This window comes from Gymnoscopelus braueri (assembly GCF_963280865.1).
Source record: "Gymnoscopelus braueri genome assembly, chromosome: 1".
In the NCBI taxonomy this organism is placed as follows: domain Eukaryota; kingdom Metazoa; phylum Chordata; class Actinopteri; order Myctophiformes; family Myctophidae; genus Gymnoscopelus; species Gymnoscopelus braueri.
Genome location: NC_137603.1, coordinates 28,223,628 through 28,328,273, shown reverse-complemented (window position 1 = coordinate 28,328,273; position 104,646 = coordinate 28,223,628). Strand labels below are relative to the sequence as shown.

General features: G+C 40.2%; 2 protein-coding genes across 2 annotated transcripts; both read left to right on the top strand.

Annotated features, from left to right (window-relative positions):
• The first annotated feature begins 9,552 nt into the window (after positions 1-9,552).
• tead1b (TEA domain family member 1b) lies at positions 9,553-68,469 on the top strand. Its single transcript, XM_080431229.1, has 14 exons — positions 9,553-9,735; positions 10,192-10,327; positions 26,241-26,493; positions 46,578-46,642; positions 48,481-48,543; positions 56,872-56,883; positions 58,152-58,283; positions 58,569-58,615; positions 58,884-58,945; positions 59,197-59,321; positions 61,907-62,080; positions 64,419-64,559; positions 64,849-65,001; positions 66,165-68,469. Exons 3-14 carry the CDS (start codon positions 26,292-26,294, stop codon positions 66,276-66,278), a joined length of 1,290 nt encoding a protein of 429 aa, XP_080287355.1. The 5' UTR covers positions 9,553-9,735; positions 10,192-10,327; positions 26,241-26,291; the 3' UTR covers positions 66,279-68,469.
• Positions 68,470-73,536: 5,067 nt separating this feature from the next.
• Positions 73,537-75,274, top strand: rassf10b (Ras association domain family member 10b). The gene has a single exon (XM_080430566.1). The coding sequence runs from the start codon at positions 73,560-73,562 to the stop codon at positions 75,051-75,053; it is 1,494 nt and encodes a 497-aa protein (XP_080286692.1). The 5' UTR covers positions 73,537-73,559; the 3' UTR covers positions 75,054-75,274.
• The last annotated feature ends 29,372 nt before the right edge of the window (positions 75,275-104,646 follow it).

Sequence of the window (104,646 nt, the reverse complement as noted above, 5' to 3'; positions counted from 1 at the left end):
CTTTTTGTCTTGTGTTGTGTAGGATTGATACAGTGACATGCCTCTGAGTACCAGGATGGCCATCAAAGGCAGCGGGCATTGATCCATATCTTCAAACACTGCATTACAGAATTGGATTAAAGAGACATTTAGTGCACAAACATTTAGACATCAAAACCTCAGCTGTTGCTTGGAGACAAGTCCTCTGGCTAAGATTACACAGAGAGAACAGAGGGAGCGAGAGAGAGAGAGAGAGAGAGAGAGAGAGAGAGAGAGAGAGAGAGAGAGAGAGAGAGAGAGAGAGAGATGGCTGATGAGTGGATTGACATAGGCCTACATACAGAGTCAGAGTACTGCACAAGGAATGAAATATCATTGCCATTTTGCTTTTATAGGCCCAGTGGTTATTCATTGCTTATAATGATTCATATCACATGCTGGAGCAGTGTGGATGCTTGGTGAAAACAGATAGCAAAAGTTATGTGTTTTAAAACCAAAAATGTATTTAGTGTGGATGTAGCTAGATTGTACAAATGATTTGCTGTGGATTTGACAGGTTTAAACATTTTTGACCAGGCAAAGGTAGCTGAAGTTGTAGAAGCCTGAATCATATTTATCAGTCAATTCAACTGACTGAATACAAAAAAAAAACAATTAATTCTTCTTGACAGCTAACATTTAGTTAAAGTACATTGAAACCTTCAGTTTCTAATAATCAAAGCAACCCTCACAACTAGGAGCATATCTGACAAATAATTTGCTGTTACTAAGTAGCCACAAGGGGGCATTTACTGACACTGTGGATTGAGACATTTCAATGGTTGAACAAGTAGCTTGTAGCCCATTCATGTGTATGACCAGCAAATAATAACTGAGCCAACAACAAAACAATTATTTAAAGGAATTATGAATAGGTTGATGTGCTACATAAGAGTTTTTTTTTCTACATATGATATAGGAGAACAATCAATTAATTGCGCTGCACCTGAATTACTTTTTGTAGAACAAAAACATATTGATGTAACAAGTGAAGAAAAGGTCCTCAAATTCTTATTGATCATAAGTTCATACCATTACTAGTCATGTTGGGTTTATTGGAGTACAACTTGGAAAATGAATATATATATCCCCAGAAATATTAACTTATGAGTGAAACAAAGTCTCCCCCTCTTCCATTCATAGAAGGCTAGTAGGTAGTACTCACTTGCCTGTCTCTTATCTTTGAATAAAACCAATCAGTGTAGCTGGCTGAGCAGTCAAAGTGGAGACCCAGGGAAATGGTCTGCACCTGGCCTTACAGGGCTATCTGATTAAGCGAGGTCGCAGGCCAGGCTAAGCCAGACCAGGCCAGGCAGTGGCAGACACAAGAGATCTGGAGTAGAATGAACTAAAGCAGACTGATTCTATCACTTTCTGGCCTCCCTTTAGTGGCTTAGATCAGAGAAACAGCATGCTCCAATTCAAAGCATTGCCATGGTAGACCAATAAAGCCTTTAAGTCAGGAATGAGGACACATCTGTTTGGTAACCTGTGCTGTAGACAAACGATAGCTTCAGTTGCTGAGACGTAAATCTAAATTAATCTCAGTATTTGATTTATGGTATGTGAAGCATGTTTTTTGGCAATTGAAGTTGTAGGTATCTATGTTATTTCAAGACCATAATTATGTGGTCTTACTAAAGAGTGTCTACTTAAGCCTAATTCATTTTCAAACAGCATTGCATGAAACGTTGTCACCAAAGCATACTGTACATCATTTCTCTTAATAGAGATAATGGTTGACAAGGATGCAGAAGAGGTGAGACATGGTACAAAGGGGTCCTGTATTCAAGAATATAAATTCACAAAATAGTTTTTAATCAGATGGTAACCTACCGGATGTAGATCATCGTGCAGGTTTTTTCTTTCCCCTCAGAAAAGCCTGTTTAGAAAAGTGGGCTCCCTGAGGGTTTTGGTGATAAGCTTTTCATAATAATAGGCCTGATTAGCATTCATAACCAATAGGAATGATTGAGATGAGAACCTTTTTTATTTCATCTCTGTAGTTATATTTTACTAATTCAAAATCTGATGGAAACCTCTTCAGCCTTGCCTTCACCACTTACTGTAATTCAATTCCCCTTTGTTAATCTTTTTTGACTAGATGTTTATTTTTGCTGAGCTTTAACCTTTTCTTTTATTTCTTGTCTTAATTAAGTTGTTTTAGTTTCTTTTGTTTTGTAAAGAAACTTTGGGTATCTTGAAAAGCACTATATAAATATCATGCATTATTATTATTATTATTATTATTATTATTATCAAAACATGTTTGATTATAATCACAATCTATCTGCAGGTTTCACGTATCTGTGATACACAGGCCACCATCATTATAACTTCTGTTGTAAGAACAATATTTGGCTATTGTATAAAACATCAGTAGGCCTATGTTTCTGTAAATACATGTGTTGCTGCATGTAATGAATAAAAGCATACACTTTCAAATCATTGCTAAGAAGTACACTACAGCAAACGGGTTTCTGGTTGAACAAAACCCGCTTCTTTGATAACTGGGACGATGACTAAAGTAGAGAGGTAGAAACTTAAGGAATAGTAGAATAGGAATCTATATGTATTTCATTTAATATTATATAAATATACTGTAGATGTTAACTCCACATACGGTCGCACTGTGCTTAGACCGATATATTATAACTATGGCTTAGTCACAGCAACACTTATATCCTGAAATCTGTCAGATTCCAAAGTCAGTTTTTTTCTAAAGTTGATACACTTGGCAGCATAACCAGGTGCTAAAGTGCAAAGTAGTAGCAATCAAGAGTAAACAAATATAAATGAATTCTTTACCTGCTTGGAGAGATAACAGTATGCCTCAGTTTGACTTTTTATGGGAGACAGGGAACCATTACTAAAGGAAGCAGGCACACGTAAGGGCAGCTAGGGGAGGCTAGAGATTGGGAAATGTAAGCAGAGGCCAGCTTCTTAGAGTCCTGACAGAAGATGATTGATGTCCAAACTTAAAGGCATACTAGGTAACGTTTTCAACAAAACTAAAGTTAAATTGTATATCTTTTGTGAGTGGCAAAAGTTTCACAACACCCACTCCATGAATTTCACCCCCGGAAGCCTTTTATTTATATATTTTATATTGAACGTGGACTGGGGGGACTTTCCCGGGGAAATGACGTCATCTGGCCGGAAAACGGAGGTGGAAATGCACTGGTTTCCTGTTTGGCCAGGAACTACCGCAACGGTTTCCTGTTTGGCCAGGAACTATCGCGCTAATAGCAAAAAGGAACCTCACGCTGATTTTAAGAGAATGTAGGATTAGAAGATCGAAAAAGAACAGAAAAAGAAAGCACAGCTCATGGTAACTAATGCTCCACTGGCGAAGAGAAACGATCCGTAGATAGTATAAAACAATTAAAAGATCGCTTTTTGAAACGCTTCCGGCTTCCGGTGAAAACGAATGGAATTCTGGGTAATCGAGGACACGGAAATTGTATGCAGTGACGGTAGTGACCAGCAGAGGTTGCTAAAAATCGTTAGTTGTGAATTTGCATTGTACAACTTTAAGTAAGGTACGATGTTCGAGGTAAGAAAGGAAGAGGCCAGGTTGAACTCAAAGACGATAAAGCATATTACAATTAAGATGTTTGATACTACGGATTTGTAGCCAGTCAAGCCACATCCACAATTTGTTAGTCAGGAAGTGAGGAACTAATGATCAAGCGTACTTTAGCTCATAAAGACGGATTTAAAAGCACTTGCAAAGAACAGCTAATAATAATTCAAAAGGAAATCTGTCGGGATATGAATGGATTATATATTTGATATGTAGGTATGCCTGTACATATAGCACATGTCTGTTGCTGCTGTAACACTTTTTCCTTAGTTAAGTCAGTTTTCTTTCTAGTATTAGTGGGCCATTTAAGCTGAGGTGGTCAACACATCTGTTACTCATCTATAATGACCCCCAGGGGAGTCTTGGGACCCCCGCGAAACATTGTGGACCCCTTTGAACCCCCGCGAAACATCGCGGACCTCTTCGGCTGGCTTTTTTTTTCCATGAAGGTGGTTGCTTGTTTCTGGCGCACAATCTGGCAACGCTGACCTATCTGCTTGTCTATCCTCCAACCTGGCAACCTGTTGTTGTTAGCGTCTGCGTTGAGACACTGGCGTGTTTTAATGTTTTGTGTGTGATGTGTGTGGCACGAAAATGCCGGACATATTAGCGTGAGTGTGGTGTGATAGAGACATCACCAAAGTGAAAAAAAATTATAAAAAAAACAGTCTTTCTAGACGTGATTGAAATCTCGAGATTTCAATCACGTATGAACGTCAGATCTCACCCCAAAAAACAAAACAAAAAGCTATTAAAATACGCGATCTAACGCAAGGCCTATCCGCGCACGTTTTAAGCTGTGGCGGACCCGGGATGGAGTTATGACATTTTTCTACTGTACCATTTATCCTAATATATCATAACATCATAGAAAAGGTAAGAAAACCTTAGTCCAAAATTCTCCTTTAAGTAAGCATAAGGAACGGAGGGGGAGACCAAAAAGGGGAGGGGGGATGGGGGGTTTGTCCGTCGATTATGTCATCCGTTATGGTTGAGCTCTGAGCTCAACCTGACGTACCTGACGTACGTTCACTGCTTCCTTCTGGAGGATGAATAGCCTCTTGTGGCCCTAATCACGCATAAGAAACGTGATGAATGCACTGACGTAAAGAACGTACCAGTTCCTCACCCCCGACGTACGTCAATCCCCATCTCCGTCTAGTATGTACGCCACTTTTTAGTAGGACAGGTGCATAGGAGTTTCGGTCAACTGACCTTCATCAGGTATCTGCTGAATGTATTGTATATATTGCGGAACTCAGAGAAGTGGGGTCCAGTCATGGAGCCACACCAACCAGTTACCATGGAGGAGGAGGAGGCCCCTACAAGTAGTAAAGTAGTACAAAACTCACTATAATAAACTGTTAAAAACACTTTATACCTGATGTTAGTTGTTGATCCAATCTCATCTGACTTTCTGACATTGGTTACTGTATGTGATTTGTTATATTTGTCTATGATGTATGTATTCTGTATATGTTGTGGTTTTGTTCTGTATGCATGTACTGATTGTGATATGTATTTATGTGGGGACCCCCTCGGAAGCGAGATGTCAAGGGGTTTATCCTAATAAAGAAATTTGAACATAAAAACTCTTCCCCTCCCTCCCCTACTATCCAAGTTTATAGGTGCTAAAATAAAAATAATAATAATAATAAGGGTAATAATAATAATAATTAAAAAAATAAATAATAATAATAATAATAATAATAATAATAATAATAATAATAATAATAATAATAATAATTGATAAAGCCAATGATAAATTGATATAATCTGTTACTATGATGTATCAGAATAATGGAATCACTGACTGTCTCTCAAGTCTATATGATCAAAATCAAAATAAAATAATGTTTTAAAAGGTTCTATGCTGCCTCACTGAAAACCCCTAAGAAACCTTTACTCTGAATGCTACTGTACAATTAGATAAAGGTACATACAGTATATTTACAGACATGTGGATCTTACCCACCTCACTGTGCCCCGGGGCATGGTACTTTCTATGGAGATGTTCCTGCTGTGTCAGGCTTGTGGGACTTCTTTCCCTGCTGACATTGTTGTTCAGCCTTCCCTTCTCTCAGCTGCTGTCCCTGCAGCTTACAGTGCTGTGACCACACCCAGCCATAAAAGAGTTTGGAGGCTGTGCGTTAATAGGGTTTAGTGGGTGGGTGAACTATTTGTTTTGGGGTAAACAGTTCAGTGGATGCAAGCATTGCTTTTTCAACACTGTTGCATGAAGGAATGAAGGAATGCTGTAACGGCACTGTGCACACCAAGATAAGAGGCTAAATATTCATATGTATCCATAATTTAGCTTTAATCATTTGGCTCAGTAACCTACAAAATGCAATCCCACGTGGGTGCACTCAAACAGAGCCTTTCATACGACTGTATTTCCTGACACATGACAAGGTGATGAGTGGGAAGTCTGGCCTGAAGTATTTCTACTTTACTACCTATGCTGTGATCTGTTGGTACCGTGGGCTTTCTGCATAAACGGTGGACTTTTCCCGCAGATGGAAAATTAATGTAACTTTTAGTGGCCAATGTTGCATTTGCATGAATACTGCTGCCTTCTGATGGTTAATAATTTGTTCTTGAGGTGACTGACACTACCCAGCAAAAATAGACACGGTCATAATACAACAGTTTGTTGCAAAGCAGCTACAAGATCTAACATGTCAAAGAATGTCCTGACCTAGACATATGGAATCAATGAGCTTTTGACTTTTGGTACACACTGTCTAGAAACAATTTAAACAACTGCAAAGGGGAACGTCATTGAAAGACTGGTGCTATGAAAAAAAAGAGCCCTCGAATCATGCACCTCCCTCTATTTCTCTCTCAGCTAAACATGCGCAGACAGGTGTTACAGGTGTTGATGGATGTGTTCAGGAGGGCAATCATTCATCTTCATAGATCCCTTTCTTTTGAAGACAACACTGGCTTCTAATGGATGGCATGTTCAGACAGGATCATGTTCATGTTCTAATGGATGGCATGTTCAGACAGGTGACATGGTCGTGACATGTTCAAATACAGCATTAATAGTCCGAAAATAAATACCTCTTGTCACAATTACCTCCCTACTGTAAATGATTGTCTCACATTTCAGTGTGGCATTATTGAATATTGTTTTCAATAACGCCACACTGAAATGTGAGACAATCATTTAAAAGTGTTTTTTTTTTTTTACCCCTTTTTTCTCCCCAATTTAGTCATTAGGCCAATTATTTCCACCCCACACACATGTCTGTGTGTTGTCACTGCTGTTGTATCCTACAGTACTGACTCATCTGCCAGTGAGGAGCCCCCACCGGGAGGACATGAATTCCTCCGCCCTACTCCTCCCACCCAAGACTCCCTGCTGACATGTGCACCGACCAGCCCGTAGGATTATACGTGACATAACAATAACCCTCCCCGCCTGACTTCCCCTCCCCCGGAACACGGGCCAATTGTGTTCGTATAGACACTCGACAAAGCCGGAAGCACCACGGTGGATTTGAACCCCCAGACTCTATGGTGGTGGGCAGCTACTTTACCACTGCGCCACTCGAGCGCCTTATTATTGTTGTTGAATACAATTTATCAGAATGAGACAACTTTCAGTGATTCCTCAAACACAGCTATCATCACCTAGATTTACTTTACAAACTGATTGACTCTAGTTAACCCCAGACATTATCACAATGTCATGAAGTAAACCTGCTTGCTGTGACACTACAATTGCAATAGTGCTTGGCAACGTGTCGTGACCACGGGGAGCGTGGCATAAAGTAGCTGCAGACATACTGGTGGGAGTCAATGTTAAGTCAACCTGTTTATGCCCCACCAAGATGTCCGCGCTACCAAATGACACTTGTTGACGCCCGCTTCAGGATTTTTTTGCTATGCACTATAGAGCATCGCAGTTCCCGCCCACTTCCTGGTTTTTCCTGGTGCCGGAAGGAAAAACTCAATGCATTTTTCCCATTGACATTTCCAAAAATATTTATATCAATTAATTTAAGCCTAGAATCAAGCCATCCAGGGTCCTGGTGAATCATGACCATAAAACGTTTTTTTTCTGTGATTTATTTTATTTTATATTTAATTATATGATATACTATATTTAATAAATACCCTTTGTTTTGCCGTTTTTTGCATAACATTTTCATTAGAATAAAAGAATGTCTTTACTTGACCTTAATGTGAACTCTGCTTATAACTGGGCTTATTTGTTGCCATCATGTTTATTCATGTGTGAACTCTTGATTAAATATCAGCTTTCTTCTAAATTATGGCATGTTCAGACCTGACCACACAGACCAAACCTGTATGCTCCATGGATGGATATATGATATGTGTAAATATGTAGATGCCTTGTTTGTACACACACACACTTATTTGATTGACTTATATTAGGCCTAATTATTTAAATGAGCAGGTGTGCAGTTTTTAAGAAAATGGTTTATACAACAAGTTAAACATTGTCACATGTCTAAACTGGCAGCCTGCAACTATAATTATACTTACAGAACATTTGTAACCATATGCAATTATGATAGTGGGACTGGCATGTGGTTGTAAATGTATTCACTTTAAGCCGCTATGTGTAGGTATAATTTAAACAAAGTATGACCCTCTCTCTTTTTTCCATTTTAAGATTACAATAGTACAGATACATATTAAATCATGCAAATAAAGAGTAAAGAACCTTTTTGTGAATGTATGTATGTATGTATGTATGTATGTATGTATGTATGTATGTATGTATGTATGTATGTATGTATGTATGTATGTATGTATGTATGTATGTATGTATGTATGTATGTATGTATGTATGTCTCATCTGTTTATGAAAGTAGGTAGCTGATATATTGCACTTTTACTTTAGCGCTAGGTATACTCTTGGTTGCTTGTTTTAGAAGAGAATGCACTTAATGCTTCTGGTGATTAGTAGTTTCGTTCCCCATATGTTGAATGCACTTATTGTAAGTCGCTTTGGATAAAAGCGTCTGCTAAATGACTGTAATGTAATGTAATGTATGTATGTATGTATCCATCCTGTGCACACATACTACATAAATGCATTATGCATGTATGTAGTCTGTGTGTACAGGTTTATAAACATAAAAAATGAAAACATTTTGGAGCACAGTATCAGTTTTAATAACTTTAATTTTATGCTAAAGTTGTCTTTTTTGAAGAAGTTATATATAGGCTAGCTCAATTTCTTTCTTGACATTTTTGAAAGTGAGGTTTTACTTGATCAAAGTACCATTTAAACTCAGCGTGTCCTCTGAGGTCATAGGCTACTGGAGATGTATTTTTGTGTGTGGTAGTGGTGGCGGTGGTGCGGGCCCGAATACAAGAACACTCGCCCCAAAACAGGCTCTCACCCCGGGCAAATCCGGCGACCTCGGAACGGTCGCCATGCCATCAGGTATTCCTAAACGTAACCTCAGTAAAACTATGCACTAAACCTAGCCTTCCTAAACGTAACCTCAGTAAAGTTATGCCTAAACCTAACTTTATTTCTGAACACAACCTGAGTAAAACGGTGCCAAAACCGAACATTATTCCTAAATTCAACCTCAGTAAAACTATGGCTAGCCCTAAACTTATTGTTAACCTTAACCTCAGTAAAACGAATGTACAAGAACCGCATGGGGCGGGCGAGTGTGCTTTGGGGCGAGAGTTTCGGTTACCATGGGCCCTCCTCGCCCCTGTGCTCTGCCATGAAGGCTGGCTGGCTGACTGACTGAGCGCCTGTAACCTACGCTCCGTCGTGCGACGGTGTCGTGCAGCTAGAATAGCAGACTTACAAGATCTGCTATTTTCTACGGCTACGATGAATCGAGGCTTTGAGTCCGGGATGACGCCACCGTCGCTCCGCCCCGATGCAAACTCGCTCCCTGCGTTCATTTCATTCCTGCTCCTCATTCCGAGCATTCTTCGCATCTCTGTCAGTGCGATCAGCGATTCACGTACAATACCTTTATCCTGGCTGGCCCAGAAAACTTTAACACAGTTTACAAAATAATAATAATATTATTAATATTAATAATGATAATAACACATCAGAAATAAAGCAATGAGATTTTTTTTTCTCCATAAATATCAATAACGGGAGGTGTTTTGAGGTAAGTTTCTATGTAGTTAATGATATGCAAAAATGATCGCAGACTTCTCTCAGTGAGGGGGTTATAGTTTATTCTCTCGAAATACTGGAGAATTGTGATGATCAAAATACAAATGTGTGTTGTGTGTACAGTTTAACCCACTATGTGACATATTTGAAGTATTTCTAGCGGTGAGATGGATGGGCGATCCTTGTCGCTGTTGCAACAGGGTGCACTTTGTCCACTCAGTGTTGGAGCCCTATTGCATTGACATAGCACGAAAAAATCTTTGACATTTTTGACATTTTTTAGAAGAAGCCCGACCCCGATCCCTATTATAATGCAGTATAAGTCCTGTGCCAGGAGCCATATGACTATGATCTGTGCTCAGGAGATATTAAAAACGTGAACTATTATACCGAATGGCAATTTTGGACAAGATGACGGATAAAAACCGTGGTGTTTTCTTCTCCATAGTTGGATCAACCACCGGGAGTTGGAGGTTTCACTGGAGCATTTTTTTCGGAGCCCTGCAAAAACATTGTGTTGAAAGACTTGTTGCTCCACCACGTTTGACGGTGCATCTTTTTTTTAAATCGTCATCGAACTTTGTGTGAGTATACAATGCTTTTGTTGTTGTTATTCGTCGCATGTATAGGTACTGGAATGCCAATTGCTGTGTGATCTGTGTTTTTCGCTACAAAATCGATTCCCCCAGTCAAGAAAGGTTATTATTATTAACCCAAACTCCTTTATTATTGTTTATGCTTTACAGTGAAATGGGTGGCGTTTGGTTTACAACACCCCCTAATGTCTGGTTAAATAAACCAAGTCAGTTTTAACTAAACAGAGCAGCAGCTACACGGGTTTGGAGTGATCATGGGGTGGTTTAAAAACAATAGAACTATAAACGTTACAATGTTGCAACTAGAAAGTAGGCTATACAATGCACTTGGAGGAGCCAGGCAGGCGGCGTTGAGTCTAGTTGAAGATGATCTGGTCAGTCCTGGTCCAGTAGGCTATTAAATTAGATATTGACGCGCCTATTTTATTTTATTTTAACAGTATTTTGCTTGAGCTTCCTTTCATGTTTCCCATATCCGCCTTTCTCTGGATCTGCCTGCTCAGCTAAAACTGAAGGATCCTGGATCCTGAACATAGGAAGTCATCGCTGTCACAAAGACTTTCACTTTTTATTTTTTTATTTTTAAGATAAAGGCATAAAATCAAAAAAAATAAAATCTTGGAGGAAAAAAATAAAATCAAAAAGACTTTCACAGTTACCCCGATTATTTTCTAATGATTGTGTCTGCATGTGTGGCTGGCTGCTCTAGTCTGTCGGGTCTTTGATAAGTGAGAATCAAATTAGTTGTTGCCTGTATTATTTCAAGTTGCTTCTGGATTTCATAGCAATCTGTTGCAGTTCCTTAATTTATTAAAATCTTTAGCCCAGAAAATTAAACCCCCTTAAGTTAGCTGTAGTAGGTCAGTCTAATAATCTGAGGGATTTTTCATCAGTCAGTTTTCAAGAGGAGTTCAATACAAGCAAATAATTTAATTAGTGACAGTGTTCAGTCTCACTAGCCAGGCACAGCTGAGTGATATAACATTATGTGGAAATGCTTCATTCCAGTTGGGTACTTCTACAAAACCCACTCATCATTACTAAAATGCAGGTTGGTGGTTGCTATACCAATAGGGTTTCCCACTCTTTCCATCTGGTTGGGAAAGAGACTTAGTCAGGACCAGCTCTCTGCTGTGGAGTAGCCTAGTATATACTCTGAAAATATTGTTCCTCTATACCAGGGGTCCTCAACGTTTTTTAGGTCAAGGACCCCCTAGCCGAGAGAGAGATGAATAGCAGATCTACAAGCTCACAACGCCTCGCAGTGCGAGGCGTTGTGAGCTTGTAGATCTGCTATTTTTTGGCTAAAGTTCTCCTCAGAATAGGGATGCTAGGGTTCAAGTGGTTAATGTAAAAAAAAAAAATCCTATCACACACAGATTTGGCGGCCCTCCTGTAGTAACTCTGAGGACCCCATTGGGCCCCCTGCTGAAGACCGCCGCTATATACAGTAGCTCACTGCTTCCTGCAGTTAATTATTGTCTTGAATTTCACTGTGGCAAAATGTAATATGATTGAACGAGATGGCACCTTTCAGTGATTCCTCAAACACTGGTATTATTATTTACATTAAACAGATTGACTCAAGTCACACTTTACCACAGACATATCACACTATTGTGAATTAAATCTGCTTGCTGGAGTGAAACTAAATTAGGGGTAGCAATAGATGCTTTGTCTCAGATTATGCAACTAGTGGACCTATTGGACTGTGGCCTGCAGAACATTTTCATGTAATATAATAGAATGTCTTTGCTTGAGTTGACCCTATTGAATATCCACTCTACTTATAACGTTATTACAGCAACAGGGATTATATATTAGCTAATCATAAGTGCAATTTTCCTAATCTTTTTATGTTCCAATCACTGCAAAATACATAAACTACTCAAATTAACCAGTACATTCTATTAGATTCACTGATCATATAATGTAACATTGTTTCTTTATGTAATTTTAGAAAGTAGGATAAGATGTTGGTTTTCATAACCCCACCCCCAACTATACCTATTTATTTATGATAAGCCTGTAGTAGTACCAATCTTTGTCTCAATCTTATGAAAACAAAATATCATATTAACCTAAAGAATTCAAGCGGATTTAGATGTGTATCTATCTGAAACATAGGGAATTGTGGGCTTTTAGATTGTCAAAGCATGATTATTTACAGGTATACTGAAAGATTCTCTACAATACTAAGTATTCAAGTGCATATGTACGCATTTTTGTAGTTGACATTTTTTGTCCCTTCTTGGGGAGTATGGGTGTAGAAAAATGTCTAGTTTGAGAAATCTGGCCAGCATAATGTGCATCGTTGAGGCACTCAGTGGATTGGGTTACTTCTGGGAGCAAAGAGACACCCATTGTCATTCCTTCAACTGTCCACATTTAAGTCTGATTTATACTTTGTCATGCAACGGTGCTGCGTACAATACACGATCTGCAAGCTCACAACGCGTCAGGGATGCGATGTGTTGTGAGCCTTTTAGATGCTATTTATTTTCAGTGTACGATACCATCGTACAACAGAGCATCAATTAGGCATTAGTGTTGCTTACTTGCAAAAGTCAAACTGTGCTGTTTTTGAACTCGTGACTATATACACATGACTGTGTGTATAGAGGAAAATATAAGGGATTTCTTCAGATTTTATGACACACAGATCAAACTGTGCTTATCAGCTGCACACACGTAGTACCTGCACAATCTGTGCTACGTTTTTGTCAGAAACGGACTGGTGTGACCATAGCACCATATTGCGCTTGTATGCTTCAGATCAGATCTATGTCTCTGACATTATAAGCAGACAGACAAGTATAATATGAATTAAGTTGTCAACTTAGGAGATCCTTGCACTAACCGGTGTCTGTGTGCGTCCTTGGTTGCTTTTGTGAAATTGTCTTTGAAATTACTGTTATATATTTATCTTAGAACATACAAAGGTGTCATTATTACATTTACCAGCAATATCAGGGCCCTAAACCTATTTCTATCTTAGAATAGCTCTGCTTCTAAAATGACCCAGACTGATATATTAATAAATGAGTTCTTCTGTCAAAGAAGTCCAAACTATTACTTGACAAGACATTGTATAAGCCTACAGCCAATGATATTATCATGACGTTAAGTAGCATACTGTTGATTTTGTATACATAGCACACAGATTAGAGTGTGAGAGGCAAGAGAAGGAGAGATAAAGATACAGGTTGTGTGTGCGACAGTGTGCCACATTGGCTTTACTTTTGAAGGATAACATCGCTCTAGGGTGGAAACCTTGTACGTCCAAAAGCGTTACTTTTCAGGAAATGGGAAAAATAACCTGTATTCCAATGGATCCAGTGTTATTATTTAGTCACAAGCTCTTGTTAATACTTTTTACATGGGTTTAATTTATTTATAAAACTCACAGATAGACTTTCTACTTGGTGTCCCTATTTTTCATTAAAGGTGAAGATACAAATCTGATCTACAAGCTCACAACGCATTGTGATGCGTTGTGAGCTTGTACATCTGATATTTTCACAAGGTTTCTGCCCGACTGCGACAATATGTCCCTCCTGAAGTCAAAGGCACATGTACTCTACTCCTTGCAACAGGTGAAAGAAAACAATAATGTATCATCTTTGGTTTTGCAAGAGCAGGGGAATCCTATACATTTACACATTGGATAACCTCCTGAGGGCAGTCTTTGTGTGGGGATTTGACTATAACTATATCGTTCACCATTGTCTTTGTTATAGTTGTGGTGTGAACTCTGCCATCCACTTGAGTTATATCGTTATAGTTATAGTACTTGGTGTGAAACCAATCTATCTTTATAGAGGAAAAAAAAACTTTTAGCACTAATATAATTTACCCACCTAAAAACTGCAACAGTTGAAGGAACAGACTCCAGAAATAGACTGGTCTTTGGCTTTATTGTTGCCGTAGGATGTTTCCTACCCTAGAATGTTGCACTTTAGTTCTATCCTAGTCTTGTTTTTTATCAAGACATCTCCGCGTTTTGTTTTGTTCTCCATGTTCAGATTTGTTGCATTCTTTATGGACGTGAAACAGATGTTAGAAATAAAAGCTTTGGTTGATTAAAGTACAATTATACTTGCATGAATATATTCTATTTCCTGTGTGGTAAGTGTCTGTGAAATTCCCTGTGGGAATATATTAATGCATAATGTATTCCATGATGTAATCGGACGGACGAAATTGAGATATTCATAAAAGATCTGTGTTCTGTCATTTGGTGTGCACACAGGGTCATTATTTTTTTAATTAGATGAGACATTTTGCAGTGGCACAAGCAGAACAAAACGACAACAGCGGTTTTCGTGGTCAAAGCATGCTCAAAGGAGGAGACTCCTGCAGGCTTCCAGGCTTGTACGTGCCCTGAGGTAAACTCTAGTCTAGAAAGGGAATTTTTGAGTATGGTCTGCTGCTCAGCAGTTTGAGTAAGGCCCCGGTGAGGCCAGTGCAGAATGCCACCAAAAAGGAAAAGCTGGCTCAAAGCCACTGACGTCATCTAAGTAAATCTGCTTCAGTGCTGCAGCCATAAAATGACTGCCAGCTACTGAGTGCACTTTGGCCTTGTCAACCAGCTTAACAAGTGCGATACCACTTTTCTCTGTATATGTATAATAATAGTAAATAGACTTAGTATGAGTATATAACATTTTTGCTTGAACTATATCAACTTTTATCTCTTCCTTTTAAAGAAGCCAGTGATCTTACCACATTCATTGAAGTCATTCAGCTGCTGCTAAGATTTATAGAAAGCAGAATATTTCAGTGGTTGTTGGATCATTTGAAATAATACAGTAATGAAAACCCCTGAATCAGCTTTATAGGCTCATAATTCATAACATAAGGCAACCTCAGTCAAGAAACTAAAATAATATACACAGAAATGTTACTATCAACCATTATTTACATGTCAAGATGTGGGTTATTGCAGCAAAGCAGCATGCACTCTCTGTCTCTCACTTTTTTCATCCCCTAATTGTTATGAGGACAAAGAGACCATTAAAATGATCAGACATTTATGAAAAGCAACATCTAATCCTTGAATCATTAGATGAGTCAGTCTCTGAAACCACTTTAAACATTTGCACTCTTGGCCACAGTCAAAGCAGGAAATCCAGGCTTCAACAACTTCCTTTCCCAGTGCTAGCGTGGTAGCGGTAGTGGTTTAGAGTGTGCAGCTTCCCACTAGCGAAGGGAAGATGTACGCCCATGGAACAAAGACATTCAGTCACTTCATTTACTGAAACTGTTTATAATTTGTGGCCTGTATTCAAATGTGGGCTATCCAGGCTCTCTGGCACCGTATTCCCTATTGCTTGCTTGTAATAAATCCCCACTAGGCTTTTCATCAATGGCTGCTGTATTGTTATCATGGTCGACACAGATCACACAGCTTCTCTTTGCCCTGAAGCTGCCCTGGATTCAGCTGAGGCACTAATAGACTGAAGGTTAGCTCCAAACATTAGTATGCAGACTACTGTGCCCAGTGAATTAGGTTGGACACTAGCTGGGGTACAGCAATACAGGGCTCTTTTCCTAACTTAGTTCTATGTATCGAAATAGTGTGTTTACAGGTTCAGTGTGTTCAGTGTGTAAAATCATTACATCTTCTAAACTGTTTTGTTGCTCCAACTGTGTGCAAAACATATTTGGCTGTTTATTTTGGAAGTCTAGATCAGGCTAACGACTCAGACAGAGATGGTTAAGAATAGTTTTCTTTCTTTCTCGAATTTGAAGTCCTCGTGTGCAAGAAGCCACTGAGGGTTTGATTTCACTGACTGACCCCCCTATTCCCTATAAAATTATTAGAGCAAGGAACTGATGTAGGCTACTGTGTGAATGATCTCTGCTGCTAGTCTATGATGTATGTCAAATAATTCCAAATAAGGATCCTCAAACCAATCACAAATTGCTAACTGTGTGTGTTTGCGATTGGCACATGAATAGGTAAAACCTTGATATAGTTAAAATGAATTACTGCTAGAACTAATTGTAAGGTCCAGCAATTACTCACAAATAATTGAGGATATTTTCATATCACCACGTCTGTTCAATAAACAAGCCGTCTAGAGTTACAGTAGCGTCTCAGGTCATGTGACGTCTGTGACTTAATGGTCATGCAATTACAACCCAAATAGTTTTCTATCAAGTAACTTTGCATCTTCTTAGGTACAGACAGTACAAAGTGTCACATCTGGTCTTAATTAATAAAGAATTATTATAATAAACAATCATTTATTTTCTTTTTAAGATAATTTCTTGTCATTTATTAACTTGTTTTTAGACAGGAAAGTGTGGATAGACAGGAAATTTAGCGAGGACAGAAATGGGGAAAGACTTAACAGAGGTGTCCAGGAGGAATTGAACCGGGGATATTCCAATTGTGTGGTTGACACAGTGACGCACTATCCGGTCTGCTAAACCCTACATAATGTTTTCTAAAGAAATGCATTTGACATTTGTGCTACTGACTCTGCTGATGGAAATCCTATCAGGCATGTAGGAGTCGTACAAAAGAAAGTGACTGTAAATATAGACGATCGGAGAGGAGAAAGAAAGCAGTGTAGAAGTGCAGTGTGGAAGACCAGAGGGCAGGCGAGAAGTGAAGAGGAGAGTCAGTGTGGATTGGCAGAGCCAAATGCAAATCGTCGCAGTTGTGTAGAAACCTTGTATGTCCAAAACCGTTACTTTTCAAGAAATGGAAAGAAAGAACCTATGTTCTGATGGATCCAACGTAATTATTATGTAGTCACAAGGTCTTGCTGATACTTTTCATCAAATACATATTTATAAAAACCACAGACAGACTTAAAGCAGCACTATGTAACTTTCCTCTTCTACCCCGGATTTGAACCCAGTTTCCTGTGCAAGTGCTGACATTGTATAAATTAGATTAGACTACCATACAGATTGGACAAAATTACATTTTATTCATTAAAAAAAAGTTACATAATGAGGCTTTAACCATTTGGCCTCCCTGTTTTAAGCGAGAATCTTCCAAGTTTTCAAAATCTTTTAAAATAGTGCAAATAGCAGATCTACAAGCACTATTACGTACATAAATGTATGACAAAACAAAAAGATGGAATATGGAGATACAAGGTTTCTGCCAGACAGTGATGAAATGGTGGCCTTCATGCTCATCCCTGTGATTTGTTTTATTTTTTTCATGCTCATCCGCACGTGTCCTGCCTGAGCCAGCGGCCAGCTCTCAGCCGGCTCTGCTCTCATAACTGTCAGGAGATCTTTTATCTGACGGACCTTTATTTACAGCTTTAATTTCCTGAGCTTTATGTGTGCCGCTTTCTCTGCAGACCACGGTGACATGGGTGTATGCAGTCAGTCTGGAATGCACTGCATATTTCTGAAAGGAAGATATTCTTTAAGCTTTCGTCAGATATGTCATGTATGTATGGCTAACCTCTTTTTATTTTATTTTATAGAACTTCTGTTGTCGAACACCACACTCGTTCTGACGAAATAGTGCGTGAAACTGTTCAGATATGTAGCGTTGCTTGGCGTAATGAGACTAGCCCAAACGCACGCACGCACGCACGCACGCACGCACGCACGCACGCACGCACGCACGCACGCACGCACGCACACACGCACACACGCACACACGCACACACACACACACACCCTTAGATATTTCTTCCATACGCATGCACAAATTCACAGTGTGCATAGACATGCCTTAAATATGAGACCTATAGCCTTCAGTAAAAAACAACCAATAGATGAGGGTCTCACTATATTGTTTGACTGTTTGAATCATCCTGAAATATAAATATGAAGTATCAAGGGTCTCACTATACCGTTTGATGATGGTTTCTGCAATCATCAAAGTCTGAGAAGCTGTATTGTTGGTCCACGATACCATTTGAACATCGAATTTATTTCACTCTTTAATAAAGGTAAGGACAATCAAAATAGCTGTATTCCCAGAATGGGCGCAAAGTAGTGTGCAGAATAGATCTCCACCAATAAAATTAGTTCGGGGTGGGCCCAAGGACATGGCTGTGTGAAACTTGCTCAAATAGAGACAGCAAGCTAATATTTGAGGCGTGGATGCCATCGCTGTGTTGTGTGCTGTTACTTGCGGCACATCAGGACAGTCTGATTGAAGCACATGCCTTTTAATGACTTTTTCTCGCTCGTGTCCCTGTATGACAGGATGAGGTGTGAGAACAGGAGAGAATAATGGGGACTTCCTATCTTAAAAATTGACAGCTAATTTTACGACTGACATCCATAGTGGAAGTCCTTTTAAAATGCCACTTGGTCACGTTGGTGACACCTGCTTCTTTGGTTTTGTGAGCAATTATTTATCAGTTTCATCTTGACAGAAAATAACATACTGTTAGGGTCAATTCAGAATCCCAGGTGCTACTATTATTTAACGATTTAGCTCTCGTTGTCTGGGGCGTTTGAGCATTCTGCATTGACTGTACACGTGTTTATGCTACGACCCAATGCTTCTGGTATTGCTAACTAAGCCCAACCAGCTAACTCCTTGAGTTGTTCCTACTCTAGCACTTCAGTTGTTCATAAACGTCACCTGGCATTTCAAATGCAGATATAAGGCAATGGTTAGCGCCTACAGTACCACCTTCTCATGGCTGTGCTGGCACCCCGGGCACCTGTCTCTCCAAACTCGGAACGACATTCTTCATTGACTTCCGGCTAGCCCCGGTCCTTGTTTGCGACACTGTTGTAGGTCTGAGTGTAGAGGACAAAATCAAATGGCATTATATTTCTGACCTAATACCTCTATCGCTACGGTGGGGATGACTACTGGTGCTTATATAAAATATTTATTCAGTCGGGTAAGTTCAGAAAACTGAATCACTCTTCTGTAATGCAGCCTTTAAGACCAGGACAAGGCGACACTTATGCCATATGTCGATATTACAATATCAAAAATCCCAGACAATATCAATATACTGCCAAGCCCTACGCTGTTGCCATCAGTTTGCTCTCGTTTGAGCGCTCACGTGGACGAACGACTAAACTAAGCTGGTTAGGGGGGAAAGGGTCGTTATTGTCTGTGTGGCCAGTGAGTATTCCCAGAAAATCCTCCCACTGGCGTGCCACATTCCCATGGTATAGTGCCCTACGAGTTTCTGTATTCCACAGTGTAACTCAGTCTCTGTGTGTCACACACTGAATCCTTCCGACCTGAAACTGGTCAACCATTATAACAGTTCCTAGCCCAGTCAATCTGAGCTCACCCAATTTGCGTCAGACTCTCAATACTCATCTGTAAATATTAATAAACATAGTTACGGATTAGAGCATAACAATACGTATGATATTTATACTTGCTCGCTCACACACCCATTCACTCACACACCCACTCACTCACTCACTCACCCACTCACTCACTCACCCACTCACTCACTCACCTCACTCACCCACTCACTCACTGAGATTCATTCTTAATACTCAACTGTAAATATCAATAAACATAGTTACGGATTAGAGCTTAACAATCCGTATGAAATATATATATATATACATTATTACTCACTCACTCGCTTTTTTCCACCTGTTTCTGAGTCTGAGGCAGGTAGAAAGAGTTAGTTTGACAGCTTCTGTAAATCAATCCTGTTCACTGGCAAACAGAGATTGATGCATGTGTGGCCTGTTGCCGTATGGGGGGGGATCCAGGCCTCAGGTTTGAGTGTGATGATATCAGACGTACACACACCAGCCTGCTGGTTTAAAAAGGCATGAAATACTGTACGTAAATACTAAGCTATTGCCAATAACATAGGGGGGAATTAGTAAGCTTTCTAAAGTAGCTAGTCCGTTTGAAAAATTAAAACTTATTTTTCCCTTCACAGTTTTGTTTATTCAGGATTTCAGGGCATACATTAAATAATGATCTTTGAACATTTGTATCGAAAATATATCATTCAAGGAATTTGACAATTTTTGTTGTTTTGTAAATACAGTACCAAAAATAAGGAAAATAGCTATTAGACTTTTCCCACTATTTTTGCAATCAAATTAATCAAAATAAGACACCACTTCCTTTTGGAATTTACTTTAACCTTTTTATGTCGGTTGATGTGATGGTGGCGGGATGTCCTGAACTTTGCTGTGAAAACTAATACTGTATAAATGAATGGAATTCAAAGAATATGTATACATTTTACATTCACACATTTTGGATTATTCCTTGTATCTGAAGGACCTCGCACTAAGATGTGTCCTGCTCATCATTCTTTCATGGGCATGGTATTCCAGACATAATTAATACTTTTAATGACCAAAACTGTAAATTAAATTTGTAATGTCTGCCATTGTCAGTGTGCATAATTGGTTACATATTGCTCAAACATTAAGTGGAATGCAGTAGTTAAGAAAAGGCCCGAATACAGTACGTCTTCACAACACAAAACACTTTTGTAATCACATAGTAATTATAGTTTTCCACAACATGGCCTTAAGTAGTATAGGCCTTAAGTAGTAAGGCCCCCAAAAGTCATTCACAGAATCATTATTGCACCTTTTGAGATAACGGCACAAAAGAACTCCACGTGGAAAATTGCATTTGAAACCTCTCATCTGCTATTTCATTACCTTGCTCAGTCAGTGAAATGGGTTTGATTAATTTAAGGAGCTCGATTCCAGCTTGCTGTGCGGTTTATGTAATCTTACCATAAGTGTTATCTCCCATAAATGTCATGTTACAGCTACTGTACACAGTCAAATTCTCAGTGTTATTTTATCCCTTTGTAACTCAGAGAGTGTACAACTGTAGCCATGTAATGCTAAATTTGTACGCTCTCATTTTGCTGTGTACCACCCTTCCCGGCTACTGCATTCACTTGTTGCAGCGCAGGCTAAGCACTGCACCCCCCCCCCTCCAATCGCACAAATAGGGCCATTTCCACGGTGCACACACTGCAAAGACAGGAGTATGCAATTATCTGTCAGCAGCTAGTGTATCTACAGGTGACATTCATAGCTTCCTCTGGCAGTCATAATTAGTCCTCAGATTCTGAGGCACCAAGAGACGGAGACTCAATAGGAAACTCTGCTGGGTTCTTTACACCTCACACAACAGCATCTGGTTGATGCCCTGCCATGCAAAGGAAACAATGTGTCCAAGAGAGTTGGAGGAATCATTGTGACTGTGCTACTCATGCCTGTTATGTCGTTCTTGACTAAACCAGAACGAAATTGAATTAATGTGGTTATTACATTAACCACCCTATACTTCATCATACAATGAATAGCGAAAATAGCTGATCTACAAGCTCACACCATGTTGCTACGCAATGCATTTTGAGCTTGTAGACATTGACAAAAATGTATTTATTTATTGTTCTGTTTTCCTTTATTTTATTTTATGTTTTTGTAATTTTTTTCACCCGTAATGACATGCCCAAAATAGGGATGCCTGTATGAAAGTCGTTAATAGTTTAAATTAAGTCAATCACACACATTGATAAGTATCGGTAACGGAGAACACACACAAGCACACATGCACTCACTGCATCCACGCACACACACACACACACACACACACACACACACACACACACACACACACACGCACACACGCACACACGCACACACACACGCTATCCCAAAATGTCCCACATTGGACTGGTGATAATTTGACATTTTCTGAACAACGTTGTAGTTTTGACAGTGTGGAATCTGGGAAAATAAGTGAAAGGAATTAAGGAGGTACTGTAGGCGGTGGTGCTTAGTGGCAGCTTCTATGATGGGATGATAATGATTCTCTCTACGGACACGTCTACCCATGGAGGAGAAAACACCCATGACCCACATAGAGCGAATTGGTGCAGGCATTGTGTCTTACAAATGTGTGACCTTCCTTATGCACATTCATATAGTGTGTACATATTTGAATAGTATATTTAGTTGAACATAATAATAGTAATAGTTTGAACATTTTAAACAGTAGTATAATAAAAGTCTTTCAAATCCCTGTATTGGGTTCTGTAAATGTCATGTCATCATGTCAATGTCATTAAAATACTAGTAAATGTGTAGCCTTGTTGAGGAATGAAACCCATACTACTTGACTGTCCTTCGCTATTATACTAGTACGATAATTATCTCCACCAGGCCAGAATGTCCGGAAGGCGGAGATTACGTTTTCGCCCCCGTCTGTCTGTGTGTCTGAACAGCTAATCTCTGGCACAGCTGGACTGAAACTTTGCACGCACACTCCCAGTAGGCCAGGGAGAACCTCCACACCACATTTTTCAAATTGGCCTCAGGGTGACGCTCTAACAGTCACTTCACATATTGGCATATATAAATCAACATTTCGGCCAAATTGTTTTGCCTTGACGTACTGTATTTTTTTGTGCTTAGTAAATGTTTGTCGGAGCAAAGCTCTTTTTTTGATTAAATGTTTTATTATCAGCTCTGAAGAGCTGATCAGTGTTCAGACCCTGCAACTAGTCGTCACTTTCTCGTCCCTTTTTCCTCATTGGCTGGCCTTGGGAAATGATCGGATCTGACTGAACGGTAAACAGAACCCGGACCGGCTTGGGAACACTATTATGAGGATTCAGTGATCATGCCGTCTGTTTTATCACCCAAAAACAAGTTTAATATATATATTATTAGTACTTTTTAAAGGGTTTAGCTTGTTGCGAGCTGATATATATGACTACGTCATTTCTTGTTTATTTGCCAGACCCAAGGGGTCGGGCTTACATGAGGCTTTGTACCTGTTTCGTCCATACATGGGCATGGTCACTTTGTCCTCCGGCCCCAGCCAAAAAAGTCTGTCCCCCTTTCGTCCATACATGGGCATAGACACAGGCTGACACGTCATGTGAAGTCCGGCTTAGCCGTGACGTAGTGCTCTGATCTTATAAAGTACTTATTCTGGGTCTGGCAGAACCAGGTCTCCTGGTCTTGTTTAATTTAGAGTAGCCAACTTTTTTTTCTCACCCTTTTTTCCCCAAAAGTCGTTATGCCAATTAATTCCTCTCCACAGTGCTCTCTCCTGATAGGCTTAAAGTTTGTCACCTACCTGAAAATGTACTATATTCTGTTTACTAAAGAGCTTGAGAGACCCCTGTGACCAAACGAACGCTCTGTAGCAATGATTACTATCAGCCAGTGTGAGATTATGTCCATTGCATTTCCTAAACCTTTCATATGGAAGTGATATTTACAGTAACAAGACCTTTATTTACTCAAAAAAATATTATTGCGAATGACAGTAAGATGTCTGTCATGCATATGGATATTTAAGGGATCTTACAGTAGTCTTACTGTACCTGTACAGTACATGTAGATGTTTCCACTAAATATGGCTGTACTAACTCCCTTCTTCTGTCTCTGAAATCCATGTGATTACATTGGGGTGGATATCACTGTTCCTCTCCCTCAGATTAATGAGTGTTGAAGAAAGAGAGAGGACAATTTGGGTTTTGATGAATCAGCCAGGGGTTCTCTGTCCTCTCAGACATGCAGACTCCATTGACTTTCTCAAGCTGGGGTTGTTGTCTTTCTTCTAGGGGCCCCTTGTATTATAATACAAGTATAACTGTTCCTTAACTATAGCCCTTATTAATAGAATAACTGTTACAATACTGTAAGGAAAGGATTGACTGTAGTTAGTAGTTATATGTTGCAGTGGCAGTGCCTACTGCCTGTTTTCTTCTCAGATGGGACAGGGGTGGAGCAAAGGGTTCAATAATTTATTACATGCTTCACAGTAACAGTATTCATTTCCATGTGTGACGTGTGAGGAATCCACCTGTGAAAGAGAAGGCAAAATATCAGTGCACAAGAAACCAGCCTGGCCTGGCTTGATGAAAACGTAAAGAATGTCCAAGGTACACTGTGCTCTTGACAAAAGTTTAAAAGCATGTATTATTCCATGGCTAATCTATAGTTTTCTGAAAATGTCCACAATATGGATTCATCTTTAAATTATGTGGTGGTGATGCATGAAGTGATAGCTGTGAAAATATATCTGAAAGAACGTGCCAAAAAGGATTGTATAAACATGACATCACACTGTCATGCCCCTGGGTACACACTACCAGAATAATAATTACTTTAACTCTGATAGTGCATGGACTATCCATCCTATGAGTAATGTTTTAGTTTTAGTTTTGGGGGAAATCCCTCTTTGAACTAACAGATTATGGGAAACTTTTGGGACTTGGGACACTTTTTTTTTTTTTTTTAATCACTTTGACTTACATAAACCAGTTTTAGAAGCCCCCTAAATTCATACAAATTCTAATGTTTTGACTTGAAGGAACAATTTTTGTCTTTAGAAATCATTCTCACAACATGCTAGTGAAGTGCAAGCTGGAAGTGATTACCAGTGTAGTTCATTATTCAGTTGGGACGAGGGGAGCACATCTAGAAAAGAGAGAGTCCCAGCCATTTAGTGGTTGAAATGAGAATTTTCCCCCCGCCTCATCAGTTTGTGAGTTAGTTCTGCAGTGTCAGCAGTCAGCACACAAAAACGGAATTCAGTAAAAGCGCTCTCCTCTCTCTGGGAGTTTTTTTTTTCTTTTTTCCAACAGCTTGGTCCCATCCCCCCTTTCCCCCTCATGAACCGACATGCTAGAAGAAACATATGCTACTAGTCCCACTTCTCACCAACTTGTGCTGCTTGAATTTGATCTCTAGAATCTGGAGTGTGTGGAGAGAGACAAAACTCAAGTGAAATTTCAATAGGAGATTTCAGTTAAAGACAAAAATCTGGGATTCTGTAATTAGTGTGTACTATTAGTGTATTACGTTTTTTTTTCCCAACTGGTGTGATTTGTAGTATTTTGTTTTGACCAGCATATAATTTGGTGGTGTCGTATTATGTTGCTCTACAGAATCTTGATAAAAGGAATGTGTAGTAGTAATAATAATAATAACCACCATAATAAATTAATTATAATTAAGTTTGTTTGTACCGAGAGGGCTGACCAAAGCAAAACCGTTTTGATCAGGCCTTAATGACAGGAAAGCAAATAAAACGAAACAGTCCTGTTCCTTAGACAAATCCTTTTGGCTTTGAGGATCTTTTTGTCTGCCAGAAAATAACTTCAAAAATGAGAACGAAAAATAAGAGCTATGGAGAAAGAAGAACATTTCCCACATAACAATTCAGGCAAACAACTGTAACAGATTTGCCAGCGTAATGACAACTAAACACAGACGGATAGGCTACCAATGAGGACCACATTATGTACTGTACATAGTAGCCTAGTTGTCATTGTGTTTTCATCTTTGTAAAGGTCACCATTATGTCTAATTTATACTTGGTTGCGCACCAAAAATCTACAAGCTCACAATGTGTCACAAGGAGCATGTAGATCTGCTATTTTTGACGTGTACACGGCACACAACCAAGTATAAATCAAGCCTCAGTCTTTCTATCCTAGTGGGCAGTGGCCAGCTACTTCACATGCAGAAAATTAGTTTACTAACATTATTCACATTTAATATTGTGCCAACCATCATTTGTGGAAAAACAATTAAGCATGCTACTTTAGTCTTGTTTAGTTTGCAGACATTTCATTATTTTATTTAAAAGAAGGGAACATTCTCTAATTAAGTCGATGCTTCTATGAATGACACTGTATTAGTTTCTTACTGCAGTTCTGTAAAGAAGGTGTTGCCATCCATGAAGGAGGCTAGGTTGATTACCATTGTTTGAAGCTCTAACATCCTTGGTAAATCAACTCGGCGACATATTTGGCAAACACTTTTTTTGTTGCTTCGCACCGTTCATATTGTGCTGTCAGTTGGGTGCGTAGCAGCAGCAGCTGTGTGTACGTTGTTTACTCGGAGGCAGATGTGTGTGTGCAGCCCTGGTGTGGAGAGTGACTGGTGGCTCGTGTTTGTTTACTGGGAATTCCAGGTCTCCCCCTAGCCTGCTCCAGGCTTCGGCTTGGAGAGCCCAGCCGCCACCATGGATCCCAGCAGCTGGAGTGGTAGCGAGAGCCCGGCCGAGGACATGGAGAGGATGAGTGACTCTGCCGACAAGCCAATGGACAGTGATGCGGAAGGGGTGTGGAGCCCTGACATTGAGCAGAGCTTCCAGGAGGCCTTGGCCATCTACCCTCCTTGTGGCCGCAGGAAAATCATCCTGTCTGACGAGGGAAAGATGTATGGTAAGTGTTAGGCCTGGCGTGTTGTTCATCTCTATTCTGTATTCATTTGTGTGCCACTGGCCATAATGTGCTTAACCCCTTAAGCCCCATTGTGTACAGTACATCAGCTATTTGAGAATAGCCGCTCTACAAGCTTACAATGTGGCACATCACGTCACGTTGTAGGCTTGTAGATCTGCTAAAATTAGACTTTTGAATTATAATGCATATAATGACATGCCCAAAGTAGGGACGGCAGGGTTAATGTGGTAAACAAAAACAAAATAATTATGAATTGAAAATGTGTGTCAACCAAAGTAAGGCCCATGTGAGACTGCCCATCAAGAAGTGGCCAGCCAGACACTCTTTTCTCTGTGGTCGGGGGTCATTACGTCCAGACCTCTTACTCTGCAGTAGTAAGAGTCTATAAGTAAAGCGTTGTCAACTATTAGCCAGTAGCAGATGGTACTGCGGCTGCCACCAGCTGTGCCCCCCCGCCCCTTCCTCCACTTCCCCCATTCCTGGCTGGGTGATGTCATGGAAAGAGGGAATATTTTCTTTCTGCCGTGTTGGACTCTCTCACAGCCTGTCAGTGTCAAGTGAAAGCAGAAAGCCCCCCTCAGGGTGTTCACTCGCAGCTGTCATGTGACCCCCCTCCAGCCAAACAAAATGTAAATTGTGAAGAGTTGCAGTGAAGCCCCTCAGCTGCCACTACAAAGAGGTGACCAGCCGCACAGACCACTCCCCGCTGCCTCTTCGTCTCCTTTGCTTCCCTCCTAATCTCCTTGCCTTCCTCTCCTCCTCTCAATACAGGCTGTGAGCGCCAAAGCAACTGAGTCACAGCCCCTCTGCTCTGGATTAGGGCATGACAAATAGGTTTTCCTGGAGAGTTTTTTTTTGTTGAACGATTCACATTACAGTGCAAGACTCACTTTTGAAATGCCGGACATCCTCCTCGACCTCTTGTAGGTTGGTTATGTTCAGCGTGCAACACCGTCGTACAACGAGGTATACATCGCGGTATTAAATAAACCGGTTTTCGTCACGTTTCGACTCTTTGACCTGAACTAAGCTTAATAATCCTCAGTGTTTATTGAACTTTGTGAGTGTAATTTCTAAGTTTAATGGATACTGAGCACTGTAATGTGTGCTACACAATGATGTAGTGTGATTCCAGATGCACTGCAAGGCACTGCAAAAGAGCTGGTCCTTAGGCTACTGTCCCCATCAAATGAGATATTCCAATGGATCTAATTATTGTAAGAAAGCAAACTATCATGGTTAGAAATTACTGCAGCAACAAGCTGCATCATGATCCATTAGGAACAATTTATCTGTTGTCTGTGTGAGCACAAAAACACCAATGTTAGCTAGAATGAAAATGATGCATTAACAGAAGGAATACGCACTTCAAGGATAAGCAATGGATCTACCAAAAAAAAGCTGCTTACAGTGTTCATGCCAGAGAATGCAGTAGGCTACTGATGGATGCCATGTATTTATTTCTTGGGAACATATTTTAAGAACAGCTATGTATCAAAAAACCTTCTTTGTAACATTTCAAGTATCAACAATTTGAGTGGCTAGGTGAGTGATTTAACACAAAGTGTTGTGTTTTCTGCTATCCTGTTCAGTTTTTATTGTTGGGGGATTTTGAATGAATCTTGTGTGTGCCGGAGAGCAGAGGGATTGAGCAGAGGTCTGTCCTACCAGATGTGCTGGGTATCCGGTTGCATATTTACCCACCAGAAGCACAGTACTCAACACTGGTGCTTCCCGTTGTCCACTAGTAGGGAAATAAATGCTTGGTGCCAGCAGAGCAGAGCATTTTAAGTGTGAAAACTGATCTACGTATAACCATGATGACACGGCAAAGTGTGATTGCTATTCATTTCCTCCTAATTAAACAGAGTTGAGCAATGTCAGTGCTAAACCTTTATAGAGCTTTTTAAAGACGATGAGAGATTCTGCAGATTTTTTAAAAGATACTGTACATTATTTAGCTGCAGTCCTATTTGAAATTACAGCAGAAAGTTTGGTGGGACTGTGAGGTTGGGAACAGATTGAAATTGGTCTTGTAAATTAGTATTTATTTATTTATTTATATTTTTTTGGGGGGGGGGGGCAGGGGCTAGTTGCTCAGCACTGCAGCTGTCGCTGGGTCCTAGTGCCAAACTCATCATAGCGTGAACTGTGACACACTCTCCAAAGCCAATGAAGCATTAAACGCGATGTGGGGCTTTCTTAAACACAAATTGGGCTGTATTTCATTCGAATGAATTGATCTTGCGATGCTTTTTTGCTAAATGCTCAATTCAGTCATAATTGTCTCATTTTATGTGTCAGAGCAAGTGTGAATACATCTTGTGTGAAATATAGAGTATTCAAGGAACATAACATTAAAACTATCCAAGTGTATGTATAACCACTGGTGTGGCAGGTGTTGGGGACCTGCGGCCAGGTAAACAGTGCTGCTGCTGACATTGCCTCATAGGAGACACCATGTCTGACAGGAGAGCCAAGAGGAATCTCACAAGCAGGCATCTTCATCTCCCTCAGGAATCTCACACCTGCCTTCCTAGTGGGGCTTCTACTGTATAGAATGCCTGTTGCATTGTTACAAAAAAACAACAACAACAACAATAATAACAATAGTAATAATAATAGTAGTATAATAACAATAATATATAATAATAACACATTATTTTCCATTGTGCATTTTCCATCAAATGCAATGTTTTTTCTTAAACCATGTCCTTTGCCGCATGCCTTAGATTGCCATCTTAGAAAGCTAGAAGGGAGCGCTGTACACTCCTTGCTAACAGCAGTTCTCTCCAGAATACCAGGAATAAAAAAATCAGGGATAATTTGAAACCCATGAAGTGGTCCTTGATGCTGATACAAGGCATTGATTTGTCTAAAACATGGCAGTGATTTGTCTTTTAAGAGGGTTGCCTGACCATGGTGAGGCTGAAGGTCCATGGGGATTATTACTGTCACAGATAGACAACACACAAAACCTCTCATGGCATCTGAGATGAAAGGAGGGTGGACGGAGACAGAGGTATTTTTTTTGTAGCCGAGAGACCCTCTGGAGAGCACAGTGTTCCATCCATAGAGAAGCTATCCTGAGTGCCCTTAAGCCCTTTGTTACCCTGGGGCAGCGCGCAGTTAATTAGCAACAGTCTCTATAGCAACTGTCTAGAGGTACAAAACAATGTCTAATTTCTGGTTCTTAGCTTATTGTGGTGTTTACCTGAAGTATTTTCTGATCTACTGAGACTGAGGTGGTGGCTGGCACCGTGCCCATTTTGAGAGACTTAATTGTAACTGGGATGGAAAACACAACAGCTGCATAGTATGCTTTACCCAGGCTTTGCCAGGGCCCTTGGGTTTACTGAGGCTACAATCAGTGTATCATAATGCACAGGGGAAACGGAGTAGAGGCCCCTGGCCGAGGGCCTTAAGACTCTGCACTTACAGAATTCACCTGCTGTGCAAGGCTGCATCCATTTATCCCAGAAATAGGGTTGATATGTGGAATGACACGCTTTATTCAAATTGTATGTTTATTCAGTGTGTTGTATATTTGCACCTGCCCTGCAGGCTGGGTGACATTTTCTTCCCCCACCTTTGTTCTTATCTTCTTTGTTCTGCAGACTAACAAATCTGCCGAGACATTTTAACACCTAAAAAGAATGTTTTTGTTATTTTTCCTTTTCATTTCATGTAATTACAATTCCTTGCATTTCATTGCAATTAGTTCAGCACTGTAGTCATATTGAGTAAATATGCTTTAATAGTTTGTTATATACACTAGAAGGGGGGCGCTCACTGGGGCACATATCTAATAATAATAACATTAATATTAATGGATTACATTTATATCAGCACTTTAGTGCTTCACAGTAAATGGGGAAACTCCCCTCAACCTGAACCACCGCCAATGTGTATGTATACAGGCTCACACTTTACACTGCTATGGATAAAGCACTAAGGCAGTCATAAAGCATTCTAAATATCCATCATATAAAATAAATATTGAGTGACTCATGAATCAGCATGTGGAATATGGTGGTGTTCTCTGTGTGCCTGGCTCTGCTTTGCTTCTTGTCAACAATAACCACAATGCATCCAGTGTCCGAAAATTATTAATTGCACGTCCTGAATCAGACTATCCCCAGTTGGCTGTTCCATCCACTTCATAGGATGCCTGCATGCAGGAGACAGGGTGCTGTCCACTGTCCGTGCATTTCAATCTCATCACGTATCTGGTGCTGTGCCGAAGGTTCAGCCGGTGTAGTATCAGAGGGTCAGCCGTCCAGAACAGGGTTGGTCTGTATGTACTGTATTTATGCATGTCCCTACAAAAGTCGACCATCTGCATGTCTCCACAAAAGTTGACCAATCACAGCGAACCATACAGCTCAGCTGATTCTGCTACGCCAATCACAGCTCACCTCAAGCTGCTAAACTCATGTTAGCACATTAACACTACATTGCTGTTTGGTTCACAAAGTGCACACCAAACTGCTATCCATAGCTACAGATTACACAGGGGAAGCCATGCGTTTATGTAAAGCTTTCCTATTACTACTCTGCTGTTTGCTCTGCCATCTCATCAGTGATCCAGACTAGACCCCTCCTGTGGGAACTAAGTGGCACTTGGTTTGCAGGGATGCCAAGGATGAGTTAGTTATAATGAGGAGACCTGGCTTGCCCTCGGTGGCCCAGCTCTGGGCTCATCTTGCTGGGCAGAGTATGCTCTGAGACAGAGCGAGCGGACTTGAGCTTCCCTGCTGGGTGGATAATGAGGAATTCTGGGATCAGCTCAGGCTCCCCGAGTTACCTGCATTCACTCAGAATGGAGTGAGGAACTTCAGTGTAGGAGACACATTGCACTCCTCCAGAATAATCCCTTATTTGTTCCTCGGCCATTATGTCATTGTGCCTGTGTAACACTGGTAGTGTAACAGACATGTTTCCACTTCCACTTTTTTTCACTAAAAGGAACTCACACGTTCACTCCACATAAACAGGATTGGTGATGGAATGTTGGGAGGGGTCATGCTGAATATGGGTAAAAAAAATCTGCTGTGATAATATAGTAATTTTGTCATCATGGGTCACTATTGCAATGATACTTTCCTTTCTATTTTCTAGTCTCAAATCGTTTTTTTCCAACTTCCTGAATGCTTTATTTTGTACTGGAGACAAAGCCTTTACGTGTTTGTTTCTTTTTAATTGAGGTTGCCTTTCAAAGACACTGCACTGATGCATTATTAAGGGCTTAAAGGCACATGACAGCTCAGCGTGTAAAATTCGAGGAGGGCACGTATTTCATGTGGTCTTTATGCTGTCACCTTAAACAAAGCTCTTTGCTGACAGTCCTACTGGGGCTTGTCAGCACCTGTTGTTTTGTACCCCGGGCAATACACGGAGGCGAGGAACATGTGTCTAATAAGCCTAGTCAAGGAGCTTGTATTGGAGTACAGGTGACAAAATCATCCAGGTGGCACAGTAAACAATTTGAGATCTCGATTCTGCCCCTCCGTAACAGTGACTGAATTATCTTCAGTGTCTTGACACCTGTGAGATTGTTGAAGAAATGAATTAAAACATTTGCATAACTTTTGCTGAGCAGCAGCATTATGTGTGATGTGCAGAGCATATTATTTGACAGGCGTCTGCTTGGGGGCACTGTTTGAGGGTCTAGCAACATGTTTCACTTTGCTAGTGACCCTATTAACCCTATTCACACAGCGGCCATTTTGCTCTTATGTCATAGAATGTCACCCCACCCCTCAAGTATGATGTAAGTGCAAAATGGCTGCTGTGTGAATATGGTCATTCTGAGCAATATGACCAAGCTTGACATGCTGTCACTTAGTTGTCTGAGATTCCATGTCCAGCTTGCACGCTGCTTTAACCACAGCCCAAGGCTATCAGGGGGCTCATGCCACGCATGGCTGCTCATGTTGTTGTTACTTGTTGACCAAGCTGTGATGAAATGCCATTGGCATTGGTCGGCTTACTGCTGTCGCCACATTAGATGAGAAAATAATACATCATGATTTCATATTCTCTTCAGAAAGTCTGTACTGTACAATGAGATCAAGTACAATTAAAAATATTTCAACATTTTAACCATTCCCACTGTTTTGAATTGAGCGCTGTGGAACGTTTCACGATGCAAAGTTATCTGCATTGGTTTGGATTTTAGTCTTCTCTCTCTGGATTTCTTTAGTGCATTTCTATTTTCTAGTGCAACAGAGTTCATGCAGAATCCAGACTATCATCCCTTTAAGTGGTGAAAATGTTTTGATTAAAACTGTCAACATACTGTATGTTCACGGAAAATTGAAATACTCCTTTAAGCTAAAACATGCAGCACTGTAGCTGTTGTGAAAGTAAACGTGACTTTTACAGATTATTTTATTCTTTGACTGTCTGCTGTGTTCCAAATGTTGGATTTTAAATTCAACAGTGACTTGCTGGGTTTCTAGTGTCTAAAACCAGTGTCTAATCATTAATGTATCTATTTCTAGCATAGCCTTGTAGAATAGGAAAAAGGCTACAAAATGAACAAAAAAATTTATCAATCTATGCCTTCGTGATTTGACCACACTTTATAAACGTTTTTGTTTTGTTTTGCAGAGCTGTTTGCATGGGCCGGTTGGATAGCAGGGCATAATTCTCTGCCTGAATCAGGAGTTTATGGGGTGTGTCCCAGCTCTTGAGGTCTGTGTGAGGCCCTCAGTGCACAGCTTCTGGTTTCAGGTTGCACAGTCCCAATTGGCTGCTTTTGTTTGACTAAAACACAGTGGAACTCTGGGCTTCTTAAAGATGCAGTGTCACTTATGTGCTCTGTTCGAGAAATTGTCCGTTTCGTACCGAGGAGGACACCATCTATTGATGAAACACTTTTACACTGATGAGATCATTTTGCGCTGATGGAACCATTTTGTATAATCAGTGTGAGAATGGTTTCTGAATGACTGCATTATTCTGTCATCTAGTGCTCTTCTGACACTACACTGCAGTTTGAGTGTTGATGTCTTCTATTCCTCTATCGGTCATGGAAAAGTGACTGGCTCTCAAACTCCGAACATATAGGAGATAGGAGGCACACATATAGCCATCTGAAGATTATTTCTTCATCATGAATACTCAACACATTGTAGTCTGGCCCAAGGGTCCTTTAAGTTCATTGCTCTTGGTATGAATGGAATGTGGGCCATGTCATAACATAGATTGTTATGATATAGCAGAGCACATTGGCTGTATTTATCATGCTGTTACTGCAACATAGTTGTTTTCACTATAGGCTGGAAGGGACATTACTATTTTGGATTGTTAAACTGGCCACGGCTGAATTCCATTCTTCTAGGCAAGACACTATGGTGTACCTCTCATTCTAGAGAAAGTGAGCACATCACGATCACAAAGTTTGACTTCTCATTTATACACATTGGTCAGTGCTAACACTTCGTCCCTTGTTCCCAGATGCCAAATTGATCCTGAGAGATTGAAAATATTGATTTGACTCTGTGCCTTACCTTGTTGTGGGGAAAGGAGGGGGCTGTACCTTGCCGCCTGTCACCGTCATGTTCACACATGGTCTCGCTCCACAGCCAGTTCCTCAGGGGACTCATAATTACAGCCATCCTCTCAGATTAGTACGCCGGCCTGTCCAACTGTAGCTCCACACCACGGTCGTTTGTTTTGTCGTTTTCGCCCCCCCCCACCCACCCCACCCTCTCTCTCTCCTGAGAGACACACCTCAACACAATGACCAGGCCAGCTTAGGCAGTAATGTAGTGATGATAAACTCAGTGGCTCCTAATTGATAGAGTGATTCAGACAAGGGCTGGCTGCGTGAATTGGTCCCCTGTGAGTGTGTTGCATAGAGCTGGAAGGAGCAGCGGGCTTCAGCCGTAGTCTTCCCTGACAAAGGTAGACCGGGGACAAAGCAGGACCTGCTGAGTGATAAAGAGGCTGCCTTTACCTCCTAACCCTTGTCTGAACATGAGCACAGTTCAACAGAGGTTGGCTGCTGTAATGCTCTCTGTCTCCAGGAAGGCTCAGGTTAGTGACCTGCTACTTTCTGATGTCTTGTAAGGTTTTGAGAGAACATGTCACCTTTAGTCCCCCATTGTTCTGCAAATACATTATCTCAACCACTTCTGACCCAACCACTGCAATAAAGCCTTTTATCCAGCTCAATACGGTCATTTCAAGTTAAGTATTGATTTCTTTCAGTGTCCAGAGACAGAAAATGATGGATTTTTAAAGAGCAGTTAATTAATTTATCAATAGTGTTTTTTTCTTCTTTTTTAGGTCATTTAATGCGTCTTGTATTCATTAATCAACTTGAAGTCTAAACAACAGTGAGGTCTCTTCCTTTACTTCCATTCAATTGAGTTATGGAAGTGCATCAGTAGACTTTGCAAAGCCTAATAACTGGCCACTTTCTGAAGGTCAGAACCACTGGCCAATTAACACCAGGGAATTTATTATACAATGATACTGTGTGTGTGTGTGTGTGTGTGTGTGTGTGTGTGTGTGTGTGTGTGTGTGTGTGTGTGTGTGTGTGTGTGTGTGTGTGTGTGTGTGTGTGTGTGTGTGTGTGTGTGTGTGCGTGTGTGCGTGCACATGCCTTTAAATGGGGGTATGTACAGTAGTCTCACATTAACCAGACAATTGGATACCAATGTCTGTGGCAAAACTATTGAAAAGTGGATAAGGACCGCCACCTAAGAATTGTTTATATGAATTGACCCACCACAGACCTCCTTAGACCAACCATGGACTAGCATCACAGTCCAGCCAATCAGAGGCATACCTGTAGTTTTCTCTGGCAAAACATGGATATGCTGACTTGTGATTCAGACCCTCCGTTACTAGAATTGATGAGTTAAGATGGTGGGTCTGACCAGTGACCACATGAAACTAGGGAGTATGTGATCCTGACCAGTGACCACATGAGACTATATGGTGGATGTGATCTTCCCTCCCAGCAGACAGCACTGTATTAGATGCGCAGACAGTTGTTTAACGAAATAATATGTCAGCAAGCATGCAGCAAGTGTGTATGTGCATGCACTCGCCTGTATGCAGTGGTGGAAAAAGTACTCAATTGCTTTACTTAAGTAAAAGTATCAATACTGCAATGTAGTAATACGCTGTTACAAGTAAAAGTCCGGAATTCAATATTTACTTGAGTAAAAGTACAAAAGCATTGGCATCAAAATGTACTTAAAGTACCAACAGTAAAAGTACTCATTATGCAGAATGTCCCATTTCAAGTTTTCAAATCTATAAAAATCTTTTGAAAATAGCAGATCTACAAGCTCACAATGCGTCGCGATGCGAGCCTGTAGATCTGCTATTTTTAAATGGCCGAAATGTATACAGAGCTGAAGTGGTTAATGTAGGTGTTGTAATAATAATCAAAAGTAACTAGTAACTCAAGTTTTCAAATAAATGTAGTGTGTAAAAGTACAATATTTGCCTCTGAGATGTAGTGGAGTAGCAGTAAAAGTATTGGAAATTGGAAATACTCAAGTAAAGTACAAATACCTTAAAATTGTACTTAAGTAAATGTACTTAGTTACTTTCCACCACTGCCTGTATGAGGGGGTGTTTACTATTGTGCCTCTCAGAATAGCACTAGGGTGAGTGATCATTAAGTCTGCAGGCATGCAACTTTGGCCGAGAAGTCTTTCGTAGGGACTCACACTTCCATTGTGTGTGCGTGCCTGCGTGCGTGCGCGCGTATGTGTGTGTGTTTGGGGGCGGGGGGGGGGGGGGGGGCACAGGAAGTTAAGCCACCCAATAGGACGCTGGTTGGCAGGAGTCAGATGTTGGGAACAGCAGACTTTATCCTCTGTCTTTCTAAATGGATTTTAGTGGCATACGGGTGTGAGCTCTGACTAGCCATGACCCTTATTGAGAGAACAGGGATTTGAGGTTATGGCATGGAGCTTTTAGAACCACACCTTACATGGGAAACACCTGCAGTATCACAGCAGCCGCTTTACTTTATTTATAGCTGACATTGTTTCAGATGATCAGAGGTCCAAACTATTATTATCATTTATTTTTTCAACTTGGCAGTTACACATGAATCATTCAAGTGAATGTATTAGTAATGCAGAACTCTGTTGAGTCAACGTAGTCCTGTTGGGCACTCAACATAGGCAGATAGAATGGACTAATATCACAGCATCCACCGTCCCAAATGAGAGAGACTATTGTTCCTAATCACAGCAACAAGTTGACTTCAGTGCTAGGAAATAGATTCTCATGCCCCTGGCAAGCAGCGACTCCTCTGCAATATTGTGAGTTGGCTTCCTGCACCTGTATGCTATTCCCAATACCAGAGACGAAGGACCGTCCTGATGAATGCCTTCATATTGTTGGTTTAGTCTATTGTCATGCTAATACCTGCCTCAGACCCTTGAGTCATCTATCACGGTTGACAGGAAATCCAGGAAATCCAGGGCCATTGTTTGGACTCAGTACTCCGCACACGCACGCACACACGCACGCACGCACACACACACACACACACACACACACACACACACACACACACCCCCACACACACACACACACACACACACACACACACACACACACACACACACACACACACACACACACACACACACACGCACACAAGCTAATGACACAATTGAGGATTAAATAATTATTAAATATATGGTATACTGGACAGCATAATACATTTTTATCATAAAAGTTATAGCCCAGTCTTAAATCTTAAAAATCTCGGTCAGGAAAGTATGTGTAATGGTTCATCATAGTTGAACACGATGCTTCTCGTGCGTCGGACCTCACACGCTTCAGTGTCTACAACGCGCAAGACACTCCGCCTCTTTTTTTATCTTATGATGGAAGTGAACAGGAAAGCTAGCTGCTGCGTCTGAAGCATCTGGCGCAGATGTGTGAGTCCAGCCTAATGCTGTCCTGTGTGCTACAGAGAGAGCAAAGCAGGGTAATGTCGTCCTGTGTGCTACAGAGAGCAGAGCGGGGCGAACCACATGAAGAGATCGTTTGCGTGTATGACCAGGCGAACTGCCGTTGCCTTCCAAGCCAGGCCCACTGCTTCTGTCTCCCATTCACTGACATCATGGCAGACCGCTCGACCAGATGTGACTGTGGTCGGGTCTGCGTTAAACAAAAGTGCTGTTACAGGAAATGAGTGCTTTTAAAAAGAAAAAGAAAAAAATACTGGAGCAAAGCAGGAGTATATCGTTCTTGCCAGTCAGAAGACACAGCCAAGGCAGTTAAAATGTTTAATGTGCCATTACTTAAATTAGCCCTGGTGTTTATCATATGCGGATGCATAAAGCCTTGATGCTGTGTTCATATGGAACCTTTTTGTTAGTATGCCAGTGGAGCTCATTACTAACGTGTCAGTATTGATGAATATGTTGTTTGGATCAACTTTTTTTCTGTTTCTGTTGCCCTAAATAGTTCCACATTAGATGTTATCTGGTCTGGTGGAATGTTTTGAATGTGAACGCTAATCATGTCACAACCTTTCCTAGATGTGCAATATAATGTTGATATTCTGACAAACAGGTGGCATGGCAGGCAATATTACAGCATCACCTACCTTCCTCTGAAACCATCCTCCCCAAATTAAAAAAGCTGCTGCTTATCAGAATCAACTTTATTTGTCACATCACAGGTTTACAGATGTAAAGATTATGGACATACAGTAACATATGTAGAATAACTTAGGGTTTTATTTTGTACCAATGTATCTTAAAGTCATACTATGTAACTTTTTCAATTAAACTAAAGTAATTTTTTAATACTGTAGTCTTTCACTGGTATATTTTCCACAATAATAACTCAATATAAATGTGTTTTTTTAATAAAACACTACTTTTTAATTTATGCCAAAATGACTAGGCCTACCTATACAGAGAACGCTTTTAGTTGTGTGCCCGCTGTGCCGTCCATTTAGTTATAAGGTTTTTCTTTGTTTTATAGTTATTTTATATAACTTGTATAGGCCGAGATTACCATCTGACAAGTATGTTTCTTCTCGGTTTACAGTCTGGGGTTCGCTTCTTTTTGTCTACTACATTGTCTGTGAGAGGGGGGGGGGTTGTTAAGGGTCGCGGCTCGCATAGTTTTGTTTCCCCAGACGTCCCAGGCGGGTGGTGATTTATTTTTTCTCAATGGCCGGCCTGTCACACAATTCTTAATCTCAGTCTTGTTTCTCCTGTGAGTTCGCTGAATGCGTGTGGATGTTGTCACTGTTTACGAGACATTTTGTTGTAAGGATGAAATAAAAATAGCAGATCTACAAGCTCACAATGCATTGTGATGTAATACATTTTGTAGATCAGCTATTTTAGCAAATGTTTTATTTTGAAATGTTTGTACACATTATACTAGACTGTGGGGAACGATGCAAGTTGTGAATGCATGCCCCACCCAGTTTTGTAATACCTGTTGTACCCATTGTCAGAGTACCTGTTGTACCCGTCTGTCTGTCTGCTTCGATGCCGGGCATCGCACTCCCTCAAGTCATCGCCAATGCGCATTTGAAGTCGGTCAGTCCCATATATGCGCATGACCATATATGGGCAACGCGTTGTATCTGTGATTCTGGACAACCGGACCTCCATATAGACCTATATATGGGTAAATCAGTCGGATCGGAGGTTCTGGACAACCGTACTATCCTACCAATTCGACGCCAGGACTTCCTCGGATCACCGGCGACACACGTGCCGAGTTTGAAGTCGGTCAGTCAGACGTTCTCGAAATACGCGAACTACAGACGGACGGACATACACACAGAGATTTCGCACATTTATTGTAAGATATCTCTGTATAATTATTATTATATAATTATAATATATATATATATATATATTTATAAGTCTATATATGTATATATAAATATATACAGTAAACTGTATATATATGTACTGTATTTATTTATTTCTATGCCCAACATAGGGACACCAGGTTGGAAGTGGTTAAAGTATAATGTGCTGATTAGGGAAGAGTCTTCCTTACCTCGGTGGTTGGTCTGTGGTTGACTGTTGCGGTGGGCTCTGCCGTGGAGGGGCTATTGTTAGTTACAAAACAGGGATGGAGGGAGCCTGTCCTAGGATCCTTGGAGAAAGGATGCTAAGAGCCAAATTGGATTTCTGACTGAATGAGGAATCAGCTGCCTGGGGGACAATCCGGGGGGAAGAGTTGAGCCACCATCTCATTGTGGGGCTGCCGCTAGAGTGCCATTCATATGTCCCCAGAACCTCCAGGGTCATTGGGATTCAAGGGAGAGTTCACTGTGGTCGGGTGGGGAAAGGAATACACACCCCTCCAGCTGCCAAGCAGCAGGACTCCTCTTGGGGTCATGTTATAAATATCTAATCCTTTTCCTGCTGCTTTGAGTGACAACAGGAATGCCCCTTAAAGAGTTAACACTCTCACTTCTGTATCTCTTGTCAAAACTCCAGAGGTCTCTACCTCAACTGTAGCAGTGCAGTGCTACGTCTTAAGAGGGTTGGTCTGTGTGCATGTCTGTGTGTGCGAGTGTGTGTGTTTGTCCGGCTCGAATCTCAGTTGGACCAATCAGTGCTTGTGTGTTTGTTACCAGTAGGCTAACTTAGTGCATCCACCCATTTAGTTTTTCTTTACATTTTGTTTTATATTATTCTAAATATTTAATATTATAATGGAAGTCAGTGGGGCTCAGATTGGGCTGAAACATAGATGACTAATGTCACAGGCTGGCCGCAGTACGACATCCACATTAGAGCAACGCCATTCGCCATTTTTTAAGTTATTACCGGGAAATAAACTACAGCATTACCGTAACCCCAAAAGTGAAAACAAAAGCATAAAAAGATTATTCAAATTAAATTCAATGTTAAGGTGTCAACAGCTGCACAAGGGATCACTGTGACTGTTCTCTAGCACATTCAGTGTGGTCAACTATATTTCAACACAAAAGCAGTGGGGAGTGTAGGACTTACAAACAGGTCCTCAAGTATAACGATGAAAAAATTATAAGCAACTAATGTTGGTGCATAACCATAATTATATTGGGGTCCATGGGCCAATGAAAGCCAATTCAGGGGGTCCATGCCCTGAAAAGGCATGAAATCCTCAGATTTTGTGTATGTTCTTGATCATCTTAACTGAGGAACTGATCATTTAGCATGTCACTCTTAATGTTAATTTCAGCATGAAGCATCTCCCTTTATCATTTTATATGAAATACAGACCTAATATTTAGGATTAACTGTGAACAATCCACTAAGTTGTGAGCATATTGTGGTAGCATTGCTTCAAGTAGAGTAGACACTGGCTAGCTACAGTATAACACACTGACCATAAATCATACCCAAATTAAAATGAGTATTTCATGTGGTTACCTCCTCCTTAAACATCACAAAGCGCCATCTCCTTCAGTGCAGGAGCCCTGTTCATCCGCCTCATTCAGCTATTTCAGGCAGGGTTGTAAGAATATGGGGAACCATTTGTGGCATAACCAGGGAGAAGGGTGTGAGTCGGTATGTTGACAGACAATGAAGTAATACATGGGATTGAGGCCGTGATGGAATGAGAGGTCACTGGCCGTTGCCTCACACACTTTGTGGCAGTAATTCATCCTACTTCAGCACCTTGCAGAGTGATGAACAGCTCCTGGCTCGCACAGTACAGTCCTCAGTGTTAATTTCACTCACGGAGTGTATAATCTTGATGTTGAATCAACATTTACTGTGTGGGTTTCAAAGCTTCAGTGCTTTATTGCACTATTATTACTTCTACTACTACTCCTCCTACCTACTACTACTACTACTACTACTACTACTACTACTACTACTACTACTACTACTACTACTACTACTACTAATAATAATAATAATAATAATAATAATAATAATAATAGAACACTCCTTAACACATTCCATGCCAGAGTTTAATATCATAATGTACTCACCAGTGCCAGCGTTTTATTGTTGTTTTTTTGTTATTTTCATGTCGCCACAGACCTCGCTAAATCCGTTAAAAGTGCGCGTTCATTTGGTTCTAAACACACAGGGGATCTGTGTGAGACGAGCAGTGAAGACCCTTCGCTTTGCGATCCGCCATCTTGAAGCTACAGCGGTGAATGCTAAACAGCGATCAGCGATGACAAAAACAACAACCGAGATAATCGACTTTTAGGTTTCATTTTAGACAGGAAGCGGATACGATCGGAAAAAACGGAACCCGGATAATTCCGTTTCCGGTGGTGCTACAATGAAATGTGTCGTACCGGAAGTGAAAAAAAGTGCAATGTGAACTTTAAAAAAAAAACACTTCGCGTAGGTCTACGCGATTGGCACGTGGCAGCTTTAAATAGGTTCGCGTAGATCTACACGATTGGCAGTCAATGTGTTAAGGGGCGCTCAGGTGGCACACCACTGCCCACCACCGTGGAGTCTAGGGGTTCGAATCCACCTTGGTGCCTCCAGCTTTGTCGAGCGTCTATACAAACACAATTGGGGAGGGTGATATTTGTCACTGCATACACTCCTACGGGCGGCACCTGTCAGCGGGGAGCGTTGGGCGGGAGGAGTAGAGGCGCTACGTTCTCCCGGTGGGGGCTCCTCGCTGGCAGGTGAGTCAGTAGGATACAACAGCAGAGACAACACACAGTGAGTCAATTGGCATAACGACTAAAATTGGGCTGAAAAAGGGGTAAAAAAGGCAAACAAATTCAATAAAAAGAACACTCCTTAATACTTACTAATAATATAACAGATTCTAATTATACTATTTATTTCAGTCTCAATTCATTAATAGTTACTAATAATATAACAGATACTAATTATACTATTTATTTCAGCCTCAATTCATTTTCGTTCCCTGGCTAAATTATTTTTTTAAGTATGTTTTAGTCACTGTAGATGGCCTACATTAAAAGCTTAAAAGGCCAACTTGTTAACCTGTTTCAGAGAAGTTAATACTATGAGCATGGTGTGACTGTAGAGTACTACTGCAAGGGTTTTCAGTGCCGTGACCCCCCAAAATAATCATATTTGAACTAGGGACGTCCCACCCTGACAAGCACTTGGGGACCCATATGTGGGTCCCGACCCACAGTTTGGGAACCACTGTACAACATAAATAAGAAACCCCAATGTCTGTTTTTTAACCTGCTCTAAATCACTGACATTCCTCAGTGATTTACATTCCTCTGAACAAAACATTTTCTATAAGAATTAAGAACATTTAAAACATGAACTGCTCATACAACAGTGAAATCAATATAAAATCTTTTAAATGTTCCAAAAAAAATCTATGGGAGCCAAAAATATTGAGACAAATCAGCAAAAATATTGAGACAAATCAGGACTGGCAGTGGAGTCGCCAGAATTAGATCAATATCAATCCATCACACTACACAGTACAATCTACTGTTAATTTAACTATGAGAGTGTACAAATGTAATCAAATGGACCCTTAAATTAATACTGAGGATTTTGCCGTGTAGAAGCACAGTTTCTACCACGTATTAAGTGTAACAGAAAGATTGGTTGTCTGTCATGTCAAGTGTTGGTCCTTAACAAATACAGATACTTAGTTGAGCATCGTGTCTCTCACCAAAAATTGCAGACCTACAAACTCACTACGCATCGCAGCGTGACACATGCTATTTTCATTGCGAGACACTAGCGTGCAACTAAGTATAAATCAGGCCTGAAAGTGAACAGTCACCAAAAAAAGTGTTCTGTGCAAACACAGGAAAGAAAAAAACAATACAGGCTGGCCACGACCCGCTGAGCTTTTTTTCTGCAGCCTGGTGAAAAGAATGAATTATTCAACAGTAAGCAAGCTTTCAGCTGGCCATTTGTGTGCTTTGATCTTGGACTCAGGCGTTTGCATGAATGCCTTTATTGTCATGTTATGTGTACACAGCGTGTGAATTATTGAAAATAGTGCGGGCCGTAGCTTCATCTGGTAAAGTTTACTCTGCAGGCGTACTGGGCGACCAGGCCGCGATTGTAAATCCCCAGATGTTGTTTATTTGTCCAAAGAGATCACATGACCGGGTTCACACGGGCTGGCCTCACCTAAACGCTCTTCAGGAGAAGAGAGCTGTGGGGTCAACCGTGAGGTCTTACCTTTAACAGCCACACACACACACGCGCGCACACACACGCGCGCGCGCGCACACACACACACACACACACACACACACACACACACACACACACACACACACACACACACACACACACACACACACACACACACACACACACACACACACACACACACACACACACACACACACACACACACACACACACACACACACACACACACACACACACACACACACACACAGAGCTGAACAACAGATGTCTAGGTGTGGCAGATGCATGCATACAGCCAGGTGTTTGCGGGGACAAAACAGGTCTTGTGTTCCCGTGTGACATTGCGTGAGCCCATGTAGCTAGCTTAAAGGGGTATTTCACTTTAAAACACTTCTGGGGTCATTTTAACATCTACTCTGGCTTTTGTATGCACCCCAGACAAAAAAGTTGCTTGATCCAATATATTTTTGATATTCACTTGATCAGACACACGTCCCTCCCTACTTCTGGTGACTGCTATTTTTTGCCCTTTTTGAAATTTGTAAAATAGGTCTTAAGTGATTAACATGGAAGGATTTAAGCATGTCTTGGTCAAGCAAGAACTGTAGAGAAATAACAACAAATATTCTATGGACATTGATTTTTCCCTTTTTTAAATAATTGCCCTTTTTTTGTGGATTTTTTTTTTGCAAAGTCCCATGGCTTCCAGATAACGTTTTTTGCTTCAGCAGAGAGGAAGTGAGAAGGGGAGAGTGGGGATGGAGCAAGGGGGAGATTTGGAGGGAAGCGGAGACACGGTCTCTCCCTCCCCTTTGACAAAGTGTTAAGTGGCAGTAATTCAAGCAGCATTACTCCGACCGGCCCAGCCTTTCATTTGGCACACCTGAGCAGAGTGCAATCCCCGGCCGCACAGCAGGCGGAGGCTTCAGCCTGTCTGCCTTCATGTTTCCATTACACAAACAACAGGAAGGCTGCACATCACTCAGCCTTGTTCTAGGGCCAGCGGATCCAGCGTAGAGACTGACACCTCTGCTATGCTGATTTATGTCAGTTTACTGATTCTAATGTGCTGTGTTCTTACATTACGCTATCCATAATGCTGGAAGCACCGCTAATGGTCTGTATTAACCCTTTTACAGTGTACTTTGTTTCCTAAGTAAAAATGTAAGCGTAGGGGCCTTTAATTGATTATGATGTGAAAGTAGAATAAAAAAAAACGTTTCATTATGTTGAGGTGCATTACATTGAGGCTTAAAACAGATCCATGGCAGTGGTTGGCTACAGCTGGACACATAATTAGAGTGCGTCTTTACCTATAATTTGTGTAATAGTTTGGGCTTGGCGGCATGTTATTACCATATGAAAAGGCTAAGCAGGGGTCATTGTGCATTGCTGCAGCAATTAGAGCAGAGCAGTGGGCAGAAGAATGTTTGGAGCCGCTGTTAATTAGAAATTTCTACAAAGCTATGCTTTAATTATAAATTAGTGAGAGCAGCACTGTTTTAAACGAATATATTTCCGTCGCCATTAGTTTCTGTAACAGTATGAAGGTCTAGGTCTGTTTCCTTTCATAGCATAGTCTTTGAAGAGAATGGGACAAAATTAAATTAATTTGAAAGGCTGTATTGATGCAAGGCTTTTTCATGCTAATGTAACATGGTGTTCTCACAAGAAAATGAATCCGGTTTGCTCATTTGTTAAGATGCACGAGCCTGCTATGATATGCATGAACTTGAAACATGAATTGTGAATAATGGAACTTGAACTTGCAGTTTTCATATAGTATAATCTAATATAATGATACATTGTGAATACAATAGCAAGTGTTGATTCCTGATTAATCTATGCAAGTACTTTAGACCCTAAAATGTATGTAAAATAAGATATAGCAGAAAAGGATGGTAAAGGCATCAAGTTATCTGAGCGCAAACAAATATATTGAAATTGCTCCATCAACTATGGAGGTAAAATCACTCAAAAACATGACATAATTGTATAATAAGAAACAAAGACAGGCATGCTGGAATTTAAATAGAACATTTTTACATTACTAAACTGATTATTTGTTTGTGAAAATGTTATTACATAACATTACATCTCAAAATTCAGAATTGAATTCTAAATCTAGTTATTTTTTGCATTTACTCTTCCACCTATTGGATGATTTATATTAGCTTGAAGTTTGATTGATTGATTGTTTGTTTGTTTGATTGATTGATTGATTGATTGATTGATTGATTGATTGATTGATTGACTATTTTATTAACATGTTTGTATGTTAACAGTAGGGCAGTACAGTACAGTCAAAAAGCTCTAGGGGGCTTGTTTCCATTGTGGTCCATTATACTCAAGATATACAGTACATAGAATATTAAGTGTAAGTGTATTAACCACATTAACCCTGTCGTCCCTATTTTGGGCATGTCATTAAAGCTAAAAATATTTTATTATTGTATTATTATATATATATATTTGTATACACCCCCGGCAAAGTATAGAGGGCTTAAGTAGATAATGTGAGCCTTGTTAACATGTCAACTTTCAGTTTTATGATAGGCCACCTCTCATTAGTTCATTGTGACTCTGTTTATGTACTTTATGAATGACATAGACACGTCTGAAAGTATTTCAGACGTGTCCATTTTCTTAACAGTGGAAAGTCTATACTAGTAGATCTAGTAGTAGTAGTAGCCTATATAGTCCAACGGCAAATTTTTAAACCAAGGATATGACTGCGCAGCCACGGTTGTGAAAGTGTTGTCCTTTTAAACTTTTGATCTTTAATTAATGTCTAGGACTTGCTATCCCATCAGTTTTATTAGTGATTGCTGGGGAGCCTACAGTATATGTACAGTATTCCATTATGAATCTTTCTGCAAAGGCTTGATTCTCCAGCACGGTATATGAGGAAGATAATAATAATAATTGATAAGACTTCTTTTTCTGTTTATGCAGGTCGAAATGAGCTGATAGCCAGATACATCAAGCTTCGGACGGGGAAGACGAGGACTCGAAAGCAGGTAAGACAATAGGAGGAATGTCTGAATGACATGAATATCGTGTAAAAAAAACTGAATATGTTACATGTTAAAATCTGAATGTTACATGTTGTTAAAACCTGAGTATCGTCGCTGTTGGGCAGAAACCTTGTATACGTCCAAAATTATTACTTTTAAGGATATTTATAAAACCCACAGACAAAATTAACCACTTTCAACCTGGCATCCCTATTTTGGGTACATAAAAATATTAAATATGGCGATACAAGGTTTCTGTCCGACAGTGACACACACACACACATACACACACACACAAACATTTTACAAAACAATGAAATAAAATGTTGGAAGCAATCATGGAAGCAGCAACACAACAAATGCTGTTATGTAGTACATGAAAGTCAAGGTCAGCCTATTAACTTTCGCCAGCGGCCCCTTGGGACTGATCAGTAAACACACGCACACACACACACACACACACACACACACACACACACACACACACACACACACACACACACACACACACACACACACGCGCACACACGCACACGCACACGGAGCAGGGCATTCAAACTGCCCTTACTTTTAATTTAGTTACAGAAATTATCTCCGTGGGGTGGCTGGGAAAATGAACTTATCCAACACCCATGACCCATTCCAAAACAATATGTTGCAATATGTGTAGTTGTAAAAGATGCACACCTTAAGAGATCTAACGGTACAGCAGCCTTGAGATTTGTCGCTATTCAACAAATCAAAGCATTACCTTCTCTTACTTATCATTGAGCAGCTGTGACGATTAGGGCTGCAACTATCGATTATTAGAGATTATTCCATTGATTAATAAAACATATATACATACAGTATAGGCAGGAAATTCCTTATACAGCTACAGACTCATGGCAATGATAAACGCGAAACAAAGTGACATTTGATAACTGTGTGTGCATTGATCAGTGTGTGCATATGACCAGAAAAGCCATGTGGTTTGTCTCTCTGTGATTCTCCCTCTCAATACAGAATAATCACAGCTGTTTTCCCACATGCATTCAACAGAGTGCTATTGTAGTTACTTTACATGTACGTGACCATGACATTTACTTACAGCCATTTATGCAAAGATATGTGACAATGACATTTAAATATAACTATTTATGTAAGGACAATAATACATAATTTCATGTCTTTCAAAGACGTCTACCTGCAGAGGCCATTAGATTGTGGTGATCTGCACAGATCTTTGCCAATTATCCACTTTACTCTCCACACTTACATACTGAATGTACTGTACCCACACACACACACGCACGGAGCTTGCTTGCGTGCACGCGCACGCAAGCTTCTTTACGACATGGGTGTGATTTGCTTGATTAATACCACTACAGAAAATGAATCCACTCCAAAGAAATACAAATACACATGCAACATCCCGTCATGTAGGGCGAAGGAACACACACATTACTTCCCTTCTACCATTTGCACTGATGAATATTTCATACGAGAACATGAAATGTTTTTGGACTATATGAATGTTCAAGGCAAACTTGGCCAGTGAAATGCCTTACCCAGATCCCCCAAAGAATACTAGACTGGCCAATTTTCATTCAGTACACAGCAGATCACATCTGCGCTCTGTTAATGTGTGCTAAAGGGGCCTGCATCCTCCTTAATCAGTTCACTTAAGTGACAACAACAGACAGTGTAATGCTTTGTTGGCTGTAAGCTTGATGTGTGGCTTGGAGATGCTTCTATAGTAGGGCTTATCTCCCTCAAGTGTTTTCAACACCGATGTGTAATCCACTTTGTACTCTTTGGTTTTCTTGTTTTTTCCTTTTCTTTTCTTTTTCGTAATGAAGGTGTCTAGTCACATACAGGTCTTAGCAAGAAAGAAAGTTCGAGAAATCTCAGCAGCCATTAAGGTACGTTTGGCTTTGCCCAGTTGCAGGGGGGTTTTCTGCCATGGTTACAAGGCTGTTCCTTTGTTTTCCTCCCCTCCCCTACCCCGCAGGTGTCTAGTCACATTCAGGTTCTTGCCAGAAGGAAATCTCGTGAGTTTCATTCCAAGCTAAAGGTATGCGCTTTTCTGCTTTTGGGCTTGTGGTTGCTGTGCGTCTTACTTCCTGTTTCCCATGGTGACAGAGTGAATGCCTGGTGCTCTGATTCCCTTAACCCAGTCCCAGACCCACTGCTAGTCGTAGTTGGCTTCTGATGTCTAACCTCCCTTTTTTATTGATCGATTGCACACTCAAAATCTTTTGCTTTGAGAAATGTATGTATATATATATATATATATATATATATATATATATATATATATATATATATATATATATATATATATATATATATATATATATATACATAAATTTTTGTGTCATTACATTCATGATTTGAACCTGATGCAATTTCTGCATACAAATAATAGTATAAAGAATACAAATGTTTTGTATCAAACACTTCAAAGCAAATGGTGATGTCAGTCATTTTTACGCGTTACTAAATGTCTGAGTCAAAGGTTGGCTCTGTATGTTATGTTCATGTGGGGAAGCATGCTGGCAACATGCATTGGCTGTGGGTGAATGGCTAAAAGCTAGTTCAGAGTTCAGCAGTCTGCTTACACCTCTTATCAAGCTATATCGTAAAGGTGGTGTCAAGACGCATGCTGAATGGGTTCATATTAAAATAACACAGAGGAGTTTTATACCTCTGCTTCCTTTGAAAGAATAGCCACCCCCCAACCCCCCCCCCCCCCCCCCTTATTCCCTATTCTCTCCAGCCGCCATATCTAAGGCATTTAGAGTTCCGAGTGGAGGGTGGCTGCGATGCTGGCTGTTTCTGAAAGGCTGTCTCTGCTCTGTTGCTGTCTTGCTTTGTAATCTGTTGATAACTCTGGGCTCACACATTGACTTGGCTGTCAGTTGCATTCCTTCCTCCTCTTTCAGATGCAGTCATCTCACAACGTTCTCCTGTCAAACATTTGACTGCTAGAAAATGATGTTTACTCACCAGAAACCCTTCTGTAAGATGATAGAAAAGGGAAGACAAAACTAATGCAAAGAAAGTACTCTTCAAATATTGAGATTTAGTTAAGGCATTTAAAGCAGGTAAAGCTTGTACTAAGGTCACATGTCCATACATCCTTCTGCGAGGAAACAACTATACGTTTTGACTTGAACACTTTCACCTTACTCCCAGTATTCAGTGTGGATTTATCTCTCTCTCTCTCTGTGTGTGTGTGTGTGTGTGTGTGTGTGTGTGTGTGTGTGTGTGTGTGTGTGTGTGTGTGTGTGTGTGTGTGTGTGTGTGTGTGTGTGTGTGTGTGTGTGTGTGTGTGTGTGTGTGTGTGTGTGTGTGTGTGTGTGTGAAAAGGTCAGTAAGACCTAAGGCTTTCAATGGGGTCACAAGCAGCGGTTTGAGTGAAAACGGTTGAGAGAAATCTATTCTCATCTAAAGCAATTTCGAGTTCATTGGCAAGGAAATATCCAAGTGCCCCCCGCTCCCTTTACATTTAATGGATACATGATTTATTAGAAATGAGCTCATTATGAAGGTGGCATAGCACTTCAAAAGTACACAAAAGGTTTAAGTAGAAATGTTTTTAGATAAGTTAAAGGCCTAATCTTTCACCCGGCACAAAACGGTGCAAAGCACAGCACAAGTGTCATTGCTAGTTTACAACCAATGCAGTTGTCATTTTCCTACGTTGTAAGTAGCAAATGTACTTGCGACCATCTGTGCTTCCATGGGTGTGTTGGTCTTACAATTAGTTGTGGTCATGCAATATTGGCGCATCACTATCTTAAGGGGAGTGAGAAAAGTCAGAAGTAGTTGCACCTTAGACCAGCTCAAACCTGGTCTAACCTGGTGGCGCAGTATTCATTTCCCTACTATCTATAGAGCGCATCATTCAGATTAAGATGCACGCCTACATACTGTATATACAGTAGGTTCACAACGCACATACTCTCTGCTTGCAATCAGAATCCATCCGCATTTACAGAGTGCCATGTTCAACTCATCACTCATGTTCAACAGTCTCTCTGACATCACTGAGAGATTCGTCATCATTGAAGTTAAAAACAAATATTTAGGGGATTATCCATAATATATTGAATCGGACGAATGCCCAGTAGCATCACCAGCCAATTTTCGGTGCTGGGAGGCATGCAAAACGTAATTTTTGTGTGTGGTCAAAATGGCAGATTTTTAAAGCCCTTGGTTCATTATTCTTTAAGCATAAGAAAACCGTTGAAAGTATCTGTTGCAGTACGTCTTTCAGCACCACGGAGAGTGGAGAGCATCGAGGAGAGAGAGACTAAGATTCTGTTTATTTCTAATATAATACACTTTCATCTTTGAAGAATACTGTGACCCATATCCTTCTGGTTTTCTTTTTCTTTCTCTGCTCAACGTACAGTAACAGGCCATCAGTATCCATTTAGGGACTCAGCTGGAGTGTGCAGCATCCCTGGCATAGGTAGTAAAAATAAAGAACCTCACTAAGAGAATGAGCATGTGATTATTAACTTGATATGTCGAGATATCACAAATGTCTCTTGGACATAGATGTGGACTCATTTCAGGAAAGGTGTGATTCTGAACTAGCCTGGTAAACCCCCCTCCCTCCGGAAATCTCATTTGCATTTGATTTCAGGAAGGAGTCTGGCCTGAAGGCTTGTCTGGGCGTTTCTAGCATAGACATAAAGGTAGACGCCTCCTTCGGCTCTGAAGCGTTCGTATCTCGGGCGCGCTTCCTTGTTCCGCAGGGCTATCCCCAGGCTATCCTTCCACTTCCTTCCGCTTCAGCAGGGCAAGCTGGAAACTTCCCTGTGCGTCACAGAAGGGGGCGTTCGGTAGGCCAATCAGAGGCAGGTGGGGCGGGTCTTTTCTTAAGAGGCAGCCGCGCAGCAACTAGTCAGTTAGACGCGCTGTGATTGGCCAGTAGTTAACGTGATGGGATTGGTCAGTAGTCAAACAGCCCTGCGGAAGAGCCTTGTATTGAGATACCATCTCTACAATGAACTGCAGAGGCCAATGAGGTATCTAGGTTTCTATATCTATGGTTTCTAGCCCGTTCACCAAATGGACGAGCCTATCAGCGTCGTCGCTCATCGTTCTGTGATTGACAGCGAAAGTTGGCCAATCAGGTGGCGAGTTCGAGTGAGCCCGAATGGAACCGAGTGCAGCCTGAGTGCAGCCGACCAAAAACGAACGGCAGCCATCTTTTTTGACCGCAGTGTTTTCTCTTTTAAACTTCAAAACGCTCTCAAACTTTTATTTTGAGGCACGGAATTTACTTTTAAGACATCGTTTGGATAGAATTTAGTTGTTTAACTTCATATATGTGGTCAATTAATCATGACAGAGCCTATTTAAAAAATAAAAATTCAGAGAATCGGCAGGGGCGGACAGTGACACGCATGTATCCGAATAAGGCAACCTATTTTGGGCATGGCCGTCTCAAAAGTCCCGTTGCGTCACATTAGTCTGGAGGTGGTAAAAATGCACTGGCTGAAGGGGAACACTGCTGATTGGCTGAAGGGGTTGTCAGTCAACGGTATTACTCCCGCCCAACTCCAGCCCACAGCCAAATTGCCGAATGGGCTATCATGCCAGACTCACTCCTGAAATAAATTACAAATGAGATTTCCGGAGGGAGGGTTTACCAGACTAATTCTGAACTGCATGTGGAAATATGCCATTGAGGGTGGTCCACCTCCTGTTCGCACTTGATGTTTTTTTTTGTTTTGTGCAAGCTATTGTTTGACATTATTCTATAACTTTCGGCATTGTGCGGCCGTTCTTTTGATGCCAGAAGTTGGGATACACACAAGCATACCCTCAACTTGCCATCATGTAAATAGCAATGTGCAAGATGCAGGTGCACCTGGCTCTTAACCACATACTGTATACTTCATTGACCGGAGTAATCCAGGGATCTATACTAGGTCTTTTTCCCCTCTACACTAAATATATTACCTGAAAATTGCCAATCTACAAACTCACAATATGTCACATCACATGACGCTACAACGTGACGTGTTGTGAGCTTGTAAATGTGCTATTTTTGCTGAATGTTCGCTCCAGAATAGGGATGCTAGGGTTCATGTGGTTAAAGGGAATGGGAGATGGCACTCTGATTGGTTTAATCCATGTTATGCCCCAAACACACCCATGACTAATTTGGAGACTAATTCCAACCCTTTTGTGCCTTGTGCCCTACTTTGCGCCCAGATTATATGCTGTTTAATTTTTTTTTACATTCATTTGCTGAAACTTTTATCTCATTCCCAAAACTCAAAGGAATCCCAGGACAATACAATCCTTTCTCATAACACTATACCACCTGTGCAAAAGAATCTATAGCAATCAAAATGATAACCAAGTCAGTCAATTGCTACAACAAGTGTCAACAAATGTATTGCACCTTCTGATCATTGTGTAAACCCTGACACTCAAAATGCTAATTATTTGCATCAAAATTGGACAGACTGTGGACATGGTGTTGCTTTCAATGTAAAAATAAATTGATAATAAAATATTTATTATTTCTCTTTAATCTAGTATTATTTATTTATTTTCACTGCTGCACAACCAATCGCCCAGTACAGACAAGTTCTGCTTGACTGTCATTGGGCATCCATTCTCTCCTCCCTGTCTAACCGTGCTCGTGGCCCTGGTTAACACCTGCTTCTTGCTCCATTTTTACGTAGGAACTGTTTACTGGAAGCTTTTATATATGTTTTTGAGTAATGTGTTCACAATTGTCTCATGTGGGATGGAGTCTCCATTACTCTTCAGTTGTGTGAAGGGACGTTACTCACTCCAACCAGCCATCAAGCTGGCCTCAGCTTTTGTACAATCATGATGCTCAATGTGATTGTACATAGTATTTTGCATGCAATGATTTACCCAATGAACAACTAATAATAATAAACTTTATTTGTATAACACCTTTCATGACATGAAATGCAGCTCAAAGTGCTTTACAGAGCAAGAATACAATTAAAGAAAAAGTACAAATATCAATGTCAATGCCAATGGGAAATGGACGTAGCCAAAAAGGCTCTATGCACAGCAGCCATATTGGAAAAACTTTGGGCCCCTTCCTTACTTCCTTCACAGGTGTTACCAATGGTACTAATGAAGGCTCCGTTCCATTTAGTGTAGCACAGTGGTTCTCAAAATGTACACACCCGTAAGGGGCCATTTTGGAAGCCCCTCAAGGAACCCTGAGAGTGTTTCCAGTGAGCCAACATGCACAATATCAGCACCCTTACTCTGTTTGACCAGAATGGAACAGAGCCTTCATTAGTATAGTATCATTGGGTAACACCTGTGAAGGAAGTAAGGAAGAGGCCCAATTTCTTTACAACATGGCTGCTGTGCATAGAGCCGATTGAGAAAGAAAATCTGTTTTGACTGGAATGTCAAAGTGGAGAATTGCATCTACTGTATGACAACTATTGGCCAATTGCCTTATTGGTGTGGGGTTTTGAGGCACTGCTAAGAGCATGATTTTAGCAGAGTTTCAATAAATGCATTCAAGCAATTAAGAAACACTGTTACTACCAACAATTTAGGTGGACACGCCCAAATACACTTGTGCCATGCGCTTTAGACCTGTGCCATAGTTCATTTAAATAGGGCCCTAAAAGGTACAAATTGTATAAATATAAATAGTTATTGTGTAGTTATTTAGTTATCTAAAAAGAATGTCTAGTAGACATCATTTAAGTGGAATGCACTTTTAAAAGCATACATTGATTTGAGTGGAATGAAATGAAATGTACCTTTAAAGGCATTCATTCATTTGATTGGACTTAAACTTTTAAATGATGAGAGGTTGAACTTGAAATATAGAATCAAACAATGAGTTGTTTACATTTACTGTTCAAACTAAAAGGAGTTTCACATTGTCAGTCACATTGGGTGTTGGTAGGCGGTTGCTGTGGTGTAATAAGTAGCGGTTGCTAGGGCATTGATAGGGCAAAACAGGTGGCTGCTGTAGTGTATCAGGCAGTTGCTAGGACAACATCAGGGAAGGACGAGGGGGTATCCAACTGTATAATAAGTGGTTCAAAAGTAATTAACTATCAAGCAATTAGGAAAGGGGGTGAGGCTAAGATTGTAGCAGTGTAGTAACTGATAAAACAACAATAATATGAAAGGACAAACAAGCATCTATACAATATACAGTAAATTAAGGAAGGTTGGCAGGAAAAAGGAAAGAAGAGATCAAGAAAGAAGGTATAAAGGAAGGAAGGAAGGAAGGAAGGAAGGAAGGAAGGAAGGAAGGAAGGAAGCAAGGAAGGAAGGATGGATGGATGGATGGATGGATGGATGGATGGATGGATGGATGATTTAGGGCGGTTGTGGCTCAGGAGGTAGAGCAGGTCGTCCAATGATCCGTGGGTCGGCGGTTCGAATCCCGGCTCCTCCTGACCACATGTCGAAGTGTCCCTGGGCAACACACTGAACCCTACATTGCCTCCAATGATTCGGTCGGCGCTCGCTTGCCACCATTGGTGTGTGAATGTGGGAAAAAGTGGGGACGCTGGCGTCGACTGTTCGCCGCTCCACCTCCCAATGTCCCCCACCTGTATGAATGAATGAACCATTGTAAAGCGCTTTGAGCACTTGTAAAAGCGCTATAAAAATGCAATTCATTATTATTATGGATGGATGGATGGATGGATGGATGAAGGATGGATGGAAGGAATTAAAAAATGTATAGATAAGGATGAAAAAGTGAGAAAGAAATAAAGGAAGGAAACAACATGATATGGTGTAAAAACCTACGGTACATGTTGATAGAACCAGCATACCTACAGTATATTGAATATTAATGCACTCAAAGAGTAGAGCTACTCCGCACCGCTACGTGTGCGAACCAATCAGCGGCTGCTAGGGGCGAGACCGGATGTAACGCCATCGAGAAGCGCTTATTGTCTCCGCCAGGCCGAAAGGCATGGCGAGAGAGTATGTTTTGCACCCTGTCCGTTCGTCCGTCCGTGTGTGTGTCCGTCCGTGTGTCCTGTCCGTCCGCGAGCAGCTAATCTCCGGCATCGTTGGCCCGGTCGCTGCGAAACTGTGCACACACAGTTCCTCTTTCACATGGGCCTGTTATAGCGCCACCAGGAGGCCGATTTGTGCAAATCCCATTTTTTTATATTACTCCTACAGATTTTATCCAAACGTCATGCAAATCGGTACACAGAATCTCTATAGTCATGTGATCAACACGGATCTGTCCGATTTCCCATTGGCTAAGGTTGGCTTCCAAAGTTTGCAGGATTGGTCCGTTTTGAACAAAATGCCTCAAATCATCAACGCCGCTTGCGATTTCACTTTTTGTAGTTGCGTTGTAATTCTTTCATGATTAACCATGGTTGAATAGTATACAAAAGAACTGCTGCAGCTACTATACGTCATGTAGACACGTCAATATGATTGGTTGATAGACGGTGATAGACAGACGGTCCCATCCAATCACCTGCCAAGTAGCTTGAAAAAAAGCCCCTTCATCGATTGTGCTACCGAGGTCCCAGATGGAAGTAGCCTGTGAAACAAATTTGACGCAAGCTTCTTCCATCTGGCGGAGTCAGGTTAAGCACACATAGCATAACTTATCAAACGTTTCAACTAGGTCTGTTCAATTCCAAAGGTAGATTTAAAGTGTGAATGAAGTTTCTAGGTAAAAAGTAAGAGGTAGTTAGAGAGGTCCAAAATTGTGGGCGGAATAATGAAGAGCAAGAATAACATTAGTGGGCTTGGCAAGCATTTAACAGATACATCAACTGAGAACTGTCTTGTTGTGTACTGTGCTGACTCTACAGTACACCTGGAAACTGTGCAACTGTGTACCTGGATGATCAGAGATCATTGTTGTTGAGTCTATGTGACAATATTGTTTGTTGTGTACAGCCCAGGTTACTATAGGGCTGCAACTAAAATAGCCGATCTACAAACTCATATCGTGTTGGATGGGTTGTGAACTTGGTAGATCGGCTATTTCCGCTATTAACAAAAAAAATAACAAAAACAACCCCAATCGATTATTTTTAGTAAAACCGATTGTCGATTTGTTTTTAATAATGAATTAAACTGATTAGTTTGTTTAACTATTGCACTCCTAATTGTTTATTGTGCTCAGCCCAGATTATTACATAATTCAACTGCTGGATAACTTGTCACAGACAGACAGAATGCACATTTAGACTAAAACCTTCTTTCTTTGTATTTAGGTTACCAGTATGGTAAGTATTTATTTATCTACTCATTTATTGTGCCTGTGCTCCTGGCTCCGCTTTAACCAGACAGCGCTGTTTCTGGTTTAGTAGCATGCTTCTGCCATAGTGACACCCTAGCTGCTGTCCAGTATGTGCCCAGTTTGTGACCATCTCTGTGTGTCGTCATACTGTCGTCATACTATAACTTAATCCCACTTTACCAGTGACTGTTGCCAGCATGCTTGCCTTCAGCTTCTGCCACCAATCTGCCACAGGGTCACCATTACTATAGGGGTGGTCCAAGTGAGCACATGACCTCTGTACATGTATTGTATTGAGCAACGGCTAGTTTGACTTTATATGATTGCATTTACACACACATCCAAGAAAGAATGATTGTGGTTCGGGCAGAAGCCTTGTATCTTCGTATTTCACCTTTTTATGTTTTTCATAAATGAATGCCTTATTTCATACTTTGTCATATGACAGTGTAGTGTACATGTAGTGAAAATAGATGATTTACAAGCTCGGCTATATTCTCTATAAAAACAAACAAACTGTGACCTATGACGATATGCCCAAAATATGGACACCAGTTTGAAAGTGGTTAAGTCTGTCTGTGGGTTTTATACATTTTTAACCAATGAAAAGTATTCAAGTAACAAGAGCTTGTGACTAAATAATAGCTACATTGGATCCATTGGAACACAGGTTCTTTTTTTCCTTTTTTCTCCATTCCTGAAAAAAATATGGTTTTGGACATACAAGGTATTCCGCCCAACAGCAACCATACAACTATTGCGTTTGAATGAAACTCATATTGGACTATTTTGACAGAACACATTCAACACATGTACTTAATTGAAAAGCTCCTCTCGTCCAAGGATGAATGAGAGCTGCAAAAACGCTCACAGCCTTGATCTAAGAGCTACTGAAGGAGCTTTTATTGAAAGCAAACTCCAGAAACATGTCACTGTTCCAATATATCTGGGAGCTGATGGTGGTGGTAGATTGGTCAACAAGAAAGAACTTTATTTTAAGTGCATACCTGTACTAACCATTGTGTATTGAAATTCAATATTCATTGTTCGTCACATTCCTTCTTTGAAAATACACTTAAATTGCTTTGGCAACAACGTCTCTCTTAAACTGCTTGCTGTTAATTGTCATGGGAGAGAGGTCGGTAGTGCTTTGAATGTGTTGTTAAGAGTATGGTGGTGTTACTTGTGCATCATGCCACCCCGCCCCACATCTCCTGTCTGAGTGCTAAGCCTTTTGTGACTGTGCTGTTAAAGGATCAGAGCGTGAAGGACAAAGCCCTCCAGAGCATGGCCTCCATGTCCTCAGCTCAGATCGTCTCTGCCACGGCAATTCACAACAAGCTGGGCTTGCCAGGCCTCCCGCGCCCGGCCTTTCCTGGAGCAGGGGTAAGAGCCCCACCGGCAAACCTATTATTGATCCACCTTGACCGGCTTCACGGAGGGCTGCCACTGGGCCAGCTGCATTGACACCCTGGCCAAATCGCATTACACACCACAGCTTTGCACAACTGCCCCTATCAGATAAGCAAGATCAAAAGGAATGGTAGTCATGATAACTACATCTATTGAAGGTGTAACCAAGTCCCATTTTGATCTCTGATTGGCAACAGCTGTGCAGAATAATTGGATGCATCGTTTTTTGTTTGTGTATTTACTTATCAAATATTCTAGTTTTGGCAGGGTATGATCTCGACCGGTCAGCCAGGATCATCACAAGAGTGAGTATAATAGTGTGCTCTCAATACAAACAACAACTTGAGTCATACATCTGTCCCATTAGTCATTAATGACTTAACTGTATGTGTGGGTGCAGAATGTTTGGTAAAAAAACAACAAAAGATAATTCTTTGTAAGTAGTTGAATAATTAGGCTCAAGAAAACTTGCTTTAAGCAGCCTTATTTTTCAGCACTGTATGTCAAAACTAATCTGTGTGGTACATTATGAGCTTTGGGTTTTTCTGATGGTTCCCTACTTATCTGTTTCAGTATTAAGCCTTTCGCACAGCAAGCATATCCTATCCAGCCAGCAGTCACAACAGCCATTTCAAGTGAGATTTTTACCATATTTATTTAACCATTGATGCACTTTCTTAAAAACACCCAAGCTTCATCTTTAATATCACATGCTATTAGTCATTTTATTCTAATGTTTTAATGTCTTATTTTAAACACATTAACCATTAACTCTCCCTATTTTGGGCCAATATGTTTTTCTACAATAAATCTATATTTCTTTGTGTGATTTAAAACAAGTCAGATACAGCTGTTTGATGGTCAGTTTATTTTGATGTGACTGCAGGCTATGAGTCCACAACAGCCCCAAACCCCACAGTACCAGCATGGCATGGCCGTTCCATAGGTACATCCAAACTCCGATTAGTGGAATTCTCTGCCTTCCTAGAGCAACAGAGAGATCCAGACGCAGTAAGTAGAATGCACCACACTAAACTAAATCACTATGCCATAGTATCCCCCATCTCTGATCATCCAATCCCTAAATCTTTGAATACACCAGGTACACAGTTGCACAGTTTCCAGGTGTACTGTAGAGTCAGCTAAGTACACAACAAGACAGTTCTCAGTTGATGTATCTGTTAAATACTTGACCTATGGCGTTCACAATAACCTTGAAAACCCAAAGCAATAATAAATGACTAAATAGTGCTGGTATCCCAAAGGACATTCCTTACTAAATTTACACTGTAGACTGAGATATCGCCAATGAGACAATCCACAGACCCCTTGAATGTCATGTGAAAAGTCACACAAATCAGCAACTCTAAACCCATACCACACATTTTTTTATTGCTTGCCTTTGATGGGAGTAATCTGTCTATGTTTGTCTACATTCCCCTGAGAATTTTATTTTGCTATTGATACCACATGACAACAGCCATTAATCTTACATTTAGCTGAATATTTTGAGCCCCAAAGGCCACACAGAAAAAACAAGCTGCTCTGAAACTGCTCTTGCACCAAAGAGTAGAAGTGACTTTGAAATAACCCTAGCGATAGAAGGTATTACATTTGCTGCAGAAACCCTGTGATAATGATGCAGAATAAATATTTACTCTATGTTTCAATATAATGTATTTACTCTTACTCTTTTCTGAAGAGGATGGTTTCCATTAAGTGTGTCTATTGTACACACAATTCACAATACCTTTGGTTGAAACTTGCAAGACTACTTGAAAATTTGGCTCCAGTTAAGATATGGATTTTTAATCAGAATTGTCACATAAAATATATTTTATCTATTAAATAAATATGTATTTATTTTTGGCTGGTTCAGCCCTATATGTCTTTGAATGACTGACTGACTGACTGACTGAGTCACTGAATTATTAAGTTATACCATTGGTATACCTCATTTCACTGGTATGCAAATATACATTGTAACTAGTACACTTGCCTATCCACCTGTTTCCGCGGGAATTTACTGGAGCAAAAATCCTGTGTGGGAAACATCCTGCGGGGGGACCGGAAGTAGGAAATAGCGGCTCAGTGTGTTTACATTTGCCAGCAGAACGTAGCTCGTTCGCAGCGTGCATCCGTTGTCTGTCAACAACACAGTAGTCTGTAGTGTGCCTTGACTTCAGTGCGCTGACTCTCTCCCCATGCACCGCCCCCCCGCCCCCTTGCGCTTCAACTACATGCAAAAGGCCCGTTCGCCGCAGTACAGCTACGTTCTGCTGGCAAATGTAAACACACTGAGCCGCTATTTCCTACTTCCGGTCCCCCCGCAGGATGTTTCCCACACAGGATTTTTGCTCCAGTAAATTCCCGCGGAAACAGGTGGATAGGGCATAGCAGTGGGGGGCATTTTGTGGTGCCACAGATTGAAAACCCATTCATCTTTCCCATCAAGATTTACGAAAATATTTATATAATTATTTTAAGCCTGGAACCAAGCCATCCAGGCTCCTGGTGAATCATGACCATAAAACATTTAATTCTGTGTCAAAACATATTTGAAAACTGCAAAAAAGGGTATATATTAAATATAGTATATAATAATTACATTTTCAAAAAAAAATTGACACAAAATCAAATGTTTTATGGTCATGATTCACCAGGAGCCTGGATTGCTATATTAACATAATTGATATAAATATTGGAAAGAGATTTCCAAGAGATGGAGATTGTAAAGGAATGATCAACCTTTTTATGCTTTTGTTTTGGTGCTGTGTAATTTTATTTATAAGCTGTCCAGTTTTGAGCGCCATGCCCTCATGCCAAAACATTTTTTTTTTTTTTTTTTTTGTTTTTTTCCAAAAAAATCTCTATGGGAAAAATTAATGGGTTTATCTGTAGCACCACAAAATGGCCACCGGCTATGCCCTATAATGGAGAGCGCACACATTGCCGATTGACCCACACTTGTTTTCATGAATATCATTGAAGATGTCAAGAACTCTTAAAACAACTGAGAGGTTCATCATTTTGGTCACTTTCCATTGGGCTTGAGAAGGGGAACAGGCAAAAGCTGAATGTAAAGAGCTATAGACATCTACAGTGAATACCGATGAAGAATTATTTGAAAAACACAAAATACAGCTACTCTCACAGTCATAAGGGACCTGTTCTTATTTCAAGTTGCCATTGCCTTATATGTAGGCTATCTGACATTCTTTATTTGCCGTAATCTTTCTTTTGAATTATAAAGGATTGCGATCTCTCATCATTAATAAACCAAAATATCTTTAGATTTTTCAAAATACCTCTAGATTTAGACTTATTTCATCCTCTTTCAAGGGCACATATTTCACATCTACAGCAAAAGGAATTTAAAACGTTTGAACTTGAATCACACCATAACTCATTGTTTTGCAAAAATATTTTTTGCACAACTGCCAAACAAATACTTCACCTCAAAGATAAGCCTGCCAGTTGTATTATTAAAACCAAGATGTAGACGCATAATAACTCAGTACTCAGCTTACTGTATGTTTACCTTTTAAAAGTTCTATTTTTAAAACGTGTTTCTAAAACTGTACTTGTTCTTCCAGTACAACAAGCACCTCTTTGTGCATATTGGGCAGACAAACCATTCCTACAGTGATGCCTTGTTGGAGGCGGTGGACATTCGTCAGATTTATGACAAATTCCCTGAAAAGAAAGGAGGATTGAAAGAGCTCTTTGGCAAGGGTCCCCAGAATTCCTTCTTCCTCATAAAATTCTGGGTGAGTATCATTGTACCTGTAAAGTACTGTACAGCAGTGTTTCCCAAACAGTGGGTCGGGAGTCCGGACCCAGTTTTGGGTCACAGACCTATCTTTATGGATCGCGAGTAAATAATTTCCTACAATTTCTGTTAATTATTTCAAATTATTGAAATATCCCCCCCAAAAAAAGCAATACTTTTTTTTTTTTCGGAAATAACATTTTTCCAAAGCAATTCAAAATCAAAGCAATTCCATAAATGTAAACATCTTTTGAAAGAATTATTGAAAATAGCCAATCTACAATCTCACAGTCACAGTTGTGAGCTTATAGATTTTCACAATTTTGGGTCCCAGGGAGACATCAAAAATTCTCTTTTGGGTCTCAAGCTAAAAGGTTTGGGAACCACTGCTGCACAGTAAACATGTGTTTCTTTCTTCATGAACATTAATATGATGAAACAGGAAGAATATTCTTTTATAAATATAATTTACAAATCTCACAGATTTAAGCATACATTTTCAAATTGATTATATTTGATCATTGTACTCATATTTGATCAATGTACTTATTCCATTCTATATTATTAAACCCAATGTTACCAACTAGACCAAAAATGTTGTTACAGAGGCATAGAAATAATTAACAACGTTCAGGTTTATCTTCAGAGAAGGAATGTTATCATGGTCTAAATTAGAGGTCCTCAACCTTTTCTGGACCAGGGCCCACTTGAAAATCTTGAAAGACCACCCACCCACCTTGAAAGCCCACTCACCTGCATTTTCAGAGCATGCTTATTTTAATGATCAATCAATTGATTGCGTTCGGGCTTTGATGAATGGAACTCGCATAGTACTGTATACTTTAGGCTCCTATTTATCGGTATCATAATGAAAACTAATTTTCTTCACGGTTTTAAAGAAAAAATACAGTGAAATTGTTTCTACATCATTTTTTTATAATGTCATATTATCATTAAAATCTTTGTGTTTTGACAATTGCTTTTGAGGGCCCATTTGCAATATCCTAACGGCCCACCAGTGAGCCCTGGCCCACAGGTTGAGAATCACTGGTCTAAACAAAGAACACTGCACTGTTCCCTGCTATTTTTAGAGGGAAGAATTTCTAGAGAACTCGTGATCAAAGCACTCTCTAATTCGGTGTAATATCTCGAAACAATAGATTGACCCGGTTGCAGTCCCATTGGCTGTTTAAACATCGCATGTATTTTCTCCCTGATGCAAAATGCTAACTAGCGGCAGTCAACAAAGTGGAGCTGCATGCACTTGGACCAAGTCCCTTTAAATTCCTTTTGAAGTGACCGACCAATCTAAATTTCAAATGGGAGGCAGAATCTGCACAATAATGAAAGTACAACTGCTTTGCTTAATGAAGGAGGAGAATGTTGTCGAAGGATGTCTCCCCTTTTTGTATCCATAATGAACACTATGTTCTGGGCATAGAGAGGCTGCCCTCTGGGAGCAGACACTTTTCATGCGCACAAATCAGCCTTTTAACATAACTTCATTTTATCCTCCTCAGAATCTCGTTTACAAAAATGGCTACATTTACATGCTAATTCAAATGTGTCAGGGATGGTCTAATTTAATATTAGATCTACATGGATGGCTTAGACTTGTAGCTAATAATACATTTTAGTAATTGACAGCATCTTTTTTCAAACGCTATCCGAATACATGAACCAATAATGGCACCAGATGTGGATTGACAATTTATTTTGGAGGGATATTAATAAAAGTTATTATGTCAAAGCAGTTGAAGCTATTTTTATACGTACACCTGCTCCAATTGTCTAGCAAATATTTCCTGTCACCAGAGGGCAGTGTGGCCATTTTATTAAAAGAAGTAATGTTCCAGCATTGCTATAACCCTGCGATAAGAATGGATGCAAAGTTTCATATTAGCACTGTCTGGTGGAATCCTTGTATGTTGAAAACTGTTACTTTACGGAAAATGTAAAAAAGAAGATATGTTACTATCCACAAGCTCTTCCTCGGTTCAATATTATAAAACCCATAGACAGACTTAACCAATTTCACACAATATTATTATTATTTTTAAATTATTGTTTTACAGCAAAAACAGCAGATATACTTGTCGCATTATGATGTGTTGTGAACTTGCAGATTGGTTGTTTTTACTACTTTTGTGTGACACTGTAGGCTATATGACAAAGTAGGGCATTCATTTACGGGGGGGGGGGAGTTGGAAGAAATATGGAGATATGAGGTTTCTGCCCGACAGCAACATTATCTTATTCAATCACAATTACCCCTATTTGGAATTGTTCTTCAACACATGGTGAACAAAAGGGCTCCAATTTCCTCTGGTTCACAGGCGGACTTGAATTGCAACATTCAGGATGACACAGGAGCGTTCTATGGAGTGACCAGCCAGTATGAGAGCTCAGAGAACATGACCATAACCTGCTCTACAAAAGTGTGCTCCTTTGGCAAGCAGGTGGTCGAAAAAGTGGAAGTAAGTATAGGCCTACTTCATGTTTACCTGTTGAGATGTTTCTGTTCTGTGAACAGACCTATTCACACGGCAGCCATTTTGCTCTTGCTTCATACTTGGGGTGGTGAGAACCCCCGGCCCTTAAGTATGAAGTTAGAGCGAAATGACCGCCATGTGAATAGCACCAGAACAACCATGAATCGGGGTGATTATAATTTGCAATGTGATTTGGTAATTTGAGCTTTTAACATGTTTGCTTTCTTTTTTTCTTTCATTTTCTGTTTTGTCTTCATTCTTTCCCTTTCTGTAGACTGAATATGCACGGTTCGAGAATGGCCGTTTCGTCTACAGGATAAGCCGGTCACCTATGTGCGAATACATGATCAACTTCATCCATAAACTCAAACACCTGCCCGAGAAATACATGATGAACAGTGTGCTGGAGAACTTCACTATCTTATTGGTAATCGCTGCACTTGTGTGCTCCCTCACACTCACATACTCTTCCCTCCGGAAGCCTCCTGCACCGTACCTCACTTGTCTACTAAGTGGGCCAGGACCCTCTCCAGAACCATCATTATTTCTGTCTACTTCTTCAGGGTGGATTGCTGGGCCCTGGTGGCTGTAGTTGCTTTAAAAGAAGAAGAAGAAAAAAGGGGGGGGGGTATGTTACTGGCCATGAGATGAGTTCCTCTCCTTGGTCCTGCATTCCTCACATTCCACAGGGGATGGAAGTCAGTGCGAGGAGCCTCATTATCTACAGGGGAGGAGGCAGGCATAGAGGGAGGGTAAGAGGGGGCGGGAACCCCTGTTATTAGCCATCACATGGGGGCTCAAAGTCTCATTCTCTGCTGCCGAAAGGGCGGCAGGGAGAAGCAGAATGTCCCTTTTCTCTAAATCATATGTGGGTATGTGTGCTCTCAAAATAGTGCCTAGGCTTTTGTTCAGTTGCTTTGTCTTTTTTTTTTCTTTGCCCCTCGAGATTCTTCAGATTTTTCCAATCAGTCATGTTGCACTGCCCTCTGATTGACAACCTGTGTGAGATGTGTGTAACGCATAGCGACGTCTATTAATCCTGAGCCCGATTGCAATCCAAAAATACACACGCACTGAAAATATCTACAAACTCACAACAACACGTCGCACTGCGATCTGTTGTGAGCTTGTAGATCAACTATTTTCTGTGCGCGCCAGTGTCGCACAACTACATATAAATCAGACATTAAATACCATGCTTCTTTTGTGGGGCTGTGCGATATGACTTCAAATCAATAATCACGATTATTTCAAACTTTTGCCTCGATTACGATTAATGAACAATTGTTTTTTCTTTTCTTTGGGGAGGGGGTGAAAATAGCACATCTACAAGCAATTCGCCACGATGCCTCGCGTTGTGAGCTTGTAGATTCGCTATTTTTGCTATTTTTGCACACCAGCATTCTACAACAAAGTTTAATACAGGGTTTAAGTGCTTAATCAGACTAATCGATTTAGTCAATTATACAAAATCTATTAAATGAAGTAATAATAATAACCTACATGTTCTAAATGTCTGTTTTGATATAATACGTTTTCTGTTAACTGCCCAGCCCTAGTTGACACGCAATCTGTCTCTTTACCTTCCAGGTGGTGACAAACAGGGACACCCAGGAGACTTTGCTATGTATGGCGTGTGTCTTTGAAGTGTCAAACAGTGAGCACGGCGCCCAGCATCATATCTACCGACTCGTAAAGGAATGAACACCTGAACCCCCCACCCTCCCGATCCCCCTTTTCATAGACTTACCAACCTCAAAACAAGTGGCAGTGCCTCTAGCTTAAAATCACGTATGCGATGCTTTTTCATCATCTTTTTGTTTTATGCTGATGTCAGTTGTTATGGATTATTTTTTGTTTTTGTTTTAATGGATGTGTATGTTATTTGACTGCAGCTGTGAATTGCGGTACAGTTGTTTTATGTTTTAATACCGGAGTAATTTCTCATTTTAAATATGTAGAGTCGATCTCTGTAGGATATACAGTACATGTGGCTGCACATTGGTGAAGATTCATTTGGTAAACATAAATATATGTGTTGACGTTTTCTGCTTTATGTAAGAGGGAAAAAAAATATGTTGGCCCTTTTCCCCGTGGGCTGACATGGTCTATGTAATGTGTATGAGTGTATTTTGTATGTTGTGGATCATTTGTGAGTATATACATGCTGTAGATATACAAACATACACACACAGCCAATGGACTTTCCAAAGAAACAAAAAAATATAACAACAACACTAAGAAGTTATAGTGATCATCACTATACAAAAAAAAAATTCAGGAACACACCAAGCCCTTTGAAGCACTCCACATCTTCAGCCTAATTTATACTTTGACGTAGAACAGGGTCACTCACTAGCTATTTTATGTGAGCGACGCAGTCGTATAAATTAGCCATTGAACACTAACAACAGAAGGATTGCACTGTGAAAGTACTACAGATTGTAGTTTTACTTGCATCTCTTTTTTCTTTTTTTTATCCTAGGAAGAATCATGTTGCATTATGGGAACACCTGTTACACATCCCTGCGCTGCAAAATTAGTCTTTCTCCTGTGACAAATGATTAGAACAGCGATTCCAAACCTGTGGACCAGGGCCCCCAAATAATTGGCAAAAGATTTTAATGACAATATAGCATTAATATTAAAATAGATTGAAAAAATAATACTGATAAATAGGATAAGTATGCAATGTTAGTTCCATTGATTTAAACCGGAACACATAAGATTGATTGATCATTCTAATGTGACCACTGTAACCACTTGCAACGTAACAAGTGGTCATATGTGTGGGCCGCTTTCGAGATTTTCAATTGGGCCCTGACTCAGCAAACGTTGGGAACCACTGGACTAGAACATTGTTGAGATTTTTTATAGTGAAAGCACTATTTAAACTACTCTGATTGGACTGTCAGCATGTCCAAAGCACTTTGTTTTCCTTTTCTTGGACATGCCTTAGTGATGCTAACTTTTTTTTTCTTTCTTTTAGATCTGTGGTTTTTAGAATATAATACATAAATCATGAGACAATACATCACTTGTAGACAGCAGGCCTTGCTCAGTATGCAGTGGCATTGCCCCTGAACGATGCATTTTTCAATCTCAGATCCCCCCCCCTCCCCCTCTGGTCATTGCAGTGTAATTTGTAAAAAGTCCAAGCCAGAGTTTTTGCTGCCTTTATGTTAAAGCCTGAGTTAGTCTTTACACACCGGGGAATAACGAATAACTAATACGAAATTTCGCATCATAACTTTTCATATAGTTGATCCCTAATTCATACAGGTTGATGCAAATGTAGCCTATATTTGCGGTGAAAAGTCGACCTCATTCCAAAAGTAAAACGCATCTCTATTGCCGTATAATATTTGTTCTGCGTGTATCTAATCATGACACAAACAACAGTTTGAAATCTATATTTTCAGATGAATTAATCGAACGAGGAAAAAAAACACCCCCTGGTGTGTAAGGACCTTTATACTTAGTTGTGTGTGAGTGTCGTGCACCGAAAATAGACAATCTACACGTTCGCAGCAGCGCTGCAATGCATTGTGAGCATGTAGAAGTAGATCTGATATTTCCGGTGCGCGACTCCAGCAAGCAACTATGGATAAATCCGGCTTAACACTGCCCCGTCTTTCTGTGGCCTACACCAGTTCCAAGCCTTAAGCATTATATATTGTTTTATAGTTTGTGTGAATAACAAAAGCTGCCACTAAAGCTGTGATCTCCTTGCTGGAAGACCCTTGATATGTTTGCATTGTGTAAGAAGTTCACAACACAATCTGCCAAAGTGTACAGTGCCTTAGAGTATAATGTAACATTATCCCATGTTTTCTTTTGTCTAAAATCAGTTGCATTGAGAGAACAGAAAAAGAAGTAAAAACCAACTCACCAATGTATGACTTGTTACATTTGACCACATCTGTGAGACATCAGTGTTCATTTTGACTTTGTTGCACGATCCTTTCGACAATTGAGTGTTGCAAGTTGCAAGTAAATACGTCATATTTGTCGGGTGACCCTTGTCAAAGGGGTTGTATGACAAAGTATGAATTACCTTTTGCTTTTACGTGGTACACACTTAGAAATATGGGATTCTGCTGAACTAGATTTTCAACCACAGAACTCCTAAACACCTCTAAGGGACGTAATACGTTGATTCATACAGACTAATGTTTTTAGCCCTAACCCTTGACAGCGCTAATCTGTTTTTCTAAAGAGTGTATTATATACAGTACAAGAACTGACTTTGCCTTTCGTATCATAAAAGACCAAAAATACAGAGATTAACTGCATCTCTTGTCATGTCCTGCACTGTAGCAAGAAAGTGCCTTTGGGTTTAAATTTCCAGCTTCAAAACAGAAAATTATAAATTGCATGTTGCTAGACCAAAAAAGTTGACATACATGAAACTAATCACCACATTGCCTTTTATGAAGGTCTGTAATGTTGGCAGGGGATATCTGGCGACTGGTCAAATAAATTATACATGTTGCTTTTTACTGCAGTATAATTTAATGTTGAGAATGAATCTACAGTATTTAAAGAAAACCTATTTCTTTGTTTTACATCAAAGTCTGAACGACCTGTTGGCATGTATGTACAGCCACACTGACAGTTACTACAAGCAAGATGTTGATTCAAACTGGGCTGTAAGAAATCATATGTTTTGCTCAAACGTTTGAAGCAAATTCTAAACTATATATATATATACAGTATTTTTTTTTATTTCATACTTCTAGAATATTGCCATTGACAATATATAGCTCTGTCGCCAGTGAGGTTCCAAACTCATAAGATGGTTCAGCATTTTAAAGCTTTCCTCATTGGTCCCTGAGCTGAAAACACTACAAGTTTTGCCTAAAATGTAGACCTGATAAGGCATCAAATATCACATTAACTTAATCTGCCTAATTTGTTTCTCACTTCAAATATAAATTTTAAATTATTTTCATAAAGTGTTTTGTTTTTTTGCTTTTGTACTACAACATACTTTATGAAATTAGACCATACGTTTGTGAAAGTACAATGCATCATCCCCCCCTTAAGCCGGACTTACAGTAGTTGCAGTTGCACATGGCGAAAACAGCTGATCTACAAGCTCACACTGTGTCACACTGCGATGCGTTGTAAGCTTGTAGATCATTTCTCTTTAATGTGTGACACCGCATGCAACAAAATCAAGCTCTTTAGATTTCCAGGTTCAAGGAATTGATGTCATTCTCAGAGCTTGAAAAGCTGCTAGACCGTACGAGGCCCCACAGTAAAATCGTCAGTTTACATTTAACCCTTTAAGACCTGAGGCCCATTCTACAAATGCCTTCTAAATCAGTAGTTCTCACACTTTCAAGATTTTTCAAAAATGTAAAAACAAAAAAAACTGATTTACAAGCTTGCACCGCGGCAGGAAGTGACGCGCTGTGAGCTTGTATAGCTGCTATTTTTGAATAGCCAACGCAAAAATCTAAAATGACACAGATGCTTTCCCGGTTTTAATGGGTTCGCTTTCAGTTAAATTAACACTGAGGACTTTACTGTGCATAGAGGCTTACTGTATATGTTTCACATTCAAGGCCATAGCTACTCAATAATTTAATAGGCATACCGTATATATTTTTTGTAATGTTCTTGTATGTTTTGTTATGTTTACCCTGTGTACCTGTTCACATTTATTGATCACTTAGTGAGACGTTCCTGTTTTATTATTGTATTTGTATACAATTGTACTTGGTTTTGTGATGACATTGTCTGTAATATTGCAAGTCCAAGAGGATGGTAATGATGTTATTGCTAGACTGCTGGTACATTTGGAAATGTCATTTCCACATGACTCTTACAATCTTGGGACAAGTGGACATCTTTTAACTTCATGAAAGTCTTGACTGGGACTGTTTGAATAAAAATCAATTTCCACAAAACAGCTGAGTCAAGGAATCGTGACAGAAATATACCAGCAGTTTAGCTCTTTTTGTTAATGTAATTCTGTCTAAATGTAGGTACTGGTACCTTACAGCCTGAATTATACTTTGTTGTATACGACAGAGTATAAATTAAGCATATTTTGTTTTTGTTACAATTTTCAGATGTTGGCTTTAAAGAGACCTTTCACACAGCTCAGATGGTGTCATGCTATTGAGTTTTGTGTGCAGATCTCTTTTTATTATATGTAAAAAGGTGCTTTTGTAAAAACAAAGTTATATCCTAGCTTTTCTTGGTACAGAGGTGTGATATCTTTTCATATCCATAAGGACAGTAAAGTCTGGGAGCAAGGGAGAAAAAAAGAAGCTCTTCTATGTGTATGTGTTACTGCATATTGTTTTGGCTTCGTAACATGATGATGCCTTCTTGATAATAGTAGGTATTTTGTAGCTTTCTAGATACTTTGTAGGTATGCAATATTGAAGTTTAATAAATCTGGAAAATACCGTTTCCTTTTTTGTGGTCTTTTCATTATAAAACCGAAAGATATGCAAAGCAAAGATGAGAAGAAAGTTGTATTCACGCAGCCACAAATATATTTGAGGTATGGGACTGACTGAAGCATAGTGACAAATGGACAATGCATCCAGGGGTCATCGCCATGCTGGCTTGTGGACATTTTTTACAAAATATATTTTTTTGCCACGGACATAAAACATTAGTGGACAATACTATTACCAAAAACACTAGCCCTGAATGACCATAAATGTAGTTGTGTTCAACGTAGGTTCGGGAGTAGAGACCGCCCTCTGCTCAGTGCTCAGCCACTCACGTTCATGATCAAGTTCACCTGCGCTGCTTATCTCTCAGCCAATCCACGTAGCAATCACCACAGTATAAATACACCTGCGATTGTCATACTTACCTGTTTGATTTCGCTTGCGTTCTCAAATTGCCCTCCTCCTTCCCAACATTCCTCCATTATTTTTTGCTCTCCTATCATCTCTACCTTCTTTCCTCCAGGAGCCCCGGGGGAGGGGGGGCAGCGTTCGGAGCAGAGGCGACAGACAGCTCCAGGGCCGAGCAACCATGGTCGTCTGGCTCCCGAGACTACACCCCCACCCTGAGTCTCGCCCCACCTCGGGCTCCTCATCAAGACACATACTGTACATCTCATTCCATTCAATAAATACTGTTCAACTTGAGCAGAAGGTGTGGTCTCTTACTAGTGAACAGGTCTGTAACTCTGAGAGTGTTCAAATGGTGTCCATTTGGTTACACTCTCAGAGTTATGGGGGTCCTTGCACCAGGGACAAGACCGAGTCTTTGCCACGGACACATTTGTTTGTGTATGCATATTGATGACCCCTGTGAAGCATAGATATAAATGATAGCTTGACGTGTCAGTTGTGTATTAAAACGACTAACAAATGGACACTGAAGCATTATCTCATTGATTGTGTAAACACTATATAAACAGTAGGTGGAGCCATTCACCCATCTTGGCCTATTTTAATGAACAGAGTTGCGGTGCTGGACGTCAACAACAGAGGGAGCCAGTGGTAAATAAATAACGACATGTACTGGTCTACTAGACCTGTGCACTTTCTTCTTTGACAATATCATTCATTTACACAATTAAACAATACTATCTGTGGCATATTTAACCTGCAGTGAGTTGCTTCTATTTTGGAGAACTTCCCAAATGTAGGCAGGACTATATTTGAGGTGTCAACACGCAGCTTTGATGCATTCCATCTCCAGATTGATCTCAGTTATGGATTAGGGCCTCACTGACAATCTCAGCTGGAACATGATCAACCACACAGTGGTGTAAAGTAACAAAGTACATTTACTCAAGTACTGTAGCCTACTTCAGTACAACTTTGAGGTACTTTTACTTTACTGAAGTATTTCCAAATTTCAGTGCTTTTACTTCTACTCCACTACTCCAGAGGAAAATATTGTACTTTTTACTCCAATACAATTATTTGACAACTTTAGTTACTAGTTACTTAGATTTTGATTATTATTACAAAACATACACTAACCACTTAGTTCAGCCCTATTTCAACTTTGGCAATCTGAAAATAGCCGATCTTCAAGCTCACAAGGTCGCATAGCAATGCCTTGTGAGCTTGTAGATCTGCTATTTTCACATGATTTTAATACATTTTATACACTTGAAAACTTGTGAAATGGGATACTGTGCATGATGAGAACTTTTACTCATACTGTATAACTATTTTTATGTCAATATACTTAAGTACTTTTACTCAAGTACATTTTGAATACCAAACTTGTACGTTTAATATTTCTAAATTGCGGTATCGATACTTTTACTTAAGTAAAATATTTGAGAACTTTTTCCAAGCTTCAGGGACACAATACACAATTTGGACTCAATTTGAGTAGCAGTCATGTGACCACAGCAAAGGTAGTCTTGTCCTCGCAGTCTCAGGGTTGCCATGTCCGCTTATTATAACGACTTTTTTGGGCTTCTTTTTCTGTTGCTTGTAAAAAATGTTAGTTGTGGGTTGCGTTTTTTGGGCTTGTTTCTAAAGTAAACTTGCTTAATTGGGCTTGCTTCCTAATTTTTTGTTTTATTATTTAAACCAGTGGTTCTCAAATATTTTCATGAAAATGTTTTGTGCCCCCCAGGGGAGCATTTCTGTTGAAAGAATGTTTAAAACATATTCCACATTTTGGTCCAAGAGCTTTTGAAAGTAGCAGATCTACAAGCTCACAATGCGTCACATCGCGACGCCTTGTGAGCTTGTAGATCGGCAATTTTCAAGCCGATAAAGCTCATGTAGCCCAACTTTGATTATTTTGGGCTTGTTTTCATAGTCCCAGTTGCTTATTTCTCTCGCACAATCTGGCAACACCGAGTCTCAGCATCCAATAGGGTGATGGATGCTTGTAGGAAACTTTGGTCACACATGATCCGTGCGTAAAATCAACAGTCTCAGCCTCTCAGACACGTGAAGAAGTTATTTTAAGAATGGCTGAGTACGTTTCTCACCATAACTCATAACGAAGTACGATTTGGACTTCCAATCCCAGATGGAATCAGAAGAAGACAGTCATATCTCGGTGTGGTTTTGCCGAGAGGAAAAACTTGTCTCCGGTTTGTCAAGACGCACCACCTGCGCCGACGTGATGCGAGCGCTTCTTCTGGAGGACCAACAGAACCTCTCTGGAGGATCGCCACGTTCCTGTTATTGCATCGTGGAGAAATGGAGAGGCTTCGAGAGGATCTTGCCGCACAAAACGAAGATCTTGCGCCTTTGGAGCGCATGGGGAGAGGAGCAGGAGAACGTGAGGTTTGTCCTGGTTAAAAATGAGGCGTCTGAGTTACCAAACCATGGACCTCGGAGCGCAGAGGCGCGCGTGGTGCTCAGCAAGGAGCACCATGCCATCAGCAAAGAGAGTGTTGTCAAGGGGACATCCAGGGCCACCATGGGTGGCTTCTCATCAGAGGGGACAGCCAGGGCCACCACAGAGGGGACAGCAAGGGCCACCATGGGTGGCTTCTCACCAGAGAAGCAACGTCGGATTGTCAGGAAAGCTTTCAGAAAGTTGGATAAGATCAACAAGAAGAAGAGGGCCAAGGGCAAGGCTACAACATCCAGGGACACGTCGTCTGGGGAGAAGATGGAGACGTTAGTTCACCTTGTGATTTCCCAAGACCACGCTGTTCGTCAACAGATCCAGCGAATCCAGGAGTTGGATGCGGAGATCGAAAGGTGTGAGGCAAAAGTTCACTTTGACAGAATCAAGCAACATGGTGTTAATTATGTGCAAGACACGTATTTGTGTGTGGATGTCACCACTGGCACTGACACGCTCTGTACTGGTGAGGGCGAGGAGCTGTGCTCGGTGGTGGGGGGTCTTGCCAGATTTGAAGAGTATGTCCAGAGATGTGAGGAGGTGGTCCAGCTACAAGAGCAGCTAACCGAGCATGAAGCACTCATGGAAAAAGTGACTTTGGAGATCCAAGAGGAGTTGAACCAAAGGTGGATGGAGAGGAGGCAAAATGAGCTCTCTGGCAAAAAGACTTGTGAGAGGGCATCATCATCATCATTATCATCATCATCATCATCATCAGTCCAAAGCACAGACACTGACTGTCTAAGTCCAGGGACAGACACACCACCAGAAAACGAGTTGCTTTTGGAAGAAGAGAGGATCAAAACACAACTAGATACAAGCTTATACATCGGCCTTCGCTTGAATACAGACTTGGAAGCTATTAGGAACGATCTAAACCTGATCCAGGAGATCTGGGGGGAAAAGGAAAGGGAGATAACGGAGTTGCTGGAGAAAGTCACCACTTTGGATATGCAGGAAGGGTCATTGAGGAGTGAGAAAGGCAATCTGCTGGCTGCAGAGACAGAAGTTATGTGCACTTTAGACACCAAAACTGAATGGGTAGAGCAAGCCAGAGGTCTCTCAAAGACTTGTAATGTTAATGATGATGACTCCTCAGACACAGGCTTGAGTTCCCTGCACAGTCAGGATTCAGATAACCTCCCCATTTGCGAGTCACTAGTTTAGCCTCAAGGCTGGACAATTATAGCGATATCGATATCGTAATATGAGACTGGATCTTGTCTGGGATTTTGTATATCGTAATAACATGATATGGCATACATGTTGTCTTTGTCTTTTCCTGGTTTTGTCACTTAAGCCTTATTTTATACTTTCAAAAAGGGACAAAAATAAATAAATAGTGGAAAAAGACAGTATTCAAGCTCGGGACATGTTGTGAACTTGTAGATTGGCTATTTCCGTTATTGATGATATTGTCACAATATCAATAGAGCTATATTTTGTCTATATCGCCCATCCCTACACTAGTGGAGCCTAATAGCATTTCACTACCAAAAAATATTATTTTGTATTGATGAAAGATAATTGTTTAGGTTTGCAGAATTTGAAATTTTACTCTCAGGATCTGGTGTAGGTTTTATAGGATACATTTGGAATAGGTTATGATTTGATTATGCATTGGTTGGATAATGGGCATTTAGCAAGTTAAATGCAAGGGTTTAATCAACATATATAGTAAGCATTTAGGTGCACTTTTGGACATTGTTGCCTGCTCTTTCTTTAAGTTTGTTTGAAATGACATGGCACAACAAATGAGTTGTCCTTTCTGTCATGTTAGTATTGTTGACTGAGGCAGAAGTCAGAAAAGGAGAAAGTGTATATGGTATAAAGGTTTTTGATATTTTTTTAAATAAATATACTTGAAAGTTGTTTATGAGTAACAGTATCTATGTACAACACCTGATTTTTGTGATAAATTGTGTTTTGTAATGGACACACCCTTCATTGAGGGGTGGCCATAGCTGAATGGGTAGAGAGGGTAGAGAGGGTAGAGAGGCTGTCTGGGAAACAGAAAGTCCCCGGTTTGCATCCCCGCCCCGGTCTATGTGTCGAAGTGTCCCTGAGCAAACTACTCCTGACACTTAGGATGTGTTAAATGCATTTCACTGTATATGCAAATATACAGTGACAAATACCGCAAAGGAGTGCAGACCAAATTATTACTGTAGTTATTATTAAAAACAAATGATCATACCAGACTTTTTCATATGTGGGTCGTTTGTCACTCTTAACTTGGATAGGATTTCATTCATTGAGATGCAGTGTATGTATGCATGATTGTTATTGAAATCTGATGCCTGTCAAAACAATACAGTATCTTAAACATTTTGAAATCACAAGAAACCATTATGTAATCCATATGTGAGAACATCAACATCAGAATATAATTTTTATTAAGTGTGGTAAGTGTCATGTGATTTCAATTTGAGCTGTTTAAGATATGTCTTGAGAGGCATCAGACTTCAATAACAATCATGAATAAGCCGTTATATCTCAATAACAGAAAAATATAGTAGAAAAAGCTTTTGAGGAATGAAATTCTACCAAAGAAAACGTGTCAAAGGGCTGGTATGGTCGTTTTTTCACTATTATGAGAAATTGTAAACCACTGAATCCAGTAAGAACATTTTTGTTTTTTTGTTTTCTTCACCTGAGAGGACATTGCATGTCTTAAACTGGGTCAAAGTGACAGTCATTCATCTTCAATTCATCTTACAATTAATTCCATCTCTTTGATTGCTCTTGAATCTCTCTCTGAGCTCCACCCAACCCCTCTCTAATAGGTTTTCTGACATAGTGATGACCTTCAACAAGGCTGTTGGAAGAAGGGGGTGGCTCTTAAATCTCTGCAGAGGAGATTGCATGCGCCATTATTTCAACATTCCATTGCATACTGTTGCTGCTGTATGGGGTTTGAACATTATACAAGTCTCGTTGCTTTTGGAAACATATCATCTTAAAACAAGATCTAATTCGCCCCAAATGTATTCTAAAATATCTGAAAAAGAGACCTGATTTAGGATCAAAGCCCAAGATTATTCAAATACAGATAAACAGGAAACAGAAAATAATTGTGCTGCAGGATTGAGAGAGATCATTTTGTTGTAGGCCAATTTACAGGTATGTCATTTACGTTGGGTTTTAGACAAATTACAAAAATAAGGTCTTTAGCGAACAAATACTTGATAAATACTACATGATATTGACATGTTTTGTTCAACAAGATCATTTCCACAAATCAACTAGGATTTTTATATAATAATTAATAACATTAAACGTTTTTAAAGCACATAACAGCTTCAAAATTCACGATTGAGATATTAATTGGCGTAATTTATACAAAACCTGAAACTCGTAGTTAATCAAAATGGAAAAAAGCATTGGAAATCTGTCAAGGGATTAGGGAACCCTCTGTGAACTCACTTCCAGATTTTAGGATTACAAACTGTAGCACTGTAGCACCACCAGTTGTGGAAAAAGTACTCAAATGTTTTACTTAAGTAAAAGTATCAATACATCTAGTATTCGCCTACCTAGATGTGTGGACAAATTAAAACAAAGGGACACTTTAGTTGGAGACATCTCTTGACATAATAGTTGAAGGTGCAAAATCTGGGTGGGTAGATACATGATGTATTAATAGAAAAGTAGCTTTAGGGCATTTACTCTATCCCAAGCATACCATATTACGCAAAGGCTGAGGTGTTGCCTGTTTACTCAATGCAATTCATAAAATCTTAATGTGCTCTCCTTGGTCTCACCTTTTCACTGTAGTAAATTTACAGCTGTATTCAAATGTATATATATCAAAGGATGGGGACATCAGAACAGTTTTATGTTTCCTTCTCATATAACATGACCTTTGAGTTGTAGTTATAAAAGTCAAACATAAAAAAGATGTGTAACGATACACGAGATCTGATACTTTAAGAGCAAGTAACACTGAGACCAGGCAGAAAGGCAAAACCAGATGTAAGAACAGTCCCTTAAAGGGACACTATAGCACTTTTGATGTGCATTTCACTTAATTATCCTCCAAGTCTGTAGAAACAACAATATGTGCGATGCAATCCATAATTGACCGAGCACGTGTTCCAAACATTCCACAATGCGTTTTGTTGGCCTGGCACGCCCATTGTCTATGGCTGCCATTACATCAACCTGATTCACGTTTTCTGATCTCAAGACTGAACAAGGACAATGCCAAGGATCCCCAAATTGATATGTATTTGACTGTGTACCCTATTTGAAAAGGGGTCCACAGCCAAATACATCAAAACCTTTCAAAAATAGCAGATCTACAATCTCACAACAAGTGTTGTGAGCTAGTAGATCTGCTATTTTCGAATGGCTGAAAAATATAATAGGGCCAACTGTTCCTCATTTTGCGGGGAATCCTGGAACCCCCTCAAGGACCCCTGGGGGTCCCCCGGCCCTACTTTGAGAACCAATGAGCTAAACAACAGCAAGTAATAGGTTGTACCCTTGTGACATCACTGGAGTAAACGTTTTAGCTAATACAACATTAGCCCAGACGTTATAGAGATAATGTTGAAATTTGTGACAGTGTCCCCTTTATGTTTATAAATATTATTATTGTTGATCAAGTATTACCTTGGTGTACTCCTTCGCTGATTAGCTTGTCAGTCTTCAGTACTTTGCAATTAATAACCTCCGCTACAAAGCCAAAGTGGCTTTAATTGCATGTGGTAAAAATAAAAGAATAATCCGCTAGTATTCTTTAATGGACTTACAATTTCAAAAGCTTTATAGAAGTCTCAGACAGATGTGAATGGGCATCAGCTGCATTTGAATTCAGAACCACTCAGCCTGAAGCATCATTGAGTTACTGACCGTGCAAAATAGCATTGGAAATCTGGCAGGGAACTCATTTCTAATTCACTTCAGATTTTAGGACAAGTTAACACTCTAGTTGTGCTAGCTTCATACACTGCTATTTCAGGAGCTATGACATGTTGGAATTCCAACATGTCTTTCTTGGCAGCTGATGTCTTTGTGACAGCTCTCTTTAAAACACCTATAAAGGGGAGGACAAACATATCTGAGTACAAACAGCTCTTTCTTTATGAAAGCCAAGGCAGAGCAAAGTACAAGGTGGAGGGAGCTGGATAGTAAACACTTGCATGAAAGCCAGAGGCTTTCAATGGTGCCACCAAGATGCTCTGTACATCTCTCTGATGCTTGGTTGAGTCAGCTGGGACGTTCAAAGAAAGGCACACGAAAAAAAACAGCATATAAAACTGTAGTTCATGGCAACAGCACAAAGGCAATTACATCATCATGTCAGCTCCAGTCCTCAAACCACTTTGTCAGGGCCCAATTACTAGCCGTACACAGGGAGGATCACATGGCTCCCTTCAAGCCAGGGCACAACAATCTCTTCTCTCTACGAAAAGCCCATGTTCCTCATCAGTTTCCAGTCAATGAACAGCAACAGCAAATACTCTAACAACCTGCAACCATAGTCAAAGTTGTATTGATTTGAAAAGACAGAGAACAAATCATTAAAAGGAAGCTAAAAGTTATAATACAAAAGCTACAGTAATCACTCATGCTTGTAAACTCAACGGAATTCACATTCGACTTAGTAATACAGTTTACTTTACTAAACAACTCTGGCCGTCTAAAACTTGATTTATATATAACTATGAACATACCAAGGAACCCCACCTTTTGAGAACAAACATAAGACACCCAGTGATGATGGACACCTTTTGTGTCAATGGGGGAAGTGTTTAACATTATTCTGAAAAAGTTGTTTACTCTAGCCTTTCGAGGGAATGTGGTGTCTCTGTTTTTCCCATGGTGGCGGGCTAGCTGGCTGGCCGGGAACACTATGCCAAATTCAGTTGACAGCCGAGGACAAACTGCAAAGGTGCATGTGCAAATGCTGAACACCATCGTGGACTTAAACATGTTCTTGCTTGTTCTCTTAGTGAGGCAAGACACCTTCCAAACAGTCTAAAGCTGAGTTTCTTCATTGACCATCTGTAAGCTCTGTAATAATGTGGACAGCAATCATTTAGTACCAGTCTGTGTTTTTTTGTTGTTGCCAGACCCAGAGGGTCGGCCTACATGAGGCTTTGTCCCTATTTCGTCCATATATGGGGATAAATGTCTGTCCATCTTGTGTCCCTCTTTCGCCCATACATGGGCATAGACACAGGCTGACACGTCATGTGAAGTCCGGCTTAGCAGTGACGTAGTGCTCTGATCTTATAAAGTACTTATTCTGGGTCTGGCAGAACCAGATCTCCTGGTCTTGTTTTTTTTACATAGATCATAACACTACTTGCATAGCAGCCAATTGTCAGATGTACAGCTTCAGTAGCAGGTTATTATGGTTAGTGTTAACCCATTGATCATATCATAAACAAACTGAAAAGTAATATTCTAAAGTCACACGTCCATGTTATTGTCTCTGCCAGGCCGAAGGTGTGGCCGAGACTATGTTTTCGCCCCTGTCCGTCCGTGTGTCAGTCTGTGTGTCCGTCCATCCATCTGTGAGCAGTTAATCTCCGGCACCATTGGACCTATCGGCATGAAAATTTGCCCACCCACTCCTTGGAGGCCAAGTAAAAACCTCAGCCCCAAACGTCTCTGTTCCCTGTTATAGCACCACCAGGAGGCTGATGTTTGCAAAACATATTTTTTTATATTACTCCTACAGATTGTGTCCAAACATTCCGCCAATCGGTACACATTATCTCTATAGTCATGTGATCAAGAAGGATCTGTCCGATTTTTCATATTCCATCCTGATTGGCTAAGATTGGCTTCCAAAGTTTACAGGAGTGGCCTGTTTTGAACAAAATGTCTCAAACCATGAACGCAGCGTCCGATTGCCACTTTGCGCGCACATTCCCACTAGGCCAAGGAAGAAATGCAAGCATACCCTTTTCAAATCGGCCTCATGGTGGCGCTATAACAGGCCTATTGAAGTTTTGGCCTATAACTCCTGAACCGTAGGTCATACAAACTTGGATCATTATGTAACTCCTCAAATAAGCCACGCCCATTTCCACCTGACAAGATCTTCCGCCATGTTTCGTTAAAAAAAATATACCTTTGCTGGCCCACAATAAGCTACCTGGCCTGGCAGAGACCTGTGCTCCGAGGAGCAAATATTTCTTGTTTTGCTCAAAGTAAGAGATTAAAAGGTTGGCCTAATGAAAAGGAACAACGAATGACAAGAACACTGCTGTTTATTGCATTTCATGTTGGCAGTTTAGTTAGTCCGTGCACCCTATCCAGTCTACGAGGTTTTCCAAATGAAGGGAAAGACATAATATGTGTTTGCAGCGTTATGTCCACCATGGGCGCTTATGCATTAGTCAAACCTGCACATTGTGAGTGAATATTGCGGAGACACCCACATAGTGCTCGGCGATAAGGATAAATACGATCAAATAAAATAAATTATTCTCCAAAATAACGAAAATTGTAGATTTACAAGCTCAAGTGTTGCATGTGAGCTTGTAGATCGGCTAATTTCTACAAAATAGTGCTTAAGTGATTAAAACCAGGGGTTACGACATTTATTGTATTACAATATTACAGTATCCAAAATCCCAGCCAATATCATGTCACAACAACATCCCTGTTGGCCATTCAATAACGCCTTAAATCTGGTTCTTTTGCTATTGGTCTAATTGGTGGTTAGACTCATTCATTTCTATTACTCTGCTCTTAAAACCTCTATTTTTATGACAATACTGTACATATACAGTACAGTGCAAGTGCTCAAGGCCAGGCAAGTCTTTACTGTAATATACCTGGTCTGGTACTCTTTTCCTAGTCCCAGTGTGTTGCTACCTGCTGACCCTTTTTTGCATCTTTATCATTATTATTAGTATGTGCTGCTACCCTTAACTGTATCTCCTTTTTCTGCATCTGTCCTGTGTTTTGTTTTACTGCTGTAATGCCATCGACAAGGGAATTTCCCCCATGGGATCAATAAAGGTCTATCTATGTAACTATCTATGGTGCATCAGTTTACCACCCTCAATAACAGACTGAAACTGCACCTATGGGTGCGCTCTTAAGAGTTAAACTGAGTGTACTAGACACAGATATAAGAAATTACATAGCTTACCACACCACACACAGACAATAGGAAGTACTGTAGGCTACTGCACGTAGGCTTTGAATCGCAGTTTTCCTGCCTGTTATATGTAAATATATAGATGCTGGGGGCCTTATAGACCCAGCAGAATGTAGGAGCACCCAGAGGAAGTGCAGAGGTGATAAAAGGCACAGGGGAGAAATCTGCCCCCAGGGCTTTCAGAAAGCCTGGGGCAAATGTCTTCTTTGTGCTGATGAAAGAGGAAGTACGGCAGGCCCTTTTTTTCATGCACACCGGTTACAGGCCCATTACGGGTCCATTTACACACTCTGAGAGTTAAATGAACACTCAGGGTTTTGCAGTGTCTATGTCTCTCTGTATTAGTGTCTTTCACATGGCTCTATTCACAGGAACTGTCAGTGAAAACCTTTTATGTCAAATGTGGGAAGTTTTAGTAAAGGTTTTCCCTCATTACTAAAGTTTCGAAACATTTCAAAGATTTCAAAATGTTCCAAAATTGCACAAACATAAGATCTACAAAGGTTAGGGTGCGTTGTGAGCTATACGCATTGTGAGCTATTTGTCAAACGACATAAGGCTTAAGTGGAACATTTTTCCAACTCAGATATCCAACTTTCCATGTATAAGTAAACACACGTGCACAACGTGCATCGCACAAACAAACACATGGAAGAAATTAACAAAGGAAATGACCCAGGCTTTTGTTCTTTGGGTCATTGACTGGTTCAGGGGTCATATTAGCACAGGTTAATGCTACTGATGTATTACTTCCTTCTGGCTCATTATGCAGAGTGGTCATAGAGGCCAACAGTTGGGATGCAGGGCCAGTTCTCCCTCACCCTGGCTATTTGTGGGCTGGGCATATGGATGACCTGTGGTGCTGCATGAACACTGACGGCCTCTGGGGACCACAGGTCTCCACATGGACACTACATCATTATGTCGACTTAATCAACTCCATCAATGAGAGCCTTACCATTATGCACTGCTACTGTGTGACTGTGTCTAAGACGGAAAGTTCAACTTAATTACTTTTAACCTGGCTCCCATTATAGGAGATATTTATTTAAAAAAAGTAAAAACCCTCCAAAAGATTTCAAAGAATTTAATCATTTTCAATATTTCAGAAATAAAAGTTATTGAAGCCCCAGAGTTGCGACGTGTTGTGTGTGCCTTTAAATCAGCTATCTTCACTATCCGTCATATGACAAGTATATAGGGCTTAAGTGGTTAAAGAATATCCTCTTTAGACTTTCACTGTTCAGAATCTATAAAAGTGGCAATTTATCATTTAGCCTATTGTTTTGTCTAGATGCTTTACACAAAGGTGAGGGAGCGAAGGTAAACTTCACACACCACACCCTAATCTGACAGGTTTCCTGTGTTCCTGCATCCTGCTGGACAGGACTGAGGATACTGTGACAGAAAGCATGCATACACTAGTCACTCAGTTGCACAGACCTCTGTCAAGACAGCACAAATGTGTTCTGAAAAAGATCCATTCATAAAACATAGCTGATGTTCTCATAATGTTGTGACGGAGGAATTACCATTACAAATGAATAATTTCTTTGTCTTGAGATAAATCCTTCACAAATTGACAGACAAACAAGGGCAAGAACATTCATAACCTCCTTGACAGAGCTTTGAAAATTATTAGTATGGTAGTTTTCCGCTGTATGCATAAACACTTGATATTCCAATAGGGTGGTGTAATGTATTTAACCTGGTTAAACAGCAGTAGAATGGGGAAATGCTGTCTCCTCAAATTAATCAGAATATAGTACTTTTCTATTGTTGAAGCGAGCTCTTTGCATGTCAGACTAAATTGCATATCTTTCAAGGGTACAATCTGCCTCCCGGGAATGTGTCACTTTGTACTCTTGGGTGCCTTTGTCAGGAATCTGAAAGAGTTCCGCCATGAAGTCACTAATGAAGGTTTTGGATTGAGAGCCGGACCTTCAGTTCAAGTCCAATAACAGCGTTGAGGTGTGAGCCACTCCGAAAGCACTTAGTCTGCCAGTAGCAGACTGGGACCAGTAGATTGCTCTCATTAGACATTGTTGTGCTTGCGGCAGGTGTGTTAATCTTTCACGGCCGGGTTGCAACCCCTGACCCTTGCCTGTGGGGTACTGTACAGCCCCTCTTCCAGCCACACAGGGGCTGTCACATTCATGAACAGGCACTGCCCGGACCTGCCACCAAAAGGCTTATCACCCTTGCATGGGCCCCACTGGAGGAGGTTGTTTTTCTTGTAATTACAAGAGATGGACTGGGTATAGGCTAGCCTCAAATGCTACTGTACAGTGTACCTGATGATCTCGGGGTACTTTTTTGTCCCCCTTGGTAAGACCTAATCATATTGATATTAACATTTCTTTCACCTCAGTAAACCTAACATAACATTACATTTTTATGTAATTGTTTATGGGGGGGGGATAGAACAGGGCTAGGGATAAGCCATGCACAACATCATGCCGGCTCAGGGTATGGGGTACTGTGAGAAACTCTTCTTCTTCTCTATCCTGATTTGTTTGGATTTAATGTATCATGTATTACATTATGCTAACCTGGTCAGTACAAGTGCAGACGGTCATGCCAGACGTTGTCTTCTACTTATGTTGTATCTCTACACGTATGTGTACTCTTATCTTATGTATCTGCGTTTCCATGCCTACTGGTGCTGTTGAGACACCTGAATTTCCCTTGGGATCAATAAAAGTTTATCTTTAGAAGTATACTCTGCTCCACTACAACAATGTATGGTTACACTCTAACAGTTCATTTGACCATGTCTTATCCTTACGAATACGTGTGTCTGGATGACAGGCACTATGCGGAAAAGTAAATACAGCACCATTAAACTGGACAGGAGCTAAATCTTTGTTATCTTCATGTTGAATTGCAATTATCGTCTGACCCTGACCCCTGATCCCATTTGGGACATTTCTGCTACCCAAACATTGACATGGGGATGGGTAAGCATGTCAGGAATGTTGCTCCGTTACCAAAAAAGAAAAGAAAAGAAAAGAAAAAAAGCCCACTCTGAATGTTTAGTCTCTATTCACAGACGTGTCTCTGCTGTGGTGTGAGAGGATTAATGCAGAGAGAAAAGAAAAAATATACCTGCATGTTTGATGCAGGATTTATCCTGGGTGATTTATAAATTATATATATACATAAATACATACATGTGCGTGCGTGTATGTATGTATGTATGTATGTATGTATGTATGTATGTATGTATGTATGTATGTATGTATGTATGTATGTATGTATGTATGTACGTACGTACGTATATATATATATAGAGAGAGAGAGAGAGAGAGAGAGAGAGAGAGAGAGAGAGAGAGAGAGAGAGAGAGAGAGAGAGAGAGAGAGAGAGAGAGATAGATATAGATATAGATATAGATATAGAGAGAGAGAGGGAGAGAGATATCCTCTCTACCAACAAGCGTCTTCTTTTTAACAAACAGGGATCATTAAGAAACGAAGAGGTTTATCACAAAACACTATAGTAGATTATAGCAGTAATTATGTTCTCTGACTCCCAGTCAAAGCAGGTAGCCTATAAGGTCAGGTATAAGGACCTGTGTTGAAGATAGATGTGGAAAATGAAATGTAATGTTTTAAAGCACTTTAGGACACTTCATGGACAATAGGACAGTGACCATTATCACATATTGTTAAACGTATGTTAAACGTAGGAAATAAAATGAAAGTGCATACGAAAGAATTTGTCCGACTCTGATGATATTCGCACCGCAACAACCTGAAGGTCATATACCTGTAGATGGACATGAAACTTGCAGAGTGCATTCATGGTCCCTAGAGGATGGCCCTTAGTCACTCTGGTGTCCCAATGGCCTTACTGTAGCCCCACCCATAGGCCAAAATTGTCAATGGCACGCACAATATTTCAAAATCTACTTAAAACCTATATTCTTAGTTGACCAGCCCTTACTAGGACCACTCCTGTTTTCGCTCAACACAAAAACATTGCCAATCTACACGCTCACAACGCGTCGCATTGAGCACGTAGATCGGCTATTTTTGCCAAGTGTTCGCCCCCAGAATAGGGATGCTACGGTTCATGTGGTTAGTTGGCAGAGTGCCATGAAATGCGCTCAGCAAGGCTGAAGCCAACTGATTTTGGTGACCCAATGGCTTTTTCCTCTAGCGCCACCGTGTGTGAGAGACGGTCTGCATGATGGTGTGCATCTGCTTAAGCTTCTATTAGTGTGAGAACAGTAACAGAAAACTATGAAGTTCTATTGAAGGTATGCACGTTACAAACTATTTTGTAGAAGGGGTGTAATTAGTTGAGTGATGCGCAAAACTAAGTTACCACACCCATGAGTTACAAAAAAAGACATGGCTGTAGTATTTTACAGCTGCACATGGCGTCTCAGTTATCTCCTCCAACAACGCTGAGGTATTCTTCTTATCATGCATAACAGAGGATTTAATGGGTGGATCAGTTACAAAACACCATGAAAATGTCTGGGTGTTTCTGAATCTCATAGAATTATCTTCCTCTCCATAAAAGTGAATGGATTCTGCCCGAGGCCAAACTCACAAGATCTTGCTTTCTTAACAATTGCCGTAGTGCACCTTGCTTATCACTTAATGGGAAAGTTTGGTTTCACATACAATAGACGTAGATCATGTTGCAGGAGTTTGTGGGTCACTCTCTTTCCTGATCTGAACACACACACACACACACACACACACACACACACACACACACACACACACACACACACACACACACACACAATGTGCAGCAGAGGATGAAATAGAACAAACAAAACAATGTTGATGTGGCAAATGTCATATTATGTTGAACTTCTCATTAACTGCAATAAAGAAAAAAAGAATGATCATGGAAGCATATGTTAATATGTTTCGTCACAATAGAAGTATGCGCCTCTGTGCTCATGCATCCAAGATATGCTTAAAAACATAACTTGGTTTATGCACTCAAGTATGTGTATGCAACATGTAATAAAATACTTACAATTGCTTGGGGCAGAGTTTCCACAGATGGGGAGGCAAAATCCAGCTCTTGGCAGAGAAGCAACATTATTAGTTATGCTACTTATGCTAATTTATTGAGACTAATATTGCCGAACACATCACTACATCACTAGACGACAGTTGAACAAATCTTTTGTGTGACCACATTTGTGGATTAGTGATATTATAGAAAGATTAGGCTATGTCTTACCCAAATCAGTATTCAACATTCACCATGTTGATAGTTATGTGCATTTTGTTGTTTTTATGTTTTATTATATTATATTATTTATATATTTTACTATTATAAACACTTAAAGCACTTAACTTCCGTCAGGTTTCCCAAAGTTCAATACTTCGGTATATTTCATTAAAAGAAAACAACAATAGAAAAGCAGTTGAAGAGGCTCAAGATGTTAAAGAGTTGTGACTGTGTGGATGAGTCATAGGCCACATCATTACTTTTCTTATCTGGTCATCCTTGTCCTTGGTGTTACTCAGGGCAGGGCACAGATTCCTGTCGACCAGACTAAAGGCGCCTGCTTTATCTTTTAATGGCAAGTCTCAATGGCAATATTATTCCCTAGTCAGTCAACCAGTGTTGCGAGACATGCTGTATCCAACGAATGTACTTTTACCCCACTAAGCTTCTGCCATTTATTTTTGGGGAAATTAAAATAGCAATTGTCGTTGAACATCTTGAATAATTTTAGTTGTTAATAGTACTTTGGGTCAATTCTTTGGACCAGACACTGCCACATTCACTGGGGAACAGTTTGAATAACAAACGACTTGTCAGCACCCTATGAAAATAATTGGCTAAATCACCAGCTAGTTACATTCTTAATTAAATGTAAGTAATGAACAAACTATGAAACTGTAATGGTACTAGGAAAGATAAGTGGCTTTGAAAAATGTCTGTCCTTCTATTGAGTTTCCATATCATGCTATAGGGACAGGATAGGTGAGGAGGGAAGAACCTTTTGTTTAATTCTGTGGGGGAAATTCCGTTTCAGCTCCACCCAGCTGATGCTGCTCAGATGGTCATGATGAGCGCTCGGGTGGGGGGTGTGGGGGCACTTAGGGCTTAAGTGTCTTGCTCAGGGACACTTTGACATGTGGACATGGGCGGACCTTCTGATTACCAGACAGCCTCTTTACCCACTAAGCTACGGCCTCTGCAGTGTGATAATAGAAATGATAAACCAAAGCCTTCTGTCTCGCACAGATGGGGTGTTCCTGTTCGACAACTGTATTCTAAGTAACATTTAAGGGCAACAGATGGAGCCAGTAACAAAGATCACTGCTGGAGACTGAAGGCTCTTTAGCAGCCATGTGAACACGGCTGCCCTGGGCATGTTTGGAAGGCCAGAGGACCTTTACAGGTCCATTTGGTTCCATTTGTACACTCTCAGAGTTCAAATGGATAAATTACCAGTGGAGTTGATTAACACCTTATATATACATGTTTGCCTTCCTTTTTATCCCGTTTGCTGAAATAACAATAAAGGTTGTTGATTGGAAAGGATTCTGGCTGTTTCTTTTATTAAGTTAGACAAAATGAATTCATTACCTTAAAAACATGGCTTCTTCAAAATGAAACTACCATAAACTATAAAGGCAACAAAGATACATATTGCATTAAAGTACACATTCTACCATGTTGTCAGACTAGTAATCCTAATTTAGTTATCTGACATCACGTTGGAATGATACTCCCTACATAGAGCAGTGAGCTAGCCTAACATAACATCAAAACATATTAATCATTAAAATATAAATATTTATCTTTGTCATTTTAGCGGAGATAGCGGAGCACAGCGGTTTATACTTCACTTGTCCAGCCGTATTGCAGGTATGCAGGATGGCTGATGTTTGGGGACCTTTGACATACAAAGTTTAAAACACTGGTTCTCAACAAGGGGTCGGGGACCCCCAGGAGTCCCCAGCTAAATGATTGATAGCTAGGAACCAAAAGGGCCATTACGGGTGTGTAACTCTGAGAGTGTACAAATGGAACCAAACCATTTGGTTCCATTTGTACACTCTGAGTTAAATTAACACTGAGGATATCACCATGTGGATTGGGGTCCCAGAGACAAAGACTTTTAGCAAATGCATGCAGGTCTGTGGCCTATTGCATATCAAATTGGGGTTCCTTGAAATTAATCAACACATCCATTGCACACATTGAAGTTGTCAAACCAATAAGGCCTAGGAAGGAAGTCTAGATGGATGTTAGGTCCTTATTGCTGCAAAGAGAACCTGAGTGATCTGCGTGTGTCTGTGTAATTTTAACCATGATTGTGGCATTCAGCGATAATAGCTAGAGGGGGAGGGATGTATAGTAATAACAACCTGGTTATTAACAATTGAATAAGAGGGTAGGATGTATTGTATTTGGCAGTGGAAGTCGATTAATGACAGCCATCTTGACCTAAATCCTGTATTTTCAGAAAGACAAAGGGGATAGCAATTCAAAAGCTTTGACGTATACTGTAGCCAGTGAATTCCCATTCCCATGAGAGTAAGAGAAAAAAATAACATAAAGAAAGCAACCGAAAAATAGACCTTAAAAAAGAAAGATTGAATTTAAGCCCTTTGGCACTCCTCTACAGTATATGACTGTAATTACACACCTGTTCTTTGATGGACTCGATACAATCTACAATACATGTTGCTCTGATGAGGACGCTCTTTCAAGCCAAAGGTTATGGTATGTAAGCATTACTTAATGGAGAAAAGGTTACATTATTTGATTACCGTTCTACAACAAGTGCCCTTCATGGGTTCATGTTCTGAACCGATCTTGAATGGTTATAGAAATATATGAGCTGCTATCAGGGCCAGCCACAGAGCAAATACAGAAGAAGACACCTCACCTCATAAGACATTGCATAATTAAGAACATTTGTATAGGAGCAACATGTTTTTAATGCCAATCTAAGAAAATATAAAAATATACCACTTAAGCCCTTTATACTTTGTCATATGACAAATAGCTCAAATAGCCAGTCTACAAGCTTTTTTGAAATACATAAATAGAAATGTTTTGAATTTGATTTGCTGTTGGTTGTGCAAATCACAAATTCTGCTCTTGCTTTACCTGGCAAGCTAAATTAAATTAACTTGTTTGCTATTGCTTCTTGGAAATAAACCAGCATCAACACTTTATTCTTTGCTTTGCTTTATTCTTTGAGGTTAAAAACCTCACTGACACATAAGTGATTTCCGATTACATTTAAGGACTATTTTAGACAAATAACCATTATAATTACGAGAAGGTATAAATTACCATAAGTTATGTTATTGTCTACTTTAGGAAACCATTGTGGCTAATGATGAAAAACAATGAATTGTAGAGTATGTCTTATCTACTCTGAAACTAGTTATAACTAGAAAAGGTGCTCCTCGGAGCACAGGTCTCCGCCAGGTCAGGTTATTGTGGGGCAGCAACGGAACCATCTTGATCACTGGACTATAGCGATAATGTGTACCGATTTGCATGCTGTTTGGACAAAACTGTTATGAGTAATATGAAAAAGAAAAGTGTTGCAAAAATCGGCCTCCTGGTGGCGCTATATTAGGGCAATGTTAAAAGGGTGGCATTTGTTCCTCAACATAGTGCGAATGTGCTTGCAAAGTTTCACCGCAATCGGACGCTGCATTCATGATTTGCGGCATTTTGTTGAAAACGGGTCACTCCTGCAAACGTTAGATGTCAATCTTAGCCAATGAGGATGGAATATGAACAGATCTAAAAATCTAACCGATCCAACTTGATCACATGACTATTGAGATCATGTTTACCGATTTGCGTGAAATTTGGATAAAATCTGAAGGAGTAATACCAAAAAATGTGTTTTATATAAATCGGCCTCCTGGTGGCGCTATAAAGGCAGATGTGAAAAATGCAGGGCAAAGGTTTTTCCTTGGCCTCTAGGGAGTGCGCATACAAAGTTTTACACAGATCGGTGCAGTTATAGGTAAAAACACAAATCGGCCTGTTATAGCGCCACCATGAGGCTGATTTGAACATTTTTAGGTGGCATTTCTTCCTCTGCCTAGTGAGAATGTGCGTGCAAAATGTTAAGGACATTGCATGCTGTGTTCATAATTTGAGGCATTTTGTTTTTTAACTGAGCACTCCTGCAAAGTTTGGAAGCCATTTTTAGCCAATCAGGATGGCATATGAAAAATCTGAAAGACCGTTTCGTTTAATGACTATAGAGATACTGTGTACTGATTTGCCTGACGATTGGACAAAATCTATAGGAGTAGCCTACTGTCAAAAATTTTTTTTTTGCAAAAAGCGGCCTCCTGGTGGCGCTATAACAGGCCCATGTGAAAAATGTCTGGCAGAGGTTCTGAATTGGCATCCAGGGAGTGTGTGTGCACAGTTGCGCTGCGATCAAGCCAACGGAGCCAGAGATTAGCTGTCCACAGACGGACGGACAGACGGACGGACGGACAGACGGACGGACAGGGTGCAAAACATACTCTCTCGCCATGCCGCGGAGACAATAATTGAGACAAATCTTACTCATTCATTGCTGCACACTTGTGGTTTTCACATTGTATTTATAAATTATCCATGAGCTATGTTATTGTCTACTTTAGGAAACCTGATGATGATAAACAATGAAGTGTATGTCTTATCTGATCTGAAACTAGACATAATAACGAATCTTACTCATTCATTGCTGCATACTTGTGGTTTTCACATTTTGCTAAAGTGTAAGGAGCCCAGCATTATCCCACCAGTTATGATCATTCCTTTTCCTCATCCATTAAATATATATATATATATAACTTTGACAAAATTGCTGAAAGCCGTACACTGTTAACATATTTAACCGTGAGATTCATTTCACTGTCAATTGATTGTCAAAGCCCTCACCCCCATAGCCGCGGGAAGACCTTTTAGGTTAGGTATGCGCACCTCATGCACGCGCGTGCAGCGCGTTTCTGGGCGGATTGGGTTCGTTTTTTTCCCAGTTTTTGGTTTCTTTATTTCGGTTTTAGGGTTAGGATTAGGGTTAGGTTAGAGTTATGTTATTTAATTCTTATTTTTGCCTGATTTTACCGATTTATTATCAAAAAATGTTTTTATTTTTTTTGATGGGGGGGGGGGGGGGGGGGGGGGCGGTAGGGGGTGCGGTACCTGGGGGGAGGGGGGGCGGCCGCACCCCCAGCACCCCTACTTCCCGCGGTACTGCTCACCCCAGACGAGGTGGATACAGTGGAAGTGACCTTACCGGTATTACCTGTACATTAATAATGATAATGAATTGCATTTTTATAGCGCTTTTCCAAGTGCTCATAGCGCTTTACAATGGTTCAGTCATTCATACAGGGGGGGGGGGGGGACATTGGGAGGTGAAGCGGCGAACAGTCGACGCCAGCATCCTCACTTTTCCCACATTCACACACTGCAATATAGGGTTCAGTGTCTTGCCCAAGGACAATTCGACACTAACTCTGGGGAGCCCGGGATCGAACTGGGAACCTTGCGGTACCCATCCGGCTGCTCTACCAGCCACTCTACCCCTTATTAATTAATCAAAGAGATTAATCCCAGATTATAGGACCTTCAAGAGGCTGTAGCTGCAGATTCTAATGACTGGGCAGTATTTTGAAAGAATATGCTGATCTGAAAAGTATAATAGATAATTGTGCAATCTTATTTTGTATCCTTTGACTGAAGAAGAAAAAGACCACATGCTCATGTCCTCATTATGTTCAGTTGCAGAATTTATAATTGATTTTAGGGGTGTTTATAAAAGCTGTATTATGTAGCTTTTTTGTGAATAAAATGTTATTTTGTCCAATCTGTATGGCAGAGTAGGTTAATACATTATAATTGATACAATTGGGGTGGTTGTAGTTGGTCTCCCTGCTCTTCTATTGAGACATTTGGATCCTGTGTCTGGTTTGACACGGCCTTTGACACAATCCTATTTCTGGTTTGACAAAAAATTTGACCTGAAGGTCAAAATTCAATTCCTACCCCGAGCAAGCAGGCAGGCTCTATTACTGTAACTCAATTTAACACTTGTACAGGAGACCAGGGTTCAAATTCAGGGTAGAACAGGAAAGTTACATAGTGCAGCTTTAAAGTGCTTCCAAGGGATTCATCTACAGACTCTTAAAATCCCAACATGTCCTTGGATATTCCCAAAATAAGAGTCTGATAATGACTCACTGCAGCCAGACAATGCGTGCACTGGCAGTCATGCTAGAGATTAAGCAAAGATAATATCAGGAGTAATTCAACAATGACCTTTTCACAAACTGTGAGGGGGGTTTCCCTGAATGAATGTTTGTCTTTGGGTTGATGAGATACAATCAATTTGTCATCTAAAGGTGCAAACAACCTCAGAAGATGGGCCAAAGTTACTGTGAGTACTACAGGTTTGGCAAAAACACAAAAGTCAAAATGTTATAACTCAATTTAACTTTTCATGTCATTCTATATGGCAAGCAAATGGCTGTATTGCATACTTTATACAGTGCTGCAATATCACAATGGCACACAAGACACAGTCCGAAGAATACACAAGACACAGTCAGAAGACATAAAAAGCAGTTAATGCAGAGATCTATAAATAGAATGTACTTTATCATACATTAGTTCTACATTGTGAGACACCATCTCTCATGCATGAGAATGAGAGGAGCAACTATAAGCATCTAGATCAGGGTGAGAACTACAGTGGAGCCAGGAGGAGTTTGGCTCCTCTTCATTAGACATGAGCTCCCCTGAAAATGTGAATTGTGAAATGTAGGTTTGTCTCACAAATATTGACAATATGCTATTTTTGCCATGCATTTCTATTTTCCTGCATCTCTTCATGGATCATGGATAAAATTAGGCTATTATTGATGCACAGTATGATTCATGAATGAGGGCGATTCATCACTAATTCACGTTAATAAAGATACCGGTATCCAGTGGTGTGATGGCTGTTCTTGCCATCACCATTAAAGCATGGTGGCGCAATATCATAAACTTGATATGACCCGCTTCAACTCAATGTGCATGCATGTGTGTTGATACAGCCTGATTTGTTATTAGTGACTCTTGCATTTGATGCCTTAATTGTACGAGAAATTATTGAAATCTATATCTGTAAGTGATGGTAAGGTTAATAAGTATATACTGTGCCCTACTTTAGTTGGTCATATTGCATCATACGGTTGTGTTTAGTTTTGATACCCATGAGGAGGTTTGATGTGGTCATTAACTGATTATTATACATCAGAAGTGCTGATATATAAGTAAGTAGGCCAACAACACATGTTTGTAGCATAGACTGTAAACAAGAATTGACGAAGGGAGCCATGATGTCAAATCCACCATCTTGGAATTTCCTATCGACTCCCTCATTGGCTTAATTTTCAAGACGACATGCTTGTCGCCTGGTTTGAACACCAACAATATTTCTTTGCAACAAGAGAGACAGTTTAGTCTTTGAGACACACTACTTAACCACTTGAAAATTCCTGTTGGCTGGGAGCCTGCTTGTTCAGTGCACACATGCAAGCACGTATGTACGTACGTACATACATGCATGTGTAGGCACACACAAATTCTATCTATTCTATCAAAACTGAACAAAGGAGAGTTCTGAATGCCATGGTAATTTTATATACTTTCATACAGAGTTTTATATAAAAAAAAGGCATTGTCTTAAAATAATGCATTTTAGTTGAGTCCACTTGAAACATAGTCTGCCCCAACGCTCCTGATTTCGTGTATAGAGGGGCGGGTGTATAGAGCCGGCGAGAGATTGCGGCTGATCCCATTGGTTCACCGATCTGTCCGTCAACCCCCGCCCCGTTAACACAACATTACGAGCGACGCCCACTGCACTCTGGTTGGTTGGGAAATGAAACACTTCCTCATACCGAGTACACCGACGCGCTGGGCCAGGCTTTTATTTTTTAGCTAAACTAAACAATAAAAGCCTGGAGATCGAGGCTACTTGAAACATGATGCCGAGAGTGACGTCAACTAAATTATATCAACAATATGGATATTAATGAATTTGATGCAACACTATGCCAAGCCTTTATTCAGATTTGGGTGGTACCAAATAAACGTGCACACAGAGACATCTTTGTGTCTGTCCCTCTAGAGGCTAGGCCAAAAGGCATTCTCTTTCTTTTCATGAAAACAACCTTATAGAGAAGAGAAAGGACATCCTGAATGCTCAACATGTTTGACTTTGTCAACTCATTCTCTGCATAGACGACCATTCTAGACAGGAGAATCTGTCTCAGATTACCATTGTCAAATTTTAACACTTGACCTTCTCTGCTCCTGCCTCTTCTCTAGTTACATGTTGTGCAGCGCTGCGATGATTTTATTGACAACAATGACTGCCTCTAACAACAGTTTGCCTACTCTTGGATCACATGAAGATTGTTGAGTGACTGCAAAAATTACCTTTCTTTAACCACTTTAACCCTGTCATCCCTATTTTGGGCATGTCATTATAGGTAAAAATAGTTTTAAACTAGAAAAAGTGCTCCTCGGAGCACAAGTCTCCGCGAGGTCAGGTAGGTTAGTGTGGGCCAGCAATGTTCGGAATTCGAAAATCAGGCTGGAATGTGTAAAATCGGACGGATCGGACGGATCCGTCTTGATCACTTGCCTAAAGAGAAAATATGTACCGATTTGCGTGATGTTTGGACAACATTTGTAGGAGAAATATTTTAAATTAGTATTAGGCATTAGTTCCTCAACGTAGTGCGAATGTGCGTGCAAAGTTTCACCGCAATCGAACGCTGCATTCATGATTTGCGGCATTTTGTTCAAAACGGGCCACTCCTGCAAACTTTAGATGTCAATCCTAGCCAATCAGGATGGAATATGACAAATCAAACAGAACCGTCTTGATCACATGACTATAGAGATCACGTGTACCGATTTGTGTGAAATTTGGATACAATCTGAAGGATTAATATCCAAAAATGGGTTTTACATAAGTCGGCCTCCAGGTGGCGCTATAAAAGGCAGATGTGGAAAATGCAGGGCAAAGGCTTTTCCTTGGTCTCTAGGGAGTGCACATACAAAGTTTTACACAGATTGGTGCAGTTACGGGTAAAAACACGAATCGGCCTGTTATAGCGCCACCATAAGGCCGATTTGAAACATTTAAAGTGGCATTTCTTCCTCAGCCTAGTGGGAATGTACGTGCAAAATTTCACAGAAATTGCATGCTGTGTTCATGATTTGAGGCATTTTGTTCAGAACGGAGCACTCCTACAAACTTTGGAAGCCAATCTTAGCCAATCAGGATGGAATTTGAAAAATCTGAAAGAGACATTTCGTTTAATGACTAAAGAGAAACTGTGTACCTTTTTGCGTGACGTTTGGCCCAAATCTGTAGGAGTACTGTCCAAAAATGTGTTTAGCAAAAAACGGCCTCCTGGTGGCGCTATAACTGGCCCATGTGAAAACTTTGGGGCAAAGGTTCTGAATTGGTATCCAGGTAGTGTCTGTGCACAGTTTCGCTGCGATCAAGCCAACGGTGCCGGAGATTAGCTGGTCACAGACGGACACACACACACGCACACACACACACACGGACGGACGGACGGGGTGCAAAACATACTCTCTCGCCATGCCTTTCGGCCTGGTGGAGACAAAAATCGAAACAATTGCAGATCCTCAAGCTCACAACATGATCCATTGTTTACCTTGCTTACTGTAAATCGCTCTGGATTAAGAGCGTTTGCTAAATGCCTAAATTGAAAATAGTAAATTGTGAGCTTGTAGATCAGCTACTGTTGCTATTTTTGAAATAGGGCTATTGTCAGGTTGATTTAGACATTGATGTCTTTTATAACGACTGGACCTGATGTGCACATTTCTTTGGGGTGAGGGAATGCACTAATGTTTTTACAAAACACAACTGTTAGTGTTATTTTCATATATCATAGAGTTATTCTAGGATATAGCTAATCCTATATTGACAGAAGCTCCACATTTTTAACTGGATTTCACCCTTGCAGGAGAGTGGTAGAATGAAACATTATCTCATAAAAAGAGCAGATGGGTAAATAGCCAACAGTTAGGTATGGTATTATGTTCCCTGTTCACACCAATATGGCTGAGAAAATATTAAATTAGAAGATACAAGAGCCTGTGATTTCCCAGCTGTTAAGAGAGCGAGAGAGAGAGAGAGAGAGAGAGAGAGAGAGAGAGAGAGAGAGAGAGAGAGAGAGAGAGAGAGAGAGAGAGAGAGAGAGAGAGAGACACACCCAGAGAGACACAGGGAGAGAATATAAATATTAGTTGTTTTTAGTACACTATTCTTCTTAGTCTATTCTTTTAAGAGTAATTTTACCATTGCCCATATCATATACATACTGTTTAGAATTTTATCAATAAGTAACATACAGCAACTCTTACTCTTCTGTCTCTCTACATTGTGCTGTCTGGAATAAAGCCCACATGCAAAGAAAAAGAAGAAAGATTTCAAAAGTAAAAATATGAGTGTAAAATTTAAATGTTTTCATGTCTTTCCTATCATAAACTGATGCAGATGGTGCAGTGTAAAAATGAGACAGAAAAGTCTGGACACCAAATGCCTCCCATTAAAATATTTTTGAATCTACAATAATTTTAATGTTTTGAGCAACCAGGCTCTTCCTCAGACATCAGACTTCCTCAAGTCTCACTGCTCGAAATGTCACTATTCCTGCAGATTTTAAGGGGTGCTATTTGATGTACAGATGTTTCTGTCAAAATGTTGCTAGATAGTTTTGGATCAATCACCCATCCTTCGTTATTGTTTTATCGACAGTGTAAACACATCCTATTGCTTCACTTAACAGATATTGCGGCACGTTCACACATGCACTATTGTTATATTACATTACAGTCATTTAGCAGACGCTTTTATCCAAAGCGACTTACAATAAGTGCATTCAACATAGGTAGGGAACGAAAACTACTAATCACCAGAAGTCTTAAGTGCATTTTCTGCAAAGACAAGCAACCAAGAGTATACCTAGCGCTAAGGTAAAAGTGCAATATATCAGCTACCTATTTCCTTAAACAGATGAGACAAAATAGCTAAATCAAATGAGCAGGAGCTAAAACAAATAAGTGTATCGACTAAACAAGATCTAATAAAACAATAAAACAATAAAACAAGCGTTCGTACAACTAGTTAACAACAAGTAGGCCAGGCAGAGAGGAAGGGTTGTTTCCTGAAGAGGTGGGTTTTCAGCCTGCGGCGAAAGATGGGCAGTGACTCTGCTGTATATGCTTGCAAATATGCACTTCTCAGCCTAGAGAGCTTAGTAGTATTATTTGTTCATTAATTATGTTTTGTTCTCTTTAGTGTCTACACTGCCTTGCTGCTGCTGGTCTAGAGTAGACACTCACCTGTCACTCACCTGAGGTTGCCCCTCCCTGGCATGCGCGTCAATCCCGGGGGGGACGGGGGGGGTTTTGTCCCCCCCTAGCTTCAGATTGGACCCCCCCAAGTCAGATTGGACCCCCTGTCTCAGCTGTGTGTCATTCCTGATTAGGACCCAGGCTATAAGAGGAGCTGTTGGCAGCTCTCATGATCTCCCCAGCAGAGCACATGTATTCCCTGAACCTTTAGTAGTTTCTGACTTTCTTTATTTCAGTTCGGATGGGCTGGTCGTAAGTATGGTTTGGCGTATTTCATTTATGTGTTAGTTTAGTTTAGTTTTAGGTTTTGGTAGTTTATGGGTGTCTGGTGAGGCGACGGGCACATAGTGCTTGGCTCACCAGACTCCCCACTTTTGATTCTGACCAGCCCATCTGTTTTCTTTTGTTGTTTAGGATTTAGTTAGGTCTTCATTTGGTCTTATTCTTTTGTCAGCTGCACAGTATTATTGTCTGCCAAGAATTAAAGACTCCTGATTGGTGACATTGACTTTAAAATAAAAGTTAATTGTACTTTTGACCTGACTTTGTCTTATTATTATGGTATAGCCTTTGGTGTTCGAGCCAATTTTGAAGGGCCATAACAACTATCTGTATGTGTGCGCATGCAAGTGAGTGTGTGTGGTTTAGGGTATGGGTGTGGACATGGGACAGAGTGGTAGAGGGGAGCTTAAAATAGAGAATGCATGCTAACATTAAGGCATTAATCAGGTAATCCATCAACATAAGTCTTCCTAAACCATTTGGGAAGAAAAGCCCCAAGGCTATATTTTGCCTTGCCTTCAGAGGCATGCTGAATCATGGCTGATGATGGATACAGAGCATGAATTTATACTCCATCGTGCGAGGGTGTCGCTTGCGAAAAAAGAACAGCTCAATTAGGCTTAACTCTCTTATGAGGCTGTCAATCAGCAAAGGACAGGAACCAGGGGCATAAGCTAGACTTATGATTGTCACATTTACGTTCAAAGCTAGAAATATCATCCCCCGACCAACAACCTCATTAGACAGTCTTAAACGGTCATGGTAGATGAGCGCAATTTCCTTCAGCTTACCCATTTGTTCATGACTTCATCTTATACTTATCATTAATTTCTAAGTAAATTCTGAGTATCCACAAGTTTCCGAGAGCATGGTGGGCATCACTTCCTGTCGATTCGGTCCCTGATACCTGATCAAATCGACAGGAAGTGATGCCCACCATGCCCTAGGAAACTTGTGGATAGGTCAAAATGCATACTGTAAATGTAATTTAATTGATAGTTAGACTATCAAAAGAAATGTGTTGGAATCTCTCCGACATAACATTCATCAATTTTTCATAATAAACTCTCCCTCATCTTACCAAATTAACCGGGCTAAACTTTAAAAAAATATTTGCACAATGATTTGCAACAGATTCAGAATGACTATTGCTCACTTTTTTTTTGTTTAAAACCACATAGTAGCCTAATAATCACAAATATGAGCTACTGTGTAGTAACAGGAACATCAATGTCAACTGCTTTCTGTTGTACTCTACTGCCAGCCTGTGGTGAGAAGTACAATTGTTGAAGACATTTTTATTTTGCTTTGATCCAGAAAATGTCTGGCAGCTCTCATTCTATACACATAGCCTGCCCTATACTGTACAATACATACAAATATTTGCAGTTAAAAGGAAACAAACAAGAATATGAAGAGCAACTAGAAAAATGCAAAACCTTTTTTTGTTTTTTGTTGCGTAAACAGAAGCTTATTTTAGAGACTATAATGTAATATGCATTAGTGATTACTGATTCACACTTTTGTTTGAGAGCTCTCTGAAACCTACCGTTGTTGTGATGTACTGGGGAATAATGTTAATTACACATTAACATTTTCATACATCTTTTATGAAAGGTGACCGCATTATTTTTGATTATAAGAACTTGGAACTTTGCTCCAATATTATTAGTCACATGCATGCCTTGGATGTCAAATAGTGGCCACTGGCCAGTCACTGTAGGTGATAATATGCGCCTACATTGTAGGTTTATAAGCAGTGTTTAAGTCAAAACATTATGACAGATCATATGCCTACGTTTCTTCCTACAGTGGAGGAGCTTCACATTGATATTATGCATATTAATGTACACACATCTTATGTAGTCCTATTCATGTTTGCTAGAGTCGCTGTCAGGCAGAAACCTCATCTCTCCATATTTCAACCCTTTATATTTTTTCATAAATGAATGCCCTACTTTGTCATATAAGAGTGTCACGCAAAAATAGCTAATCTACAAGCTCACGACGCACGTTGTAAGCTTGCCGATCGGCTATTTTTTTTTATGTTTGAAAGCTAAAGTGATTAAGTTTGTCTGAGGGTTTTATACATATTTAAAGGTAGGGTAAGTGATTTTCCTTGGTTAAAATAAGTGTTAAATAGCTCTATATTCTGATAGTATTCATTGCTTTGATTGTGCAGTAACAGGAGTCTCCATGTCTCTCCAGCTCTTTATTAAACAGAAAATGCATTTTCAGGTCAGGATACCAATTGTATCCAATCAGGATAGAAAACTCAGACAGGATACAGATTAAACAAGTGAAATTGGAAGTGATGACTCAAAGAAATGAGCAGACAAAATTGGAACAGGAACACTATAAAAGTGAAGCTAATAAATGGGTACTCTCTCCTGATTGGCTGAAATGTTGTCTCCTACCTGAAAATGTATTTTCTGTTTATCAAAGAGCTGGAGAGACAGGGAGACTCCTGTTACTGAACAAACACTATATCTATAGCAATGGTAACAATCAGAATATAGTGATTTAACCATTTAACAAAAAAACGTTAAAAGAATATCACTTTTCTTACCTTTAACCTTTAAAAGGTAAGTAAGAGCTTGTGATTAAATAATAACTACATGGATCAGGCGGTCGGATGGATGGATGGATGGATCCAATAAAACTGACAGACTTCAAAACTAATATTTGGGAGGAAAGCGCAGCAATGAGTTAACTTACCATCTTTGTTTCTTCTCAACAGAGGAGTGCTGATCCTGGAACAGATCAAACAAACCAGCTCAGCTTTGAACATCCATTAAATACTCTTGGATGAAGAATTACTGGTTTTCTTTATTCTTACTGATAATGAATATGGAGTGAGAATATAGAGGGAATACATTTGATAGTCATTATGATAACAAGTGAAAACAGGAGCTCATGAGGGAGTTGACAAGATGGATGCAGACTCATCAATAGTAGCCACTGAAGAATAAATCGGAGAATATGGGTTTTGCTATCATTAACCCACCAAATCTACATCAAATGTGTCTGATATTCAGGCTAATAATATATTGCATTCAAGCAGGACATAACATGGTAAATGGAGGATTCAAAGCCAGAAGCCTTCCAGGCCTAACTTAAAGGGGTAGTTCACCCCCCAAATATTTTTTTTTCTATTGATTACTGACCCCATGGAGCCTTGAATTCATAGATATTTTTTTGTTTTTGTCACATTCCTAAGCCAATAATTTGATTATAATAAATGTGTCCCCATTGATTCCGGTAGGAGACACAAATGCATTTGTGTCTCCTACCGGAATCAATGGGGCTAAATTTATTATAATCAAATAATAAAAGGAAGGAATGCGACAAAAACAAATAAATATCCATGAATTCAAGGCTCCATGGGGTGAGTAATCAATAGAAAAAAAGTTATTTGGAGGGTGAACTACCCCTTTAATATAATACAATACAGTAAGTGTGTTGGTGGAGCATTCACTGCATTATCTACATTTGGCCACTATTTATTGTAGGGCCTGTCTGAGAGCATACTTTGAGGAAAGCCAGAGCACTGCTGCTCATTCAGTGGAATACTGTCAGAGGACCCCTCAGAAGATGACTGGAAACAAAGGGCAGATGTGGAATCCATTGCTAAATTAGGTACTCTAGGTACTTTAACCCTGTTTTATACAGTACTTATCACAATGTGTTTTCTATTTTTTAAACGTGAACATTTTGGAATGATTTTGGACTTTATTAACAACACAAATCTTCTCTTATGAGAGTTCTTGGCAAAAACTATTTTCAGATGGGGGTCCACAACTAAATATATATAAATTAGAGGGTCCTTGACATGAAAATGCTTGATATCCACTGATGAGGATGATAGGACAATACTGGAAAAGAATCTGAACTTCAATACAGTGGAAATCTCTGTGCACCAGAAGGCAGGAGCTGACTATGAGAAGATGGTCACTGCCATTTGCTTGAAGGCATCATAGGTATGTCTTACTTTTGACCTCCACTGCTCCCCTATCCCTGGTAATTTGCAAAAACTTCCTTGGGACGGTCCAAGCGGTCACATGTGGCCTGAGTCAAACAACTTGGACTCTGAGCTGGGTGTGAGCAGAGTGGTGTGATCGAATGGACACACACAGGATAAATCAGCCATCCCCACATACTCAAGAGAGACCATTTCCATCTCCTCAATAATTGTGTTTGAAGTTTGAACCTTCTGGTGTCAGAGGAACCCATAAGCCACAGAGGTGGCAGGTGGCAAATAAACGGCTAGTACAGGGCTCCCTACATTGAGGCCGCTTAATTAAGGTCACGTAGGCCTATCTTTAACTAAGGGGGAAATATTCCCAACTACATTATTCTGGTCCATGGTCTTCTGTAAAATATGAAAACACTTTTCGATGGGACATTTACTCAATAAAGAAAATAATAAACCTGCACACTCATCTGCTCCAATGTAATTTAATGACAACGTTTCGAGCCAATAGGCTCTTCATCGGGTCAAACCTGATGAAGAGGCTTTATTCTTTTTCTTCATGATACTTTCCAACCCAGCACCTCAGCCAAGTGATGTGCATATTATATTTGTTTTTGTACACATTTACTCAATAAAATGCTGAACTACTGTATACCGTTACAGTCTAACCTAGATCCAATCGATGCTTCTTTGCTCGCATTGTGAATTTCAGAAAGCTGGCAAGCAAGGACAAGTGCATATTTTGTCTGATGCTGCAATAAATCATACTGAATAGGGTTATGGAGTACATTATGGCCACTTGGAGGGAGAGCCTGTGTTTGGTATATGCTGACCTGACAGACTCCAGTGGACTATGTTCTCCAAGGTTTCAAAACTGATACTTCAATAGGGTATATGGATAGCTAGACTGTGTGTGTGCGTGCGCGTGTGTGTGTGTGAGACTTCAAACAGAGCAGTTTTCTGAAGCTTACACATCTCTGCTTCAAACAGCTGCTGTAATGTCCAGTTAGGATAAGGTGCAGTATGAGACACTTTAAAATGTTAAAAGTACAAGTCTGAAATAATCAATCATTGCATTAGGTCTTAAAAGGTGGCAGGTGTTTGCAGTGTGGTCGCACTATCCACACTATACCGTACATTAAAAGCTACAGTACATGGCTACGTGACATGCATGGCTTGACCACGTAACTTCATATAAAGTGGCAGCAATACATGGCTTGGATACAGATTGATGGTTAGGATGTCCAAGAATGATCTAGAAATGCATAATTGCATTTCCTCACACAGAGTAACAGTACATCTAGATATTTTGACGAATGGTGGGTATGGAAGGCCAAAGTAATAAAAATGCCTTTAAACATGTTTACATGCAACATATGTAAGCCAATTTAGTGTACAGACTTCACGTGTAGACACAATTTTGATTCCAGAACCAGAAGCATGAATTTGATCAACCGAGTCCTCAGCTTGTTAAAATCTCAATGAGCAGTTAAAGATGTACAGTAGAGACATGCCTTACATTTTGTATTGCATCAGCTCAGGGGTTAATACATTTCCTGTAGTTATTGATAATTAAAAACAGCTGCTGAGTTATGATTTAGTAAATGGCAGAGTTTAAATGAAACCGAAAGACGTTTGTGGCTTAGGGAGCCTTTGTCTATATATTTTTAAAGGCAGTATTATATTGCAGTTAATTGTCTTTAATTTAATTATCAGCTCATGACAGGTCACAATGTTGTGTTGGTCATTTAAATGCAAAATAAAACTGTAGTGCATAAAAGCATGCACTACACCTTAGCAGAAACATACATGGCATTATATATACCTGTACACTTATGTTCAGGCCGTTAAGCAGCCTCTAGTAGCCCTGATCAGAGCACTACACAGGGCTTGACCAATCAAATTCGGATGTTATGTTCATAACTATAGAGATGGGGGGGGGGGGGGGGATTCCTGTTAC

Excerpts from the sequence above, each read along its gene's own strand:
- tead1b (XM_080431229.1), top strand. The coding sequence starts at position 26,292 with ATGGATCCCAGCAGCTGGAGTGGTAGCGAGAGCCCGGCCGAGGACATG. Across the intron at positions 59,322-61,906 it reads AACAGAGAGATCCAGACGCA|TACAACAAGCACCTCTTTGT; the intron begins GTAAGTAGAATG and ends TTGTTCTTCCAG. Across the intron at positions 64,560-64,848 it reads AGGTGGTCGAAAAAGTGGAA|ACTGAATATGCACGGTTCGA; the intron begins GTAAGTATAGGC and ends CCCTTTCTGTAG.
- rassf10b (XM_080430566.1), top strand. The coding sequence starts at position 73,560 with ATGGAATCAGAAGAAGACAGTCATATCTCGGTGTGGTTTTGCCGAGAG.